The 138,424-nt window shown below is 39.0% G+C and overlaps 4 protein-coding genes and 3 long non-coding RNA genes across 7 annotated transcripts; 5 read left to right on the top strand and 2 right to left on the bottom strand.

The window, feature by feature from the left end:
* Positions 1-317: 317 nt before the first annotated feature.
* On the top strand, positions 318-29,140 carry LOC124292358 (sodium- and chloride-dependent betaine transporter-like). The gene is made up of 13 exons (XM_046729450.1): positions 318-430; positions 15,820-15,890; positions 16,304-16,448; positions 16,941-17,015; positions 19,059-19,371; positions 20,068-20,200; positions 20,598-20,732; positions 22,894-22,997; positions 23,794-23,918; positions 24,747-24,859; positions 25,633-25,770; positions 27,135-27,234; positions 29,133-29,140. The coding sequence occupies exons 1-13, from the start codon at positions 349-351 to the stop codon at positions 29,138-29,140; spliced, it is 1,542 nt and encodes a 513-aa protein (XP_046585406.1). The 5' UTR covers positions 318-348.
* Positions 29,141-29,264: 124 nt separating this feature from the next.
* Positions 29,265-34,003, top strand: LOC124292357 (sodium- and chloride-dependent glycine transporter 2-like). The gene is made up of 4 exons (XM_046729449.1): positions 29,265-29,385; positions 31,404-31,504; positions 32,530-32,697; positions 33,405-34,003. Exons 1-4 carry the CDS (start codon positions 29,265-29,267, stop codon positions 33,525-33,527), a joined length of 513 nt encoding a protein of 170 aa, XP_046585405.1. The 3' UTR covers positions 33,528-34,003.
* A 10,588-nt stretch (positions 34,004-44,591) lies between these two features.
* On the bottom strand, positions 44,592-53,665 carry LOC124292376. Its single transcript, XM_046729459.1, is given in 5 exon segments — positions 44,592-45,402; positions 49,761-49,832; positions 50,769-51,644; positions 51,646-52,146; positions 53,368-53,665. Coding segments are annotated over 5 exon segments (2,250 nt in total). The 5' UTR covers positions 53,609-53,665; the 3' UTR covers positions 44,592-44,842.
* Positions 53,666-65,378: 11,713 nt separating this feature from the next.
* Positions 65,379-65,881, top strand: LOC124292370. The gene is made up of 2 exons (XR_006902435.1): positions 65,379-65,553; positions 65,679-65,881. It is a non-coding gene; the product is annotated as an uncharacterized LOC124292370 (long non-coding RNA).
* Positions 65,882-66,052: 171 nt separating this feature from the next.
* LOC124292369 (N-acetylglucosamine-1-phosphodiester alpha-N-acetylglucosaminidase-like) lies at positions 66,053-125,504 on the bottom strand. Its single transcript, XM_046729456.1, is given in 12 exon segments — positions 66,053-66,518; positions 68,252-68,321; positions 69,941-70,078; positions 70,542-70,718; positions 71,366-71,519; positions 71,522-71,567; positions 72,606-72,734; positions 74,143-74,251; positions 74,532-74,665; positions 81,828-81,921; positions 118,916-119,328; positions 125,368-125,504. Coding segments are annotated over 12 exon segments (1,776 nt in total). The 5' UTR covers positions 125,430-125,504; the 3' UTR covers positions 66,053-66,268.
* LOC124292371 lies at positions 94,637-113,490 on the top strand. Its single transcript, XR_006902436.1, has 4 exons — positions 94,637-94,647; positions 101,614-101,618; positions 106,888-106,892; positions 113,384-113,490. It is a non-coding gene; the product is annotated as an uncharacterized LOC124292371 (long non-coding RNA).
* Positions 124,166-134,551, top strand: LOC124292372. The gene is made up of 3 exons (XR_006902437.1): positions 124,166-124,287; positions 126,841-126,842; positions 134,541-134,551. It is a non-coding gene; the product is annotated as an uncharacterized LOC124292372 (long non-coding RNA).
* Positions 134,552-138,424: the final 3,873 nt, after the last annotated feature.

Below are 138,424 nucleotides of genomic sequence, written 5' to 3'. Positions count from 1 at the left end.
TGACCTCGCATTCGAGGACATTCCAGCTTGTTCAGTCAGCTGTATTATTTTGCTGTCTCGCTCATGTCTTCCCCACATGGGTACAATGTGTGGAGCCCCTTTCTGGTGTCCCCCGCCGTGATATTGGTGGAATGCTGTTAAAAGCGGCGTAAACCTAACTCGTGCTATCGACATTTAATTGTTAAGAAAACAAAGCTGTGTTTATTTCGAACGTCGACCAAATCTGAAAAGAAACCCTGTAAATCAAATATATAAAAAACCCGAATGAGCAGTTTAAGTTTGACAAGCTTCTACAGTGATCGGGCATGCATGTCATGTTGTTTGTACACTATTGTGCAGTGACTGGGCATGTATGTCAGGGCGTTATGCCTCTTTGCATTTGTTTGGGAGTCTGAACTACACCTGGGTTATCCGTCATTGCAGAGACAAGGTAAGGGTGGTGTTTCTTCTTTCTTTCGTATGATGCTGACCACTATGAACCTGTAAGGCTCTTCTAGGGAATGCTATTTTCTACTGCATTTCTTTACCATACATTCTCGTGTATGTTCAGGCGAAAACACTTGATTAGCCTTAGCTTGGAACAGGTTACGCCGACGTAAGAGGCGACTAACGGGATCGGTTGGTCAGGCTCACTAACTTGGTTTACACATGTCATCGTATCCCAGTTGAGCAGATGGATGTTAATGCTGTTGATCACTGGATTGTCTGGTCCAGACTCGATTATTTGCAGACCACCGTCATATAGCGGAATATTGCTGTGTGCTAAACGTTAAAAAACAAACAAATACAAATATGCATTTACAGATGGATTCAAGGATGGCGACATTTGCTACAAGTGCCAACGTCTTTGGATCCAGGACAATATTATCACAAGCAGATAACCTTTCCATTTTTATAGCCGAATCCAAAGCCATAGGAAAGGCACAAAAATATATCTGCAAACAAGCTAAACAATGTATCACTGTAGTGAATGTACCTTCAGCAGGGGTTGCAGTAACATTAACTAACTGTTGACCTGAGAAGGTATTACCTTCAAGTGTATGACCTAGCTCCGATAACTGCCAGTAGCCAGAGGTCAGTAGGCCCCCAGTACCGACACCCAACTTTGGCTGGTGGTGAGCTATAGCTCTTATTGTCCTCCTGAGAGGGTACGTAAGTCCCAAAACTTTCAAGGGCAATATCACTCTACCGAACTTTTAATCGTAGCATATTCGTTGTTTTAAATTATGGCTTAACTTTCCTACAATCGCCAGCGGCTGAAGGGATGGTGTAAATCCAACAAGGGTCCATGCAGGTAGCAAAAGCAGTGTAAGTCCCCATGGTCCCTGGTATGGTGATCTACCTTCAGTTGTTGGCGATCTATAGCCCATTTTTATACTGTTTTGTCCTAATTTAAAATCTAATTTTAGAGAAAGTTTTATTCCTTGATACTGTGATATTCTAGTCGCTTTTACTGTCCTTCGATGACAGTTTTGTTCATAATTTATATGTATTTATGGTGAATTCTTAACTTGTTTTAGTCACGATATAGCTGAAATATTGCCGATGTGACTTTATATTTTAACTCACTCACTCACTATAGCTCACTGTTGATATTCGAATTTGGAAACGTACTGTGGCATGTTGTACTGTCGCCTTTCGTGGATGCTGGACATGTATCATGCTGCATGAACGTATTGCCCTGGTCGAATCTGAATACATTAATTCTTTTTGACTGAATTGTGGTATGTTTTATGACAACATTCTAGCTTTAACTTAAAAATCGGAGGTATTCAAGTTCTATTCTTTGATGGTCCATTGCTGACATGTTTTATAGTCTAAAACATTACTGATTTATGCATACATTGTTTCCATCACAAAATGACTCAAATACTATTTAAATGTAAATGCGAGATCGTATATATTCATACAGTTTCCGACAATGATTAAATGGTGGGAGAAGAATTGTATCAAATACCACATGTTACTGCGAATTATCCTAGCTCAGACTGGTTCAAACGAAAAGGGTCCCTAGTATGGTGATCTGCCTTCAGTTGTTGGCGATCTATAGCCTGTTTTTTATATTGTATCGTCCTCTATAGGTTAAGTATTTTAGATTTATTTACTAGTTTTAAATATATATCTGTGGCAGTCTAGTTGGTTTTACTGTCTTATAATTATGTCGACAGATATCTTAAATTGATTACCTTGTTTCCATCGCTATAAAGCTGTAATATTGCCGATGCGATGTACAATGTAACTCACTCACTCACTCAAAGGAAAAGGCCGCAGTCACATTATGCTTGATTTCCGCAAAATGGGTCACGGATGGTGTAGTTTTCTGAGGCGCCTCTACTACAGTCTGCCTGTTTCAAATGGCGTCCTATGGGGCGTCAGGAAAACGGACCATCCGGAACCCATTCTGTAATCTACGGTTCGAATACCACATTCACCCTGATTATGTTTCGATGTGTGTCGGTAGTAAACTTAACCAAGGTAGTGATCAACTGAGGCTGACGTTACTACGGGATATCTTTCTTCATCAAGCTGGCACCCGTGAAGAGCAACCTCCTCGTGGTGGGTGCTGGGTGCTGGGTAACGCTAAGCGCTCTTCAACCCCCCGTTGTGGACCCGGGGGTATATTTGGTCCACCAACCCGTTTGCCGTGGGTTGCGCCCCTGTATCGGTGGAGGACGGGAGTCTGGTGGTTGAGGGCACTGGTTCCAGGAACAGCGTTACTTTGCCCCTGACTTCACCTAGACAGGTGGTAGAACTGGCCCGGTTCAATCAATCGGCTGGACATGCAAGCCCTGCGCATGGTATTTTGTTTTGCACGCATCTTATTTATTAGTTATTCCATGGACTTGGTCAAAAGTTATTAAAATGCATTACTTGTTTACTGTAAACAAATGGAAAATTATATGCCCAGAGTCTAACATGCCCAGAAGGCGGTGGCTCATGGGCCAATCTGGTAAATCATTTTCTTAATGGTTTTACTTGAGTATACCCTCCTGGTATCCCTGGTGTCGCCTGTTGGAGACCCGCAGGCATATGACGTCGTCCTTGTTGACACTCATGGTGGGTGGGGAGCGAAGAGGGTGAAACCAAATTATTATCATCATGGAACCCCCAATGAAAAAACGTTCTCATGAATCGCAAGATTATCTTGATACTGAGAATGATAGTCCGCGGACACCTCCTGTGACTTTCGAAAATTGGCCCCATTTCTACTTTAGATGGCTCTCCTCTTAATCTGAATCCATTTGCTGTCCAGAAGGCTATACAAGGTATAGCCGGGGATGTTGAAGATGCAAAGAGACTACGCAGTGGATGCTTGCTAATAAAATGCAAGCGACACAGACAAGCTGTTAGTCTTCTTTCAACTAAGAAACTTGCAAATATTCCAGTTGTGGTTTTCCCGCACAGGTCTCTTGACAGCTGCAAGGGGATAGTACGAGACAGAGGTCACTTCCTCGGTGACATGACAGAGGATGATATGTTAGAAGAATTAAAATGCCCAAATCTGATATCTGTGAAACGTTTCTCTTCAAAGAGAAATGGTGAGGTCATCAGGACCAATACGTACTTGCTTACGTTTGGTCTTCCCAAAATTCCAGACTTTATAAGAGCAGGGTATTGTAGCATCAAAGTGGATCTGGGTGCCGTTCCACTAACCGATCTTAGCCCTACTCCAATCGTAAACCCCCTAAAATCCCAATCTTAGCGTGACGTTACGATCGGCATACCGTTCCACCAATGTTCTGAAACAAAAAGATACAAATATGTTTGATTTCACGTGCGCTTATTTGGTGGGGAATTCTAAATACAGGCCGCGTGTTATTCAAGACCACTGACAGATTCTACATACGTTATAGAGGATGCCTCATCACGCCTTGTTTATTCTGATTGACAAGGTTCAGGCACATATTAAAAGCTCTGACACAATTGACATTTTTTAAGTCCAGACTTAAAACCTGTTCTCAGTATATGACTTATAATCTCGGCTGTAAAAACTCTCGTGTAAATTATCTGTACATAGGGCTTTGAGCATGCCCCAGGATGTGGATTAGGCGTACTATAAATATGCATTTATTATCATTATATTATGCCTGTTACCCAGCGTTCACACGCACTTGCACCTGAAACCAAGGTGCTCACTACCCTAATATTTTGCTCTAGGTTTTTTCTCCACGTTTACTCTTGGTTGGAAAAATACCCATGAAGGCCCGGGTTAGAATATTGAACTTCAATAACCCATGCTTGTCGTAAGAGGCCACTAACGGGATCGGGTGGTCAGGCTCGCTGACTTGGTTGACACATGTCATCGGTTCCCAACTGCGCAGTTCGATGCTCATGCTGTTGATCACTGGATTGTCAGGTCCAGACTCGATTATTTAAAGCTAAGATACATAGCGTTCACTAACATGAACGCTCGTGTTAGTGAACGCTATGCATCTTAGCTAGATTATTTACAGACCGCCGCGATATAGCTTGACTATTGCTGAGTGCGGCATAAATCTAAACTCACTCACTCACTCACTCACTCAGTTGGTTTGTAAACTACTTCCATCGTTTGCTAGACTATGCAAAGGGAAATAACTCGTGCCTCTCATTCCTCTATCTCTCGCACGAAAGAGTCTCGATCTAAGCTTGGATCGGATCGTAAGATCGGGACCGGCTACGATCGGCCTAAGATCGGTTAGTGGAACGGGTGTAACTTTTAGCTAAGACGATTGTAAAATTGGCGTAACTTGCTAAGATTGATCTTAGATAAGATCGGTTAGTGGAACGGCACCCTGTATATCCCAAATCCACTGAGATGCTACAAGTGTCAGCAATATGGTCATGGTTCAAGAACATGTGTAAAGCAAGCTGCTTGTTATCGCTGTGGTGGTAACTGTGCAGATAGCGCTGATTGTAGCAATGATCCAACATGTGTGAACAGTGGTGGCGCCCATTGCTCTTCATGTAAAGATTGCCCTACATGGTAGCGTGAATCTAAAATTGTTAAATTGAAGCATGAAAGAAACATCTCTTTTGAAGATGCGAAAAAGATTGTTTTAACTGAAGAACAATCTGCTCGCATGTCTTACTCTGAGGGTTGATGATAGGTAAAGGCCGGTTCTGCCCCACTTTGACCTAGTTTTCGATGGTGCCGACCTACTTAGGCTGGGGCATCACCAGTGTTGCAAGATATGGGGCAATGCGCGGACTATTTTTAGAAGTGAGAGAATCCCTCACATAGCAAGATCAAGACTGTCGTGTCAACTAGGTGACACAGAGCTCGTAGCAGACGGCTGTGTAAACAAACCCTACTGAATGGGTGATAGCCTTGCTTATAAAGTTAGATTCTAATTTGTTTTCTATTCAGTTCAAGCCCAACCATGCCCGCTGGAGGATGGAAGGAGTATTTGTCCAGCATTTACTTTAATCTCAAACACCCAGCCTCCTTTTCAGGTCCATCGAAATTATATTACATAGTGAAAAAGGAAGGGAAATTTGATATCGGTTTACATCGCATCAAGAAGTAGCTGGCGTCTCAAGATGCCTATTCACTTCAACGACCTCTAAGGTACAAGTTCAAGCGGAACAGAGTGGTGGCTTCAGGCCTCAATGCTCGATTGGATATAGACTTGGCCGATGTATCTAATATCGCCACGGACAATTAATTTGTGTGAAATATCTATTGGTTGCTATTAATATATTCACACGATTTTTGTGGGTGGAGCCTCTCCAAAATAAAACTCCAGACGTCATTATTAAAGCCATAAAGAAGATATTTTCTCGTACAACTCTACCACACATTATCAAAGTCAAGTCAAAGATGTTTATTGTACAAAAGGCCTCCGGCCCATATACATTGGAGTTATACATATACATTATACATATGGTGCAATAAGTAGTAATTAGTGATCCAAACAGCAAATCATGATACAGGCAGTAAATTATGTACAAGAAGTGAAATACGATGGACATACAACACTTTTTATCAGATTGTAACGTTTAATAAGAGCATAATTGATATAGTACGACAGCTTTATTATTACATACTGGTCAGTTGATGAAAGAAGTAGTTTAAATGCTAATGTAGGTGGCTTACGTAGATAATATTCAGCTATATATTTCGTACGCAAATCTTTATACAAAGGACATACAAGCAAAAAATGGATTTCATTTTCCACATCTATATTACACAATGGGCACATTCTCTTGCATCGTTCAATATAAAAACGTCTTCCTTCGTTTACCATTATGTTGATCAAACCTAACCTAAAACGTATAAATGGATATCTTAATTTCTTTGATGTTAAAACGACAGATATTTCTCCGGCTGGAGTAGTGATTTGTATATTCTATAAGAGTCGTACCGTGAACTATTATGTATTACTGAATGCCGTTCTTGATTAAACATATTAAGACTTCTTTCTCGAAACTGAGTTAAAAACAAACTTGCATCACCAACTGACTGACTTAACCATACAAAACCATAACCATGTGAAAACAGAAGATTTCTTACATAAGATGCCCACGTCACTTTACCAATGTTGTCCAAATGAACAAGCATGTTATAAGTCTTTTTGGGTAATCTATGTTCTTGCATACACAATATCTTAAACCAGAATTTTATACATCGAATATGAGCATTTATATACAGGGGATACCTCCCACATCAGATCTGCCAAAGGTCGTGAATTTGATAACAAGAAAGTGAGATCATATTTAGCCAGCAAGGGTATTACCTACTATGTCACACAGAATGAAACCAAGGCGTCTTATGCAGAGAGAGTCATACGAACTCTCAAGACAACTATGTACAGATACTTCACTTACAAACAAACGTATCGTTATCTTGACATCTTACAAGACTTGGTGAATGATTCAATCAAAGACCTCATAGATCACTGAATGAACGTTCACCCACTGATATAAATGTGAACAATGAATCTGTTGTTTGGAAAGAACAGTACATCAACCCACTGATCAAACAAGGCAAGCCTAAAGCGGAGATGATGAATGAAACCAGAAGGAAAACCTTTAAATTCAAAGTAGGGGATCAGGTGCGACTGTCACTTTAAGACATGCCTTTCAACGTGACTATCAGGAGAAATGGACGGAGGAAATATTCATTATCAGCAGACGATACTACAGGGATGGGATACCAGTCTATAAAGTCAAGGACATGGCTGAGGATCAATCACTGGTACATTTTATGCAAAATGAACTTCAGAAAGTAGATAAGCATGGTGATAGTATATGGCGTGTGGAGAAAGTGCTTAAAGCCAGAAGGAGAAAAGGTCAGAAGGAAGTCTTTGTCAAATGGATGGGTTATCCAAAGAAATTCAATAGTTGGATCCCTGAGGGTCATCTGCAGTCTGTGTAGCGGATATATAGGGCAACAAGATCATCACTTGTTCTCATTCAAAGTTAGACTATTGAACTGTCAACATGTACTCCTGTCCAGTGTGTTCTAAGACTTATGCCTGGCCTGATAGCCTGAAACGTCATATGAATATCAAGCACAATGATTATAATCAGCAACAACAACAGCAACAACAACAACAACAGAAGCAGCAGCAACAACAACAACAACAACCCTATGAAGGAGAACATTTCAAGTTTACCATCCCCTCTAATGCAGTCATTGTGGGTCCTACTGGCAGTGGTAAATCTATGTTTGTATACAACCTTCTCACGCGTGGATGTATACAGCCAGCACCTAATCACAGTGTCTGGTGCTACACCCAATGGCAGCCACTGTACCAGGTGATCAGTGAACAGTTATCCCATGTCAAGTTTGTGAACGGAATTCCCTGCGATGTACTCGACGATACCTACTTTGATGCTGGAAATGACAACATGCTTGTTTTGGATGACTTGATGTCTGAGGCCAAGGATGATAAACGCGTTAATCAGTTATTTACACGAACTTCTCATCACAGAAATGTTATTGTTTTTCTGCTGTTACAAAATTTATTTCCGCGGGGGAAAGAGTCACGTGACATCGCTCTGAATTCCCACTATGTGACTATTTAACTCTCCTGTGGATAGACTACAAGTCCAATTATTTGCCAGACGTATCTACCCCAACAATGCTGATAGGTTTATGTCAGTGTATGAGACAGCTGTTCAAAAGCCCTTTGGCAATCTGACTATCGATCTACGACCCACAAGTATTGAATCAGAGAGGCTACAACCTAATGTAGTCACAAAATCTGACATACCCTCAGTCCCAGAGATACCAAAAGGACACATATCAAATCTCCCACCAGAAACAAGACAAAGCGAGACTGGGATCCGGTTTATAAAAGAGGAGCAACCTGAACCACCTAATCATTTGACTCCAGACACTCAGAGAGATAACATCTCCAAGCTGGTTAAGAATACTGTGGCCTCAGAAGACGAAAACATGCCCTCCTGTGACGAGTGTGGTATTGTATTTGAAAACAACCATGATCTTCAACGTCATGTGAGGACCTGGTGCCCGGAAAATTGTGGGGAGCCTCTGCAGAAGCGAGCTAAGTTGGATGCAGCTAATGATACTAAGAATGATATCCTGCGTCCAGTAGAGAGAGGTACTAAAGTTGATCAAGAAAGAGGAGTGAAAGGCATTGAATACATGTGGGAACAAACTTTGAAAGCTTGTAAGGAGGACATCTGGAAGAAAAAGGAGGACTTTGAGGATAAAGGAAAAAGTGAACGATGGATTGAGAAGAAACTGCGGAAATGCTGGCAAACTACCTTTCTTGATAGACTTGTGATAGCCGTTCGTCATGCCAGCTATTTTGGATATGGATCCCTCTTCAAGCCTATATTGGAGAAAATCACAGCCCTGGACCCTGACATGGACCCCAGAGAAATGGATGCTAAAATCACTCAGTGGATGAAACCTATCGTGAAAGATATTCTCTCTCATGTGGACTTGAGCCAGGCTGAAGATTTAGAACTTGTTGACATGTCTGAGCATGATGATACAGATGATGATGAACTGTGAACTCCACATTCTTTGTATCATATATGGATGCGTCCTGTGTCTAATATGAATACACATATGAATTAAAACTGTATCCAATACATCAAAGTATGTGTCTCATGGTCAAAGTGTATTAATGTATATATGTAATAAAGTGTGTAAATAGTATTATACATGGTTGATTTCTTCATTTGTCAACATGATTCAATCGTCATACACAAGCTACAGTTATTATTATAACCTTGAGATGTAGAAACACACCCAGTAATAACACAACCAAAGATGAAAGTTAATATCTTTATTTCATGAACACAAACACAATATTGTAATCATAACATATTCAAGAATTCAATATACATTTGTCAAATAGTGCAATGAACAATCAGTCAACGGACATGTCATGGTTTAACAGTCTATACATGTTACAAAGCTAATGGTTGTTTTTAATGCTGATGCGCATATAGAGCCTTATCCAGCTATGTATTACACAAATCAAACATCAACTGTACAGATGGTCAGAAAAGATCCGCTCTAGCAAAACTATGTACATATTGACATTCTCCAGTTCTAAGCAAACAATGTAACTACAGTATGGGTTAGCTAGGTACATCAACAATACATAAATATACATCTGAGAAGAGAGGTATGAAATGGCTTACACAAAATACATATTAATGAAAGGATTACAAGTCTGAATCTGACTTAATCTTGTAATGGCCATGGGCTACTGTCTGGATTCCATCCTTTAACACAAAACGTTTGTCATCAAAGGGGGAAAGACTGATTTTGTTGATGCAAGCAGTGTACAGCTGATGGCTTTTACTCTGAATTTGTCCCACCTCATGTCTGAATTGTACCTTGTCAAAAAGACACTGTTTGTACAGTTCATGGCGAAGATGTTTGTCTCTCACAGTTTCAGTGATGCCTTTGGCTGTCTTTTCTCAATATCATGCACTATTTCAACTTTCTCTCCATCAACTGTTTTTGTTTCTGTTTCTTTATAAAACATGGAATACATTTTGGGGCGGAGACCTATAAACTCATTCATTTCCTCTCCCTTCAATTCATCTTTGAGTTTTCCTAACACATTTTCATTTTCTCTTGAGAAGAGAGGGTGGTCTTTGTCATAATTACTGGTATCAAACAGATGTGCATGCCTTCCCATGTCACCATACAAATCAGGAATTTCAATTTCATAGCACAACGAGTCTGTGTCTGTAAAACACAACTGTGCTTTGGATCCATAGTTGGGTTTAATGAAGTTGTAGTGGAAGTCGTACATGTGTACTTTGGATAAATCTAATATGGAAAATCCAGCGTAAAGAGGTTGATTCAAAAACAAACTTGCTTTCTTCAAGTGAACAGCAGCTAAATCGGGGTTAAAAATTTTGAATGCTTCAAAAGTGGGTTTGGCAAACAGCTTTCTGCGGCGTTTGTCAGAAATTGACAAGTTCCACATTGACATGCTTTCGCACATTCATCATGCTGCGACCAAAACAAGAGTTATTCATCAGTTTGAAAAGCTTTGTCAGTCTTATTTGTAGACTGTCTACGTTTCTCTGTATTGAAATCAATAAATGGTTTAAGCCATGGTGTCTGTCTGAACTGAATGGCTCTATGAATCTTTGTGAGAATCAATCCCTGACTAGATAAACTGCAAATTTCTATAATGTAAGACATATTTCTGTTTGTTTAACAAATTAGGGACAAGCTTTCCGCTTGGTTTTCCCTTGATTACCAATTTCTCTTTCAATTTCTCAGAGTGTGGTGAAAGCATGTCTTGGTTACTATCATAGACTCGGGAGCAAAGGGATAGTCACTGTAGGGCATCATGCAGATGTGTAAGGATATTCTAAATCCACCTCTAAAATATATCCAATGTCAGCATCAGGGGTCGCACCATAATGTCTAACTCATCAACACCCTCAACCCAGTCAAAATTGCGCCTCAGGTAGGGCTTTGAGACATTGCCCACCCATAGAGATTGTTGGCATCCCAGTATATCAAATGTTTGTTCAGGTTATCTGAATGATAACCATCTTGCCCTGAAGGTTTGAAAGGCTGTGTTTCTTAGATATCATGCTAATACCACCCCTCATTCCTGATTCTATCATGAGAATTTGGTCAATATCAGTCAAACGCTCAAGCTCAACCTTTCCCATTTTCAACATGGCATCCCAACCCATGCCAGGGCAGAGTGTAGTAATGAGCTGGGTCTAAATGATAGTACTGGAGTGCCATTGATCTAAAACTTTCAAAATATCTGCTGAAAAAAGCAATACGTCTGTTTTCACATACAGAGTCGTGATATTCCCCATGTTTTGCTTCAATTCAAAGAAAGACCACACATTTTGTGCATGTGCATAATCTCCATCAGTGTGAGAATGTCCAGTTAACTTACTGACAAAATCTGCCTGTTTAGGAAGTTGTGTCAGTCTAAATTTGCATTCATCATCCATGAAGTCATAGGGATAGACCCCCTTTCTCAATAACAGCTCTGCCTGAGATGGGATTGGAAATTTCTTTCTTAAATGACAGAACTGGGATGGGTCTTCCTTCACCAGATTTGTAACTAAAGTATCTAAGGAGGATGAAAGAAAATGGAGAGAATCAATGAACCTTAAATTTCCAATGGAGAAGGAAATATATTTCTCCATGTTGTTAGCTAAGCAGCTAAGCTTTTGATTCACTGATTTGTCTAGTTGTTTAATGAGGTGGACAGACAGACAGACAGATTTATTTTCAGTATACAAGGCCATGGCCCACATTACAGAATATTTTTACATTTTGGTTTGATGCTGGTAAAACCAGTAATGGTCATACATTATTGCCTCTGAAAGCTGTGAAAACATTTGTGTACAATGTACAGGCATAATGTACCCTACTAAAGAAAAAGTAGCAACAGTTATCAAAACATCATCCTTAGATGACACAAGTCTAACGAGACTATCTTACACAGGTTACCAATATATAGGTAAGGGAAAACATTCTATCTGATGCATTTTTTAAAGCATTGACAATTTAAATGGTATTCATCTTCAACTACTGGTATAAAGCAATATAAACAGAGGTCTATTACGGTACAGTGTATTATGCCTCCCTGTTACAGTTGGAGGTTGGAAGCTATTATATCTGGACTGGCTTGAAACATGTTTATAATACTGTAGAATATATCTTTCAATTTACACAAGTGTCATGAAGTGACAGTATGTTGTAATTTGCTTTATAAAGTGTCTGACATATTTGCATAGTGTATAGGCATAACATATCTAAGAAATAACATATAGATCTTAATGTGTAGAATATTGACTGAGATTTATGCATTTCTAATTTTGCCTCTGAAAGCTATGAAACATTTTAGCACAATGTACAGGCATAATATACCCTTTTAAAGAAAAAAGTAGCAACACTTATCAAAACATCATCCTTAGATGACACAAGTCTAACAAGACTATCTTACACAGGTTACCAATATATAGGTAAGGTGGAAAACATTCTATCTCATGCATTTTTTAAACATTGACAGTTTAAATGGTATTCCTCTTCAACTACTGGTATAGCAATATAAACAGAGTCTATTACAGTACAGTGTATTATGCCTCCCTGTTACAGTTGGAGGTTGGAAGCTATTATATCTGGACTAGCTTAAAACATGTTTATTATACTGTAGAATATATCTAAGGAAATATATCTTTCAATTTACACAAGTGTCATAAAGTGACAGTATGTTGTAATTTGCTTTATAAAGTGTCTGACATACTTGCACAGTGTATAGGCATAACATATCTCAGAAATAACATATAGATCTTAATGTGTAGAATATTGACTGAGATTTATGCATTTCTAATTTTACGAGCCTTCATCAGAAACTTAGCAATACTTGTCAAAAACATTTTCATCATTACACATGACATAAGTCTTGCAAAACTTTCCTCTATCAGGGGTTTCTAATATAGGTATGGTGGAAACATTCAATTCTTGCATCTTTATAGCGTTGACAAAACCATCAATAGGTGGTATTCATCTTCAACTAATGACATGCCTTTGCTTTGACAATATAAACAAATTCTATTACAGTACAGTGTATTATTATGCCTCCCTGTTTCAATGGCAAGTTTGAAGTTATTACATCTGAACTGGCTTAAAACATGTTTGTAACACCATGGAATGTCTAAGGACAGATATCTTTCAACTTGCAAAATTGTCTTAAATTGACAGTATGTCTGACATTTGCTCATAAGTGAAATAGTATGATGCCAATCTTGGTTCAAACAATCAGACAATCTCTGCTTATTTCCTATTTGTCTAGATGTTTAATGAGGTGGTGTGAATCGTAACCCCGTAGATTGTGAAAAAATTATGGGTATGACACAATCTGGTCCCTTTCTCTCTTTATTACCTGTTTTGTTTCTATCCTGATCCCTTTTCTCACCCTTTTTCACTTTCTTACTCTTTTTGAACTTCAGTTGTAGATTGCAATCCTTATGTGCAGCACCACGATAATTATTTCTTTCTACCATGTGATCGTGGTCGCGCACCTTGACAGATTCTGAATCGAAAGGTTCTTAACAAACATGGCAGGTATCAGCCATTTGAAAGTTCATTTCTGCTTCTTTGTCATATGAAGAGGATATGACGCTTTGCAACTTTCATTGATGACTTTTTCTCTTCTTGTAATAAAGCGTCAATAAAATGAGAAATGACATCAGGTCCCCGGTACACTACTGATGGTTTTGTAAATTCGGGATTTGAGCAGACAACTTTATAGCAATAACCACAAGGATCATGCTGTTGATAGAGGGTAGTATTTTCTGTTTTGTTGCCCTCACTGACCTTTCTGGTCAGTGCCTCAAAGAAATCAGCATAAATGACAAAGGGTACTTTAGCTGTTTCTGTATAGAATCAAATTGAATCCATTTGTTATATTTATTTGGTAAGCGGATCTTCTGCGGACTGTGCTCAGAACAATAAATGGAATGATCCCCTAACAAATCCTGTCTGCTAAACCCATGTAGACAACGCCTGCAGTAATGTAGCGAGCTCTCCAAAGATCCTTTCTCTGCGGTGACGGCAATTGGAATAACCCGCCTTCGCGGTCAGCTGGTTTATAAATACAAACAGTGTAACCAGCATAAGCGAGCGTTAGTTAGCGCTTTGAAATAAAACAGGGAAGGGAGATAACTGCTTTTATTGTTACTAACAGGACTCTTCACTGAGCTCATGTCTAGACATGTTTTGATCCACCCAGTCTGCCGAAGATAACATTTTGCTTACATAGAGAACTGGGTGATACATATCACCACAGAATAGTATATGTAGCAGTTATGATTTAAATATTGTCGGCTAGTGTATGCGATTTGCACTGTGACCGAGCATGTGAATCAGCGAGTGACTGTATAAGGCAAGCAGTGACCTCATTTCGCCCATAAATGTCGAGCGGCTATTGTATGCGCTAAGCTATTGACAAATGACATATTCTTGTCCTTTCTACTGATAATACCGAATCTGGTTCTGATGATACCAGCTGGGAAAAAGATGACCAAACATCTAAAAACATAATGGATAAATAGTAGATTAGTCGCCCTCCAAATCGTAGTTATACCATTTCTCGCTATCTTTAGACTGGGGGATTTTTCACTTCTAAACATAGCCAGGTGTATTGCACCATATCTGGCAACACTAGTGATACCCCAGCCTAAGTAGGTCGGCACCATCGAAAACTAGGTCAAAGTGGGGCAGAACCGGCCTTTACCTATCATCAGAGGCTATTTCCCGACCTATTTCACAACCTGTTCCACACCGAGTTCCTGTTTCCAGTGTAGCTGTTAAACAAACAGATTATACCTGGACGACAACAGAATGTCCGGAGGTAATCCAGCTGTCTTCTGACTCGGCCACATTTTAGGAACCACCTGTTCACAATAATTATTGTCATCACAGTCGTCTGAAAACACACAAACTGACACACATGTAAAACAAATGGCGAAAACCAAAACCAAACCAAGGACAGAATCGTTGAAAAAAACTCAAAGTGGCAGAATGTCGAAAGGATCCAATAACAAGATCCAGTTATTTAATAAATATGGATCACTTGAGGAAATGGATGTGTCCGACAACAGTCAGCACAGGACACATAGCTTGTCGCCTTCAAAGAAAGGGCGGGGTAGATCCCCAATTAATCCACCAAAGAGATAATGCCTTCGCATATTGTACAGTGGAACTGCAGAAGACTCAGACACAACTTAAATGACCTCCAACTGTTAATTCAAGATTTCAAACCATCAGCATTGTGTTTGCAAGAAACATATTTGAAATCTACAGATAACTTTGTTTTGAGAAGATATGATTCCTATCACTGTTTTTCTCCCCCAGGAGATAAAGCTTCTGGAGGATCATCTATTCTGGTGAGTCAGGGAACGATTCACAGCCCTATTTCGCTTCATACCCCTTTACGGGCCGTTGCTGTCCGTTTAACACTACATGTCGTTCTTACTTTGTGTTCACTTAATATACCACCATCATCCTCTCTACGGCAATCTGATCTTCAGGCGCTTTATGACCAGCTCCCCAAACCATGTCTTATCATGGGGGATTTAAATGGTGATAACCCACTTTGGGGTAGTAATAACACCAATGCAAAAGGAAAGATTCTTGAAGATTTCTTCTCAATCAATGATTTGTGTATCTTTAATGATGGTTCGAACACATATCTTCATCCTGCAACTGGATCATACTCGTCTCTGGATTTATCTATACATTGTACCCATGCGGGGAATCGAAGTACACACACCCCACCGCCCCATCTTGTGCTAAAAAGTGCTTTACGTGTACTGTCATTTAAATAATTTGGTATGTATATTTTCCGTCAGATACATCCATGAAAACTATGACAGAACAAGAATCAGAAGCTTGTTTGTCGGAACTTGTCGGAGATAAAAATGTAAGTAGATAATAATTACTAATTGAACTCACTGTATTTGTTGTTAAGCTGTCCAGTAAAACAGCAAATCCCTCGATCGCGTCCATGTTAGAAGAGTTGTGTGTCGACTCGAAGCAAGTTTAATCTTCTTGAGTGTACACTGTTCTTCTCTTGACTGGTCCGACATCTGACTTCTGAAGGATAGCAATCAAGGTGGTATTACTTGGGGACAATATGTAGCAAATAATGAAAAGAATAATGGTTCTTCCCAACGGACGACCAGAAATAGTCACAAACGTTCACCAAGTCACGGTATTATACGGTATGAGATCCCGAAAGGATCACATTTGTCAATCACCCCACAACACATTGCTGTCTGATCTCAAATGCATCGCCAGTGTAAAATATGAATGAAACATTTTAAATGATTGCAGGGAAAAAGTACAAATCAGGAGAATGTGGAACAAAGGAAGCCACAATGGTCCAACAAGTTCCAGGGTATCATTGCAGTGCTTGGCTACTCCGTGGGCCTTGGCAATCTCTGGAGGTTTCCATATGTCTGTCAAAAGAACGGAGGAGGTAGGTATAGTGCATTTTGATCAATGTTTAACTGACAACGAATTGTTTAATTGACAACGAAATGTTTGGTAGCAATTGTACATACGAACTCATCATTGTATTACGAACTCAACAGAACCATTTATTGTAAACCGTTTTGAACATTTTAACTTAGGTGTCCTGCAAGCCCCCGGCACAAATAAAAACAGTAACAATCATTATGTAATCAAATCACAACATAATGTAACAATGCGGAACAAAACCATCGAACATTATTCATGAGAAATCGGTTGTTCAATTTGAGATAAATGAACATGTAAACCATGTAAGCACACAGCCCAATGTCGAGGGAAAGGCGATACAGAATTTCCAAATATTTTAGGAAAAGTCTGGAAAGCTTTAAAGGTGTGAGTAAAATATGCTTACATTACACAGGCTGCGTTTACGACAAGATAAATCACTATACCAAGGAAGTTACCATTGAAAAGTGTTGCATCACTGTTTCTTTCAAAGGGGCGTTCCTGATTCCCTACGTCATCTCAACAGCTGTGTTGGCAATCCCGCTCTTCATCCTGGAGGTTGCTCTTGGTCAGTTTTCTGCTAAAGGACCCATAAAGATTTGGTCAATATGTCCACTCATGAAAGGTAATAACGGTGTCCTCCCAAAAGTTAGACGTCCCCAAAGTTAGACGCCTTAAAACAAGAAAGGTTATGGTTGGTTGCACTGAGGTTCCCTTCGTTAATTAATGAACTGAGGTTACCTTCGTTAATTAATGGACTAGTCCAAATGTACTAATCCAAACGCAAAGAGAAGAGATTGTGGATAATGACAATGACTTTATTTGACATAAAACCAAATAAGTTATTTCAACAAGATAATTATAAATGATCTATGGATGACTTTGTAATGACTTTATTTGGCATTAAAAAAAATAAGTTAATTTAACAAGATAATTTAAACGGTCAATCAAATCATTCAAGATTTAAGATTTCACATCTTTCACATCATTCACTATACAGGCAAGAATGTCAACCAAGTCTGAGCAAATGCCCAACTGCATCGAGGAACTCCATGTTTGTCACCCCTCCTGCACGCAGGGTCGCTTGCGGACGCATCAGCCTGTTCTCAGTTTCCCTGTAGACCCTCTTCGTCTTCCACATCGCCAGTGAACAAACTCCCCCCTGACTCCCCTGTTCTTGGTGTATGTGTGGCCTTGAAGGAATACCTGAGGAGTACCCTTATGTGACTTCACGTATTCTACTCTCTGAAGACCATCGTTTGTTCTCAACCCTTAGTTAGTTATTTGCTATATTTAGCGTCGCTAAATTTTATTTTGTTTTGTTGAACGAGTTTATTTTAACTACAAATATATATATTTATGACCAGAAATGTAGTAGAATGTTATTTTAGTCAGAAGTATCTGGTGAATAACTGCTTCTTTGGCGTGAGCAAAATTTCTTCGATCATTACTAAGGGTTGTGAAATTTGTGAAACTACTAAGGTAAAAAACGAAAATAATATGAAATAGGTAAAGAGTAATAGAGATTTGGAATTTAATATATATGTAGTGTAATTAATGGTTATTGTTATTGTTTGAGGACAGAAACCTGTTTAATTTGATTGTATTTTGTTAATATGTTGCTCTACAACCAACCCATGTTTAAAAACATGTTTATTAAGTGAATAATGATGAACCTATAAAAGGTTAAAAAATATAGTTGACAACAAGAGAGAACTCATTTGAAAAGTTAAAAGAACATATATACATATTTAGAACAATTATTAAAATGGTAAAAAGTGGAATTATTGTATTATTGTTTTTGTTGCTAGATTGTGTGGCATTATTTTGTATGAATGAGCTATTTAGTGAGTGGTATAATTAATTTGGGGTTTGTTAGAATGTGCTTGGGATCAGAAGAGTTAGCATTATTGAATTTGGCAAGTGATACATTTGCCGTTTGAACATTGTGAAAACACATTTGGAGAACCCAGTGATTGAGTAAGCCAGTCAACATTACCATTCTGATCAAAGTGTTTCTGTACAAATGTGAAAACAATCTCGTTACTGTATGGGACAGGTTCATTATATATATCAGTGTGTAACACTAGGTTGTAATCACAGTCACGCCTGACTGATTTGTCTGACAACTGGGACGTCTGACTTTTCGGACGTCTAACTTTTGGGAGTAAACCGTAATAACAAGTATACTTGAGTTAGGGTCTATGATTAGCGAGGACACTGCAGCTATAAAGCCAAACATATAAAATATTCGGAAAGATCAACAAATATTTTACAATGAATACCTTGTTTTCATCATTACATGACTGTACAATTTTAACTCGCTCACTCTGAAAAGTACCAATTCTTTGATCACAGTCGTTTCCTTCAATACGAAGACTTCAAAGTTTAACGACATCTAACAACCATAAAATGACCAACATGCATAGATTAAGAAACATATAGACATAAAACGCACGCTGTTGACATGTATTGTTTTAACCACGTGCCCATGTTTTCTAATTCTAACGTTGTCTTTTCAACATGTGTTGATGGTTGCACTCGCTAACATGTCAAATATGAATAAGGAATAGAATGTCTGTCTATGAGTGATGGTTTACTTTATGCATAGGTCTTGGATTTTGCATACTGGCAGTTAGCTGTATCATCGTCCCCTACTACAGCGTGATGTTTTCCTGGGGCGTCTACTACATCTACAGCTCCTTCTCCGACGTCCTGCCCTGGACTACCTGTGGCAACCCCTGGAACACGCCACAGTGTGTAGTTGTAGGCGACACTGGAGTAAATAATTCTGTATCCATGAAACCAACTCAAGCCAGTGACACATCTCCATATACAACTGCAAGCATTGGATACGCAACTTTTAACAGAACTCCAGAATCTTCAAGTGTGTTTGGACACACATCAACAGAGGAGTTCTGGCAGTGAGTCATGTAATAATGCAATGCATTTACACAACATAGGACCAGTTTACTTTCACATATAAAAACTGCTATTAGCAGATTTCTTTTCCGCTTCATTTGACCATGTGCACAAGCCTTCATCGTATCGCACTATTTTCTTTTGATTTCTGTAAGATCTTCATGCATTGTAACGCGCGCACGCACACACACACACACACACGTATATATTGACCATTTGCTACGTGATGTTGACTGAACGCCAATCGTGTCATAAATGCCTTCACGTGTCATAACGCCCCCAAAGTATAAGGGTTTATAGGATGACGTCTTTCAAGGTGTTATATCTACCTGAATTTTAGGGGCTGAATAAGTGTGTATTCTTAATCTCTGGCTAAACCTACGACAATCGCCAGTAACCAGTGAAAGGTGATCATCCGGCTGGGGAACCATATACATATAGGTCCCCATAGTCCCTAGTATGGTGTCCCCAGTTTTATGTATCGGTGCCAGATACTCAGTTTTAATGTTATATTACTAGTTTTAATACAAAAATGTGATATATTGTTGGTTATGTTTCTATCCATAGATGATAGTTTTTAAATATTAACATATATCTGTACAACTGTATAACTTGATCAAGTCACAATATGGCTGAAATACTACCGACCTGACTCACCGAAGTAAACTCACTCACTCACTCACTCATAACGTCCCCAGGAACAAGGCTCTAGGTGTTTCGTCAGGGATAGATGACCTCGGCGCTATGCAACCGCATCTCGTCATCTGCTGGTCCATCGCATGTGTTGCTGTTTTCCTATGCGTCATGAATGGGATCAAATCCCTTGGAAAGGTGACAATTATTAGTTAATATTAAATACAGTAAGTATGTAAAATATGTTCCGTTTCCATGCGAAAGGTAATTTTAATGCACAATGTTGCTGTGAGTGAAGTCTTAACGTCTTCCGAATATACTGGAGCAACAATTTTCTGATGGCTGATTCATGTATAAGGAAGTAATTCTGGACTGCCCCAGCACGGATGTACGGTTACCTCATTTGCAGTAAAACCTAATACTGCTTATCGGAACTTTCAAAATGTATATTATATACACCTGATTATGAATCTGAAGGAAGAATGACACTTTAATGGACACCTCTGAATCCCCTGTTTCCATATATTTTCGTTATCTCTTTTTGTTCTCATAGTCCTTATGTTCTCTTAACGAATGTAATTGAATCTCTATACAGGTGGTGTATGTGACAGCGTTGATGCCGTATGTCCTGCTGCTAGTGTTGCTGGTGAGGTCGTGCATGATGCCGGGTGCTGTGGATGGTGTTCTGTTTTACCTAACTCCGGACTTCACGCGTCTGCAGCATCCTCAGGTCCGCAGGCATCATATCTATTTGACTGATGCTTGTCAGTGAAGAATACAGCCTTTTGATTGGTATCGCGTTAAAGGGAAACGAAACCAAAACTTATAGTCGTCCCACCGGCGTTATTTTAATAAGACTACGTTATCACCGGATTCACCTTTAATGCGTAACGGTTGATTGATTACTGTTTTCTTTCACACTGGAATTGTTAACAATATCTAACAAAACAACATACTATATTCATAGTGAGTGAGTTAAGTTTTACGCCGCACTCAGCAATATTCCAGCTATATGGGGGTAGTCTGTAAATAATCGAGTCTAGACCAGCCGATTAAGTGATCAACAACATGTGCATCCATCTACGCATCCATCTTCTTGCACTCTGGAATTGTTAACAATATCTAACAAAACAACATACTATATTCATAGTGAGTGAGTTAGGTTTTACGCCGCACTCAGCAATATTCCAGCTATATGGGGGTAGTCTGTAAATAATCGAGTCTAGACCAGACGATTAAGTGATCAACAACATGTGCATCCATCTACGCATCCATCTTCTTGCACTCTGGAATTGTTAACAATATCTAACAAAACAACATACTATATTCATAGTGAGTGAGTTAGGTTTTACGCCGCACTCAGCAATATTCCAGCTATATGGGGGTAGTCTGTAAATAATCGAGTCTAGACCAGACGATTAAGTGATCAACAACATGTGCATCCATCTACGCATCCATCTTCTGGCACTCTGGAATTGTTAACAATATCTAACAAAACAACATGAGCATCCATCTACGCAATTAGGATATACTATATTCATATGATTAGCTGGTACTACGCTGATTGACTGTGCATTGTTATCTAACGAAATTGACATATTTATTGTTCCTATTTGTGGATATTCACAGATGTACTCCTGACATTTAACTTCTTTTGGTGGTTACAATATTGAGATTTTGTTTCCCTTCATCGGCTGCAATGAAGTCTCGATGGTTACTGATGAAACAGTTCCATAAGTAAAATTTATCCGGCAATTGCAAGCAATTATTCCAAAGTGCTTTTTTGAGGATACCTAGTAAAAGCTAATAAAATTCTTTGAATTATAGCCTGTTTTTATATTGTATTGTCCCAATAGTGCTATATCCACGCTAGATTTAATTCTAATTGTGATGTTCTAGTTGTTTCACTGTCCTTCGTCGACAGGTTTTTATAATATACATATATTCCACTTCAATGTCAAATATGTTCTCGTCACGATATGGCTGAAATATTGCCGAGGTGACGTTATATTTTAACTCACTCACTCACTCACTCACTTTGAATTTATAGTGTTGAAGGTATATTTAAACAAATCAAAGGTAGATAACCACAATTTCACACTCTTTTCGGAAGTGACATCATTTGTTCTAAGCAACCTGTTTGATTTTATGTGCACGTGTGCGGTGGTTGACTAATCTTAGTTCCTTTGAAGATATATAAAATGAGTGTAGGAAATTTCCCCATCAGGACAATTCCCCACTGGGACAATTCCCCACATGACATTTCCCCATCTTGCCATTTCCCCACCCCTGTTTTGTAACCAGTAGGACAATTCCCCACATATAAAATTGTAGTACAATAGATGCGATGGGATTAACTAATCTTGAGAGCATCTGCATCAGTGTTTGGTGCTCACGTTTCACTGAAAGGGTGTTTCTATCATCTGACCCAGAACACTTAGAGAAAAGTCCTATTTGTGGATATCCACAGATGTACTCCTCGATTAATGTAACTGCCTGACATGGTACAAATAACTTGTGTTGGTTGTTACAATGTTGGCATATTATGTTTTTCATCGGCTGTCATGAGGCCTCAGTGGTTACTGATCAAACTGTTCCATAAGTAAAATGTGTCCGACAATCGCAAGCAATTATTGCAAATATATCTAGGAAAAGCTAGTTAAAGTTTCACACGATCATGGCACTAAACGTCTTTGAATTCATAGTATTTGAAGGTCTATTTAAACAAATCACAGGTAGATAGACTATGATTAGGTTAATACCCTCAATCTCACACCCTTTCGGAAGTGACGTCATTTGTTCTAAGCAACCTGTTTGATTTTATATGCACGTGTGCGGTAGTTGACTAATGTTAGTTCTTTTGGATATATGCAAAATGTGTATCTCTGCAGGTGTGGTTAGAAGCCCTGGTGCAAGTGTTCTTTTCTGTTGGTCCTGCGTGGGGCGCCCTTATTGTCATGGCAAGCCACAATTCCTTTCACTCGAATCTCATAAGGTATGTTTTGTAGCTTTGTGTATTTGTTTCCATTCAACTTGCCCAGCGAAAGGAAATAGTTCTGTGTATGAACAACTTTTTCCAAATCATCCGATGTCGTTTCGGTCAAGATGTTAACACTGTTATCACTTGCTTGAATTTGTATATCCATAGAACTATCCCCTTGTTTGCTCATGTGAATGTGGACGACATTCTCTTACAGAGACTCCATCACCGTGACCTCGTGATGTGGTCGTATAAAGAATATAAGTAGGTGATAAATAATGACTATACAATATTGACTTTATGGACAACAACTTCTTTTATTTCGTAAAAACTTCTTTTATTTCGTGATTGAGACGTTTAGATACACATGATTGTTCCCATTACGAACGAGAAGAAGTTATTATCCACAAAGTTGTGAATATTGTGCTTCAAAATTTCCACTATAAGAAGTTAATGACTATACAAGTTTCGTATTTGATTTACGTTCCAATATTATTGTCTTGCTAATGTTTTGATTCATCCACCTAAATATGATCAACAATCCACTTTGTGTTTCCCTTGAATTGGACACAACTATTGAAGTTCCCTCCCAAATAGTGCAATTGCTCATGTGAAAGTTTTATGAGTGACATTTAGAAGCTGGGGTGATGAACAAAGGGAATAGTTCTAAGGATGTACAACTTCTTTATTCCAATATATGTGATGTCGTTTCGGTCTAGATGCAATCACCGTGATCACCTGCTTGAATTTGTATATCCATAGAAGTATCCCCTTGTTTGTTCATGTGAATGTGGACGAAATTCTTTTACAGAGACTCCATCATCGTGACCGTCATAGGCGAGCTGACAAGTGTGTTTGCTGGTTTTGTTGTCTTTGCAACAGTCGGGTTCCTGGCTCATAGTCTACAACAACCTGTGGCTGACGTTGTAACATCTGGTAAGGAGGTTACAGTTGAAGTAATGAATCATCTCGATGGAGTACTTACAGTGATGAATGCAGTAATTACAGTATTACATTTTCAATGCAGTACTTACAACAATAAGTACTGTCATTACAGTATTTAAAGCAATGAACTGTCTCGATGCAGTAATCACGGTAATGAATTATCTGAATGCAGTACTTACAGTGATATACTGTCTCAGTATAGTTATTACAGTGATGAGTTTCTCAATGCAGTACTTACATAAATGTACTTACAGTGATGAATTGTTCTCAATGCAGTACTTACAGTGATGAATTCTCTATGCAGTAATTACAGTGAAGCATTGTATCAATGCAGTACATACAGTGATGAATTGTCTCAATGCAGTACATACAGTAATGAGTTGTCTCAGTGCAGTTATTACAACAATTAATTGTTTAAATGCAATAATTATAATATTCAATTACCTTAATGCAACAGTGAATGCAGTAATTGAAGTAAACTAATGTCTTAATGCAGAAAATACACTAATTAATTGCCGCTACTGCATGACAGGAAGCAATATGTGTTAAAAGTGGCGGAATTGGACATGCATCATCAAGGGTAATCACTGGTATTCGATGTCCTCTGAATAACCTTTCCCATTTGTTGGCATTTTATACCCAATTGAAATATCAGTTTCGTAGGAAGATCAAGACACAATAGTTTTCGGAATCAAATGTAATGGGTCTGAATGTTCGTTTTGAAGCCGTCACATAAGTATATGGAGTTTGTCACAGTATTTTATACGATGTCCAATTGTTTTGCGTTTTGTTTTTAAATGTCATGAAATACACTTGTAGGTCCTGGCATTGGATTCATTGTGTACCCAGAGGCAGTTTCATTACTGCCGTTTCCACAACTGTGGTCCGTGTTATTCTTTGCAACAGTGTTGATGATGGTGGTTGACTCAACGGTAAATATGGTTAATTAGGTCCTTTCTTAATAATAACAAATAACTGCATACGTATATGAATCACCATCACCAATAGTGAGCATACCTAACAGTGAAATAGCAAATGTGAGTGAGTGAGTTTAGTTTTACGCCACACACTCAGCAATATTCCAGCTATATGGCGGCGGTCTGTAAATAATCGAACCCGTGAAGATCCGGGGTAGAATAGGTCTTCAGCAACTCATGCTTGCCACAAAAGGCGACTGTGCTTGTCGTAAGAGGCGACAAACGGGATCGGGTGGTCAGGCTTTTTGACTTGCTTGACACATGTCATCGGTTCCCAATTGCGCAGATCGATGCTCATGCTGTTGATCACTGGATTGTCTAGTCCAGACTTAATTATTTACAGACCGCCGCCATATAGCTGGGATATTGCTGAGTGCGGCGTAAAACTAAACTCACTCACTCACTGTAAATAATCGAGTCTGGACCAGAGAACTCAGTGATCAACAGCATGAGCATCCATCTGCGCAATTGGGAACCGACCCGATCCTCTTACGACAAGCATGGGTTACTGAAGATCAATATTCTAACCCGGACCTTCACGGGTTAAATAGTATGTACACGGTAATATTTTCTTTAAAAATGCCCCACAAAACATACTGGTTACAAAACACAAAGCATACATGTATATTACGTGCCATTTACATTTGTACGCGGTGGCTAAGTTGACTGTCTTTCATTCCTTCAATCTATCTGTCCATTTTCCTTTTAAGTGTATTTCTCACATATAGTTGAGCCATGTTGAGACAGCTGTTGGTTGTATGGAAGATCTGCTTCCGAGGCGGTTCCACGTCAAGCATCTGCAGACTATCATGGCTGCTGTGTTCATGGGGGTCGTGTGCCTTGCTGGTCTTGTGTTCACAACTCATGTAAGTGTGATGCATGTACTGACGTTAAACATAAATTTAAGGTCGCTTGACTTGACATACGCATTATGCCTACCTCCATAAATAGAACCTGTTGCACTCCGTCGATAACGACTTCTTTCTCCATGGACACCATACAGTTGTCTAGAAATTGAGCGTGTCACGTTGACCTTTCATATAAGGCTTCCATCCTAAAATGCATGTTTTTTAATTGTTACACATGTCTGTTTATGGAAATATGCATCAAAATCAATAGATATCATGATAAAAAGCATTCATAGAGAGTACACATGTGCATTTAGACAACAATATAGCATATTACCACCCAAAAATATAATGGTTAGTGTTCCGTTTAGTAGTTATATTGCGGTCCAGCATTTAATAGTTGTCACCTGGACTTTTCAATATATATGGATTTTTAAAACACGGAACCGTTAGTCGTCTTCTTCAACGGTTATTGCAGGCCTTGACATTTACTTTTTGTCCTAATATAATTTTTGTGGACACACATTCTGTACTTCACTCACTCATTTTGAAGTATTTTTCATAACATTTGTCCTGGACTACTATTATATATGCATTATGTTCGTAAACTACTGCATTGTACTGACATTGAAGTGTAACCGCATGTCAATCGCAAATGGCTGCATAAACAAAATCGCTGGAATAGAGTGATAACCTTAAGGTTTCAGTCTTTTTTCAGATTCATAATTAGATTTATATAATGTGCATAATAAGTTCTGATTAGCAATATTAGGTTTGACTGCAAATGAGGTAACCGTAAATCCCTGCTTGGGCAGTCCAAAATTACTTCCTTTTACACAAATCAGCCATCAGAGGTGAGTGAGCGAGTTAAAATTTAAAGTCACATCGGCAATATTGCAGCCATATAGTGACTACAAAAGATATCTAGTAATCAAGGCCAACGTTGATAAACTAGATACCTGTCAATGAAAGACAGTAAAATCACTAGATATCACAGAATTTCTTTTTAAACTGGTACGTAACCATACAGATACAGTATTCTAAACAACAATACATAATAGAAAACGGGCTATATTTTGCAAACAACTGAAGGCAGGTAACCAGACTAGAGACCGTGGGGACTTACAGTGCTTTCGCTATTTGCATGGACTAAAGCTGGATTCAAACCGTACCTTCAGTTGTCAGCAACTGTATGCAAGTTTAGCTATTTTTCTAACATCGACATATATACTGCGATTAAAAACTGTGCTATATATAACAATGATTTGAATAACGTGGGCTTACACACCCTTTCAGGGGAACAATATTTTACAGTACCCCCATCAAGGGAAATAATCCATCAGTGCACGCCAGTGTTTCACATGTATATGTACGTATTCCAGGGCGGAGTATACGTGTTCCAGTTGCTTGATTGGTATTTGGGCGCTGTGGCCTGCTACGTCATTGCTGTACTCGAGTGTGTAGCCGTTGGCTGGTGTTACGGTAGGGACAGTTACAAAATGCATTCTTATATATTAATAGAAGCTTCAAAACCCTGTCCATATTCATACGCTCATATTTGTTATAAGCTTGAGTGGATAGTACGATTCAGACCATCTCACGAACATGTGATAATAACTCGTTACAAAAGATGATATGGTCGGCGTATGGTGATCAACTGATGCACATGAGAAGCACGTGCACGTGTGCCGACAAAGTTATTGATTCATTAACCTGTGCTGTGCCGTCTCCATCCTTTCTCGCACACCTGGCTGTCCCTTTCTCTGCACTCCTCCCTCGTAACAAATAGTGAACTGTGTCAATATTTTAAGGATAGTATGTTAAACAACTATTTTATTTTCAGGACATAAATTCTGCAAAAGCCTCACAGAGTTGGTCTGACGTTTTGATTATGATCAGTGTTTCATTGAGTATTTTATGGTTTTATATACTGAGTCAAAAAGAAACTTCACAAAATGTCATTTGAAAATAATGAATAATTTTTCTCTGATGATACATCTATGTATCCGAAATGAGATCCCTATCTGTCGACTCTAGAAAAACGTTAGCAAAACCCACTCAAACCCATCCATTCGTCGTGCAAAATGACGTTAGTGCCAAATCAGGTTTTGCACGTGCAGTCGATCACGTGATCTTCGCATCGAAGTTTTCTTCATATGCACGTGTTTGCATTGGCCTCAACAATTGAAAAACAATTTTAAACCACAGTTCTAACGGTACTTGAAATGCCACGATTGTCAAATGTGCAACGTGAACGTGCCGTTGGCATGTTGCAAGCGGGAAGATCAGTTATTGACGTCGCAAGAGCAATGGGATGCAGCCGTCGTACTGTGTATGACTTGCGAGGTCGTCTACAACAAACTGGCACCACTTCTGATCTCCCAAGGTCGGGTCGTCCACGTGTGACGTCATGAGCAGAAGACCGTCAAATCGTCCTACGTGACCTACACGCAGGGCTGAGATGTTTAGAGGTCGGCTGTCCTCACAGACCATTCGAAATCGGTTGCGGGCTGCCAATCTCCATTCTCGACGTCCATATCGTGGGCCAATATTGACGCCGTTTCATCAACGTCAACGTCTGCTGTGGGCCCAACGTCACCTCCGATGGACCCAGAGAGACTGGAATCGAGTCGTCTTTAGCGATGAATCCAGGTTTACCCTCAGATTCGCGGACGGCAGGCATAGAGTCTGGGGACGACGTCGTGAACGGTATGCCCAATGTTGTGTACAGGAAGTCGGGGGCGGAAGTTGCATGGTGTGGGTGCTTTCTGTGGGAACAACCGTTCCCGACTTCTGGTCATCCGTGGAAACCTCACAGCTTCTGCTTACCGCGACCAGGTGCTCATCCCTGAACTCGTTCCTTTCATGGCGGCTCATGGCCCAGGTCTACAGATCTAGCATGATAATGCTCGGCCGCATACCGCGATGTTGACACGAAATTTCCTTCAAAACGCTGGAATCAACGTCATGGACTGGTCATTGAGGTCCCCTGACCTTAATCCAATAGAGCACGTTTGGGATGCACTTGGGAGAAGGCTTCGTGGTCTTAAGAACCAACCTCAGAATTTGCAGGAACTTGGCGCTGCCTTGCAAGAGCAATGGCGCAGAATCCCCAACCACGTGTTCACAAGCATCAGACAGTCGATGAGGAGACGGTGTTTGGCAGTGGTGAATGCGCGGGGCGGCCATACACGATATCGAACTGAGAAATTTCGCATTTCAATTCAGTGAGTTGACATTCTGTATACCCATGTTTTGGAACGGCGGTGTAGCCTAATGGAACTGATTATGGCACTGTCAGTGTACCGAGTACATCACACTGATCTCAGCAATGAAATAATAACAATTTAACCATCTTTCCATCTCTTGTTCTTTTATAGTGCCCTGAAGAAAGAATTGAAGTTTCTTTTAGACTCAGTAACAATGATTTGAATAACGTGGGCTTTACACACCCTTTCAGGGGAACAATATTTTACAGGGAAATAATCCATCAGTGCACGCCAGTGTTTCACATGTATATGTACGCATTCCAGGGCGGAGTATACGTGTTCCAGTTGGTTGATTGGTATTTGGGCGCTGTGGCCTGCTACGTCATTGCTGTACTCGAGTGTGTAGCCGTTGGCTGGTGTTACGGTAGGGACAGTTACAAAATGCATTCTTATGTATTAATAGAAGCACCAAAACCCTTTCCATATACATACGCTCATCTGTGTTATAAGCGTGAGTGGATAGTACGATTCAGACCATCTCACGAACATGTGATAATAACTCGTTACCAAAGATGATATGGTGGGCGTACTCTGATCAACTGATGCACATGTGCCATGAAAAGGCAAGTCATATAACCTCAGTGAATGGGAGAACATGGGTTCACGACACGTTTTGCCATGAAACCGTAGGGAAAAACATTTATCCTTTTGAGGAATCGACGCCCGATCATCAGCATGATGATCGCTTTATACACAAAGAATACCATGTCATTAGAATTCCATCATAAAAGGCTGTCATGGGAGGCTATATAAACGTAACTGGAGCAACCCTTGAAGGCTAAGTGCTTATGTGCAAATAACTTTCAGGATTCCAGATTACTTCTTCAATGTTCAAGGCCTCCTGCTCAGGCTACATTGATAAGTATATTTGGTCAAGTTAATTTTCTATCAGTACAATGAGTCAAATGCATTAATTGAACTGAACTCAGACCATTGCAATTAATTACAAACATTACAATCATTACAAACAATATTTGTAACAGGGCATAAATTACCTCCCATAGAGTTCTTCAAATTTGCAAAACCCACTCACTCACTCACTCACTCACTATAATATTTGGCACTCTGAAAAAACAGACTATTGAGTAAGATAATTCAAATACTGAATGACAGCAAAATTTACCCTACTATAAGTATTACTATTACTGACGTGGTTGTCTCCCTTAACAGTATATAATTGCTAAGGATTCTGAAAAGTCATTACTTTCATCTTCCATAACAAAACATTTAGGTTATAATAACATATATACACACAAACACACGCATATATGTAACGTCATGTATCTTCACATTTGAAACTAATTATATACATGTATATATTTATAAATGAGATTTTAGAAGTGATATGTAATCTCATTTATTACTATGTACATGCATACAATTAGTTTCAATGTGATGATCGTAATCGGGATTATTACGTTTGCTGATTTGAGCGATGCATATGCCTGTTATCAGTTGCACAACTCGATTCTACAAGTCTATTACCATGACGTAAAACACTGGATCATTTGGTTGAAAATCGTGTAACTACAGCCCACCGTCATACAGCTAGAATGCTGGCTTGAAAGTGTGCATCGTTTAGCAGAAAACAAATGCAACACATGTAGTTTATTCTGCAAAACTTGAAAATTCATACCATTCCAATCATGCTTCGGTGTTTCGAATCCTGCATGAATTGAATAAAACGGATGCAATTATATATAACATAATTTATATATCTTCATTGGCTAGCCTGCTTCCAAGGGGTTATAGTCCGTTTGGCTCCAAAAGCGGACCGATGAATTGCAATCCTAACTCGAAAACTAATAAACATATAATACTCAATGAAACGCTGATCATATCAGACAAACTCTGTGATTTTGTTTGCAGAATTTATGTCCAAAATTAAAAAGTTGTTTAACAAACTATCATTAAATTTTGACACAGTTCACTATTTGTTACGAGGGCGGAGTGCGGGGAAAGGGACAGCCAGGTGTTAGAGAAGCACGTGCACATGTGCCGACAAAGTTATTGATTCATTAACCTGTGCTGTGCCGTCTCCATCCTTTCTCGCACACCTGGCTGTCCCTTTCTCTGCACTCCTCCCTCGTAACAAATAGTGAACTGTGTCAATATTTTAAGGATAGTATGTTAAACAACTATTTTATTTTTAGGACATAAATTCTGCAAAAGCCTCACAGAGTTGGTCTGACGTTTTGATTATGATCAGTGTTTCATTGAGTATTTTATGTTTATTAGTTTTCGAGTTAGATTGCAATTCATTGGATTATGGATTATAGTTCCGCTTTTGAGCCAAACGGATTATAGTAACAAAGAGTTTGTGCGGTATGAACATTTCTGTTCACATTTTTCTGACACGAATTATCAAACTGTATTTGGCAGGAGCCGAGCGTTTCTCTGCTGATGTGCAGATGATGATTGGAAAACGCCTGCCTGTGATCTACAAAGTTGTTTGTTTCATCATCGTCCCTGCTCTCTTGACCGTAGGTCTCATTTCTTTTCGTATCGCTTTACATCTTAACTTTGAATTCATTGGATTATCATCCCTTTAAATAACCCGTGAAAATCCTGGCTACAATTGGTCTTCAACAACCCATGCTTATCGTAAGAGGCCACAAACGGGATCGGGTGGTCACGCTCGATGATTTGTTTGACACATGTCATCGTATCCCATTTGCGTAGATCTGTGATCACATTGTTGATCACTGGATTGTCTGGACCAGACTGAATTATTTACAGACCAGCACAGTATAGCTGGAGTATTGCGGCGTTAAACAACAAACAAACAAACAACACTTCAAATACAATGTGACCGCCTCCGTGGTGTAGTGGTTAGAGCGTCCGCCCGGAGAGCGGAAGGTCGCGGGTTCGATCCCCGACCGCGTCATACCAAAAGACGTTAAAATATGGTACTTGTTGGTCCCTGCCTGGCGCTCGGCATTATGGGTACAACAAGGACTGGTCGGCTCGGAGTCAGTATAATAAGTCTGAGTGGGGTATTCATGCTTCACTGCGGCATGGTATCTCAGTGGGCTAGCACTATAAAACCAGCTTAAGTCTGGGCTAGTACAAGAAGCCGCACATACACATATACACGCATGCACGTAATCATATTCTCAAATATTCTCAAGTACGACGTAAAACCCAATTTCACCTCAACTCACCTCAAATACAATGTACTGGTCAGTACAAAAGTAACTACTACGTATACTGTACAACCGTTAAAATTACAGTGACACCGGCAATATTTCAGTCATATCGTGACTAAAACAAGTCATTTATTGATAATAGATAACGTTATACTACATATTTGCATCAAAGGCTGATAACCTGTTTGGTTTTCCTTTGAATATTTTGTGTTCCAAATGAATGATTACAGCTTTTGAATATAGCCTTCAAACTTAGTATATACATCAACAAGTGTATATGTCTTTCAGATGTAAATGTATGTACTTCTGAATATATAAAACTTGAGAATGTAGTTCGGAACAAAAATATGTCATTGCAGATAGCTTTGGTTTTGACGCTGGCTTCATACAAGCCTCCAAGATACGGAGAGTACGACTACCCCACTTCGGCCATCGTCTTCGGATGGTTCATTGCTCTTGTGTCCGTAGTTCCTGTTCCAGTCTACATGGTCATACAAATACTCAAGATGGAAGGATCCCTGGCACAGGTAGAAACTGTTCATACCTATAATATGTTGTATGGAATGCAACTGAAACCTAACAAGTAACTTTTTCTTGTGCTTGGTCTAGAGTTAACACAGGTCCAACAAATATATTGCTTTTCGTAAGGTCAGAATGAATTAAATGTGGTGGCCAGATACTGTGACTTGGAAATATATCTCTTGTATCTCGTGGGATGTCGTAACATAAATTTTACACATTTACACGTAGCTGGATAAATTGCGGTACAGCGTTAAACAATCAACAGTCCCCATGGTCCCTAGTATGGTGATCTACCTTCAGTTGTTGGCAATACATAGCCTGTTTTACCTTGTATTGTCATCTATAGTTAAACTGTTTTAGATTTAATTACTAGTTTTAAATTCGAATCTGTGATTATCTAGTTATTTTACTGTCCTTCGTTGACAGGTTTCTATAGTTTACCATTGCTTACTATGTATAAAATTAATTGTTCTCGTCACGATATGGCTGAAATATTGCCGATGTGACGTTAAATTTTAACTCACTCACTCACTCATGACTTCTGCACAATTGCAACTAGGACGAATTTGTGAAAAATCTAGAGCCAGTTTAACGTTACATTCCAAAAATATGTTATCGATAAAGCGTCATATTTGTATATGGTTCCTCTTGTTTGTCCAATGTCCTGATGTTTGAGGTGTTACCTTGCTTGTGTGTGTATCTGATGTTTCAGCGTATTAAAGCTTCCGTGATGCCCGCGCATGAGTGGCTGAGATCAAGACGACAGCATGGTCTGGCAGACAAACAAGAGTCGATATCTGCGAAGGATAACTTCCTGTTTATGATCGGGCGATAATAACACGCACTAGACTGTATCAGGGACAACTGTTTCGTATCTGTGTATGTGTATCTGTAACCTTGCTTAGCATTTTTATGCTTATTTACGAAAGGAAGACTTAGTGATGAGTGGATGGTCGTGAATCTTGGCATGTATGTGTGACTTTAAATTTAACTCACTCACCCACTCACGTGGCATGTATGTAATTCCGATTAGAAACTGAATACTGTAACTGCATATGTGTTGCTACCTTGCTTTTGTTAGTTTTCTTATTCATGGAAGGGATTAGTGAATCGACGGACACCTGTTGTTAAACTTAGCATTTGGTTATTTCCGATTAGAAGCTGCACACTGTACATGTACAAGCGAGTCCGGTAATTCCACGCGTCCAGTAATTCTGCGCTGCTGCAATAGCGTACATCCGTATCGAAGGTAAACATCGTCTGCTACCACATTTACCCTTGAAATCGGGACATTTCTACAAGGGACTGGCTTTTAATCACTAAAGGTAATTCTAGCACGACATTGTGTGATACTCGATTCTGAGCTCAACAAACCCGTACTTAAATGTCAGTTTAAGACCGCTAATTAAAATGACCGATTCACCGCGTATGAATACAACGAACTCGTTGACCCTATAGTTTGTAAACAAATATGTCGGACATCGGCAATTTCTATCTCGGCAGCATCTTTGGTGTTTTTGAAGTAAAAAGCGAATGGTTTGAAGAAGAATTTCTTGACCCTAATCCCAGTGAAGAAACTACGAAGCTGGAAAATCCGTCAGCAGCGCAAAAGCGGCAGTATATTCAAACCGGGTCCAGATCTACGTGTGTTGACGTCGACAACACACGTCGGCCCACACGTCCTAACCTGACCGCTTCCGTCCCGGCCGTAATGCCCAGTCCTTCCACTTCCACTGTCCATGTATCCCACATCCAAATAGTAGGGTGGTTATCAACAATTATTCCCGTGAATAAAGTTAGAGGCTACTATACTTAACGAGTTCACGGCTTAAATTTGGGCGAGTCGATTGTCATACAGTAGGGGAAATCAATAATTCGCTTGAGAAAAATCAAATTATTGTACTTGCTCACAGTATAAACTGTATTTTTTTATTATGTATGCTACTTGTTACAAATACAAGCATACTGGTACCTGAAATAAAGCATTTATGTTGTTGAAAATGTCTTATTTTGTTCATTACACAACCTGTCCCTGAACGGGACGATTCCAAGCGCTTTCCAGGAAAAAAGGCCCCTTTGCGCCTTGTGTTCTTGCGCGCCAAACAGTTCGGTTTTAAAACGCTTATCAGTCGTGCTAGAATGAAGAAAAAGCTACTCTGTTTTCAATTTTGCGGTCCTTTATCGTTGATTTAAGACCACTAAATGTTTAATTTAAAACCTCACGCTAACGCATTCAGTTTTTAAATGACAAAAAAATAAAAATATATATATATAATATAAAAATATAAAAATATATATATAATATAAAAAATATAAAAATATATATATAATATAAAAAATAGATATATAATATTAAAAAATCGTTTTCTTCCGACTTTTAAACCTTTTTCTTCATTATTTATAATTGGATTTGATATGAAACACTCTTCCTTACATTGATGAAGTGATTTTTGAAAATAATCTGGCCCTAATACGCTTCCATACTTCGGATCTCCAGCTGGATGTTATGCGCATCAGTTGCTGCGCAGAATTACCGGACAGCAAGCGATGTGGTCAGAACGCCGGTAAGGTCAAGCGTATGGCATAATGCAATGTTAGAATCTTATAGTCGTCAAAAAAACCTTATATTTCTAGGTAAATATGATGCATACCAGCATGTTTAGTCACGTAAACCACAAAAAATAAGAAACATTAGTTGCCGTGTTGCGATCGATGTGCTTAGGTGCGCGGAATTACCGGACGGCATTGTATATGACTTTGTGTGCTGACACCTTGCTGATTATTTGTGTGCTTAGTCACGGCTGGAAGTGGTGAAATGGTGGTTATTTGTCGTGAAACTTTGCATGTTAGAATGCCATTAGTTTATGTAATATAAGAGTGAGTGAGTGAGTTTAGATTTACTCCGCACTCAGCAATATTCCAGCTATATGGCGGCGGTCTGTAAATAATCGAGTCTGGACCAGACAATCCAGTGATCAACAGCATGAGCATCGATCTGCGCAATTGGGAACCGCTGACACGTGTCAACCAAGTCAGCTAACCTGACCACCCGATCCCGTTAGGGGCCTCTTACGACAAGCATGGGTTACTGAAGATATATTCTAACCCGGACCTTCACGGGTTTATGTAATATAAGAAGACGATAACATACATAATAATTAGTACTGAATTATTAGTGCTGAAAAAACGGTTTGCTAATCAGTTTTATGTCTTAGGTTTAGCTTAAATGTATGATTGATACTGTTGTTCTTCATGTGTAGAGGGTATGTGTGGTTTTGGTTTCTCCTGTCCTGTTACCAGGCGAAAACGACTTTTTCGTGTAGTGTAGTGAGGTCCATATCAGTTTTCAATATGTCAACACATGACATGCAAATACCAACTTTCTAAACTACACGTTGGCAAACACACTCGTATTATTACTTTCGACTAAATTAACGGCAGTGTTTCTGCAATTGAGATGTAAATCTTGCTGAAAGCTAAAACTGCATTATCATTAGATGTACTGTTTGAAACGTAAGGACTTATCGTTATATGATTTATTAGTATAATATTATTCATATCTATTGTATTTGTTTGTTTTATCCTCAAGAGTCCAATATAGCTAGCTTCATTTCTTGTCTTACGTTCCCCTTAATTAACACATCGACAGCAATGTACATATATTATATGTTCTTAATTCTTAATCTTGTTAGTTTTAAACAAATCACCATGAACACATTTATGCTCTTATGCTCTCTAACACCTGCCACAATTATACTATTCACCATTGGATGTTTAATTTCATGTGTGCATGAAATGGAAACTTCTTTCAGGTGAAATATAATCAACCGAGATATCAAATATAAAATGTACGCCAATATATTTCAAATTCTGTTCCAGTGTTCATTCCGCCACATGTTTTGTTGTGGTATTTGTGCAAGTTTTTCATAGTCTGTTAATTTCTAATAAATATTCTTGCGTCGCCTTTCATGAACTTTTGTGATTTTTATATGATCCTAAATGGCGTATGAGTGTTTTGTGCATATCTACGTTGTTACGATTTGATTCCAAGTTGAAACGAAATAGCTCACGGGGAATCAGTCAGTAAGAAAACTACGTGTGAAACTAACAGACAATAAAGAAATGTGCTGCAATTAATGACTGTATTCTATAATTAAGTAAGCATACAAATTTATACAAATCACTACAAAGGTATCAGTAGAGCAGTACAAATTCAAATACAAATACAATACAAGAACATTGATTGTAGCTATAAATACAATAATGGTAATATTCACATCTCAGCAACAGTAGTCCAACTAAGAAGAAAGAACAAGGCATAGAGTTTCCAGGGTATGATCGTCACATGCAGTCCTGGTCTGCCTGTGGCTTCAGATAACATCTCAGGCAGATGATTTAGGAATACAGGTCTCTTCAAAGGCATCAGTAGAGCAGTACACATTTATAGGTAATACAATACAAGAACTGATTGTAGCAATAAATACAACAGAGGTAATTTTAACATCTCAGCAACAGCAGTCCGACTTGGAAGGAAGAACTAGGCATAGAGTTTCCAGGGTATGATCGTCACATGCAATCCTGGGCTTCCTGTGGCTTCAGTAGCATCTCAGGCAGATGATTTAGGAATAAGTTCCTTGTAGACTTTTCCAGATCACTCTATCAATGTAGAACAGATGAGACATTGTTGCCACAACATGTAACACTGCCCCATAACAAAGTTTTGTGAAAAATGTATATCAGCAAAGTAGATATTTTGAAACATTTTTCCAGATCGGTTGCATGTTTCGATATACAATTGTGCCAGATACTGGACATATCCCAGAGTGATACATTATGCTTAGGATCAACATCATATACTACAGAGTATAAACAAATATATAATAACTGGACTGCAGAACGTACATAGTCATGTCACGAGGTTGTGTTAGGTATCGCAACATAAAAGCGTTTTAGCAAGCTCATTGTGAGTGAGTGAGTTTAGTTTTACGCCGCAGTCAGCAATATTCTAGCTATATGGCAGCTCCTTGTGCTCACCTGATATATATATATATATATATATATATATGCATAATAATCTTTTTTTTCAGCTACAATAATTCCAAAGCAGATACTCAAAAGTAACTTTCAAATATTTCTCAAATTGAACTTTAGTGTAACCTTGCTGCCATAAGAGTGGTGGAATTTTAGAATGGATACGCTGAACAAAATATTAATGACCCTGGTAAAAAGTCGTAAGAGTTGTGAAATGTAAATCCAATGTTAGATATTAAAGTTGATTAGTTACAATACATAGATGTAATATTATTGTTTTGAAACTCGTAGCGTTTTATAAATGTTTATGTATATTTCCTAAAATGTTGGAAAGCGCACGTACAATCTCCGAAACAAGCCCACAAGATCGTCAGAAACACACTCAGTTGCCAGCATGACAGCCGTTATGTGAACAAATACACAGCAAATTATTATATAATTTGAATCTCTTGCCGTCCATGACATTATTCTTATTAAAATCTTCACTTGAGGCAACACAATTCTTCATGATTTCTTAAACAATAGCATAACGACATAATTATTGAAGTACTTGGGATTGTTTTTATCAAAGCACCGCTTTGTCTGGTTTGATACGATTCTTGGCAGGTTTATACAGGCCTTCATTCGTCACCACTCGCCCTTTCCGTAACCTCCAAGAAGACTCGTCTCTACACGCACGTGCGTTTGTTGACATAACGGCTCTCACTCCTGAGTGTATTTCTGACGAGCTTGCGGGCTTGCTATGGACATTGTGCGTGCGCTTCGACCAATTTATGAACTGCAATTATAATCGCTACGAGTTTCAAAACAATAATATCGTATTTGTATGTAACTAATCAACCTTAATCTTTAACATTGGGCTTATATTCAAAGCTCTGGGGATATTTAGTCTGACTGTTTTTTGGTCATTCATATTGTTTTCAGCGAATTCATTTGAAATTCCACCTGGGGTGTGACAGCAAGGTTAACACGAATGTTCAGTTTGAGAAATATTTTAAAGTAATTTTTGAGTATCTGCTTTGGGATTAAATTTAGCTGAAAAAATATAATTTTATTTGTATATTGAATAAAACAATTCCCATTCGTGATTATTAAACCTTATTTAGAAAATTAACATAATTGGAGGTGAACAGCTGGTAATAAATACATAAGCATATGTCGTTAACAAATATGATTTTCTCCTTCTTTTAGTTGTATCAAAGAGGTTTAATTCTTTAAAATAGATAAGAAGAAAAAGCAACAGAACAACAACCTAGCAATGTACATGTACATGGGTGGTGTTAAGAAACATTGGTATCAAACAGGCATAGAGTTATCGTTCTTGTTTAAAGTAGTTCTGATGTTCATGCGCCAATATGAAATCCTTCGAGAGGGGCACGAGTCGCTATTCGGCTTGTCCCGGAATAACACGAGTGGGTCACGAATGGCCTTCTTGTAAGTCACGGAAAGAGGAGAGTAGTTACGAATGAGTTTCCACAGTCCGACCGGAAGCAAAGCAAACAAAGGGCAGGTAACTCCCAAGCCCACACTCAACAGGTGAAAATACATAGCCGAAGTTCAAGGTGTGAGTTAAAATCCACACTCAGCGCTTTAAACTTTTGTGGCCCATAACAACTAAAACTTGATTAATGTGGCAATACATTTAACAACAACACATCATCACAACAATATGATGACAAGATAAAAAACGGCACTCACATGTGTCTCAATGCTTTGGTGATTAAAGCAGGTACTCCTTTCAAATATTATGACTAGCTGTCTCCAATCCGATAATTACTAATTGATTGTCCAGATCGGTCGAAGGCTATCGGCCACAGGTAGAGGACAGAACTACAGAGGGCGACACCACGTCTGCTATGGTAAGTTCCCTGGCTTGAAAAACACGAAATATTGAAATCCACAATGCCATTTAGAAAGTGGTCAAATGTAACATGATATATTTTGGATTACAATTTCTTAGTAAAGTACAGATTCTATTACTTCTGTTGGGTTGAGTCCCGAACCCACACCCTCAGAGGGGATCCTAATCGCCAACACACAAAGTCAGACGCCTCGACTGCTCAGCCACCGCGGCTTCAACACGATATATTGACATCGAAAGAACAGTTGTCCACAGAGTAGTATGTTGTATAAAATTCTCCTTTTGAAACTACATAATTAATCAACTAAACAATATTTTAAATGGATTGTTAGGGTGTTGGAAGTTTGAGCCTGTAAAATCAGTTTGGTTTACATGGGTTATGGTGAAATGTGCTATTATTCAAATAAACACTTGACCTGACTTTAGAAGGTGCTTGACTAACATGATTTATCGACAGAACCAGAACTTATGTCCGCAATGTCGGATAATGTCAACCAGGGTATCAAAAGTAATGTAAGTCCCCATGGTTCCTAGTATGGTGATCTACCTTCCGTTGTTGGCAATCTATAGCCCGTGTTTTATATGTATTGTCTGCTTTAATTAAAATGTTTTAGTTTTCCATGCTAGTTTTATATCCATATCTGTGATACTCTAGTTATTTCACAGTCCGTCGATGACTGGTTATTTACCTACGTGTATTTATTGTGTATGCCCCACATTTCTCGTAACTATAAGGCTGAAATATTGCCGAGATGACGTTAAATTTTAACTCACTCACTCTATCGGATAATGTGTGACAGTCTCTGAAGAATTGTTATATAGTTATAGATATAGATAGTATATAGATATTTTGAAGTGTTGGTAACTGGAAGTGTGGGGCTGTTTGGTCGGTTGAATCTAGATGAGTTGAGGCGAATGGGGTCTCTGTCACTCTTTCTCTCTAGGGGTGACCTGATTTCAACAGAAATATATTAATAACGTTAAACTTTACAATGACTTTACATAAATAAAGGCATTAGAGTGATCAAGAGGTCAAGAGTTCGAAAACAACTAAACTACCATGCCAAAAGAAGGATATCACTTTAAAATAAACAAAGACGCTGGTGCAGGTTTGAACCAAAGCAGAAAACATTCGCCAAAACGCAACATGATCCCCGACAACAACGCAGCTGTTCAAAAACTTCGTACAAATCGTGCATTTTTCAAAACTTGAAAAAGGTAATTGTGGGACGTACCAATATAGGGTATTACTTCATGTAATTTATAAATACCTACTTGAGTTTCCAACTTCTTCAGCATCAGATCACGGATGTACAATCTAATGATAGCTTTTTAATCAGAGTATGGAATGAGAAGTGGTGTCACAGATTTGTTGAGTGCTGCTTTAGCCATTGTGTTACTAGAGATTTCAACCAACATGTCAGGGTAACCAACAGAGGACGATGCCGTATTGGCCAGTAGCAAGATGATTATATAATTCAATAATTTCAATTGAGAGTGGATGTTTACAAGAAATACTTTTTATAGCCTGAAGGCAAGGAAGAGAGTCTGAAAAGATTATGTATTGTTTATAGTTATGGTGTTTATTAATATGTTTAAGAGCTGTTAATATGGCGTTAGTTTCAGCTGTGAAAAAAGAGCTGTTATCCGGTAATCGAGAAGATATCGTTTTGGATCCAATGACAGTGGCAAAAGCAACTGCGCCACCATCCTTGGGTCCATCTGTAAATAAAGATTTAAACGTATCATAATTATTTGTTTTAATTCATTAAATTCCCGTTTATATTGCAATTAATTTATTTCTGACTTTTTAATGTGTTCAAGATAAGGTGGACTTTGGGCCTTACTAATTGCCGAGGAGGAGAAGAAAGAAGACGGGAAGGATATATATTTTCCAGCTCAATGCCAGCAGCAGAAATGAATGGTTTAATTCTTATCCCAAGAGGTGGAAGAAGTGAAGATTTTTTATTATACAGATTCTCATAAAGAGGATTAAAACATACTTGTGTGTAGGATTGGATTCATTAGAATACAGCTTTGTGATACATTGTAAAGATAATTTGGTATGCGGAGTTTTAGAGATGGCTCATCGGAGAGAGACTCTCAATAGAGAGGTGGCGGACAAGAGTACCAATTAGTTTGAGGTTGTTTTTACAGGCTCCACCATATACGATGGTAATCATTGTTGCAATCGGACCAGTGATGTATAAGTGTAAGAGGAGGGTGGTTTGGTCTCCTCCCCACTTTGAGTTTGAGACGACTTTCAACAAATCGAGTGCCTTCAGGCATTTGGCTTTTAGATATTTAACATGTGACAGAAAGGATAAATCCGAGTCAAAGATGAGACCACGGAACCATGCTTCCTTCACACCTTTAATGGGTGTGACATTTAAAGATAATTCAGGGTCTTTATGGGGTTTGTATTTTCTGCAGAAGTGTATACAATTGGGTTTTGATTTAGAAAATTAAAAATCGTTTTCCAGGCACCATATATGAACTTTGGCATGGCAATATCTCTCAATACATGTAGTTCGCATATTTGTACCACATGACAATCAGATACTTGGGGGAGGCAAGAGTCTGCAAAAGACAAATTCTGAGAAGAGTAGGTGCCGGAGGTGAAAAGTAGTTATGGGCATCGAACTGACGTAAGTTAAAAGTATCTATCTGACTCTACAATTTCAAAGGGATTTAGTATTAATGGAGGCTTCTCAAGAGTCTAGCAAAACCTGGCCAATAATCAATAGATATAGTGGACTTCTTTTTGGTTGGGGAGTTTGATAATCCATGAGTGTTGGTATATTGGTTCGTCATCTAAGCGTGCGCACGCACGCACGCACGCACACACACACACACACACACACAAACACATACACACACATCATCATCATCATCATCAAGGAGTATCATTTAGACAATGCTAACAATAAGTGGATTTCATAGGACTCCAGGCAATTTACAAAAGGAACATTCAACACGTCACAATTTAATTCTGGACTCAAAAAAGTCCAGAAACTCTCCGCACTGTGGTCACTTTCTGACAAGGGATTCGACAAAAGTAAACATGCAGTTCTTATGAATATATGCCAAGGATGAAAAAATGAAAAATGTTTTTATCGAAAACTCAAAATTTAAACTCGTTCGCCCATGGGCCGGCCAATGGGCGAACAGTGGCCCATGGGCGAGAATGTTTAATTTCGCTCAGAATTCATGTTTTGGAGAATGTAAATGAAAGAGTGTATGCTTAAAATCATCATGACACAAATTTCAACTCATTTTGACTTAATTCGGCTAATTTAGAGTGATAATATGAAATCTCGCCAATGGCCGAGAATATTTACTTTTACTCAAAATACATGTTTTGAAGGTTGTAAATGAATGAAAGTATGTTTATAAGCATCATGACACAAAATTCAACTCATTTTGACTTAATTCGAATAATTTAGAGCAATGTATAAAAATCTCGCCCATGGGCGAAAAACATTTTGGCCCATGGGCGAGAATATTTACTTTTACTCAAAATACATGTTTTTCCAAGTTTTGAAGGTTGTAAATGAATGAGTGTATGTTAAGAAGCATCCTGACACAAAGTTCAACTCATTTTGACTTAATTCGGATAATTTAGAGCAATGTTAAAAAATCTCGCCAATAGGCGAAAAACATTTTGGCCCATGGGCGAGAATATTTACCTTTACTCAAAATACATGTTTTTCCAAGTTTTGAAGGTTGTAAATGAATGAGTGTATGTTTATGAGTATCATGACACAAAATTCAACTCATTTTGACTTAATTCGGCTAATTTAGAGCGATATTAAAAAATCTGCATTATTTACGGTAACATGGATTAGCTAATAATGCATTGCCGGGAGAGCCACATTCACACGATCACTCAACCATACCCATTGCCGGTTGAGCCACACCATTTCAACTCTTGTTTTCTTAAAAGTGGCTTTCCCGGGCTATAACTATCAGCACACCCCAATCCGACCATCTGTCATTAATTACCTGTCATGAGCTATCAGTTGTATTGAAAGCTCTCGCCTATTGTTTCATTAATATATTGTTTCACGGATAGGTATGTTGTCACTCCAAATTTACCATTATGTGCGTGACTGTCCTCTCAGACGTCCGCGCCCACCTCTCAACCAAGCAATCTACTTTCAGCTCACTATCTATCACTAGCCATCTATAACTTCATCTCTCTCTCTCCAACCACCTGTCTTCTCAGAGGTCCGCGCGCCTCTCTATTCATTCATTATTTCACACCAACTATATATGATCTGGATCGGTTTTCAGACATTGGTGTCTGCAATAACGCCCTGAACATTGTTACACCCAAACTCGCTCACTCTTTCGCAATCCGTGAAGATCCTGGGTAGAATTGGTCTTCAGCAACCCATGCTTGTTGTAAGCGGAAGCGTGGGCAGGATGGGTGACAACGGATGCATGTCATCGTATTGCAGTTACATATAGAGCGATGCTCTTGACGTCAGTGACTGTATGCTCTGGTCCAGACCTGATCATCTACAGACCGCCGTCATATAGCTGGGCAATTACTATGTGCGGCGTTAAATAACAAACCACCATTTCGCCGATGCAGTTGATGTAAACTAGTGTCACCTCTCACCATTGATTTACTATGTGACACAAATTACTATCAGGGATATAAAGTTAAAAACGAGCCTCATTCTTTCATATTACTATAATTCATCTGTCAACTATACTTTGAAAGAATCGAGAGTTTCTACTTTCTTTTGAGAAGTATGTCGGTCGTACACATCAAGCTGATTATAATATTTCTCACTGTTATAACTGACTCCGACGACAGTACATGTGTGTCCATGTTGTTTGTATGTGTAAACCCCACATGGGTGATAAGTAAAACCAAACTCAGTCAGTGTATGTGTAAAGGTGAAAGTGTGTACCCAGAGTAGCCATTACCACATGGCTTTTAGAAACGCTAGTGCTACTGACTATCAAATTCACTAATAGAAATACAACAAGTACCACTGTGCACCACACATTTATCCAAATAAAAAGCAAAGGATATCATAGTACAAGGAGGTAAGACAATTTCTAAAGTTGCTGTGGGATTATACTTGACGATACATTTACCGGGTTAAGACGTAGTTTTCAGTGGGAAAGCAATTACAATTTGAAACCAGATTGGGACGTAAATATATACTTGACTGCCGAAATAATAAACGCTAGAATACGACGCTATGACATGCAAAACCATAATGATATTAAACAAGGCATCACCACAAGAACACGGCGCGGCCATCATCGTGAGCCATCAACATAAGGCATTCTAAAAGGATGAGGTTGTCCTTCTTCTCTGTTTCAGTCTCAGATAGAAGTGACACAAAACCTCGCAAAGTGTCGGCATCTGCGAGACCAAAGGCTTCCAGTGTTCTGCGATCTGGAGCGTTGCTAAGAAGTCCATACTTGTTTATCATTTCCTGCGCGAAGATGCCATGTCTGTCAAGCTTATAGCCATAGGGTCCAAGGGTTGTCACCGTGTAACGGAGTCTGTAGTTGAGCTTGAACTCCAGTTGGTCATCCTTTGACCCATCATGTCTACGGACTTCCTTGGCGATCATGAACGGGATGTTGCTGACGGTGTAGCCGTAGAAACGTCGCTTGGCGCGATCCCTGTCTTCTGGTTTGTTCCTGGCGAAGACGTAGTCGAGGATGCGACGTTCCAGTTGAAATGCAATCTCTCCCAAGATTCTGTAGGATGGTTTGACGGCTGCGGTGTTTCGTCTTACTGGAACCCTGGCCGAGTCATCAGACACTGGACTTGGGCTTCTACTCCCTGAAAATATTTATTAGTCATTTTTATTACTCGACGATATGTCGCATTGTTTAAACCAAGAGAATGTATAACACATTTAACCATGGGCTTATTCCGATGCATCTGATCACAAAAGAAGGTAAATTGACGTGCAAATGAAAGTACATGTATATACCAATACGTGATGGGGGCTGAAAATATAACAGAACAAATTGCAGATACATTATTAGCCTGGTGGCACTTGATTACGTTTGTAACACCATTTGTGTACACCGTCCTGATGATGCTAGAATTATGCTGAAATCTGCGTACGATCAAAGTGTGAGACTGGTTCCACCAACATCTTGACATTGTACATGTCGGGGCCTCCATTTTCATCACCACCCTGGGACGTATACAACCCGTGCTTCCTAAAAGGCACGATACCATTTCATCCTATCTGGTACCCATTCAATGCTTTTTAACTAGAGCCATACTTCGAAAAACGTCACGTGCCCCAATGAGACACCACATGCGCTCGTAAGAGAGTGGTGTAATAAGTCCGAGAGGAAGTCCTTTGATTGTGGGTTCTAATCTTTGATTCACCCTGATAACACTTCTATCTTTGTCAGGATCATGCCTGTGCTTGTAGGTTGCATAACTCATGACATTGAAGTAAAATAGAAACTAGTTTTTCTTTGATTACACAATGCCATTTAGAAAGTGGTCAAATGTAACATATGTTATATTTGGGATTACACTTTCTTAGTAAAGTACAAATTCTAGTACTTTTTAATTGAGACCCATCCAGGATTCGAACTCACACCCTCAGAGTCAGGCACCTAATCGCCAGCACACAAAGTTCGAATCCCGGATAGGTCTCAACAATGGCATTGTGTAATAATCATAGCTTTCGGCCTGTAGCTCGGGGAGCCGTGCCAATTAACACTTATCAGAGGGGTACAGTCTAGACTACCAGTTGTCCGACTTCCATTTTTTGTGGAAGTCGCGGTAGCTGAGCGGGTTAGGCGGCTGACTTTGTGTGCTGGCAATTAGGTGCCTGACTCTGAGGGTTTGAGTTCGAATCGGATGGGACAGTCGTGAAATAGGGTATGTTCTAATTTTCGCGACACATCGTAAGCTATTTTTCAAATCGTTACAAGGGGGTTTACACGTTTCGATATTGAACTGATTCAGGTCACTGCTACACGTCCTTACTAATGAGGGTGCCAGTTCAGCAAACGTTTCTTTAGTCAGTCGAAAATTCTCTACCTACTGGTCATCATCAAAGGTGCCTTGAACAATGCCCATCCACCAGGTTCTTGAACGGGTCTTTTTCCAACCATTCTTGTCCTTTGTTAGACCTAGGAAAGTCCTGTAGTTGACGAATACTGCAGATCTCTTGTGCGTTTTAAAATCAACAGCCTACTCATTTTGTGTCTGAAGATTAAATGACCAAACGTCTTCAAAATCAGATGTCTGGGTGGTATGCAAATCAGATATACTCCTATTGGTTAAATACCCATGTGAACAGAAAGTAAATATACTTTTACTCCTGGATAATAAGTCCGAGACGAAGTCCTTTGATTGTGGGTTCGAATCTTTGATTCACCCTGATAACACTTCTATCTTTGTCAGGATCATGCGTGTGCTTGTAGGTTGCATAACAATCTCTACTTTACGGACAGCTGAAATTGACTCATGACATTGACACCATGACTCCAGTCTATTGTATTGTTAAAATATAATGGAAACTAGTCTTTCTTTGATTACACAATGCCATTTAGAACGTGGTCAAATGTAACATATGTTATATTTGGGATTACACTTTCTTAGTAAAGTACAAATTCTAGTACTTTTTTTGAGTTGAGACCCATCCGGGATTCGAACTCACACCCTCAGAGTCAGGCAACTAATCGCCAGCACACAAAGTTCGAATCCCGGATGGGTCTTAACTCAAAAAAGTACTAGAATTTGTACTTTACTAAGAAAGTGTAATGCCAAATATAACATATGTTACATTTGACCGCTTTCTAAATGGCATTGTGTTATCATAGCTTTCGGCCGTGGGAGCCGTGCACATTAACACTTATCAGAGGGGTACACAAAGTCCGCAGTCTAGACTACCAGTTGTCCGACTTCCATGTTTGTGGAAGTCGCGGTAGCTGAGTGGGCTAGGCGGTTGACTTAGTGTGATGGCGATTAGGTGACTGACTCTGAGGGAGTGAGTTCGAATCCCGGATGGGTCTCAACTCAAAAAAGTACTAGAATTTGTACTTTTCTAAGAAAGTGTAATCCCAAATATAACATATGTTACATAGTCTTTCTTTGCCCTCATATATTTCACGCCCCGGATGAGACACTGCTGGTTCAATTCTTGAAAATGTATTGTCCAAAGTAGAGTAGAACCCAGCTTGTCAGGTAATAAGGTATTGAACAGGACGACGCTGGCCGATTATATTGCCATTGGTTTAACTGCTAACCATAGCAACGTGTAAATAAGTAAATTGAGTTGTGAGGAGGCTTATGAAATGGCTAAACACAAACATCATATCAATGAATGTTATTTTACATATGGGGCAGAATGGAGGTTTGTCCATGCATTTGCAGTAATTATCAGTGGCTACAAGTGCTTGAAGTGGTAGTAAAATATTGAGAGCAAGAGATTATCTACGACAAATTGTTGTTTATGAACATGGCAGGCTTGATCGTCCGAGAACTTTCGGGATGGAACAGTATCTGGAAGGAAGGGCATACCTATAAGATTGTCCGTATTGGTTCTTTTGTTCCCCAATTTTCATTCCGACGTGAAAGTTATTTTTTTCGTTGGTGATAAAATTCATACCCAAGCTAACCATTACACATACAGTAACAATTGAAGGTCAGTTTAATCTTCCTTCATCAGTTTTAGACCCAACTTCTGTCTTATCTATTTCTCTCATCAGGATTGAGTACCTTGATTGAAAACCCCGAAATTATGACAGCCTAAAAAAATTCATAAGTCAAATACGGAGATAGGTCTGGTTTAAGTTCGATGATTTCAAATGGACAGTCAGGACTGTGCATGTATCCAAACTAGTTAAGTTGTATTACTTGGGCTCGTAAATAAGTCTGGTCTGAGAAAACGCCCATGACATGAGGTGACAGCACCATTCAGAGCTGTGGAGTTATAACGATCGTCCATATACTGACACAAATCTACGAGAATTGAAACACTAAGTAATATCACGGTGGGGACACCAGAAATGGGCTTCACACAGCGTACCCATTTGGGGAATCGAACCCGGGGCTTCAGCGTGACGAGCAAACGCTTTAACCACTAGGCTACCCCACCGCCCAAGAAACAGTAAGATTGCTCTGTGGAACAGGTCACAGGTCATAGGGTGCGAACAAGCATGTATCGTAGGCACTTTGGAACAGGGTTTATCAGGGATATTTATAATATTCCTTGAGTTATGTCAATTGAATATCTCTCTAAGTAATGGCCATGCTGTCAATACAAAGGAAATCAACACAGCTTGACCATTGTCATCATGGCCACCACCATAGAGTCATTAGCTGCATATAATCAAAACTAGACAAAGGCCGGTTGGCCACTGAAGCATGACATTGTGGATGAGGTGCGGGGTACTGAAGGCTGAACAGACATCTGTCACAAATACAACACGTGACGGTCTGATGAGGACTCTACCCTTAGGGATAAATTGAGAATGCTTTGTGTTAGTCGAGTCTTGACCCTGAGACAGCGACTAGGCAGGTTGGCTGACCATCGCCTCCGACCAGAGACTATATAACAGATTATTATATGGTCTCTGCTCCGACTTGCCGCCTAGTCATTGTTGTAACTTCATGTATGTATACATATTGAATCCAGAATAAAGTGTTGTGGACCCACTGATGGACTTCTGTATTTGAAGACACAGAGATCCATTTAAACAGCCCGGGATACATGGGCATCTTATGATTTATTGGTTTTAAATTATGGCCTAACTATCCTACAATCGCCAGTGGCTGAAGCGATGGTGTAAATCCAACTAGGGTCCATGCAGGTAGCAAAAGCACTGTAAGTCCCCATGGTCCCTGGTGTGGTGATCTACCTTCAGTTGTTAGCGATCTATAGCCCATGTTTATACTGTATTGTCCTAATTCAAAATCCAATTTTAGAGAGAGATGCTAGTTTTATTTCTTGATACTGTGATATTCTAGTCGGTTTACTGTCCTTCGATGACAGGTTTTTTATACTCTACATGTATTTATGGTGAATTCTAAACTTGTTTTAGTCACGATATGGCTGAAATATTACTGTGACTTTAAATTTTAACTCACTCACTAAGATTTATTGTGAGGGGAATCCTGATAATGGAATCACTAACACACACATCATGTGTGTCGAAATTTACCTCTAGGGGAGAGTAACTTCCTTTTCTTGTCGCGCTGTATCAGGCTGTGGATCGTTCGTGGTGAGGTTCTTCCTGGGGAGAGAATTTGTAACTGTTTGGTGTAATCCAGTTTAAATTGTACACTTTTTGTGTGAGTTACCAATATATCATCCTCGATAATCTCCAGGGTATACGTAACGATCACTCTCCACTATACCCTTGATGCATCCACGGCTTGGCCCCATAATTATATTACCTCCCTTTGCTGGCGCCGCATTCCCAATCCGTGGATGCATCCAGGGTATAGTAGAGAGTGATCCTAAAGTAAACACTGGAGATTATCGAGGATGCCAATATATACAAAGCGGACAAACTAATAACTCAGTAACTTCATGAACATAATATTGGCTGTAAACGAATGACGGCGTTTAACCGAATGTATATATTGCATTGTCATTCAATACATACTTAAACAATTTGTACTGATTTGTATTAATGACGAATACAGAAATTAATATTAACATACAAACTTATATTTTTATACCGTTAATGTTGTTAATGTGTTAGTTCTATCTGTTGAGTTATACTTGGTCTAAACATATTTTTCGTTCTGACCATTCATTCATATATCAAATTGTATTTTTGTGATTTTAATTCCTACCATCGCCAGCGGCTGAAGGGATGGTGTAGATCAAGCTAGGGTCCATGCAGGTAGCAAACGTAATGTAAGTACCCATGGTCCCTGGTATGGTGATCTACCTTCAGTTGTTGGCGATCTATAGCCCGTGTTTTATATTGTATTGTCTTCTTAAATTAAAATCTTTTAGTTTTACATGCTAGTTTAATGTTCATATCTGTGATACTCTAGTGTTTCTACTGTTCATCGTCGACGGGTTTTACTCTCCAAAATGTTTTCTTTTTTATTGTTTAAATTGTTTTCGTCACGATATGGCTGAGATATTGCCGATGTGACGTTAAATATTAACTCACTCACTCACTCACTCACTCACTCATATATCAAATTCTCACCTTTCTTAGGTGTTGACGCTGCTTTTGGTGGGCCATACTTCTGGCTGATGGAGATCATTTCTGCGGGACTTACTGACCGCGAGCTCAACCCTTTCAGTTCCTCCTCCATTTCCTCAACTATGTTGGACATATTTTTTGTGAGTGTCTTCTTCATTTCAGGAATTGGAGTAAGAGTTCTCTCCCTTCCATATTCTTCATTCACGACAACACTCTTGGCTGGCAGCGTTGGCTGTGCACTGTAGGATAATCCAGGATATGCCGGTGATTGGAAGGTACTTTGGTCTTGTGGAATAGCTGCTTGGTTTTGGTAGGGCAGTTCCTTGCTACCTTGTGTTGGAGACGAGGACCTTGGAATATGTACCTGACGCAACTGATGCTGGGGCGAAGCTGAAGGTCTCACTCCATGGGGTGGCTGGCCCTGGGTTGTTGACTGAATCAGAGATTGGTTGGGTGAGGCGTATGGTTGCTGACCCGGGAAACTACTCTCGTGCGCATATGGAACGAATGGAGCACTCTCTGGACGTTTGAGACTTGCTTTGGTTGAACTGAGATCATGCATTTCAAGTGTGCCTGAAAAATTACTCCTGTTTGGGAATTGGCTCACATAAGCTGCAGCCACGTCTGATTCTGTGGGCAATGTCGAGGAGAACTGACTCAGGGCTGGATAAAACTGAGGCGAAGGAGGGCGCTGTTTTATTTCAGCTTGGATATCCCGGCTGTTTGATCCTCTAGCTGGTGGCTCTTGTAGTGTCGATGAATGGACACTGTTTGGAGATGAAGCACGCGACGAGGCTCTGGAGGACACGTGATTAGTTGCAGTGCCCACTGGTGAATTCCGGCCAGATCCATAACTAGCAGTACCGGAAGTGACACCTGGGTGAAATGTCCCAGCAGGTGAACTCCGACCTGTGGATCCGGCTACATGACCCGCAAGACCGGAAGTACCGCCTGGGTGAAATGTCCCAGCAGGTGAACTCCGACCTGTGGGTCCGGCTACTCCGACCTGTCGTTGACAAGACCGAAAGACCGGAAACGCCATCAGAGGGAAGTGTCCCAGTTGGTGAGTTTTGGCGTTGTCGACTTGATGACAACGTTGGCGAGTAGCTACGTTCTTTCGAGAGGGAAGGCTGAGGGGGTTGCATCCGCTGGGAAAGACCGTTGGCTGCTGGATACGACTGGTTGATCTCCTCAGGCTTTCTGTTGAAACTGCGTACAGGACTAGATGGTGGAGTCAGGTTGGAAAATGTCGAAACGGTGCTCATATAGTCCGATGGCGAGATTTTGCTACCAGCGTCAAGCGCTTTGACTGTTCCTGGGGGAGCGATGGGACGGAAAGGACTGGCAGCCTTCCTTCCTGAAGACGTTGCAAGGGACATGTCTGAAACAAAGCGGCAACTTTGATATTTTACGTATATACGCCACATTGGTCGAAGATAACTGTTCATATCCAAACCACAGAAAATGTTAGCAAATTAAACATTCAAACATTTATTTGTTTGTATGTTGTTTCATGCCGCACTCGATAATATTCTGCTATATGACTGCAGTCTAATAAAAACGGAGTCTTGACCAGACAATCAAGAAATTCAAATCATGAGCATCGATCTACGCAACTGGGATACGATGACATGCTTCAACCAAGTTAATGAGTTTGGACACTCGATCCTGTTAGTAGCCTCTTATGGCAAACATGGGTTGCTGGAGACAATGAAAAGAGGATGACAAACCGCTCACAAGTTCTCGATAATGTTCCGATCACACCCCAAACATTTGCTCCTTTTCCTATATTTTCTTAATGAATCAAAATGATGCCTTAGGATATAGGACAAATGCGGGTTGAACTCGAACACCAAATATCAGCGTTGTCAGGTTTTATGAGAGGACACAGGGTGATGTCACAAAAACAAAGATCAGTGTTATTAGCAATTGTGACTTGCATAAGTTAATAAGTCATTAGTGAGTAAAACCCAGAAATGGTGTTTGCACATTATACTGATGGGGAGAATCGAACCCAGGCCTTGAGTGTGACCAGGAATTCTTCAGTAACTAATTTGTCGCCCCTAACACAATTATGGATAGAGAATACAGAGCACCTGACATAGATCATAGTCCTTGGCGCTATACATATTACAGTACCGTGCAAATTATGCATTATTATGTATCAGAAAAAAGTGATGTTCAACTGTTCGCGACAAAAGAGAGTTAATGCTCTTTTCTATACAAATTTCCTTTATGTCAGAAAAGCTCGCTTACGGGAGATAGAAGCGTCATTTTAGTTCATTATAAACATGCCGAGACCAATTGAGTTGACAAACACACTTGTCACTGAAGAATATGCGAAATTATGTACTTGCTTCTGAAACATCTGATTGTTGTGTGCTGTGAGATGCACATGGTACAATGATATTAGACATACACAACGATAACACATGGTCGGCATACAGAGGGACCACATAATTAGACGTATTTCGGGAATATGACAACAAACAAACTAAAATATAGCTGGAATATCGCTTGAGTGAACTGCGTTAAACAACAACGAACAAACAAATAAATAAATCATTCACTCGCTCCGTGTTGTAAGAATTTCTCAACCTACCAGCAAATTTCTTCCTGAACCTATCATCACACCAGGCTATCACGGAAGAGATGAGGTTGGCACTCTCCAGCTCTGCCTGTTCCTGCATAAGCCTGAGGCATTGTCGTAAGTGCTCATTCTCTGCCCTCAGACTGCGTGAGTCCCGGTTCTCTTCATCTGCCGCACCCCCTCGTGACGAGGTCCGACCGGGCGGGACCAGATCCGACGCGTGGAGCGAGGTGTTATGCTCCCCGAACGACATTAGGGCAGAGGATGGAAACCCGGCTGCATGCCGCGACGATTTCTGGACAGACTGATTGTTGTGACGTCATCAATGGGCTGACGTCATAAATAACCTGACGTCACAATGTGTGGTGTGTTTCCTTTTACCTCGCTCCGATGGAGCGATGACTTTGCAAAACATAGTAGAAGAGTGATCTTTCGCGACCATTTTGCGTGTACTGTATTCAACGTGGTTTTCTTGAATGTTAGGTTTATTTACCACGAATAAATAAAAGGATGGCAAATATATAGAAAAGATTGAATGAGTGGATGAATCTCCGCTGTCTGGCCCAATGATTTGAGATATGTTTTTAAAAGAGCTAGAACAATTCATAATCTCATTCGTATGGACATTTTGGATCTGTTGTCAGGGAAGTTATATCTCTGGAATTTTGCTAAAATGTACAACACCTCACACAATCACTCACACCCTCATTAACGATGCAACATATGTTATATCTGGGATTACACCTTCTTAGTAAAGTACAGAATCTAGTACTTTTTGGGGTTGAGTCCCCATCCGAGATTCGAACCCACACCCTCAAAGTCAGGCACCTAATCGCCAGCACACAAAGTCAGACGCCTAACCCGCTCAGCCACCGCGACTTCCACAAAAGGAAGTCGGACAACTGGTTGGTTAGACTGCGGACTTTGTGTACCCCTCTGATAAGTGTAAATTGGCACGACTCCCACGGCCGAAAGCTATGATTACACAATGCCATTTAGAAAGCGGTCAAATACAACATATGTTATATCTGGGATTACACCTTCTTAGTAAAGTACAAATTCTAGTATTTTTGGGGGTTGAGTCCCATCCGGGATTCGTACCCACACCCTCAGAGTCTGGAATTAAATCGCCAGCACACAAAGTCAGCCGCCTGACCCGCTCAGCCACCGCGACTTCCACATGTGGAATCCCGGATGGGACTCAACCCCAAAATGAACTAGAATTTGTATTTTACTAAGAAGGTGTAATCCCAAATATAACATATGTTGCATCTGACCACTTTCTAAATGGCATTGTGTACTCATAAACGACGAATTTGTTTTTAGCGTACTTTGGCCCAATAGGGACAAATAAAACATCGTTTCATGAGCCAGAACAGATTCCGTAAAGGCAACTCAGAAAAAGAGAGTTGGTTGGCATGGTGGCTCAATATCGTGCTTATAAATTTCATAGGAAAATAACATTTTTAGTAGTTTTGACTGGGTGATATTTGATCTTTTTTTGGGCGTGTGATAAATAAACAAATTGTTTTTCAAGTACATTAATGCGTATCTAATTTTGTGATAGACAAAGGTTGATATTTTCACTCAAGGCTGCTTCACTTCTTAAAACATACAGGTCAGGTCTTCCCTTCTGGTGAACATTTTGGAAAATATAAACAGACATGCCCTATATATCGTAACCTCACGACGTGAGGCTTTGTTCATCCTTATTGTCAACAGTTTTGTTTGGCTATATATAATCACCGTGATATCCCCTGGATGGCGAGGTGTTTCTATCTGACGCATTTTAATATTAGGTCTGAAACAAGTGAACGTTGTGAGAGTGGAATTGCGCTCACACGGCCGTGCATCTATCGTAGTGATGTTATGTAATAGATAATATTATAGATAAATGAATTATTAATGGTTATACATACATGTTAGTGTGCTTAGTATAAACGTTGTAAATGAAACATAGTGTAACAAAGTAAGCAACGTAGAATTAAGAACTTAGTGCATGTGTAGACTAGAATGTTAAAACCCCCCACCCCCTCTTTGAAAATTTCTGGATCCGCCTATTAAACTACAGGGGCTTGTAACGCTAAAAGCTAAAACTAGTATGGAGGCTCATATTTAGCCAATGACAGGGTATAAGCAGTATATCCTTTTATATAGTGTTAATACCCCTTCATTGAATACATGAGTCTTGATGCTAGCTTATAGCGTTAAGCCAACGTGATGGAAACTTTGTCATTTTCGTTTAAATTATTTATTGTCTGGTACTTAAATGTATTTCTTCAAGTGTGCTTTTTTGTAATCTAATTTAACAATATTATTCACATTTATTCAATGTTGATTAATCGTGGATGAATTTGTCGGCAGTGTCGACCTGCTCACTGTTATTTACAGCAAATTTGATATTTTTTTAAACTAGGGCGGAAAGCTCACTTCGAACCTGCGTTCGCTTTCATGTACAGCCGTATGCCATAACTTTTTGAATATATATTATGCTATTCACTAACAATGATGACGTACCGAGATAAAATTTTGACGTATGTGCAGTTATCGTTCTTGTTTCATCACGTGCAACTTCCTGTCGTCTGCTCGGCGTTTTCAGCAGGTATCCGTCCGCATGTGAGATTCCAAAGATTTATCGACACCTATCCTTGTATCCGAAAGTGCTGCAAGTTATCGAGAAGGTAAAAAAAATCTGAAATTGCCAGAGAACTTACATTGATATGCAAAGACATCTTAGGTTAACAGTACAACGAGTGTTTACATTTTGAAGGATGAATTAAAAGAAAGATATTCGCGGCAATAATTCACGACACACGGAATGAGTGAGAGATTCGAGTTTAATTAACACAGTGATTGTACTCCAGTTAAATTTATCTTGGTTGTCTGCTTGATTTGGGCGCGTGCGTGCGTCTCTCTGTGTGTGTGCATCTTTGATTTGGCTAAAACGGGCTAGTTTCAGATGTTCAGCATTTTGGTGTAACACATAAGCATGTATGCCTGGCGGAGAACTCTAGCATCACAATCAAGGCACATCTAGAAATAGAAACCACGGTCATAAGCTTCTGACACATCTAAGGGATGCAACTCTGCACATGAAATGCCATGCCTTAGATCACATGACCACTATATACCCGAGATCACAGTGACCTCTGAACATCTCAATATATTTTTTTTAAAAACAAAGACTCTTTGTCACGGTGACAGAGCGATTTTAGGCAGCTGATTTTGTGAACCTGGTGATTAGGTGCCTGACTCTGAGGGTGTGGGTTCGAATCCCGGATGGGACTCAACTCAAAAAGTTGTAGAATTTGTACATTACTATGAAAGTGTAATCCCAAATATAACATATGTAACAAAGACTCTTATATTTATAATGTTTTATTTTCTTTATGAAATAACACTTGACATGATCCCTGGCACCATGTGAAAGTTGCACTTGATTATAACTGGCAATCACATACAACAAGAACAAATGTGGCAAATACATCAATGGAGAGCATGGTCAGATATCTGGAAGAGGCTCACACAGTAACCAGCCTTAAAATTCAATTTTAAACTAAAGACAAGTCCAGGTGACCTGTGAAACCTCATTTCACAAGTCCTCGAAATTTACAATTAGTCCTGCTTCAGACAAAGCTGTTGACTATGTTTTGTTTAGTTCTCATCTGTACCTAAATTAACTGATGACTGGTCCGAAATAACAGCCCTCAAGTGTTTGTAGTCAATGAGGATTACATTCACTGGATTTTTACTTGTCTACAGCACTAGTTGTCTCAGCAGGCTAATGCGGTTCTAGAAGGCTGGTAGCCATGGCAACCTCTGGTATACATCTTTCATGCTCATATCATGAACTGTGAGGAAGATATCTCAAATCACAGATAGTTTGATTCCAAATTGAACCGGTTTCTTAAATGGTATTTTCACTTAGGTCACACTGTAAAATGGACCAGTGTCCAAAATGAAAGAAAGAAAATAACAAAACTGACTTGTCCATGACTATACACTATCTGTGACAACTGGTAGATACTATAATGCAGCCTCCCAATTATACAATGGTGTTCTTTTAATTTTGTTTTAAGTAGTATATATAGTAAAATATACACCAATTTATCCATAGTCAATTCAAGGTTAAACAAAAGATATTTGTAATTTCATGTTTGTCACTGGCCATAAGGTTCATCTAGACTAGAGCTGTGACAGTATCGATAATCGGGATACTTTATCTGACACGTGATATGTATCGTTGACCTTAAAATTGTTAATTTTCACTAGCTATTGATGGTTATGTCAAAATTTCTTGTTATTAAAATATGATTTTTTAAAGAAAATAACTAAAGAAAGCATATCGTGATATGCATCGAATCGAATCGTATCGTTTCAAGATATCTCGATCACGTATCGTATCGTGAAATTTCTGTATCGTCACACCTCTAATCTAGACACAGTGTAACTGCATCTGTCCAGTAGACAAGATATTCCTCTTTAAATGAATAAAAATATAAAAAGAAAGAAAAAAGAAGAAGATATTTCTCTTTGTTAAACCCTGATCGATAATGTAGTTCTTAATCTCTAGTTGTGGTTACTCAAAAGCATATGACCACTGTCTAAAGAAATCATTCATAATATCACTTTCATTTCATTTCAAATGCTTTTCACTGGTAGGATATATTGTATTGCATGTAAACAATGTATCCCTTAATGGTAAAAACATAGCCCTTAGTAATGGAGGGTAGTGTCCCATTTTTGACATCTTGGTCAACTGGCTAGATCAATTACAGAAGTGTGAAATTTTACTGTCAAAATTGGGACTGTCAAAATCAGGACGAAACCTAATGGAGATTGATTAATGGAATTCAACCTTTCAATAAATGATCATTAGGCAACTAAATCTTTTTTTTCTGTAAGGCTATTTTAAAATGGCTTCAATATTCTGTTGCATAATGTTTATATCTTCTTGTGAATTTGAAAGTTTGATTTAAATGATGAGATATGTATGTTTTGTTTCAATCACTCCACTCTTCAGAAATAGAAGTTCAAGTCACACCATTGATCTACAGAGCCAATCTATTTAGACTTTAATTTAGCAAACAACCAAATGTGTCAATTTTGAGATTTTTCTCAAAAGCAAATGTTGCTGTTTCAAAAAATATTTTTCAAGAATTTTTCAAATAATACCCAATTACTTCTAAACATTTTTAGCTTTTGTTTGCTGTTTTATGCCACTGTCAGCACTGTTGGAGCCATATCACATCAGCCTGTAAATATGGGAAGACCAGTTCAAAAGTTTGATGTCATGATAAAAATCTTAATTCCTAAACTTAGGGTGTTGGGACTGCACTTACAAAATCAACTTACCGTGTTGATCAGGGTTTTCTTCAGTATAAGCAAAACCTCCCATTCTATTTAATCTATCCTATTTTTACAAGAGATCAGTATCCAAACTATGAACTTTTCGATACTCATTTGTAAACATTCAAGAATATTGTCACTGTTCATGTTGGTATGTCTTTGAGTATCACAAAAAATTCAACATTTTTAGAATTAAGTTTTCTGAGGGTCAGAGGATGGGAGTTATGCATCAGAACTTAAGGAATTAAGTTTTTTATCTTCCATTTGAACATTCATCCCACCTAATCAACATCTACAGCAAGCAAAGGCATGCTTGGGGCTTTCACTAACATTTGCAAACTGGCCTATCATCAAAGGAAGCCTAATAAAATTACTAACAAGCAATTGTTCCAATTTCTGTTTTCAAGATGTGACGTGTCCTCAACAACCCATACCTGTCATAAAAGGCGATTAACGAGTTCAGGTGGTCAGACTGCCTGACATGGTTGATGCATATCATCACATCTGAACTTCTCAGATCAATGCTCATGACATCAATCACTGAATTGTCTGGCCAAGATTTGATTATTTACAGACAGTATCATAAACATGGAATATTGCGGAGTGACTCCTAAAACAACAAACAATGAAATACTGAGATAACTTGTCTCACTGATTAATGAGGATGTATTCCTACACAAGATAAACATTTGTTCATAATTTCGTATCATCAAAAACTGTAATAAAATCCTAAAATAACAATAATTTACATATCTGCACTACCTTCAAACAAAGTAATAGTACATGCCATACAGAACAATATAAATCAAAATGAATACATTAACATTTGATAATGAGAAAGTGAGTTAACCTTTCTGAAACAAATAGTATAGTGATTTCCTTGTAACAGTTGAGTCAGAGCCCCAAGTATATACAGCTGTGATATGTAAGCAAACAGTAACAGAGGTCTCGCCCTGATGAAATGCTATGATTATACATGAGGCGGACAAAAAGCTTAGTCTAAACTCATTTTACTATACATTTAAGAAAGTTGTAATGTTCGTTTTTTAAAAGGCCACATTAGTTTAAGCTCAGTCCCTGAGTGTGGTTCTGTAAAGCTATCTTGTGCTAAGGTGATTGTAACTCCCATATTTTAACCTGGACTTTTAGTCACTAACTACTGTCATTGGGCCACAATCACTTCGTTGAAATGGGTAGTGGGGGTAGGGTCTGCAACTGAAGCTTGCATTTTACTGTCTACAATACAGTTATGTTCATTTATAAAATGTTTATGTTGTCAGTTTGGGAATCATAAGAACATATTGAACGATACTGCAAAAATTGAAATATGATATATGCATAATAATATAGTGTATGATTATATGAATAATTTATTCCAGTAGTGACCCTACCACAGGCATTGTACCATATACAATACATTAATGACAATATATAAATCAACAGTTTTCACTTGTGATGAGAAGTATTACAAATTGTGGAGTTTTTATGTCAAAATGCACAACAGATAATATATTTTATGTCAAAATGCACAACAAATAATATATTTGGTGTAACCCATAAAATTAAACACACACAGTGTATCATACTAACAAAAGACAATGAGCATATACAGTTCTGAAATAGATCATAATTTTCTACCCAATCTGCCCGGATTTTCCAACTGTTTGTGACATGCCTTACTTCTGGAGGCTGACATGTCTGATTCCAGGGTAAGTATGGATTTCAAGGAACCACTCATGGGTTAAGCTTCTACATTAGGTGAGCTGGTAGCCTATCCTTCACAGTTGAAGGCCATCAGCTGAGATGCCAACCCATATGATTTTATCATATTCCTTACGAAAAAACAACACAAAATACACAACTACGATAGCAGTAAAAATATACAAATTTTTAGAAAAATACATTAAATTAAATTATCCAATATCATACGTACCATACACAATAAATTTCAACATTTTATTCAGTATCAAGCTATGTGTGGATACTTACTACTGATTTAGGCAAGTACAATGTTAATAACAAATTCGCATGATATCTATGTATTTTTTATCAAATAAGAAATTTCTTTGGGAAAGTTAATACTAATTTTGGCCAGAAAATACTAATTTTTGCATTATTTTTTTGCCAAAATACTAATTGGGATAAATAAGGGATGGCATCTCTGCATCAGTAGCTAGTTTAGGTGAGATGTTGCCCTTCTAGGGCTATATGACAGGGACAAAGTGACTTGTGATGTTTATACTGGAAATGTTTCTCATTCTTATGAAATCTCTCCTCAATAAGTTGTGAAAGCTATTTCTTAAACCTCACACTAAAACCAATAACATGAGCTGGTGCTAAAATAGATGACTGATTAAATCTTGTAAAATCTACTGCTTTAAGCATAAGTAACTGTTCCCAATACCATAGTCAATCTAAGTGATGTTATGTGTATGTAATTTTAGTGGCTGCAGAAGTTTTTGGAAATATGTGTACTTAATGTGCTCATAAAATATCTTTGACTGTTGTGGTCAGATTTAATAGTGGTCTGCAGTAGTGAGTACTCTGGAGTTTTCTGCCTTTGTGACTACTTGAGAGAGTTTAAAAGATGATGTCTCCGATATACTGATCTACTCACATGCACACACTGCTAGAGCAAAACTAGTTGGACGGAATACACACACCATGACACTCACTGTCAAGGAATATCTAGGCTGACACAGGAATTCTGCATAAGCATTCAAACATTTCCGACCACCCAATCATGAAAATATTCACAAATCTGTTCAGATTGTCTTTACACAAGAAACATACACATATCATGTCCCTAGCCACTGGTCATTAGATTACTGACAGTGAAGAGGTAACTGATGAAAAATCTTAACGTTTCTTGAACATGTAAACAACCAAAATAGAAATTATGGCTTTTGTCTGATAGAGGTAGAATATTCAAAGGAATGATCTAAAATATTCATGTACCTTGTCATTACCACTATTTGCTATTACAGATTACTCTTCCCACTGAAACAAATCCTCAAAATTTGGGATAAAGATGCAGTCATAATATAATCCTAGAAAAGGAATAAAAACTTGGCTGTTCACAAACACCTTGTTGAAATAGAAAGCAATAGGAGACATGTATTAATTTACTCTTGTGTTGTGTCAACAGTTCCAGGGGCTGATCCTTTATCACAAGAGCACAGAATGAGTTTTTTTTCTGCACCACCATACTGAAAAAAAATGCTTATTATAAATTCAGATGACCCTCCCAATGTTCCTGTTGAATATTTCGTGACCCTCTCCAACAAAAAAAACAGGCAAAAGGACTTTTTCTTCACATCCCCTGTCCCGTCCCCTCACTGACACACCTCAAAATATACACTTTCAAGACCCACTCCTAGAAAGTGTCATACTTTTGGTTGACCCTCACCTGATACCCTGTGATAAACCCACCCCTATAATACATGACCAGTCCCTAACTCAACTTAATACATTTACTTAACATTATTCATTCTACTACCAGTGTTAAACAAAAGAAAGCTAAGGGGACCAACATTTGATCCTCTTGGTTGTGAAATGAAATTTATATATAGGTCCATCTCCTATTCTCGCGGGTTTCCTATTCTCGCGGTAAACACGTTTTCTGACGAAATCGCCGATGTGCGACACTTAACGGTTGTTTACATCACCGACTGGTAACTAGGAAGTTGCCCAAGTCTGTGAGTGATCAAAATCTTGCAGTGTCACGAATATTGGGGAGTTTATACCAACTTGGACATATCATTACTTTTTCCCGCCCTTTCCGGCAGGATTGCTCTTACATACACTCAATAACGTTAATTCCTGGTAATAATCGCGAGAATGGGAGAAGCCTCGTTTCGTCAATGGCGGATGGCATTGTTTATCACCGGGCTCACGAGTGGTAATTTACCTGATGGATCTGGCAGCTGATAGATGTAGATGTTAGAGGAGAAGGCCCTTCATTTAAAAACAACAAGCATGAATACGATAAGAATTGTTTCTGTTATTTTTTCAGCTGATATCTGTAAGTACCGCGAGAATAGGAAACGCCTTCCTACTTTCTAAATAATAATAAAAATGAAACAGTTTGTCCACGGTTTTTTTTACCACCTTCACCCAAACATTGGATGTCCTGCAGAAATAATCAATTTTTCACCACCCTTCATATGAATCAGTGTCTGTTTTATATATGTCACTATGTTTTATATGAGTCTAAGCCCCCTACAGAATATTTAGTGGCCGGTCCTTTGGCAACAACAAAAATCCCACATTTACAAAACATTATACCAGCAATATACATTCTGTCCATGGTCAAGAGTAAAATATCCGGTCTGTCATACTTGTACTGAGTGACCATAGTGTGAGCTGACACATTCTCTGACTTTTGTATTTTGAATCATCCAACTATCCATTAATGGACAAACAAATAGACATATACTCATGGAAACGCATAAGGGAACACATAAAAGTACAAGTGTTCCTTATTCTTTTCCAGAATGTCACCCACAGTGAAATACAAAGCTTGTTAAGAAATCTGGAAAAGAACACTTTTACTTTCAGGTGTTTACTTATTAATTTCCATGAGTATATATATTTACACATAACAAAACAATTCTGCAGAACTTGCATTTACAATCACACCATTCTTCCCTATATTCTATCATTCATTCATTGATCTGTTAACTTCTGTTTTTCACACAGCACTGGAACATTTCTACGTCTTCCAGTCATCATGACAATTCAGAAATAGGCACTGGGGAAATGGTAAGAGAAAAGTCAAAATCTACATAATCTACAAGACACTTCACAGACTTAACAGCCCATACATATTAACAATATACATATTAACAAATCAGGGACTTGGAACACACAGAAAATAAATTCATATATTGCACCAATGAATAAGTATGGTTTTAACACCGCTTTAAGCAACATTCCAGCATTCCATGGCTGGGGACAGAGTTGTTTGTATGAATGACACAGATGGCACAGACATAATATAAATAGAATATGTCCCATATATACATGAAAACCATGTCCCATTTCGTAAGTAAATATTGATAACATGCAACCATCACCTGGCAACACATTTAAAGCAAATGACCGATTTGAAAGATACATTTTAAGTCAAAGGCTTTTTACATGACTTCAAACACATGCTTTTACATTTTAGGTGATTCAAGTTGAAAAGTCCATACCCAGATAGCATTCAGACGTTGGCCCAATGTTGGCAATGGTTTTGCCAACATTGCCAACATCCGAATGCTATCTGGGTAGTTGGTTGATGGTTTATATTTCTGAACATTCTTAATGAATTTCTGAATGAGGAACCGACATGTTAAAATCATTTATCGCAAGCTGCAAGAAGATATGATAACTGCAGCTATGTCAAATCAAGGTAGCGTAATAGGATTAAGTCAGTATGATTTTACATCTCTCTTAGCAATATTCAATTCATCATGCCAGAAGTGTGCTTTGCACATTATAGCCATGTAGGGAATTCAAACCAGGACTACCCTACCTCAACCTTGTAGTAGGAACACTTGATGTACTCCTTGAAATTTGTCAACTTACAGCATGGTGTAACAAAAACACTGGCATCACACAAAAATAACTGGTACTTGACAGATTATTCTATTCTATTTTTTATTAGTTGGTTTAGAAAAAAATGGCCCAAAATTCAATGTTGGCAGTCAATAAATTCAACCTAGCATTGCTACTAATGAATGAAAAGAACAAATTGCAAGATATTGAAGACAATTGATCTTTAGAATATAGACTTTTATACGCAGTAGTCAATATTTCTTACATACAGTGGAGATAAAGTCTTATGTGTTTTTATGCTTCACCTGTCAAAAATCAGCCAAGGAAAGGTAAAAGGTGTACCTGTTTTTTTCTGTGTGATTGTAAAGAAGCATTTGAGTCAAGATATAGTACTCTGATGCTCCTATTATATATCATGTAAAAGACCTGTAACAATTCTACATACACAAAACTGTAATGGTTACTCAGGGAGATTTTAAATCCTCTATATCTCTAGGCTTTGCATTTTGGTAAACTAACACAAAACCCATGATCCATTCCTTGATCTAGGATTATCTCCCCTTGATTTTTCACTATGCCATTGTGGACATAACGAAAAGGGGTAAGGGAGGTAACTCATGTTCAATAGTAACGAAAGGTCCTGAAAAGTTTATGGGAATTCTTTTGAGTGTCAGTCAGGGGCTGCATTTTGAATTTGAATTTCTCACACCAGAAACATGGTCATTGAGAAAACAAAATGTTGTTCATGAGACGTAATATACTGGTCAGTGCTATCAGACAGACAGTCTCAAGCTGTGGAATCAGTATGACTCCTAAGTTTCCAAGACATTTGTTCCTGTCCAGTTACTTAACTGGCAACATTAAGCTGATAATCACAAACAACTTATGTATGCTATGTGATCTGAAAACAATCTCTCCATAATCATGTTAAACAAAAGAACTCTTATCATGACAACATACATTATATGTCACATTTAAAGAAGAGGCATATAACTAACAGTGCATGCTATTTTCAACTAACGTGTACATGGTGACATGACCAATGACGAGGAGCCTCATTCTGAATAGAGAATCATGGCATCCTCATGTACATTAAACACGTTCGCAGTTGAAGACTAACTTTTATGTTAATTCCTGAATTGCCAGTCAAGTACATGTCTGTAACAAACAATACACCTTAGACCTAGCAACACAGCTAGTCAAATTAGCAAACAGATATTAAGCATGGCTAATTTGAGCTTACAAGAACAATGGTATTCATAGTTTCAGGGATGGTGGAGGTTTACCATAATGATAGCCATCAAGGTAATTTGAGTTTGATTTTTCTGCCGCTTTTAGCAATATTCCAGAACAATGGGGACACCAGGAATGGGCTTTCACATTTTGCCCATGTGGGGATGGTGGAGTTTACCATAATGATAGCCATCAAGATAGAGAGGATGATCTTACTGATGCTTGTCCAAATGTTTTTCTGATCAGACATGAAGAGGTCACTGTCTAAGTCAGCTATGGCTATTCATAACAATAATGAAATTTAGTTATTTCAAATCTTTCCCTGGATATTTTGTTAATCTTTATTTTCTGTTGAAGACCTTTTTTCAAATCTTAAGAAGTTATCTAAGAGCACATATTTTAAAAAAACCCATTGAATTCAGAGAGAGATGTATTCATATTGTTTTTCCACGAATGGATCTGCCAAAAACATTTACTTTTTGTTTCCAATTTCTTCAATAATGGATCTGGCAAATCCGCTACCTGTATGTAACAACCATTCTGGTCTGGTGAACCTGAGTTCAATTCCATACATAAACTCTTGGAATGCTGATATTTTCACCTGATCATGATAGTCATGCACATATACCAGTGGTCAATGACAATGTCAATCATGTTCATAATGTCATGTTTATGACATCACTTGAAAGACATCACGATATGCCTGAAAAACACACACTTCACTCTCATTCATCATGAACTTCCACAAAACCATGACCACAAACACACTTATCATACTGATAACTATTCAACCGTTTCCTTTCCGAGGTGGAGTTTGAAACAAAGTGGTCAGCTCTCCCGTCCCCTCTCCATCAGAGCAGGAGTAATCATCTGTGGAACCATGGAGGACAAACTTGCGTATCGTCTTTTTGACAGCCTCATCCGTATCACTGGCTTGTCGTCGCCGCACATTGAGGTAGATGGAAAGGAGGGTGATGTTGATGATGATGCTGACAGCTGCAATGATGCCCAGGGTCACAGAACTTGACACACACAATCTGAAATGTAACAGTGTTCATACAAGTTCCGGACAGATCCTACTTTGTTCAACAAAGTTACCACGGTTATTTGGGATTCAAAAATACCAAAAATAGTTTGATCTCATCACAGACAAGAATTTCAGGACAGAGTGTTTATTCCACAAAGTTACCAAAACTATATTTTTTCTATTCATCAAAATCCAAGAATTAAACATTCTATATTTTAATTCATATAATCATATTGCATGTGCATAATGTTCTTCAATTACAATGCCCATCAAGAATTAAACATTCTGACTTTTAGCAATATTCCAGCAACATGCAGGGAACATCAGATATAATCACATATTGTACCCATGTGGCATAATGTTCTTCATCGCTTTAACCAATGCCATTGCATGGAAAAAGAATGAGATCACTGAGATCCAAATGTGCCAAAATTAAAACAAAACATGAAAAAGCTCACAGCTATTACAAATTTATTATTGAAAAAGAAAATGAGCAAACTATAGTACTGTCGGAAATAGAAAAAAACTGTATTTTCTCATTTATCTCTACAATTTATGTAGTTGATATGTGAAAGTCTGAAATATCTGTTAAACTAAGTTCGGCCTAACAACAATCTCATTGGTAGAGAGATAGGAAACAGAGAAAAAGGACTTTACTGAGGGGAAATTAGTGCAGAAATGAGCAATGCGGTTTTTTCTAAGTCCAAAAAGACTTTCTTGGAACAGACCATGGCTTTATGCAAATTAGTGCTTTTAGCATGAATTATACTGGGGAGGTACACGCACGTCATAACAATTTACAATTAATATCCAGTCCTGTCGATCTTCCGGTGGTCAAGCCACCTATATACTACGATGCGTTTCTATGGTTTTCGGGTATCATACTCTCTTACATATCTCAACATAAACTTTATGAAAGAAAGACACGTAAGATGTTAATCAGTAGATGAGACATAGTCAACACACATGAAAAAAGCACAAAATATCTTTGAGATGACCCCTTGTGCCTGTAGGCAGCACGTGCATTTCATGCCAGGTGAGTCGACGGTCCATCGTCATACCTGGCTGAGCGACCTAATTGCCATCTATAGTCTGATCTATTGTTTTCAGCAGCTGTTCAGTATTTTTCTAAGATTTTGCCCGATTTTACGGTAAACATGCTTTTCTGGATATCGTGATTACGCATGCCACTGAACTTCCAGTTAGGCGAGAAGTGGGTTATTTCGACATATGCTATTTGCAATTGTGTAATAGCTTGATTACATGTAACTGACTAACATTTACTTCCATAAATTTTTCATTCAGCAAATTTGATAGGAATTTCTGCTACCTGGGAATTCAACTTGAAAACATCATCAAAGTAGGGTCCTGTTTGTTGAAAGCCACACTCAGCAATATTCCAGTTATAAGATGGTGGACGAAAACTAATCCAAGTTTGGATTAGGGTCAGGTTACACAAAGCAATCTTAACTACGTATCATTGGAGATACTATCAGCTTAGCACTAAGATTGCTTCATAGACCAGGGCCCATACGATCAAGTGATTCAATTATGTGATGGCATTAGGGTATGGTGATGTACCATACACTGAGCATGACCGCTTGATTAATCTGGTCTTATACATGACCAGTACAAGCTGCTGGGGACCAGTGCTAATCTGGAATCTCAATGGGCGTCACCTCCTACAATCAGCATAATTTGCTGTGAACCTACTACAGCCGGGAATCTGTAGGTCAACATTACCTGTACTGATCCGACTGGTCCACCACCAGGTGCTGGGACTTGATCATCTCCTGGGCCATACAGCTACCAGCTGCAGAGACATCAGCACACAAAACTAAAGTCAGGTGAGGTAAAATGGTGATGTGAGGTGGAATGGTTTTGTTTGCATGTTGCTTAACGCCAGACTCAGCAATATTCCAGCTATATGGCAGTGGTCTGCAAATAAATCGAGTCTGGACCAGATAATCCTGAGATCAACAGCATGAGCATTGATCCATGCAACTGGGATACAATGACATGTCAACCAAGCCTGACCACTCTACCCTGTTAGTCGCCTTTTAGGACAAGCATGAGTTGCTGAAGGCCAATTCTAACACAGATATTTCAATTCTAATTATGCATAAAATTCCCTGAATGTTAATAATTTAAATGCCAATTATAAGAAATGTTCAAACTGACATGTGTACTTTCAACTCCTTTCAATTCTGATGGGTCCTTGAATTTTCAGTTGATGGGACTTTACATTTGAAATATTCATAATGAACACACTTACTATGGTGAATGGTGAAGTGAGGTGAAATATATGGTGAAATTATGTGAAATGGTGAGGTGAGGTGCAATGGTGAGGTGAGGTGCAATGGTAAGGCAAGGTGGAATGGAGAGGTGAGGTGCAATGGTAAGGTAAAATGGTGAGGTGAGGTGCAATGGTAAGGTAGAATGGTGTGAGGTAAAATGGTGAGGAGAGGTTGAATGGTGATGTGAGGGAATGGAGAGTGATGTGAAATGGAGAGGTGAGGTGCAATGGTAAGGAGGAATGGTGAGGTGAAATGGAATGGAGAGGTGAATGGAATGGTGAGGTGGAATGGTGGAATGTGAAATGATGTGAGGAAATGGTGAGGTGAGGTGGAATGGTGAGGTGTGAAAGGTGATGGAATGGAATGGTGATGTGAGGTGGAATGGTGATGTGAGGTGGAATGGTGAGGTGAGGTAGAATGGTGAGGTGAGGTGCAATGGTAAGGTAAAATGGTGAGGTGCAATGGTGATGTGAGGTGGAATGGTGAGGTAGAATGGTGATGGTGAGTGAGGTGCAATGGTAAGGTAGAAATGGTGAGGTGAAATGGTGATGGTGAGGTGGAATGGTGATGGTGTGGTGTGAAATGGTGAGGTGAGGTGCAATGGTAAGGTAAAATGGTGAGGTGAAATGGTGCAATGGTGAGGTAAAATGGTGATGTGAGGTAAAATGGTGAGGTGAGGTAAAATGGTGAGAGGTAAAATGGTGAGGTGAAATGGAATGGTGAGGTGCAATGGTAATGGTGAATGGTGAGGTAAAATGGTGAGGTGAGGTGCAATGGTAATGTAAAATGGTGAGGTAAAATGGTGAGGTGTGAGGTGCAATGGTGAGGTAAATGGAATGGTGAGGTAAAATGGGTGAGGTGAGGTGCAATGTGGAATGGTGAGGTAAAATGGTGAGGTGCAATGGTGAGGTAGAATGGTGAGGTAAAATGGTGATGGTCTGAATAAATGAGTAAGATAAATGGTGAGGTGAGGTGCAATGGTATAGCGAGGTGAGGTAAAAGAGATAAAAAATTAAATTTTACATGCCTGAAATTTATTCTTAAACAAAGACAGCTCATTATTATTAGGATAAATATTTTCAACACATAATTCTCCAAATAACACTGATCCACCACCCAAAAATGACATGATCACCTTGTTGGTAGTTGTGGAAAATCTGTGATGTTTGCTTCCCTGTAGAGTTGCAGGATCCTGTGATGTGATCACAGAAGCAGGAAGTGTCGCAGTTGCACACACTAGCGCATCTAGCACCATAGAAGCCATATGGACACGCTGCAATATAACAAGAACTGGTTACAGCACCATAGAAGCCATGTGGACACACTGCAATATAACAAGAACAGGTCATAATTGCAAAGCTGCTACCGCTGCGTTGTAAAGATTACATAATGTCAATGTTCAATCCTGGCAATGTTATTTTCAATATATTCCTGTCACCAAGTTATTTCACTACTCACCAGAGAATCCCGGTGAACAATCACAGTACCCAGTTAAAGAGTCACACCGACCGACCGACCTGACTGACAGAGCTCCCCAGAGAATCCCGGTGAACATTCACAGTACCCAGTGACTGAGGCACACCGACCGACCTGACTGACAAAACTCCCCAGAGAATCCCAGTGTACAATCACAGTACCCAGTGACTGATGCACACAAACCTACCTACCTGACAGAGCTCTCCAGAGAATCCTGGTGAACAATCAAACTATCCAGTTAAAGAGTCACACCAACCTACCTGACTGACAGAACTCGCCAGCGAATCCCGGTGAACAACCGCAGTGCCCAGTGACGGAGTCACACAATCCTCCGTTCTGACAGCAGCACTGCATGGAACAGTTGAAGCCATACCTCCCAGCTGGACAGGGCAGTGAGCAGTTGGTGCTGTACCAGCCTTTGTCACACACACAGCCATCTGCAACACACATAATACCGTGGATGGAATTAAGAGACAAACATTACATATTTTCAGTTTCAAACTACACCTGCTATTCTGAAAACAACATGTTTGCAGACAGTGTGATGAGAAACATTACCCATAAATCTTCAGTAATCTCATAAATTTGAAACCATGTCCATTATATTACCAAGCTGAAATTCAGATATTTGCACGGCACTGTATTTCCAACATTGATGACAAACTAACGGATTGGGGGATGGAGAGCATGAAAAAAGAAGACAGCAAATCACACTGGTTTTACGAAAGATCATTCTCTTCACTCTGACATGAAAAAGCTACATATGATATTCATTCATTGAGAAACACAAAAATAAATTCCTGTCTTAATATGATGAACAACGATGAAGATTTTGTTGTCAGTTTCCCAAGGAGCAAAGATGAAGCAAGATATAAAAAACAATGAAAATTCCTCTAAAGGCTGATTTCAGACCAATATTTAAAACAAAGATACAAAGAAACGGCATTCAAAATAACTCCAGCTTCCATCAAACACATTAAGAACAAATTATGTTTTTAATTTTTAAAAATTTTTTAATAAACAAAAGACAGTGATATGGCGTTAGGCATTTTATGCATTGAACAACAATCCATGACAACCCCACCTGACGTGCATGTTCCATGTCCATTACAATCCTGTGGACACTGCAGCCTGTCACATGCTCGCCCTGACCAGTGACCTGTGCAGTTACATACTCCCAGCTCACAGCTGCCATGCCCTGAACAGTCTTCAGGGTCACAGTCTGGGTCATGTACACACACAGGATAGTGCTCACTCGGCGCTCACAGTTGAACATCTTGTCTGGACTGTATGAACAGGAACAGAGCTTTAGCATTTCATCAGTTCATCTCTTTCAGAGTGAGTGATTGAGGCATCGAGTGAGTGAGGCAGTAAGGCAGAGAATGAGTGAGGCAGTGAGTGAGGCAGAGAGTGTATGACTGAGGCAGCAAGCGAATATGTGAGAGAGTGAGTGAGTAAGGCAATGAATGAATTAGTGAAGCAGAGACGGATTGAGGCAGAGAGTGAGTAAGGCAATGCATGAATTAGTGAAGCAGAGAATGAGTGAGTGAGTGAGGCAGAGAGTGAATGACTGAGGCAGCAAGAGAATATGTGAGAGAGTGAGTAAGGCAATGAATGAATTAGTGAAGCAGAGATTGAGTGAGGCAGCAAGTGAGTGAGGCAGTGAGTAAGTGAATGAGCATAGGTAGATCCAGAAGGGGGGTGCACACACACCCTTTTGTCCTGAAAGTTTAGTAAATAACTATTGAAACTCTCATGAAAACGAGTAAAAATTAACTGCACCCACTATTTCTCAAAAAAGATGTCTCCGCCCCTGGTGAGCTGGAAGTGAGTGAATGAGTGAAGCAGAGAGTGAGTGAGGCATCAAGTGAATATGTGAGGCAGTGAGCGAGTAACCCAACATTCACAACCAAAATTACATTCAGTGACTTAACAGTGGCAATCAAACTGAGTGAGTGTCACTGACAACCCAGTAATACAGTGAGTGACAGAATAACAGACTGATAGAATGATAACAAAAATCAGTTAGGTCGTAAGCCAGCAGTGTCGCCCAATATTACAGTGAGTGAGTAACTAAACACAGACAACCTAAATTTCAGAGAGTAATAACTCACTGTCTGTCATAACAACCTGTTGATTATCACATATTGCTGAATATGTCTGGTGGTTGTAACAAGTAAAATCTATTTGCTACCTCTCACACCATTTGATGTGTTGATTAACTGTGAGTTTACCCACAAATGGCCTTAATTTTCAGATTGGCTACAGAAGGTTTTCTAAAATGTAGAACACTGAAAAAGAGGAGATAATTGGGATGCTCTCACCATAAATCTGAGGGGTGACTGACAAGTGTACTGTTGATGACAGTCGTGGCGGAACCCCCACCATCCAGGTTAATGGCATTGACGAAGCCAAGGTCAAGCAAGATGGATGCCATCTCTTGGAGGTCAACTCTGAAATATTGAGAGAAAAACCATCAATGTTTGAGGTTTGATTCATAATCATCAACAACGTCTTCATCTCATGCGTAAACTGAGATCTTTTAATGTTAACCCATCTGTGATGTCATCTTTTTATGTAGCATTTATTCAGAGTATTTCAACATTTTCCTTCCATTGTTGGTACGGGTCTCTCTCAGTTCATCTCAAATCTAAAATAGACAAAATTGTTAACACTGCAAGTAAAATCGCCGGAGTCAGATTTGAATGTTTATCATCAATATATGAGCGGCAAATCGTGAATCAAGCTGTCAAAATCATATCTGACTGTACTCACTACTTAAATTCAGAATACAACCTTCTCCCTTCAGGCCGCCGATACAAAGTTCCAATTGTGAAAACTAAGAGAGCCTGTACATCCTTTATTCCAAGTACCATATCTCTCTTAAACAAATGTGAAGATATCTAAATCAAAGAATTTATGTAAATATGTTTGGTATCTCTCTAATGTGTCAGTAGCTCTGCTGATGTAACACAAAATCCTGAAAAGGCATTAAAGTATTATTCTATTCTATTCTATTCTATTCTATTCTATAATACTTAGATTGAAGTGATTGGTTGATATCATGTTATTGACATAGTGCAAGGCATGGTGACAAGACATCAGTTACGTTTGCTTGTTTGTTGTTTAACGCCACACTCAGCAATAATCCAGCTATATGAGGGCTGTCTGTAAATAATCGAGTCTGGACCAGACAATCCAGTGATTAAACAGCACGAGTATCGATCTACACAACTGGGATACAATGACATGTGTCAACCAAGTCAGCAAGCCTGACCACCCGATCCCTTTTAGTCTCCTCTTACCACATGCATGGGTTACTGAAGTAATCTAACCCAGACCTTCATGGGTTACATCAGTCATGAGTTCAATTATAATCAAGACTGGCCTGAACCATTGCCGGAAAAAATATTAACCTTTAGCTGCTGAAATAATTCAGAATTATATAATTTGTACAGACACATGCAGTATAATATCAGTATAAAAACATAATAACTGACAAAATGGTTGAAATGCAGTACAAAATTATATAATAACTGACAAAATGGCTGAAATGCAGAGCAGTATAGGTTAATGTAAAAAAGACATTGGAGAAGAAAAAATAATATAATTGAATGATTGGTCTGTCATTTGTGTGACGTACCATAAGGATAACCAAAATAAACAAAGTGTTCGTTTACATTCATGATGATAAAGACCTCATAAATGAATACTTTTGTTTTTGAATGGGGACATGGGCAAGTAATACTGCATGTTTCCATGGTTACAGAAATTGAGACGACGACAATTGACCATAGTAAACAACAACATCAAGTGGGGATTTTTCAGTGAAAACGTCAGAGGCTACTTCACTGTATTTACCCCAGACTTCCAGTCTTCCCATCAACCTGGGCAATGAGGATGCGGCCATCTTTGTCATGTCCGACTGCGACTCGAGCTGACTTGACTGTAGCAAACTCTCTCAGTGTTCCTGAAATCAGGATGGTATTTACATTTATGATATGGTTGCCAAATTGTTCACATCAGATATTGGACTTTTTACAAAAACTAAAATCGAAAAATCTTGATATTAGTATCTGCTCATTACTTTGGGTTTGTGACATTACACAAAAATATCACAAGTAATCTAACTACATATGCGTGGGATAGGGACACGCACTCATCTCTGAATCCACTACAACCAAATATTTTGAAGTTTTACAAGCTTATGATGTCATTGAGCTTATATACATGTGTGTGTGTATATATACCTGTTTCTTCTGTGTCAGAACACTCTATCTTGACACTCTCGTCCACATAGATCTCCCCCTCCCTCAGGATCCACAACACGCCCCCCACCAGCTGGGTAAAGTGCTGAGTCAGCAGATCCAGCTCGGAGAGATACCTGCACATGGACAAAGAGATTTTCTCTGCATGAAAATGGGAAATAAAGTCAAAGGGTCGTCCTGCCATGACCAACTGTTTGTAACTTATCTGGAAACTTTTTGCTACCTGAGGCCAACCTTATCATTTCCCTGTAAAAATGAAAATCAGTTATTATCAATATCATAACGGTCAAAATGGTTCTGATCAGTTGAGGTGAGATGATAGAACATGCAAATATGCTTATAGTATTGTAATACACTGACATACTGTTGTACATGGTGTTTCATCCAATCTCTGAAGGATAAAGTAATCACGTCATAATACACACAAACTGATGATGATACAAACAATACCATAAATTTCTCATTTTGTTTCAATAAACAACAAAATGGAAAATAACCCATCATTATGTATCATGATTACTATTATTGTCATATTTATATTATTATCATATTATATATTTATATACTGCACTAATCCAGGTACCATAATCAGTTAAATATGATAATTCATGCCAGTTGTCATTCTCTACTTCCTGGTGAGTATACAACTCATACTGTCTATATGTGCCAGATGGTGTTACAACCACCTCACATATTGGGTACCGTCAAATATATTCCTTGTGTGGTTAGCATCGCCACTTTCAAAGACAACTGCCCATAGGGACAGCTTTCATTTTGTCAATTCTGCTGCAGATGGATGAAAGTATATGTGTTTCTTGTCATCTACCATCGGATGGGTGGGTTCTTTCTCAGGGTGAATGTACTGTACATTAGGTACTGTAAACAGAGACCATATAATAGATTATTATATGGTCTCTGCTGTAAATCACGAAAATTTTGCGTCACAATATTTTTGTGAGTGGCTACCAACAGACATTCTTGCATCATGATATTTTTGTGACTTGCCTAATTCTCAAAAATAGATTGCAACTGAAAGTTCTACCTAATGTAAATCTAATGACCAAATTTGTTGATCTCCAGAAAAGTGTGATGAAACCTATCCAGGCACCTGTCTGGACAATCAGACGTACTGATTGAGTAACTTTTCTTCCAGTATGCCTTGTTTGATAAGTGACATGTGAGTACTAGTAGTGCTGGTATTAGTGTTCCCCCAAGTTGTTGCTTAACTGATGTATTGTCTGGATCTGTTGTTGATTAAATGAACTTGGTGAATAATAAACACCATGTTATTTGATTTGATGACTGTTTATTCTGTTTGACCAGTAAATCGTGTCATGATACTTTTGACAGCTCAAGTCATTTGCAATTTTCGCAAATATATCATGCTCGCAAAAATTTCGTGATTTACAGTATAGTGACAGCACCATAAAGACCTGTCAACCTTTTGGTCCACAGGCTAAATAACAAACCAGTCACAGGCAAGATATCAGCACCTGGCACTTGCTGTCTTGGAGCTTTAGACCACTAGCCTGCACCACCTCACACATCAACCCCCCGCTAGCTATGTCCATCAACCACCCTGCATGGTAACAACAAATTGTATTATTCCAGGTCACAAGTTAGACCAGTACTACAAACAATTCCGTAGCCTTACATAAAATTTGAGATACATCTCATAAAAATATGCCAACAATTCAAAAATATTCTGCCCATTTATTGTGGTTAAAAATAAATAAAAGTAGATAAGTCAGTATTTCCACAAATTTAAACTAGCCTGTTCATTTCTCAGTTTTTAAAGCTCTGGTCCTGTTTAATGTTTTCTCGTATTTGTCTACAAGATACTTGACCACAGATATTTTACAACTTTTGATGTTCAATACCCATACAATGCCTAAACACTACAAAAATGTGTTTTGTGACATATGTAAGCGGGAACAGACACATTGAACACAATCTTTTTAATGGACTACACAAATGTATGACTTGGCACGTGCTACATGCTGTAAAACGAAGGCTCGCTTGTGTTAAGGTCAGACTGGGTTGACATCTCATCAATGTGCTAATGTACATTAAAATGTAATATGTTTCATAGCTCATCAAACAGGCAGAAAGTACAACATATTTTCATAGCTTGTTGCAATCAGACGCACAATAGTTAGCTACAAGGGAAGTGGACTTTCGGTGCCATAGATACCAAAATACTTTTAACTTCATATACTGAACATCACTGAAAACACACCACCTATAAATTTTGAAATATGGTAATAGGATTGTTTTGAGAGTGAAAATGAATGTTGGAAATGTTGTTAATAACACAAAAGACAATAAATAATGCTGTACAATAAAGAACGTATTGCCCGAACACATCATGGAACACATCACATGACAACAACAAAATTCATGCACAACACACACACGAAAAGTACAAATTGCATGCGTAAAACATGCTGATTAGGGGTATAAATGACCGTCGGCAAAAAAACGTTCTCATTTTAGCTGTACCTCCGCAAGTAAAGTTTATTTTGCAATGCCAAGATTGTCACCAGAGGAACGAGAACGGGCGTTGGGCATGTTGCAGGTTGGCACATCAAGCAGGATTATTGCCAGACGATTTGGTTGCCATCATTCCACCATCATAAGACTTGCCAACAGGTACCAACAAACAGGAACCACCAGGGACCGCCAAGGTCCTGGCCAGGTACACGTTACCACCCCTCGCCAAGATTGAGACATTGTTCGGCGTCATATTCAGGATCGTACGTTGCCAGCTGCCAGAACATTACATGGGATTACATCGGCCAACGCCTCTCACGTCGCCCACAGATCAACAACCTTGGGGAACTTGAGAATGCTTTGCAACAAGAGTGGAATGCATTGCCTAAAAATATTATTCAGAGACTTATCAGTTCAAGGAGGAGACGTTGCACAGCTTGTGTTGCTGCTGGTGGTCATACACGTTACTGACTTTCCAATTTGACTCCATCTTTCTTTCATGGTCAGCTGAATTAAAAGTTCAGTTTTGCTGGTTCTTTTCTTTACCAATCATTGGACTACAAAAGTATGCAAAATATACACCTATTGCTCATTCATGCTCTTGGAAATCCAAACTAATACAGGTGGTGCGTTTTCAATGATGTTCAGTATATTTAGTTTCTTGTTACATATTGTCTAAAGAGATTCATGTCTAGTTCCCCATATCAATTACCTTAATTACATCATAAATTTATGAAGAAATTCACTTTTAGTTCACACTTACTACATACGAGGAAATTCATGTCTACTGAATTGTTTAACATTCACAACGGTGACACCAGTGTGTGGTTTTCTGTTACACTTTAAAGTCTGAACTAAAGGTAGTTACATTTCCACTAAGCAACACAACCTGCAGCTCAATCCTGTCCAAAATTATATAACAATCAGTGTTCACGAATAGCGTCGGACCCTCGGATAATTCCGGCAGATTTGCCAACGGTCCGATGGAAGTCTACAACCCGCCGACGCCAGTGTCCGACTGTATATTTCACAATGACTGACTGAATTCGTTATATGTGACATATGACACTTGTTTGCTGTTTATAAATTTTACACTTGTTAATAATTTCAATGCCAATTATAAGAAATATCAAACCTGAAATGTGCTTGATTTTTAAAAATTCTACGGTTCTTGTGAATTTTCAGTGGGTCAGACAGACATCTGAAACTTATAGGACCCAATGTCTTGTTACTTTGAAACACCATTCAGGATCACTGAACAATTACATGCCATATCTACAACCCTAACCAACACTTATCTCAGCTTCAGTGGAACATATAGCCAGGCATTATAAATAATGACCGACCACCTGTTTAGAATCACAAACATGCCACCGTCATCAATATTTCACAGTCTAGCATACAGCCTACACAACAATCTTGAAATTTGAGAATAACTGTTGTCATTGCTTTCAGTAATATTGCAGTACACAGACAATTGTGGGCGAGCGATTTGAAGCATCAGTATACATTGTACAGTAATTTGTTTCTTAACGTTTCATATCATATTATCCCTGTACTATCACAGCAGTTTCGGAAGATGACATTTCCGTGATGAACTGCATCAAATGTCTGCCATGATAGCTACATCCAAAACAACTCTAGAATATTGTGAGCAAAATAAAAAATTTCACTTCCTGGGATAAGATGTAACAAAAAAAAGGATCCTATACATGAAACCTGATCATCCTAGCACTTCGACTGTCATACATCTAGATTAAAGTATGGGAATAATGATCTTCTTAGCACTAAGATGTCTTTGTGAAGTGGGACAGGTTAACACGGAGAGGTGAAGGTTGGTTGTTCAATCGCCAGCCTCATCAACCCAAACGATGTTAAAAGATGGGTCTTGTTGTTACCCTGCCTGGTGTTGGCACTAAGTGGACAGTGCAATGATATCTGTATCTTCTGTTTGAGTGGGCTAATTATTTCATTAAGGCTGTAACGATTCACTCGCATATTCGGTGAATCGAAACCGTAGCCCTTCATGAATTCAATTCGTTATTCGTCAGGTCACCAGAACTGAATATTAATGAATATTAATGAATATTTACGATTTTTTAAGGGAGCATGTTTTACTTGAACCCTTATGTCCTTTTCCAAAGTGAGATATGCAAGGACTGAATATGTACTAGCATTGCAGTAGTGCAAGTCATGTTAGTTTGCCAAGACTGCACGTGGTACTGTCGACTATAACTATTACATACCAAATTTGAGTGTCATGAGATCACTGGTAATTGCTGTGACAAATCAAAACTGTCAACATGGGCGTTCCATATTGTACATCAATCACTTAACTACAATATTGTATTCGTGAATAATTTTTCTTATTGGTTACCCAATATTCATGATACGTATCATATTCGCCACATAGTGTATTCGTTGCAGCCCTAGTATTCATGTTAAAAAAGAGACATGGTATCTATAGTATGACCAGAAATTATTGAGAATTTTAGGAATATGTTTAATTGGATTTCTAGTCTAAACAACCTTAACCGGCTATCAGGTGCTTGGTTTCATTCAAGAGAGACAACTCTGTTAATCCTTTTTCATTCGTTTGTTAAGAGTTATCCCCCTTTGTTTACTAGCTAGCAGACGACATTTATGGATGATTTAGAGAAGAGGAATTTGATTTTAGAGTATTATAACATGGACATCAGATCAGGTAAAGTGATTTCAAGTAGAACAGGCATCCGTTTGTCCATTGTTTATCGTTTTTGAAAAATATTGCAAATCGATATGGCATTGAGCGCAGGGAGGCGCAGGTTAGGCCCTGAAAATTGACTGTCGGTGACAGGAGGTGGCTGGGTATTCTTGTTTCTAAAAACAAACAAAGGAGTTTAGAAAACTTAAGGCTGGATATGATTGATAGAGGAACTGTGGCTGTCTGTAAGGAGACAATTAGAACTGAGCTGCATGCCATGGGTTGGCAGAAAAGTCGAGCGAAGGTTGAAATGGTGCTTACAGCATAGAAATTTTAACTGGGACAATGTGATTTTCTCAGATGAAAGTTCTGTGTGGCTGTTTCCTAATACACTGAAATTCTGGACCAAACAAACTGAAAAATCTTTGTATCAGCGCCCAAAGTACAGTCCGAAATTTAACGTGTGGGGTGGCATATCTGTTAGGGGCAACGCCCCCCTCTGTGTATTTGAAGGGAATATGAACAGTGAGCGGTACACAGATATTCTAGAGGGACATTTACTTCCATCTGCTCACGTGTTCTATGGAAATGTTTGGATTTTCCAGCAGGACAACGACCCAAAACATCATTCAAAGCATTCACAGGCCTGGTTTCAGACCCAAAATATGACATTATTAGATTGGCCAAGCTATAGCCCTGACCTAAATCCAATAGAAAATGTTTTGGGGACTTATGAAGGAAAGCGTCAATATGAAAAATCTGACAAATATTGCTGAAATGAAAGAAGAGGTGGTCCGATATTGGGACAGCATGGACCACAACTTTCTAACTTCTGTGATCAGTAGTATGCCCCACCGCATTGAAGCCTGCATTGCTGCCCATGGTGACTTGACAAAATACTAAGTGTTCACCTGTCTTTGAATGTGGAATTATGTTCTGCTAATATTCACATTTAATTTGGAGTAATGAGTGAAATTTCTTTTAAAAATTACAATCTTTAAATTCTCAATAATTTCTGGTTGTACTGTACGTGGACTAGCACTATAAAACCAGCTTCTGTCTGCACTCTCATAAGTACAAACAGCTACGTGAAAGATGGTTTGTTGGTTTGTTTAACACCGCGCTCAGCAGTATTACAGCTATATGGCATCGATCTACGCAATTGGGAACCGATGACATGTGTCAACCAAGTCAGCAAGCCTGATCACCTGTTCCAGTTAGTTGCCTCTTACTACAAGCATGGGTTGCTGAAGACCAATTCTAACCCGGATCTTGACGGGTGCTACTTGAATGAGCCAGCATAGTTTTACACCGCTATTAGCAATATTCCAGCAACATCACGGTTGGGACACCAGAAATGGGTTTCAAACAGCTACGTACTTAGGGTGAGCAGACAATAAGCCCACTGGGATAAAAAGCCCTCTGACAAAAAAACCCTAGGCTAAATGCCCCCAGGACAAAAACCTTGCAAATTTCAACCCATAGGATAAAACACCCTTGGTGTATATTTTGAGTTGACAGGTGATAACATGATGTTTTCTAAGCAATTCCTCCCACTGCTGCCAGTTGTTACAGGCTCCTCAGTGACGACGTTGTTATTGTAACAATGGAATGAAGTCTGCTAAATGTTGTTTCAGAGAACTGGCTTAAATTGGTCACTTCCTCTTATGTTTGATTTCGTTGGGCAGGACACAATATTAGACTGGTAAGAACTGTAGTACAAGTATCAACTGCACAACTGTATTATGTGCTTGGTGATTTACATTTGTGAAGTATGTGCTATTACATATGCTATTTAATGTTATATTATATTGTATTCATGTGGGAATGAAAAAAAGATTTGTTGGTATTCTATTACATCTCTTCATTGAGGACCTTTTGTCCTACCCATTGAGGGCTTTTTGTCTTGGGGGCATTTAGCCTAGGGGTGTTTTGTCTGAGGGTGTTATGTCCTTGTGGGCCTATTGTCCTACCACCGTACGTAGCTATATACATGCATGTACAATGTTATATCACAGCAACATTGAATCCCAGGAAGACACTATAGGGAATATTCCCTAATGATGATCTTGAGGATGCTCAGCATCAGAAGCACAACTTACCCTACATAGATGTATCCATCTGCAGTGACCCCAAAGTGGGCATTCTGCACCCCATCTGAGTCTCCAACCAGTCTTCCATCACTGTAGATGTTGCCTGGAAACACAGCAGTGAGTTTCAGTCCTGAACAATAATTCAGTTACCATGGTTATATCATGCAGAGTTCAAATGTAACATATGTCCTGTGTCTTTTAACATCCTGTGATATTTGAGATAAATGTTTCAATTCTAACTTAGTTATGACCACAATGATAAGGACACCAAACATTCATTGTTCTTTCTAATACTGTAACTTCATGCCAGATTGAAATGGTGGAACCCATGAAGTGGATATGCAACAGACACACATTAGGTTAGTGAAACACACCAGGATGGGTAGGGTAGGTTTTGTGAGGTTGGCAGAGCAAATATCAAAATCTGGGCTAAGATGGTCCAGGGCTCCAGATAATTTTTCAACATCAGGAGTACGTACTCCTTATTTTTGCAGTATAGGAGTACTGGAAAACCTTAAGAGTACATTTCGAGTACTGAATGGAATTTAATGCAGTATCAGTAATCTTGTGTTTCGTTTCATATATGCACCACAACATTGCTACTCTTGTGTAAATGGGGCAATAAACAATAAAAAAATACCTTTTCAGATAAATACATCTGTAAATGATTCTGAGACTGTACACCACCACTACGTTTTCTAAATTATTTCCTACCGTATCATGCATATTTTTTAGCCGCACATACGCCGATAAGGCCCCCTCTGGAGCCCTGATGGTCTATCTTGAAATGTATGTCAACTTTGAAGTAGTGTATAACTAATAACATTTGTTTTCTTTCCAACATTCACAAGGGTTTTGTCGTGCTCCATTTTGTGTTTGTTGTTTTACGCCGTACTCGGCAATATTCCATATAGTCTATAAATACTCAAGTCTGGACAAGACAATCAAGTGATCAACAGCATGAGCATTGATCTATGCTCAAATTAGTGAGTATGGCTTTAAAGTAACAAAAACATATCTGTTTTTGAACCTCACAAAAGACCAACTACCAAACACCTATTATATTCTTTCACAATATGTTTATTTTGCCGCTACCTACATTTCACTGAGAAAACTGACTTGCATGTAAGACATGCTCATGTTCAAATATAAAAGACATGCTCATGTTCAAATATAAGACTCGTTGACTTGATTGACACATGTCATCGTATCCCAATTGTGTATATTGATGTTCATTCTGTTGATCACAGGATTGTCGGGTCCAGACTCGATTATTTACAGACCACCGCCGTCTAGCTGGAATATTGCTGAGTGCTACATTCCGCAACAACCAACCAATCAAACATAAGAGAAAAGCCCTAAAAGTATAACACAGTTTTGACCAATTCTGATTCATGTTAAGAAATTGGATGACTTATATAACAAAGGTATCTTAAAATATACAGATCATTACAGCTTTTTGAAAGATTTTTGTCAATCATCATCTTGATTTCCCTGTTTATTCTATAGTGAGAGAGTCAAAATTTTATTTGTAAGGACACAAAGACTGTTGACAGCTGGCAAATAATACAGTGTGTTAGGTGTGGTTGGTCAGCTCCGAAGATGACCTGTCAGTGACCTGTGACCTGTGATTGTACAGGATGGTTGAGTTACATCTACCAACAACAGCCTGTTATCTCCAGTCCAGTTCCAATATCCCAGTATGGATCGTGGAAACAGAGAGTTCACATTTCACTCTGACTGACTGAATACGAGCAGATCATATTACTTTCATATTACTTTCGTTAATCTGTCATGTAATGATCAACTTTTGTCATAAAAAACAGGTGTTATTTAATATTTTATTAATATTCATAAGCTAATCTTTGAATGACATCAATTTTCTGCAGCTTCAGTCCCCCGAGTTTGTACTAGTCCAGTTTGAACACGACAAAAATGTTCATAATGTTTCCATTTTCTCGGAGACATATTCATTTCAAATTTGTAACAAAATAAAACCATTAGAACAGGTTCATATTCCAGCCCTCAAATGCTATAAACAGACATAAGAACAGCAAAGGGGGTATTTTTTGCAGATTTACATCGATCTAAAAAATGTTCAAAATGAAACCAAAAACCTTCGAAATCTGCGGATCTGTAAAAAATTCTTATGTCTGTATAAATCACTGGGTATCATCTTTGGATTTTTACTTACCCTCAGCACCTTATAACACAGGTTCAAGGACTAGCAGTTGATCACTGGATTGTCTGGTCCAAACTCGATTATTTACAGACCTCCGCCATATAGCTGGGATATTGCTGAGTGAGGCGTAAAACAAAACTCACTCACTCACTCAAGGACTAGCATGAATTCTGAAGGCTGCAGTATAAAGAAATCAATGGCACAGTTTGGGAGGTTGCATGCCAGAGTCTTAACTTCTGTCCTTTGATGACATGAGACAAGGGGCAGTGGGGTATGCTCATGCTGTTGATCACTGGATTGTCTGGTCCAGACTCGATTATTTACAGACCGCCACCATATTGCTGGAATATTGCTGAGTGCGGCATGGAACTAAACTCACTCACTCACTTAACGTTTATGACTGTCTCGCACACTTTCAAGTAGTCATTATGCTTCATGAATACAATGGAAAATCAAAGTCAATAAGAATCAGAATTTTGTTATCGGTTACCAGACCACTGAGACTAGTAACAATCTAGTTGTTTCTTCAAAATTCTAGTTATTTTGAATAATCACAAATCTGAAATGATGTTATTGTGTGATCGGCATCCTAGAATTTAGTGAGTAAATAGTAAACCAAACATTTTTATGGAAAATAACTTTTTCTATATTGCAAAGAGTGACAATTTGTGGTAGATTCATATTAGCATATTAACATCAAAATATACATCAAAACGTCATCCTATGCTTTAAACAAGAAGTTGTTATCCGTAAAGTTGTATGCATGATCTGCATGATTTTGTTACTTACACTTGTATTGTTTATAATTAACATAGCCTGCATCACTGAGTTTTCATTATGGTAGCCTTGACAGGTAGGTGTCATGTTAATTTGAGTGAGTTTGGTTTTACGCTGCTTTTAACAATATTCCAGCATATCACAGCTGGGGACACCAGAAATGGGCTTTACACAATGTACCGATATCATGGGGAATTGAACCAAGGTCTTTGGTTGACAAGAACACGTTAACCAATAGGCCACCCCTCATGTCAATATGAGTACTTGGAAAAACATATACAAACCCTGGTTATACCTGGAGAATACCACGCACTTATTACACACAGACATACATTTTCAAAACAAGGCCCTCAACTCTGATGTAACAAGCTTATAACTGACCACAACCCTGTGCACTTAAAAGAACCCACAGATCCGTTGGTATATGACCAGATGGTGGCAAACACCTACGGTAGTTGCGGGTACAGCAACGTGCAGTAAACTTGGACAAAGTACAGTGACCATGTGTCCCACTCCCAGTCCACCCAGCTGTGAATGGGTACCTCGTAAGGATGGGAAAGCCTCAATAACTCGGTGTGCCTAGTGGCTGCAAGAGTTGTATGATCCCCAGGGAGTTGAGATTGATAATACAATGTGCTGTTGAGACTGGCATCCAATGATCGAGAGAAAAAATACCAGTGCCTTGAGCATGTACTAGTTGCGTACATATGTGCGGTATATAATTATCCTATAAAAATGTAATTTAACTGCTCCTTTGCACCAGAAATATTTTTCCAGAAATCCCTAAAAAAGATTGTCTTGCCCAAAAACCATTATTTCACTGATGTAAACTTTATTCACACATGGCAGAACAAATGTAATATATATGGAAATCGTAAACGTAAATTATAGAGATGTCAACTGTGTTAGCAATGACGAAGCATACAGAGTATTCCTGCATGAAACAAGACACGAGCAGCTGTTGCAGGGATGTGGTGGTAGCAGCATCAGTGACAGTCCCAGGACCACTGATGCTTAGTCTCAGATAATATAACATGTTGTTAGACTGACTGACTGACTGATTTTGGTTTTACGCCGCTTTTAGCAATATTCCAGCAACATAACGGCGGGGGACACCAGAAATGGGCTTCACAAATTGTACCCATGTTGTTAGAAATATCAGCTACAAAATAACTCAAAGTAGCTCTGATGTAATGGGAGACCACATATCAAATTTTAATGGGTCTCCATTTCAATTGTTTCTATTAGAATTATATAGACCTGTGGAAAAGCATTTCAAATAATAGAACATTTGTATAGAAACAAGCAGCTACAATATAACTGACAGTAGCCCTCGTGAAAATATTGGGAGAACAAATCTCAGAGTTTAACGGGTCTCCTTTTCAATTGTTTCTATTAGAATTATATGGACCTGTGGCAAATCATTTCATTTAGTGCTGCAGCATAACAGGAGGGTTTGGTGGAAGGACAAAATAATATGATTAATAATATGAATAATATGACAGATATGACAATTTATCATCTAATGGAGGGTGTTATTGGTGCACTGTAATGCAATCTGACAAAACTTGGTATCCAAATCTGATAACTATGCAAATTACATCAATCCACGCACGCACTACTTTCACAAAACTCCACACATGCCGTGCGAATCCTAAAACGTTAACATTTCATTGATGACGCTGTCGCGAGTTTACATTGCGTGGACGAGTTTGTAAACAAACATGGCTGCCCCCATTATCAAACTTGGTGATTCTGTAAGAATTGATAACAGAGGTTCTGGATTCGTTACTGCAGTAATTGACTTTGGAAAACATAAAACGGAGTAATTGCTCAAATTGAAGGTACGGATTATGAGGCACGAATGAAAGGCGATCATCTAAGAAAGGTACCAACCGAGGAATTTGATCTATCGATCAAAACACAAACGACGAATCGATTCCGTCAGGTATCAGAAACTGATATTGATGAGGTGATTACCCGCAAAATAGAAACTAGAAACACTGCCAAGAAAATGCTGCCCGATTTTTTGGTTCTTTTTAGACAGAAAGGTCTTATTCCATGCATGAGTACTGTTTGCACTGTATTAGCAACTAGTCATAACCATATGCCGTCGTCATGACCGACCTTCACCTTGGTGTACCGCTTAGTATTCTAATACGCGAATGCACGTGGGATTTGCTTCTTTTTTTAGAGTAATTTTAAGAATCACATTATATGATAAAGAGATTATTAACCTCGGGTGTGTCCGTATCATTAATATCATATATTAGGAATAAAAAAGATGTATTATGCTAACCAAAGGCTTGCATAATACAATTTTTATTCCTAATATATGATATTAATGATATGGAAACAGCCTCGGTTAATAATCTCCTTCAGTGTCGAGTGTGCAGCAACACAATAACCCACCAGCAATAACCAGCTATCTGTCCGGATTGAATTTAAACATGAATAATTTGTCTGGTGCCCTTTTAATGTAAAGGTAATTTAAATAAAATGGTCTTACACCTTATTTTAGTAATATCCAGCAATATCATTGTGGAGGACACCAGAAATTGGCTTCACATGGTGTACCCATGTAGGGAATTGAACCAGGTCTTTGGCTTGGCAAATGAACACTTTAACCACTAGGCTACCCTACTGCCTTCCTCTCAGGGAGTGAGTGAGTGTGTGAGTTTAGTTTCACTCCGCTTTTAGCAATATTCCACCAATATCATGGCAGGGAACACCAGAAATGGGCTTCACACATTGTACCCATTCTCTAGGATTTTTAGAGGTTATTTTGAGAACAATTTTCAGTAATTACCATGATAAAGTATTTCTATGATAAAGGAATAAATGTAAATTTACAAGTGAGTGAGTTAGTGAATTAAGATTTCTAGTCACATTGGCAGTATTTCAGCGCTATAGTGACTAAAACAAATTATACATGTGCATTCATTCATTCATTCATTCATTCATTCATTCATTGATTCAGAGTTCATGAGTTAGTTTAGTTTTACGCTATACTCAGCAATATTCCAGCTATATAGCGGCGGTCTGTAAATAATCGTGTCTGGACCAGACAATCCAGTGATCAACAGCATGAGCATCGATCTGCGCAATTGAGACCGATGACATGTGTCAACCAAGTCAGCGAACCTGACCACCCGATCCCGTTAGTGACACCTCATACGACAAGCATGGGTTGCTGAAGATCAGTATTCTAACCCAGACCTTCACGGGTGATGTGCATTCATGACACTTAAACCAAGAATATAAACCAGTTGACGAACTATTAGTGGACACTAGGGCTGCCCAATTTAACCGGTTTACCGGTATTTACCGGTTCAGACATGAAATCGATACGTATTGTGATACGCTGATCGAAAAACAATATTTCGAAATGCATTTGGAAAACATCGTAACACTAGGAAATCTTCGGATATTTCCGTTTTTCACACTGGACTTTAAGTTCGGTTTGAAGTTGTGTTCTTAATTTTTGTTCAAATGTTTCGCAATGTTTTGGATCTGAATGTTTTAAATCTCAGGGCTTTTTTTTCGAGAGTGGAGAAACTAGTTCAAACTGGTAACCCCTGTGTTGATATTAAATTGTTCTCTTCCTTGTTTCCTCATGATTACAAGTTTTTATTAAAGCTTAATCAACCAAAGTGATTTTGTTGTGTTTTAACTCGATCATATTGAAGTAGTTTTTTTGTTTTAAAAAATTTCTTGCAATATATTGCAATACATATCGCAATATATGCTTTCGCATGGCAATATATCGCAATATGAAAGTTCTCTAAAATACCCACCCTAGTGGACACATAACATAAAGATGCTAAAATGGTCTGTGGCATCAGGAACTACATCTTTTAATCTCCAGGGATTCCATTTCAGTAAACCTATACCAAGCCCTGGGTCCATTACTATGGTTCTTGCAATCTCAGATTACCTGTCCTTGATTTCCATTTGGCAATTTGCTATCTCGAACCGCAATATTTTGAATCTATCAATACCTCAATTTCAAACTTCACAAATTAACAATTTCCCAACTTTACTTCAGAAATTTGTGCCTTTATCTTGAAGTTAGCACTGACACATTAACAGTTTTGAGATATATAGCAGGTATACAACAAAGAGGTGTGAAACAATGTTCAAGAAATCTGAAGATAAACACAGTTAAATTGTAAATCAAAATACCAAAATATCATAATACAACATTTTCAAAATACAAATTACAAACTGAGTGGAAATTACAGAAATATTTGTTGGTATCTGTGAGGGTTTATGGTGCATGGTGTACAAAATGATTGCATGGAGAATGGTGGATATTTGCTGCAGATTTCTGAAATGATTACATTTCAATTATGTCACAAATAAAGGACAGAAATGTTTTGATAGAAGATAATGATTACAGAAATACCTATACCCAGTTTAAGCACCTATTCAAGGTGAGGTGAAATTGGGTTTAACATCGTGCTTGAGAATATTTCGCTCATATGACGACGTGCATACGTGTGTATGTGTATGTGCGGCTGTTTGTACTAGCCCAGACTTAAGCTGGTATTATAGTGCTAGCTCACTGAGATACCATGCCGCAGTGAAGCATAAATACCCCACTCAGACACAGTATACTGACTCCGAGCCGACCAGTCCTTGTTGTACCCATTAATGCCGAGCGCCAGGCAGGGACCAACAAGTACCATATTTTAACGTCTTTTGTTATGACGCGGTCGGGGATCGAACCCGAGTAGTATAAACAATGGGGGTACGGGACCAGCCTATATAAGGCAAGGAATAAATAAGTATCTATTCCTAACTCATATTAATTTATAAATCCATAACACAACTACTTTTCATCTCCCCTGTAAAAAGTAACCACAGTCTTACTCGAAAGACTATGTGGTACGGGACAATAAACCCATAACACAAATACTTTTTAGCTCCCCTGTAAAAAGTATCCATAGTCTTACTCTCAAAGAGTAAGACTATAACTACTTTAAAGGGAGATATGAAAAGTAACCATAGTCTTATTTTTCGATTTCAAGAGTAAGACTATTTATCTCCCTTGTAGTGTCGAAAGAGTAATGGGGTCATCCTATATAAGGCAAGCAATCAATAAGTATCTATTCCATAACATAACTACTTTTCACCTCACCTGTAAAAAGTAGCTATAGTCTTACTAGAAAGAAGAAGACTATGGTGTACGGGGCATGGAATCAATAAGTATCCTATTAATTTGTAAACCTATAACTTTTATCTACCTGTAAAATAGTTTTCCAGAGGAAGACTGTGTTTATGTCTTTTTCTAACCATGAGAGTGTCACATTTCATGAAGCAAAGGGCATCAAGTCCCTCAATGTACGAAAGGTTTATGTTACGGGTTAGATTACACTTTATGATATGTTTACAGTACATAAATTGAAAAAGCAAGCATGAGACCGTGGACTTCAAGGTTATTCTCGTATGAGAAAACATGAATTACTAGATTTATTAGGTTTAAAGTATTAAAAAACACCTACTGTGAAAGAACTAAAAAAGCAAGCTCGTGAACGTGGAATGCGAGGTTATTCTCATATGAGGAAATCTGAGCTCATTGAATTACTGAAAGAACAAAAACCTATAGAATTACAATTCATGCCTACTGAGAATGCTGTAGGTAAATATTTGAGAGGTTGGAAGATGGAAGTTCAAAGAAACATAGACTTTGAAGATATAAAACCATTGGTATTTGACAAAGTAAACGAAGAACTGAAAGATTTAAGAGGTATTAAATTTCAACTCACGTTAAACATAACACTAGAGAAACAACAGTCGAATGAAACAACTGAATACACCAATGTTTACTTCAGAGGTAATCAAGAAGTTACAACACAAGCAGACACTATCAACTCTTCTATAGACAGATCATTAGAAAAAATTCGAGAAACACTAGAACGTTACACTAATATGGGTTCTGGTTGGGTTGTTGACAAGATTAACATGATCTACCTGGATATAGCAAACTATATACCGTACTTACCCCTGTCTGAGTATTTCAAGAAAAAACAAGCTATGGTTAAAAACCGAGGCAACAATTGTATGAGGATAGCGATAAGATCCGCTAAATTTCCAGTTGAAAAACATTCCGATAGAATTACCAGTTATCCAGAAGATGACGGGCTCAATTGGGAAGGTATAGACGAACCCACCCCCATCTCTCAGATCCAAAAAATAGAACAACAGAATCAAGACTTAGCCATAAACGTTTTCGGACACGAAGGTAAAAACGTAATAGTACACAGGATAAGTCCTTTATTGTATAAGGATTGTCGTAAAATGATCAATATATTTATGATCCAACAAGGTGAAAAATATCACTACACATGGATAAAGAATATCAGCCGACTGTTGTACAATCAATGAAACACAGGGAAAAGAAACACTTTTGTGAAAGGTGCCTTCACGGGTTTTCTAGGGCTGATCTGCTAGATTCGCATAGGGTTGATTGCCTAGGTGTAGGGGAGACAGCCGTACGAATAGATATGCCGAGAGAAAAAAACATCTTGAAATTTATCGACCACAAAAATCAAATGCCAGTACCATATATTATCTACGCCGACTTCGAAGCTATCATTAAACCAATAGATACAGTCAAGCTCAATCCACTAATCAAAGTTTCACACAAAAAGTACAAGAGCACGAAGCGTGTGGGTTCGGGTATGTGGTCGTTCGTTGTGATGGTCAAACTAACCCTCCCGTTATTTATAGAGGACAAGACGCGGCTGAAGAATTTCTAAAGTGTTTACAACACGAAGAGAAAAAGATTATTAAACAAGAAAAAATTGTGTCCAGGGACACGGATGCCCCTGCTGACATTCATAAGACATATAAAGATCAATAATTGAACAAAATTCACGAACAAGTTCAATAAACATCTATGCAACTATGACATGCACACCTTTCGAGTCTCAATGAAACACATGTATAAGCTTAATCAATTCTGTTGAGCAGTTTTTGTGGAGAAGAGGATAGACTTAATCCCCTATTTCACTATCATCAGAGAGAAATTCAGGAAAATTTATCTAAGTTCAAAATTCTCTAAACATACAAAAAATTATAAAATACGAAAACAAAATATGAGATGCACACCTTTAGAGTCTCTATAAAAGACATATGTAAGCTAAATGAGTTTTGTGCAGTGTTTTTTTAGGAGAAGTGGATAAAGTACACCCCCTGTTGTATGGGACGAACTGGATGAATAGAGCCAATTCAAGTTCAAACATCTGTAGAAGTGACAAAATTAAGAAATTGGATGAACAAGGTATGAGACGCACACCTTTAGAGTCCCAATGAAACACACATAGAAGGCCAAATCTGTTGAGCAGCTTTTGTGGAGAAGTTGATAGACTTCATCCCCTATAACACTATATTCAGAGAGGAATTCAACAAAATTTATGCAAGTTTAAACGGCATTAAAATTGGAAAAATAAATAAAATACAAAATCAAAATATGAGATGCACACCTTTAGAGTCCTTATAAAGCACATGTGTAATCTAAATGAATTCCATAAAGTAGTTTTTGAGGAGAAGTGGATAGCATTACACCCCTGTTGGATGGAACGAACAGACTGAATAGAACAAAATTCAAGTAAGTTCAAACATCTGTAAAAGTGACAAAATTAAGAAACTGGATGAACAAGGTATGTGATGCACACCATTAGAGTTCCAATGAAACACACGTAGAAGCTCAATCAATTCTGTTGAGCAGCTTTTGTGGAGAAGTGGATAGACTTCACCCCCTACAACACTATATTCAGAGAGAAATTCAACAAAATTTATCTAAGTTCAAATGGCATTAAAATTGGAAAAATAAATAAAATACAAAATCAAAATATGAGATGCACACCCTTAGAGTCCCTATAAAGCACATGTGTAATCTAAATGAATTCCATAAAGTAGTTTTTGAGGAGAAGTGGATAACGTACAGCCCTGTTGGATGGAAAGCCCATGTATAAGTTCATTGAATTCCACAGAGTGGTTATGGTGGAGAAGTGGATAGAATGCATTCCCTGTTTCGGACAGACGGACGGACGGATGGACGGATGGACAGACAAACGGACGGACACCGAGGGTAACCCTATATGCCCCTGCCATAAATGGCGGGGGCATAAAAACTATACAACAAAACACCAATGCGTATGACCCAAGCAGACAGTGAAGCCCACAACAAAAGCACACATTGTCATGTGTGCTGTAAACCTCTGAAGGGTGATTCAGTTAGAGATCACTGTCACATTACTGGTAAATACAGAGGTGAGGTTACGAACACGCTAAAAAGTATCCACGAAAGACTCGGATCAAGTAGCACAAGCGTTTAAGCGAATATACAAGCGTAGTCGGCTTACATGGCCTGATTTATTGCAAGTCGATCCAGGCCGGGAATTCATGGGATCCGTGTCGAAACTGCTAACCAAGAATAACGTAGAAGTTAGACGGGGTGAGGTGGGAGCCCATCGAAGTCAAGCTATAGTAGAGAGATTCAATCGCTCCATAGCCGAACGTTTGTTTTCACACCAATATTCTCGTGATTTAGCGGATCCTAATAACAGAAACACTGAATGGGTAGAACGACTTCCACGGGTGGTTGACTTCATGAATCATGAAATAACAAGACTACTTGATAAGAGACCAGTCGAAGCAATCCGTATGAAATCCGTTGTATCAGAGGCAGCAGCACCCCATCGTAAAAAGGAAAAAAAAAATCCAGATCGCGTGCTTGTTAGATATTTATATCAACCAGGTGAATACGAGGGAGACACCCGTAAACGTGCTACAGATCCTATATGGTCTATGAAAACATACAATATCAATCGAGTGGATATCAAAGACAGGGAACCTAACCTATACTTCTTGAAAGACGGACGACGTAGAGGATTCGTACGTGAGGAATTACAAATCATACCACAGTGATAAAAAAAATATATACATATACCATTATCTTTAACAAACGTTTAACTTCGCAGATGTAGTCTTTTTTCTTATCATAAATAAGTTTAAATGGTAATTTATCAGCGCCGTGGGCTTTACATAATCGGTAATGACCTTTAACTCCTATACCACACACCGAACACATATAATTAGTATAACCTTTACGGTGAAAACAACAATAACCCTCAATGCGGCTTTTATTACCACAAATTTCAGTTTTCCCCATAATAACCCATTGACAAAGATATGGTGCGTATCTCATTTTTGATATAATAATTTGTGTAATTAGTCTAATTGTTTCACAATTAACACTGTCGATGCTAAACCCAGTGCCACGAATACCAACTCACGATCTTTTTGTCCATCGGAAGGAGTGTAATACTGAGAAATCGTTGGTGTATTTCCTAATGGTTCTAGTTGTTTACCTGTTAGCACGTAGTATTCTTTCATAGCTTCGTCGACGTCCTTGAAAGTTCTAACAGAATGATTTTAACGTTGTAGTTGATTATTGAGAAAATCTAGTCTCTTCATGCGTCTCTTAGCGTATTCAGCCTGCGTGGTCTGCAGTTTTTCTACAGCTATATCGTGTCATTTTCTCTCCGCTTCTACCTCAACCACGTTTGACTCTCGTAATTTAGAAAATAGATAATTACTCCCGGAAAATGCTAGGGCATTCACAAGAGCTCCGACAACCATCATTGCTATCGTGGCCATATTATATATATTACTTTAAAATATTTTCAGGTATAATACCTTGTTTTATCAGAACGTCCTTGGTGGCCATCGCCATACCAATATTCATAGTAAGCATAGCAATATCCTGCAGGTCGAAGTTGAGTTTTATAGTCGGTTGTTTTATAATCATTTTAGTCAACCGAGCGTGATTCCTACTGCTAATCCGGAAACCACAAAGGCGTGGTATGCATCATTAACGAATGTTTTTCCCTCAGACATAATATATATTAATAGAAATATAATTTTAATTATAACATAATATGAGGGTTGATCTCCTCTGGGGGTGTTGGTGATGGCTGTGGTTGTGTTTGTTTTGGTTTAAATAACATAAATAATGAAACAACAGCAGTGGCTACTACACCACCTACGGTAAACCACAATGTGTAATTATTTTTATGGTGCCTGGTTAAGGCGTTTTTTCTACCAGCTTCAACTCTTTTTTTTCTCTTCTTCTTTGTGACATGTATCATGGAATAATAATTCATACAAAATTCATTATTCATTATTACCACTACAAACAATATATTAGGATTCAGATATTAGGAAAATATCAATATAGAATATTAGTAATAGCTTAGAGAAAGACTGCAGTCAAAAGTTGTAAAACTCATCTCACAGACATACTATTGAAAAAGGTATAAATTACGGCTACACAATTTCACAGATATTCAAGATAAAATCCTAGCCTAAGGTATTGAGGACTCAAGCTGTTAGCAACCCTTTCAGTAATTCAGAGTTATGACCAGACGATTAAATGAACTTCTTTCATAAAGTAAACATGTCATCATCTATATTACAAGACTTTAAAGGTCACATGCAACCAAAAAATCAAACATAATTAAAACACAATTATCACTTCTTCATGACATATAATATGCATTGCTGATTATGAAAAAAACAAATAAACAAAATTATAAGCGTATAATCGCAAATCAAAAGTGCAATATTTTGTACTTGGGTTTACCTCCCTCGAAACGAAGCAGCCGGGATACCGAACCCAGTCAGAGCGGGTGGGTGCGCACTCAAGTGTAACGGCTGGTTCATTAGCAGATGCCGCCTTCACGGGTCATTGTGTGTGTATATATAGAAAGTTGGGTTTTGTAAATACATGCTCATTTTTTGTGTATAACATTTTGCAATCAACAGACATCATAACATGTCATGTGTTCAAGTATCACACCTGCCTGTCTGTGTAATTACATAATGTGACAGAGACCGAACTCGGGCCATAAATCAATGCGTTTTGTTTATGGTGTATAGCCTGATTGGTGTTAAGTTCAAATTGCATGTGGTCAGTGATCGCAGTTGTGTATTGAATATTGTCATTAGCAGACAGGCAGGCAGACACACTGGTGTCAATAAAACAAGACATTGAGTTTTGTCTGTGACAGCGACATATCTATATCACAGTTAGAAATTGTGTCAACGCTAAATAATGACATTGCTTTTAAGTAACCAACTGAGAAAGTGACTCGGTAAGAAGAACGTGTGGTGAAATAGACAAATGAAATTATATAAACAGTTTATTTAAACCTATTTCACTGCGCACGTGCTATGAGCGCAGCCAGCTGTTGAAACCCGTATTCCCCAGAAAAGACTGGGGAAAATTAGTGAAATGTTTGAACTCTGATTTCGCGCGGTTTTTTTCATCGCGTTATTTTTCAACTTTATAAGTTGAATTTGCATTTTTGACGCTTTTTTTCGGTAAGTCCATACCGAAAGGTATCAGAATCTGCAAAGTTGTGTTTTTCGTTGCAGGTGACCTTTAAGCAAACACCAATTAAGGGTTATAAAGACATGGCCCACAGTAAATGCATCTATTGTAAACCAAGCACCTATAATTGACACATCAGATTAGGCTCGTTAAGATCTAGCCCAGGGTAAGCATCCAGTAAAAGTGCCATCGAGATTAGTGCCTGTTAAAATAGGATTAACAGGATTAAGAGTAATTGCCCTGTCTGGTCATTGAAGGACACACCCCATTTTGTATATTCTGTATTTGATAGGCTAATGTAGGTTACTCCCATTTTTGTATCAGTGAACCAATCGTAATCTCTTTATTGTTTTAATTGTAGATAAAAAGTCTCTAACTGCATTTGTCCAGCAGTAGGGTTTAGACTCCAAACACAGGTCAGCTCTAGCCCTCAGCCCAGAGGGTTGTACCGACTCTCTGTGGCCACCCCATGTTACTCCGTTCTTGTAAAAAAAGTGTGATTAGCTTCTTGTGACTTTGGACACTTTTGCTGAGTTAATTCCCCCAAGCAGACCAGCACGCCAGTTAGATAAGGTGTTTCACCGGAACAATCACTTGGACCCAAGACCCCTATCATAATACATGCGTCACTGGCTCCGTCTTCGGTGTTTCCTCCTCTGGAATCTTGGTTATTTCTTCCTGGGTAGTATCCATCTTGTATATTATTATTAATTTTTTTTCCTCTTTAAATTGACAATGCTTTGCTGTGATAATCGCCGCCATCACCGGGGCTAAAAACATCCCGTATTTGTGGTACAGCACGCAGCTGATAGAGCTCAAGGCGTGTTCAATAAACGTGTCTTTCTCTAGGTCCTCCCACAAATAGAGTCGACCATTCGGTGGGATGGGTAAAAATAATGACGCTATACCTGTGTAAATCTGGGTAATAGTAGAACCTATAACTTTTGTCATCTCAGCCCCGAGTTTTGACTCAAACCTGGTGTATAATTTATTTATTTCCTCATCTGACATTTTCTGAATTTTATCAGTAGTTATATTATCTCCTAAATATTGTTTTGCCTTACCACCCGCAAGTAGTGTTACCAGTCTGTCTCGCTGCTTGTCGTCCTTTTGTTCATCTGAAACTAATATCTGTTCTAGTAATTCATCACAATCCATTTTATAATATAGTAATCTAGTTTTAATTTTTTTTAAATAATAACCAACCCACACTAAATAGAGATAAAGGTTAGGTTACACACGACTATAACTTCAAAAACCGACATTTATACCAAAACTTACTAAAATTACTAAAACATTACTAAAATTTACTAAAATTACTAAAACATTACTAAAATTTACTAAAATTACTAAAACATTACTAAAATTTACTAAAACATTACTAAAATTTACTAAACTATTACTTGGTAATCCACTGGTTGGTCGGTTTTCAACACGAGCTTAGCATGTTTAGTTTTGGCGAGCTGTTTCTTAACCTGTTCCCAGTCTACTTTACTCATCACATCGTTCTCTCTCAAGCATTCCTCGAACGAATCCCTGTCCTTGCAGTGAAATAGAGCTACCCATCGTGTCTGTTCACGTAAATCCTTTAACACAGAGTTGAATTTTTGTGTCAGCACCCAGACGCTATGTTCTGCATGTCAACCTGAAAAGGCTAGGTAGGACAGCATATCTCTCTTTTTCGTTATTTCTCTATTAGCGCTGCAGTCATCCAGGATGAATAGCGTCGGCTTCCCTTTAAACTTCCCTTTTAAATTTGTTGTGATAAACTTTCAAATAGTCCTGCAGGTGTGTTCCCAGATCGATTTTATATACATCGGGATCCGTCATCACCCAAGATCTATCCGTGTAAGTCTTGTTCATATTTATAGTAGGACATAAGATAATGATATTGTCAAATACGTCTTTATAGTACCCCTCCAACAAATCCAGTACGAAAACTGTCTTACCACAACCCGTCTGCCCACATATTATGGCGCCGTGCGGATCTCGTGGTAAATTAATAGATTGCTTGCACAAATCTCCCATTCTCTATATTAAGTTGCGCGTCCATAATTACATATAAAAATAAATTTAATTTACCAGTTGGTTGAGCCTTCTTCATTATTTGAATGGTTATACCCTCGCTTCCGTTGTCGATCGCGACGACCACTACCGTGAAGTGTGTCGTCATCTGTCGATCTCATATCCAACCATAACGCGTACTTTGTGGTTAGGTAATCCCCGATATGCACGGAGGATAGATCCAGGTCATTTACTACGTTGTTTACTATTGAGTTTCGTTTGATAGCCGGTAGCTTCATTATTTCATCCCACTGCTGATATGCCTTCATTCCATGGCTAAATAGCTGATTAGCCACTCCCTCTATGGTCACTTCCACTTTGGTGATCCCTGGGTTGAAAAACTTCTCGCTGTCTCTTTCGAATGGATCGTATTCCTCCACGGGTATGAGTAATATACCTTTCATCGATCGCGCCGGAACGTTCATGTTGATATTCCATACCGTTTCACTCTTGTCACGTAATATCATTCTATGTCGCAGTATCCTATCGTACAAGATGGTCATTTTCCCAGAGTACTGATTTCGAATCTGCCGGGTGAGATCAGGATTAGTCACCATGTCGAACTCCAACGAGATGTTATCGATCTCGTAACTACCCTCTTCACCGTTCGGTGTATACATGACTTTGCTGTAATCATTGAACCTGAGTTCATATTCCAACCTGTCACCTAATGCAGCTTGGTAAAATGGTGCGTGCCCCGTTAGCAACTCAAAGTCTAGCGGGATACAGAACCTGTTTCCATACGCTCCGGCGATGGCTTTTTCACTTTTCGATAGTTTGGCTGTCTCTTTTTGTGTGAAGGCATAACCTATACGTAACCTAGTCGATTTACTGATTCCCTGGTACACGTCGTTGGCGCGTTCTCCCTCACTTTTCCATATACATCGCTGTCGTCTATGCTAAGCACCTCGTTACCACTAATTTTTATGGAGGTCTTCTTGACTATAGCACGGCCCACATTATTCACTAGCTCACGTTTGTCGTCTGATTTCAACGTGATGTTAAATGCCAATCGTACCGTACCTGGTACTATGACGTCGTTCTCCCCCAAGTTGGGGAATCTAACCAACAGTACTTGGTTCTGGTCTATCTTGCTGGGGTTGTTTGTAATAGTCACCGACTGACGCACGGCTTTGACGCCTAGTGGTTCTCTTAATCTTCGAAAAGGATTTAGTTTTCTACCATATGACATTGTTATATATTTATATTAATATAATATAATTTCAAAAATATGGACGATATTCCGATGGATGATTTTGGATATATGGCCTCTGCTGATGTTGATTACGATGAAGACATTTCGTTTACTAACTCATCATTGAGCAGCCAACTACTTAAAAACAACAGTAGACGATTATTACGATGGATTAAAAAACGATAGAAACTACGTCGAGCCTCAGTACAAAGACTATTCGAAGTTTACTATAGATGATAAGGGCATTCTACGTCTTAAGGATAAACCAGAGGTTGATATCATGAACACGCGCACTAGAAAACCACTTGCCTTGTCAACGCTAACCAGTTGCCATGGTACCGAATTTATCCGTAATAAACTAAACATGCAGGATTATGGTGGTGCAAAACCTAAGATTCCTCGAAGGTAGTTCACGATCTGCAAGCTACCAGGTCGAACTCAGTAGTGGTGGTGACATGACACTGGCGTGCTACAGAAGCGTCAGACAGCATCGAAAAACTGTTGGGCATGGACTGGGACAAACCATTACCTGGTTTTAAATTTCCAATGAGGGAACTGTACGGCTTAGATGAAGCCTTGAAACATGTACGTGGAGAACTCGTGAACAACATGGGTAAACTGAACGAACTCGACGAGCACATCACAAGTGAAAAAACCAAACTCACCGAAACTAAAGACGATGATATTAAGCGTCGTATCACAGAACGACTACGTAATTTACAAGATGAGAGACAGACCCGATTGGAATCCGCTTCCTCTAATCGAGAACAGCTTCGATCTCAGATCAGTCGTGTGCGGGAAACCATCGATCGAGTACTGAACGAGGATACCACGTTGGTTGAAAGGATCAGAATATTGTTCCGAGAGCAAGGCATCACCATTGCCAGCGTTCTTACAGCATTTGGCTTCATCATCGTATCGCTGACGGGTGGTGGAGGAACACCAACACCACCAAAACCACCGAATGGTGGTGACGTCAGAGACTGGATAAAAAAACATCTGAAATCACTAGGGGAAGCCCTGGCTAAACTCGCCAGTAAAGCCGCCGAAGCCCTGCCAGGTATCCTGGGTAGCATCATCTCGTGGTTGTTTAGCACTCTCTCGAAAACAGTCACGTGGCTCAGTCAAAACCTGTGGGCGTTCATCGTCGCCGTTGCCGGGTTGGTGTACGTGACCGCTAAGGAATTTTTAACCAGATGAAACCCAGGCCAACCGCGATCCCGCCAACCACCAGCGCTGTTTTATGGTCAATGTGCTGCTGATTAGACACCTGCACGTGTGGTGGTTGGGGTTGTGGTGGTGTGGACTGAACCCTAGACTCTGGGGTGATGCCACTATACCCGTTTCACCAGTATGCGTGGGTTGTGGTACATGGGAGACGTTGACGGCGGCGTTAACACCCAATTTTTGGTCGGATGTGGCGATGATTATTTCATTGTTGTAGCCTGTTATTTTATTGATTCTCAGGTGTATATCACTCGGAGCCATGTACAATCAACACCGAACACGTGAGTCGACTTTTGACCTGGCGTATTACAGCGTATCCTGATATCGTTTTATAGCACTAGGTAAATCTACTGGTGATGCGATAGCGTCCTCAATATTAATACGAACTGTTTTGAGAATCGTAAGCCGTTCCCTTACCTATAATATTAGAACGCGTCTGTGATTGAGACCCCAGAATAGCCCACACGTATGCGTTCGAATCGAATCGTTCAATCTGATAACACCAGCACGCGGTAAAACCCTTCGGCGTGTCCAGCATAAATATTTTCCAGTCATCCGGACCCTGCTCGAACCTCCATACTCGGTAATCCTTGCTGTCATCGAAAGACATGAGATCATCTCTCCACTCGTTACTCGTGGACGTAAGCATTCGCATATGTTTTACCACCCCATTCTTTTAGCTTATTGCTGGCTTCCACGAGGGGCATGTTGTGAACGATAGGGATACCCAACCCATGGTTCGGGCCCGTCAAACGCCAATCCGTCTTTGGGTCTAGTTCGAATTCATTACAAATCCGTTCATACGCACGTCGGTTAACATACGGATTGTTTACTGCATCCCATGCCTTGTCCTGTGGGACCGGGGAGCTGATTTCTTTGAGGATATGCCTTACCTGGTAATACACGTGAAAAGTGAATATGGATTTACTTAGCTCATTACGCCTAGTGTCTGTCAATGTCAAACCACATCCAGTTGTCGCACACCACACGGCAAAATTGAATTGATTCTGCCAGAACTGCATAGGGTTGTGAAACCAATCGTGAACCGTTTTAACATTAGTGACCGAAAACCTATAATTTTTAAACACGGCTATAAACTGGGTTTTGAAGTACGAACCAGCCGTGTCAATCACTATTTTCATGTGTGTGAAGTCATAAGCCTTTATGTTGTCGTTTTTGGGGTAACGTACTTCGGGTTTATACATATTATTATATAATATATAAATATATATAAATATGTACATTACGCTCCCGGGTGTAACGAGCGGTGAGGCCGTTCAACTTGATAACACGCTATTGATAACACGTCTGGTCAACTCGAAATAGCACTATGTGATATAACCTACTACCCGCGATGGACAAACATCAACAGCAATAATAATAATGTGTTCTTTGGTGGATTCCTACGTAAAATAACAGATGGATACTACAGCGTGTGTTCTCTAAATGATGAAGTTTTCAAACCCTTAGGAGTTGAAATCAAAATAAATGACTCAAACGGAACAGTGGTGTTTATGAACAACAGTGCAAACAAATTGAGACTCGGTCGACAGTTGGCGAAGATACTAGGGCTGCCACCAGAAGAAATAAACCCTAAGATTACCGTCACTGGTACGAAGTTACCAGAGCTAGTTCCATACCGCCAGCTATGCGTTCATCTCGATCAGCTTAGCACAACAGATAATGTACAAAGTGAACATCCTTCCACGTTGTTGAGGGCTGTCCCGGTTAAAACAGAAAAATACAATGACGGACGCACCGAGTCGTTTTCATCGCTACAGTATAAAAAATTGATAAATGGTAATATTTCTGAATTAAAAATATCAATTTTAGATACAAAAAATAATCATATATAATAATATGATAATAATATAAATATAGGATACCTCAGCGTAACACTACATATACAATAATGGCTAGCAATCAAGGCCCAGGAATGCAAGTAAAAAGATGCAGTAATGTAGGATTATCAGACCTAGGTGATACTAGGGGGTTTGATGACTCAGGAATAGATGGTAAAATATGAGCTTTTAAGCTTTTAAACAGCATTTACAAACGAGTTGAAGTTCCCGTCGTCGGTGGATCTGGTAGTACTTTTAACCTAGACACATCAAGATCTGCCAGCAACACTCGATACGATATAGTTCGCAACAACGAGGATGAATGGAGAATATACCCATCGTTCGGTGGTAAATTGTTCGATTTAGAAGACTTTGACACAACGAACGTTGATCAAAACAAACCGTACTATATAATGCTCACTAACGACAACAAGTGGATGATGTTAACATCTCGAATCAACTGGTTTCTCAACATCACACTAAGTTCCCCATACGTATTCACAGAAAACAAAGACCACTTACTGAACAAAGTCGTTAACAACGGAACCCTAATTGTGGCTTACGTCCCATCAGAGAGACACAGTGTAATCATCAGCCCACTCTCGGCTATGTTAGCCCACATGCTATCGGTTAAACCAGGTGAGAAAAACTCGGTATTGAAGTTGGTGTCTGAATTTGACGGCGTGATCAACATCTTGCAAAATCTATCGGAGAATTCCACGCTGCTCATCCAAGTCTACCTAGGTCAATCAACGCAGAGTGAGATTGAGATCGTGAAGGGAATCAAACTCCAGTGGGCTAAAAAACACCAGTATCGCGTTTGCTCTATTTACGTCCGGGTGGGAGATGATTCACACACCAGTCTGCAGGGTGTCACCGTTAACGTGGAAGACACTATATCTATAGCAGGTATTTTTCTATCCGAGAACATTCATTTTATGGAATTGAAGTTAACGCCTGACAAATTATCAGAAAAACAATTGGAAACTATTTTATAACAGTTATATAAACAATGGTAAGTCATCACCCCAATGTAACACTCGGTGATCTAGGAGACATAAAGCTGTTCAATTTACCTGGTCAGGAAGACACCCCGTACCTACTATACTATAAAGACGGCGATATCTGAACGCAATGCCACTAGCAGATTTTTCAGAGCTTGAATGGTTAATTAAAATAACACTAACCTCACCTTACATCTTTTTTAATCAAAATGATTTCATTTCCAAAATTACAAACGGGATTCCTCTCACGTCCTTTAATCCCTTCAAAGAAAATACTGTTCAAGTATTACGAATACCAGGGCACACTGGTAACATGTTAGCTCCAGTCGGCTTGAATGCCAGTTTATTCATTCACAGCATTTACGATTACCAAAGTGATTTTTTTTCCAATTCAAATTATGGTATGAAATCACACATCACGCTAGTTATAGACGTATATCTCGCAGAGATATCCAGTCCAAGAATACTTTTAGACGGCCTGAGAATAATTTGGTTTAAAAGACACGAGAATAAACGTTGCCGAATCATAATAAGACAAGGTTATAAACCATTAATAAGCCTAGATGGGGTTAGTATTTTAGACGAAAACACACATATAAATGTCTCACCCATTTACCTGTACAATAATCTAAACCTTATAAGCCTCAAATATATTAATCAAAAATTAAATGACATATAATTAAAAAATAATTTATAAAATATATTATAAACACATAAAATGGGGCTATACCCAGCCATAGATGAAGAAGGAAATATAAAGGGAAGTGTAGAAGGGTTTCGGCTTAAACAGATATGTGAAATAAAACAATCAGCTAGAACAAGACCGTGATATTCGGGCATCGCTACACAAAAAATACAATAGAGCTTTAAACTACATGGATGGGGCTGATACCACTCTTATGACAACTAGCATGGGATTAGGAGCAGTAGGAGTTGGATTGTTGACCACCATCGTAGCCGCACCAGTGGTGTTAGGCCTTGAAATAACAGCTGTAGTGACAGGAATAGCTGGGTCAGTGTTTAAATTTGTATCTCAAGAAATTGAAACGTAAAAGCTAAGAAACACGATGAAATTAGAATTCTTGCTGAAGCAAAGTTAAACACGATAGAAGACCATATTTCCACTGCACTAAATGATAATAAAATCTCAGAGGAAGAGTTTCGTTTGATCCTATGTGAAATCGAAAAATATAAAAAAATGAAAGAAGAGATTCGATCAAAGTTTCATTAAAAAAGTTCTGCTATCGGCGAGAACGAGAATTGTTTTTACATAAACCAAGGGATACAACAAGCCCAACAAGCATTTATTACGAAAACGAAAGACATCATAGAAGATACACGTTAAATTGTTTTGCTGAGGTCAATATTTTAAATTGATGTGATCTTATGGGTTTACAAATTGAGGAATAGATACTTACTGATTGCTTGCCTTATATAGGATGACCTCATACACCATAGTCTTACTCTAAAGAGTAAGACTATGGTTACTTTTTATCTCCCTTTAAAGTAGTTATAGTCTTACTCGAAAGATAAAAATTATTTGTGTTATGGGTTTATGATCCCGTACCACATAGTCTTTCGAGTAAGACTGTGGTTACTTTTTACAAGGGAGATAAAAAGTATTTGTGTTATGGGTTTATGGTCCCGTACCACATAGTCTTTCGAGTAAGACTATGGATACTTTTTACAAGGGAGATAAAAAGTATTTGTGTTATGGGTTTATGGTCCCGTACCACATAGTCTTTCGAGTAAGACTATGGATACTTTTTACAAGGGAGATAAAAAGTATTTGTGTTATTAGTTTATGGTACCGTACCACATAGTCTTTCGAGTAAGACTATGGTTACTTTTTACAAGGGAGATAAAAAGTATTTGTGTTATGGGTTTATGGTCCCGTACCACATAGTCTTTCGAGTAAGACTATGGTTACTTTTTATCTCCCTTTAAAGTAGTTATAGTCTTACTCGAAAGATAAAAAGTATTTGTGTTATGGGTTTATGGTCCCGTACCACATAGTCTTTCGAGTAAGACTGTGGTTACTTTTTACAGGGGAGATGAAAAGTAGTTGTGTTATGGATTTATAAATTAATATGAGTTAGGAATAGATACTTATTGATTCCTTGCCTTATATAGGCTGGTCCCGTACCCCCATTGTTTATACTACTCGGGTTCGATCCCCGACCGCGTCATAACAAAAGACGTTAAAATATGGTACTTGTTGGTCCCTGCCTGGCGCTCGGCATTAATGGGTACAACAAGGACTGGTCGGCTCGGAGTCAGTATACTGTGTCTGAGTGGGGTACTTATGCTTCACTGCTTGACATGGTATCTCAGTGAGCTAGCACTATAATACCAGCTTAAGTCTGGGCTAGTACAAACAGCCGCACATACACACATGCATACACATGTGATGCACGCCGTCATATTAGCGAAATATTCTCAAGCACGATGTTAAACCCAATTTCACCTCACCTTGAATAGGTGCTTAAACTGGGTATAGGTATTTCTGTAATCATTATCTTCTATCAAAACATTTCTGTCCTTTATTTGTGACATAATTGAAATGTAATCATTTCAGAAATCTGCTGCAAATATCCACCATTCTCCATGCAATCATTTTGTACACCATGCACCATAAACCCTCACAGATACCAACAAATATTTCTGTAATTTCCACTCAGTTTGTAATTTGTATTTTGAAAATGTTGTATTATGATATTTTGGTATTTTGATTTACAATTTAACTGTGTTTATCTTCAGATTTCTTGAACATTGTTTCACACCTCTTTGTTGTATACCTGCTATATATCTCAAAACTGTTAATGTGTCAGTGCTAACTTCAAGATAAAGGCACAAATTTCTGAAGTAAAGTTGGGAAATTGTTAATTTGTGAAGTTTGAAATTGAGGTATTGATAGATTCAAAATATTGCGGTTCGAGATAGCAAATTGCCAAATGGAAATCAAGGACAGGTAATCTGAGATTGCAAGAACCATAAAATCATTAAATAAATTAAAATCAACAATAACATTCATAAAAGTTGTCCAACGTACATATAAAATTACTATTTCCATACTTTTGTGCGATCATGCAATGTAAGTCAAGTCACTGACAAGTTACATTTCGGCTTTCACCGCCTCCGTCTTGACGCCCGCACACGATGCTTAATGTGAAAATATATGCATGAAGCATTTTTGTCATAGGCCATAACCTAGCACGATATGTCCAATACGCTCCATAATTTACGTGATAGGTAGCGATGTCTTTCTTAATATGTTCAGAATAGCATTATTTTACCCAAAAACTTTCGTCTTAATCTAAAAGTTTTGGCTTCACGAAGAAGGTATCCATTTCCATAATATGATTGGCTGCTTAGGTCACGTGTCTGATTTTGACCAATCACGACCCTTATAAGCAGAGTGTACTGAAAAAGCGCCGTTAGAAACCAATCTTTATCCAATAAAATCGCTTCTTACAAATGTGAAAATACTCTTGGCAAGAGTACAGTGATATTGTTGATGTTCAGAGCTTTCAACAATACCCGCCATCAAACGATTCGCCTCTATGTAAGTGACACGTGCCACTCACTAATTAACAAGAAACTGATTGACACTTCTCGCTTCTGAATAATCTCGGAAGTCAATACCCGCCGAATCAACAAAATGTAAACACTTGCTTGTTTATACAGTCAAACTGCCCACTACATGTATTAATTACTCTGGGTAAGTGTTGCATTACCACTCACTGATTAACAAGATACTGATTAACACTTCCGTTTCTGAATAATCTCGAGTCACAGCGAATTGTGTTGTTACATCATTTGGACCCAATTGCATCAAAGGGTTACGCCGTCTTTCATGTGCCGGTTTTTACAGATTCGTTTTCATAACAACTTGTTCGTTGGGACTGAAAAACAATGCCGATATCCTGAATAGACAGATGCCGATGTTTACAGAAGTTTCTAAATGATAATAACGTGCATTTCTGCCGGGACCGAAACTTTGTGCCGATGTAGACAGAGTGCCGGTGTTAAGAGAGGCCGGTATTGACAGAGTCCACTGTAAAGCTATAGTTTGTCATGCAAATATTTATTTTCAACATCTGTTACCAAAACAAGAGGATGCAGATGCATTTAAATCTATTTGAGTATCACATCCACTGGGGTAATCAGTATGAACTGTTTATTTAGACAAATCTCTGATATTTACTACACATTTTGAATTTGGAAAGAAATAGATCACTAAACAAACATAAACAATGACTCATTATATAGCACTGACTGACGGACACATCTTATGAAGGATGGAAAATTATTGGTAAATATTATATTTCAAAATATGATGACAATGTAACACATGTTATATTTGAGATGTGAGCTGGAGATTAGGTGCCTGACTCTGAGGGTGTGGTTTCAAATCCCAGATAGGACTCAGCCCAACAAAAGTACTAGAATCTGTACTTTACTAAGAAAGTGTAATCCCCAATGTTATGTGTTACATTTGACCACTTTCTAAATGACATTGTGAATTCACATGATGACAAGTATCTGTGCTGTAACCAAGTAACTGCTTGGATGATAGATGCATGAACAAAATATAATTTCAAGATTTTTAAAAAGTAAAGTCAGATGTATGAGGAACTGTTGATCACAACTTAACATTTATAACCATGTGTTACATTCAGCACATTATTTCTTCAATTATGTATGTATAGTCATGTGTGTATAATAATTATAAATCCGCGATACAACCGAAGGATGTAGTTGTATCACTGATTTATATTTCATCGATGTTATTGAGACTTATCAAGCCTTGTGTTCTAGCATGGAGGTGAGGTGAAATTGGGTTTAACGTCGTGCTTGAGAATATTTCGCTCACATGACGATGTGCATGCGTGTGTATGTGTATGTGCGGCTGCTTGTACTAGCCCAGACTTAAGCTGGTTTTATAGTGCTAGCTCACTGAGATACCATGAAATAGAAGGTTTGTTGCTTCCATTTTTCATCAGATACGTGAACTCGTCATCTGCAACTGAAGGGACCCTGTACATCGCAGTAGTTCTAAACCAATTGTTCTTTTAAGCACTGATGACAGCAGTATCACAAATGTGTGTGAAACTAAGCGAGATAAACTTCACTCGAACTGTAGGCCGAAGTTTGCTTTTGTAGCATCAGATACGTTTTTGTCAGATACGTGTAATAGCATGTGAACATTCAGAGTTTGTGTTCCAGTGCAAACTTATCTCAGTTTAATATAATTATAACACTGATACAAGAGCACGCTACTTCCGCCCATTGTTTTTGGCCGAGACAGATCTCAATTTGACGAAGATCGCTGAGGATTTGTTAGCCGACACTGGTAAGTGAAGTTCGAAATCATATACATTATTCAACAGTTGTAGTTAATTTATAGCTTTGTATGAATTGTATTGAATAAATGTGCATCTATGGACCCACATATATCAGAAATACAAAACCTTCGACAAACTCGCTGCATTCACCGAGTTATGTACTTAATGTATCTAATTTGGTGTTAACGCATTTGATATGATTAAACGATCAGTTTAAAGAATTGATGTGCATTGAATCACACAAGCAATAGGTATGATGCATGTTTTAGTGATACCTACAGAATTAATTTATGGTCTGGTTTCTAGCTGTAACATATAGACTGATAATGTATTTAACATATCTGATAAAATTGATTAACGTATTTAACGAAAATGTTATATTCTGACATGGATTAAACAAATCTCAATAGACAATTATTCAATGACGCACAGTACGTTTGCAATTTTCCATTTACCAATAAACCCCCTGGCTAAAAAGAAACAGAAACAGGTTAGAGAGAATAATAGATTATACAGTCAGCGGTATAGGGACAGACAAAACCAGAAAATGAAGGGAAAACAAAACAAGACACTAGAAGTTGTTGAATCAAAGATATCCCAGTATTATCATTTGGTCTTTTGTTCATGTTGCATTGAAATTGTAAATGTTTGAAATGATATCTGCAAGCATCAGATACGTTCACTAAATCTGATCAGATACGTTAACTGTGTGAATCCCAATGGTTTTGTTGTGGTTTTTAAATACATACATACATACATACAAATACTTATATAGCGCCAATATCCGTAATCCGCTCAAAGGTGCTCTGGCTCTAAGATGGTCAAGATATCACATATAGTTCAAATGCTTCACCAAAGAGACATGTCTTCAGATTTGATTTAAAAACAGCTAAATCTGGTTGTGTTCTGAGGTGAGATGGAAGATTGTTCCAGAGATGAGGCCCAGCCATCTCAAGTGACCTGTCACCATATGTTTTTGTCCTAGTCACAGGAATTGTCAAAAGACACTGGTCATTTGATCGGAGAGAACGTACAGCAGTATAACGGTGGAACAGATCACAGAGGTACTGAGGAGCTAGACCATGTAAACTTTTAAAACAAGTTTTATATTTTATGCAGTAGTGGACGGAAGCCAATGAAGTGAGTGAAGAACAGGAGTAATGTGGTCCGATTTCTTTGACAGAGACCACTCTGGCTGCAGTATTCTGCACCTTCTGAAGCTTGTGTATAAGATTGTTTGGGAGGCCAGCAAGAAGCGCATTACAGTAGTCAAGACGAGATTACATATGCCTGAACAAGAGATGCTGTAGTCTTGACGCCCAGGTATCGTCGAATCATGCCGATGTTACTTAATGTGGTAGTACCTCTCTCGACAGATGTTATTGATGTGTGGCTCCATGGACAGTGAAGAATCAAAAATAACTCCCAAGTTTCGCGACCTCATGGTTTGGCTGAATCTCACACTGACCGATGCTGAATTTAGGAAGAGAGATACTGGGTTGGAGACGCTTTTAGGGTGGAAAACTATGAGTTCAGTTTTATCATCATTCAGTTTGAGGTAGTGTGACGACATCCAGATTTTGATGCAGCTAACACACTCTTCAATGGTGAGAAATGAAGACACAGCTGATGAGGAAAGTAAGGGTTTGAATGATATGTAAATTTGAGTGTCGCCAGCATATAAATGCAGTCCAAGGTTGAAGGATCTGACGATATCACCTAGAGGAGAAGTATAAATAGTGAAAAGTAGAGGTCCAAGAACCGATCCCTGAGGCACGCCATAAGCAAGATCCTTAGGACTGGAGATGTGACCATCAATGATCACCGACTGATGTCTACCTGCTATGTAGGACTCAAACCACTGAAGAGCAGTTCCTCTAATACCCATCCTGGTCTCAAGTGTATGCATCAGAATAGTATGGTCGATAGTATCGTAAACTACTCAAATCAAGTAGAACCAATACTGCAGCACCATCTTTGTCTACGGCTCTCAGTATGTCATTGTGCACTTTAACGAAAAGCGGTTTCCGTGGAGTGGAAATTCGTATGCTGATTGCATGACTTCAAACACCCATTTAAGGTCATGTGTTCCTTGAGTCTTGTTGTGACCACACGCCAATCAATTTTGAGGTGAATGGTAAATTTGTGACTGGTCGATAATTTTTTAAAAGCTCTTGATCTAAACCTTTCTTTTTCAGGAGTGGAGGACAACTCCATTTTTCAATGTATCCGCATCATACCTTCCTGGAGAGATTTATTGACAACAGAGGTCAATATAGGGGCAAAGGTATCTAGAGAGTTCTTGAGAAGCCATGTAGGTATAGGGTCAAGAATACATGACTTCGTCGGTGACTTAGAAACAAGTTTCACAATCTCTGCTTCTGTTGCTGGTTGGAAATGGGATAGGCATGGAAAAGCAGCTATTGATTGGGGCTCAATGTGTGGAAGGTCATCATGTGAAAGTGAGTCTCTGATTGTGGAAATCTTCTGAGAAAAGAAGTCTGAGAACTTGTCAACTAATTGATCAAGGGATGAATGAGATGGCAGAGTCAGGGAATTATCCTTAAATATCCTTAAATGATAGTATAGATGTGCATTTCCAGTTACAGTTGTGATTCTAAACCTGGCTGTCAACGTGAATATATAATACTAGCAAAGTGCGTGCCTGCATTGGACATCTCGTCATGGTTATGTTAATTGACTGAAAATTTGACGCATGAATATTCAGAATAAAATATGGAAAATCATTGTTGTTTTTAATATTTTCCAATAGTTCTACTTATTTTGTTATTGTCTTGTGTTGTATTAAATAATTATGAATTACGTAGCATTCGCAAGATGCAACAGGTTTTCTTTCTAGCTGGTTTAAAATATGTATCTACTTAACGTATCTGACGTTCAACAAAATGACTACTCTTTTTCACCAGTCGATATTTTTATAACCATTCTTCATTTGTGTCCACCAATTACAGATTCTGAAAGACAGTATCGTAGATTATCTCGACAAGCTTTTAAATTATTAGAATTGTTTACTTCTTCTTTTTCTATCACAAAATCTCAGAAAATGTGCATTTTGCGGAGAATGTGTGTTGTATGAACAGTATGAAGAGCAGGGTCGGAAATAACTTTAAAATTGCTAGTGTACTCCAGTACAGTGGCACATGTAAAATCACTTGCCCGGATAATTTTTCCACTATACCAGCCATTTTCTTGTTGATTTTTAAATAAACAACATTATTATCATTGGAAAGTCAACTGGACACGAGTACAGCGTGATATACAAATTTGCTTGCCCGACAGAAAAAAAACACTGGACTCGGACGTCGGGCAATAGGTTATTTCCACCTCTGAAGAGTAGCAAATTTGTAGCACTTCACTTGTATTTCTTTTACATGGTAGGGCTAGATTATATTACATATATTAAACTACATATAAAACATGCAGTGATGCACCTTAGCAGCCTATTACTGAAATATGCAACCAACTATTTATGTCTATTGCACAACCTGCATGTTAAAACAGTTCAAACTTGTGTTTTTATGAACCCTTAAATGTCCACATTACACCAATCATTTAAGACATTCAAAACATTTAAGCTATATTTACAGTCCTACATAGCATTTGACTTAAGACTATGCACTATAGAGCAGCATCGTCCACAATGGTTGACCACAGCATCCTGTTATGATGTTTATATTATCCAACTAATTAATATCATTATTTTCAGGAGGTGGGGTAGCCTAGTGTTTGAAGCGTTTGTTCGTCACGCCAAAGGCCCAGGTTCGATTCCCCACATGGATACAATGTGTGAAGCCCATTTCTGGTGTCCCCCACCTTGATATTGCTGGAATATTGCTAAAGGTGGCCTAAAACTACGGTAAACTCATCCACTCACTTATTATGCATTACATGACATCAACATTGCCACATAAGTACTGAAACATTATGTACAGCGTGTATAAAAATCATGACACAGCCCATAAAGATGTGTTTTTATATATATGTTTAGACAAATTTATGGATTTATGTTTCGAGTCCAGTTTCGTAAATCAACACTTAACAGGGACATAGTCAGCTGTTGGATTAACTCAATAAGTGACAAAAGATGATTAAAGAGGTATAGAAAAGTGTTCTGTTCAATATATAGCAGTGATTTCAGTACAAGTGTCTATGAATGCTTCAGGAAATCTTTCACAGAAGTAATGTTTTGATGTATTTGTGATGTATTGCAATCTCTAATAGTCAAAATGCATATTTTCCATTTCTACATTCAAGGTTTTCATATAAGTGATACACTGTTATCACATATCACTGTTTTTTATATATCAGTGCTCCCAAATGTTCACACAATACCTCTAGAGAGTGAGTGGGTATAGTTTTACCCCGCAAAATCATGCCGTGGGACACTAGAAATGTGCTTCACACATCGTACCATGTGGGGAATCGAACCTGGGCCTTCGACGTGACAAGCGAACGCTCTAACCCCTAGACTACCCCACTGCCCCCTGCACCTCTAGATTGAGTAATAGAGCTGTGACAATATATCCTAGTATCGATAATTGTGATACTTTATCTGACGATAAATATATCGATACGTTTTTTCGTATCGTGATATGTATCGTTGACCTTAAAATTGTTAATTTTCATTAGATATTGACGGTTATGTCAAAATTTCTTGCTATTAACATATAATTTTTTAAAGAAAATAACTAAAGAAAGCATATCGTGATATGCATCAAATCGAATCGTATCGTTTCCAAGATATCGCGATACGTATCGTATCGTGAAATTTCTGTATCGTCACACCTCTATTGAGTAAGATGCAGTGGTGTGTACTAGATGTAGACAGAAAGATCTGGAAGGTATTGCAGGGTGCTGGTTCCTAAGCATACCGCCTCATAGTGATGGGAATTGGTTGAAATCTCACAATTGATTCATTACCAACGAGCAATCATCGAGAAAAATTGGTTGGCATAATATTTCAGATTTCCTATTCAGGTTGTTAATGCACATAAGTGTAACATGGTTCTCTGTTGTTTTTTATTTTATTTAGAAAATGTGCCATTTACATTTGCAAATTTCACATTCAATGAAAAATTATGCATCTTGCTACGTCTAATATATCATAAACATAAACCTCCTGGAGTCTTCAAGAAATATTCAGTCATGACTTTCAGTAAGTGAAGTGAATTTTCTAAGAATTAAACATGTTTTCAGGCCCTGACAACTTCTAAGATATGTTCCATCGTCAAGTGTTTCAAACACTAAAACAGTACAGTGGAAGCTGTCTAAACCGGCACTCATCGGGATTAAAGAAATAATCTGGTTTAGACAGTGTGCCGGATTCTACAGATGACACAGTTACTTCCTAGAAGTGAACAAGTTTTGTCACTCTCATATACATTGTTGTATCACAATAAAACATGTCAACTCACTAGTTACATGTACAAGCATACCCATGCTGAACTATCTTTGTCGGCAACCATGTAGTTTCAATGCAGGATTAATTGGTGACAATACACATCCAGTCGAATCCTCACCATGCGCCGGATTAGACAGCGCTGATTACAGTATAAACCCATATTCGGGCGGCTCATTTCATGCCGAGATCCAGAATTGGCAGCTGCCGGATTGCAGAGCCTTTAAATGATGATAATTGCACTAGCCACGGACAGGACTGAGATTTTATGCCGGTGTTGACAACTTGCCGGATTGGACAACTGCGGGTTTGACAGCTTAATCCACTGTAGATCCAAAATCTTTCGTTTTGATTATTAGAAAATGTGATTGATTGCTTAGTCGCTTGGTCACTGCGACCAATCTTCGATTGCCTCAGAGAGTATTGTAGAAATTTCTTAAGTGTATAAGGGGATCTGGATTTTGCCATTCATTTCAAATTACATCTCAAGTTACACTGACTGATTGAGTTTGGTTTACGCTGCTTTTTTGCAATATTCAAGCAACATCACGGCGGGGAACACCAGAAATGGGCTTCACACATTGTACCCATGTGGGAATTCAAACCCGGGTCTTCGGCGTGACGAACCAACGCTTTAACCACTAGACTACCCCACCGCCCTCACAAGTTACAAAAAGGCCAACATTGTGTGTGAGAATCATATACCTTATCAGGGCTATTTTGCGAGTTGGATTACTGTTACTAAAAGGTGAATATTACCATCAGTTACATTATTGCTCAGAGGCCCAGATAAGCTGCGTATCCGGGTAAAATACGCCATAGAAAATTACCAATTACGCATTGAAAAATAATTGTTGCGTACCAATTACGCATTTAAAATGTTGGATACGCAAAAAGTTTAAAACAAATGAGGACAAAATATATTTATAAAAATCGCTTGCATAATGAAAAAGACATCGATTGCTATCAAGTTGTACTGTTAGTATAGGACAAGTGTTGTACTGTCAGTATAGGATGAGTCACGAGTGCTTTTTTATGAAATCATTTCCATTATATTTAACTTGGTTTTGATTAGATAAGGCAGAACATACCTGCTTAGTAAACTTACTCAATGACATAATACTTAGGTGAGTACTATGACTGAAATACGCACATATTTGAAAGCAGTGGGTAAAGGAAAATGAAATACCCACTCAACATTCATAATACCCACTCCAAAAAATTACAATGGGTACAGTACCCACATGAGCTAAATCTTATCTGGAGCTCTGATTGCTACAATCACTTCTCTTGTATTAAATTCCCTTTAAATTTGAACAGCCACTCTGTTTTGAACCACCATAGTGATTCCTTTCTAGTGAGTTGTATTGATTTATGACCTTGGACAATTTTGGAATAAATTTTTTAATTACAATCATATATCTTGTTGCTTGTTGGTTTTACACTTAGTCCCTTTGTGGACTGATTCCCGGTGAACTTTTAACTTAGAAATCAACATATAACAACTGGTAAGTTATAATAATAATAATTAGTACATTTGTATCACGCTAAATCCACACCGACAGCATGCATAAGACAAGATAGAATTTAGGAGTCACTTGTAAAACATAGAGAAAAGGTATGTCTTTAGGTTTGCTTTGAAACATGTGACTGTTGGGCTTGTTCTAAGGTGAGCTGGTAACTCATTCCAGTTCATCGAGGCCGCCACTTGAAATGAGCAAAAACCATAAGATTTCAACTTCCATTTTTGAATGTGAAGTAAGTTTTTGTCACTGGAGTGAAGCTGTCTGCATGGAAGATATGGTTTGAACAGTTCTTTGAGATAGGCCGGAGCAGTGCCTAGTATGCACTGGTAGACAAGGGTTAAAACTTTAAAGTTCACTCTAGCTCTTATGGGCAACCAGTGTAACTGTTTTAGAATAGGGGTCATGCCTGAGAACTTTGGTGCTTTGCTCACAATACATGCAGCAATATTTTCTATGCATTGCAGACGGTTTAAGAGCTCTTGTGGGATGTTTAAAAGCAAGCTATTACAATAGTCTATTCTATTACAATAGTCTAATATTGTAAATGACCATTAAATACCCACCCAGTTGTTTAGGGTTATCTTACCATAGGCTAACACAAAGCCTAGAAATACAGTTTTGTATTGTCAATTACACAGATCTACAATGGAACCCTTACATCTGAAGGAACCAACAAGTCTGTTAATTTCAGGCCATGTGCTGAAGAGTTAATGAATGCAGACAGCTACAGCTGAAGGAGGAGATGAGTATAGACTGTTAGAGCTGAAGAGAAGATGAGTATAGACTACAAGAGGGCATGAGTATAGATTGGTAGATCCAGGGCTCGATTCAAGAGATGTTAACCTACTTGCACCAGGTGCAACCTAAGATGAAAACCTAGTTACACCAGCCAAATTCCAGTTGCATTTCTTTTATTGCAATATGTAATGTAAGAAATATGCTATTGAATTATTTAGATGTTTTATTCAGAATTTACCCACTAAAAGATTGAGTTGCACCTTGTGCAAGTTAGACTAATAACTAGGTTTCACTTTGTAATATTGGGTTGCACCAGTTCAAGTAACAAAGCACTAAATCGAGCAGGTTTGCAGAGCTGAAGAAGTGATGAGTGTAAGTTTGCAGAGCTGAAGAAGTGATGAGTGTAGGTTTGCAGAGCTGAAGAAGTGATGAGTGTAGGTTTGCAGAGCTGAAGAAGTGATGAGTGTAGGTTTGTAGAGCTGAAGAAGTGATGAGTGTAGGTTTGTAGGGCTGAAGAAGTGATGAGTGTAGGTTTGTAGAGCTGAAGAAGTGATGAGTGTAGGTTTGCAGAGCTGAAGAAGTGATGAGTGTAGGTTTGTAGAGCTGAAAAAGTGAAGAGTATAGGTTGGTAGAGCTGAAGAAGTGATGAGTGTAGGTTTGCAGAGCTGAAGAAGTGATGAGTGTAGGTTTGTAGAGCTGAAGAAGTGATGAGTGTAGGTTTGCAGAGCTGAAGACTGACTGACTGACTGAGTTTGGTTTTACGCCGCTTTTAGCAATATTCCAGCAACATCACGGCGGGGGACACCAGAAATGGGCTTCACACATTGTACCCATGTGGGGATTCGAACCCCGGCCTTCGGCGTGACGAGCCAACGCTTTAACCATTAGACTACCCCACCGCCCCCAGAGCTGAAGAAGTGATGAGAGTAGGTTTGTAGGGCTGAAGAAGTGATGAGTGTAGGTTTGTAGAGCTGAAAAAGTGATGAGTGTAGGTTTGTAGAGCTGAAGAAGTGAAGAAGTGATGAGTGTAGGTTTGCAGAGCTGAAGAAGAAGTGATGAGTGTAGGTTTGTAGAGCTGAAGAAGTCATGAGTGTAGGTTTGCAGAGCTGAAGAAGTGATGAGTGTAGGTTTGCAGAGCTGAAGAAGTGATGAGTGTAGGTTTGCAGAGCTGAAGACTGACTGACTGACTGAGTTTGGTTTTACGCCGCTTTTAGCAATATTCCAGCAACATCACGGCGGGGGACACCAGAAATGGGCTTCACACATTGTACCCATGTGGGGATTCGAACCCCGGCCTTCGGAGTGACGAGCCAACGCTTTAACCATTAGACTACCCCACCGCCCCCAGAGCTGAAGAAGTGATGAGAGTAGGTTTGTAGGGCTGAAGAAGTGATGAGTGTAGGTTTGTAGAGCTGAAGAAGTGATGAGTGTATGTTTGTAGAGCTGAAGAAGTCATGAGTGTAGGTTTGTAGAGCTGAAGAAGTGATGAGTGTAGGTTTGCAGAGCTGAAGAAGTGATGAGTGTAGGTTTGTAGAGCTGAAGAAGTGATGAGTGTAGGTTTGCAGAGCTGAAGAAGTGATGAGTGTAGGTTTGCAGAGCTGAAGAAGTGATGAGTGTAGGTTTGCAGAGCTGAAGAAGTGATGAGAGTGGGTTTGTAGGGCTGAAGAAGTGATGAGTGTAGGTTTGTAGAGCTGAAAAAGTGATGAGTGTAGGTTTGTAGAGCAGAAGAAGTGATGAGTGTAGGTTTCCAGAGCTGAAGAAGTGATGAGTGTATGTTTGTAGAGCTGAAGAAGTCATGAGTGTAGGTTTGTAGAGCTGAAGAGGTGATGAGTGTAGGTTTGTAGAGCTGAAGAGGTGATGAGTGTAGGTTTGTAGAGCTGAAGAAGTCATGAGTGTAGGTTTGCAGAGCTGAAGAAGTGATGAGTGTAGGTTTGTAGAGCTGAAGAAGTCATGAGTGTAGGTTTGCAGAGCTGAAGAAGTAATGAATATAGGTGTAGGAGCTGAAAGAGGGGAGGAGTATAGACTGTGAGAGCTGAAGAGGCGATGGGTATAGGCTTGCAGAGCTGAAGAAGTGATGAGTATAGGTTGTGAGTGAGTGAGTGAGTGAGTTGGGTTTTATATTCCAGCAATATCACGGCGAGGGACCCCATAAATGGGCTTCACACATTGTGCCTGGGTGGGGATTTGAACCCGGGTCGTCAGTGTGACGAGCCGACGCTTTAACCATTAGGCTACCCCACCGCCCCGTATAGGATGTGAGAGCTGAAGTCGCAATGAGTATAGACTGCTAGAGCTGAAAAGGGAATACAAGAGCAATGGGTGTGACTATATTAAAATGATCATCTAGGGTCTGTAAGAAAGACTAATCTTACCATAGCATTCTCCAGTGTGTGTGTTAAAGAATCCTGCATTGGTTGCCAGGATACAATGTTTCTGTTTGGCACTCTCCCTCACAGTGGCTCTCTCGGCACTCCCATTTAAGCATGTCCCAGGAGTACCAGGCTCAAGAACCGAAAAGGTTTTCACAGGGTTATTAACTTTTTGAAACAGCACTGTGACAGTCCTCTTGTTATAGTAATATTCTCCTATACTCTTCAGCTGATGCCTGGACTCGACGAGCGGCAGAGTCAAATTCACACTGCTGTGTGCTTTATGCTTCGAGTGTGTAAGGTTTCCATATTTTATATGTTGGCAGTCCCGCACTTCTCGATGAGTTCGACGTCCACCATGACGCGACAAATATGGCTGCAGCAAGTCCATTCCATCATCAATGACTTTCTGACCACTGTAAGGCAAAGCATAATAAATTAATATTTATAATAAGCACATCTTCTGCTATATTATTGATATCAGATACCTTTTGTGAAATGTCATGAGTTCTCAAATAATACTGAGTGAGTGAGTGAGTTTAGTTTTGCGCCGCACTCAGCAATATTCCAGCTATATGGCAGCGGTCTGTAAATAATCGAGTCTGGACCAGACAATCCAGGGATCAACAGCATGAACATTGATCTACTCAATTGGGATACGATGACATGTGTCAACCCAGTCAGCGAGCCTGACCCCCCGATCCCGTTAGTCGCCTTTTACGACAAGCATGGGTTACCGAAGAACAATTCTAACCCAGACCTTCACGGGTATAAATAATACTGATGAGGCTTTGAGATTCAAGGTATTACATATCCTTGTTCTACTGAACTCAGTACAGTTAAACCTTGTAGTATCAAAACATCCTTATCCATGTGCTTAGTGGTTAAGGCGTTCGCTCGCCACGCTGAAGACTCGGGTTTGATTCCCCACATGGGTACAATGTGTGAAGCCCATTTCTGGTAATCCCGATGTGATAATGCTGGAATATTGCTAAAAGCGGCATAAAATCATACTCACATATTCAGTTTCACTACAATCTGCTTGGGCATTGAAACTTATATGTTGTAACATGTTGCATGAGAACCAGGTATTTAACTCTCAAAACGTGACGTTTGGTTTTCAGAAATTCACTTTGTTTTTTTCTCAAACGTGGATAATAAAACATTTTTCCAGGTTCTGCTGGGTCCAACAGCCATGTCAAAAAACCGATAAAATAAAATAAATAAAATTGGTCTGGCCTAATGTATGTATCCGTAATCACATCACCAGACAGTTTTCTAAACTAAAGGTATTCCTGAAGTCAATGTGGTTTGCCCCTATATATTTCTAATCTACAAACTGTAACACTGGAGTGATGACCCCTTCATGAACAAACTTCATTTCAAGGTGAGGTGAGGTGAAATTGGGTTTAACGTCGTGCTTGAGAATATTTCGCTCACATGACGACATGCATGCGCGGCTGCTTGTACTAGCCCAGACAGAAGCTGGTTTTATAGTGCTAGTCCACTGAGATACCATGCCGCAGTGAAGCATGAATACCCCACTCAGACACATTATACTGACTACGAGCCGACCAGTCCTTGTTGTACCCATTAATGCCGAGCACCAGGCAGGGACCAACAAGTACCATATTTTAACGTCTTTTGGTATGACACAGTCGGGGATCGAACCCGCGACCTTCCGCTCTCCGGGCGGACGCTCTAACCATTACACCACGGAGGCGGTTTTCATTTCAAACACTATTAGGAGATAAAGCTTCGCCATAATAATACAGCTTCAAGTTTAACTAAACCAAAGAACAGTATCAACATTAATATTCAACTGAATTATGGTCCATGTCAGAAGTTAAATACTCACACTAATGATCTAAACATGGCAGGATGATTTTAACACAATGAACATGGCAGTTTACACAGCATTACTAAATCAGTTATCATGAAAAAGGGCTCGAAAAAATTAGACCTACTTAAACCTGGTACAACCTTATTTAGAGACTAGGTGAAAACCAGGTTGCATTTGTTGCTCAGGCCAGACCAATTTTATTTATTGTTTTACGGCTCCGTGGTCGTAGTTTTTTCACCACCGTATAGCTGGAATATTGCTGAGTGTGGCATAAAACAAAACTCACTAAACTCGTTTTTTCAAGAATAAAGGTTAAAAAAATATTTAATTTGTTCCCTGCTCAAAAAATAAAATCCTTATGTTTTTATTGGCCAAAAATGTAAACTTACAAGAAAAATCTTTTGGGATTGTTTTTTGCCCCATATACACTTCATAAATTGCCAGAAGCAAAATACTTTTAGTATTTAAAAGTAATATTACTATGACTGGTGATTTATATTTTTTTTCCCTCCTGCCTTTAGGTTTTCTGAGAGCATCTGTAAAACAAGAAATAAAATTGGTCTGGCCTCAATATACAATTGTATAGGATGCTTGAGTTTTGGTATTGATTATTTACAAAATCAATGAAACAAAATGATTCTGGGTCTGATAATTTCATGAAGAGTAACAGTCATCCAATCTATGCAGTCAGAGTCAATGTTCCAATCCAGTTCCTCATATTTCTGTTTTCCAAGTCTGTTTTCGTTGAATAGCAACAATATTTTGTAGTTTGTAGATTCAGACTAATGCAAGTTCTAAATGCTTAAATCGATTCCTGTGAATCATGAACCGTTTGATTTACAGCTATCAGCTACAACCACACCATTGCTAGTCGTGTCACACTAGTTTGTGCAGTGACACTTTCAAGGACACAAATGGTATTGTACTCGTGTTACATATTTACAACCCACATAAACCTGTCATGACCAGACCAGTCACAGATGTAACACGCAAATACGTATTATGTTTATTGCAACAAATTACCAGTTTTATCATATTTTTATCAGACTGCCCTTTTTTTTTAACTGATGCTACATGTTATACAAATGCAAAAACAATGATGCATAAATAAGGGTGCAAGAGCCAGATGGAGCATGAATTATTACAGCCATGTGCCTAATATCATTGTTTATTTGGATAACTTTCAGGATACCCAGGGGAGTTGGGGTAGCCTAGTGGTAAAGCGTTTTCGCTCGTCACACTAAAGACCCAGGTTCGATTCCCCACATGGGTACAATGAGTGAAGCTCATTTCTGGTGTTTCCCCACCGTGATATTGCTGTAAAATTGCTAAATAAAGTAAAAACAACCTCACTCACTCACTCAGGATCCATCCAATATAATGGAACATTCTCCTCATGACCCACTACCATGTACTTTGTCGTGACCCCCATCCCTTCCTGTAATTAATGAGTCTAGTGGTTAAAGCACATGGGTACAATGAGCAATTACTGAGCTGGGTAGCCTAGTAGCCAAAGCATTCGTTCGCCACACCGAAGACCTGGGTTCCATTCCCCACACTGGTGCAATGAGTGAGGCCCATCAGGCCCCGATTTCTCGAAACAAACTTAAGTTTTTACTCAAATTTCAAACTGAGTTTGACAATTTGAAACAGCTGAATTTTGAACTCAGCTGCATCTTTTTAATAAAAAAGCCCAAAATACTTAAGTATTCTATTCACCAAACTCAATTTGTCTACTATGTTTGAGTTCAATATCGATTTCAGTTCATTCTGGGAAATGCATTTTCTCAAATTTGAGTAAAAATTTGAACTTAAGTCAAAACTCAGACTTAAGTTTGTTTCGAGAAATCGGGGCCTGGTGTCCTCTGCCAGAATTACTGACATTGATATAGCTCAAATCTGCATAACACCATAGTCACTCACAATAATATAAGAGGGGTGGTGAGGTATCCTAGTGGTTAAAACGCATGCTCGTCACGCAAAAGACCCATGTTCGATTCCCTACGTGGGTACAATGTGTAAAGCCCATTTCTGGTGTCCCCTGCCATGATATTGCTGGAACATTGCTAAAAGCGGCGTAAAACTAAACTTACCCACCCACAATAATAAATGACCAGCCCCAAAGTAATGTTCAAAGTTATTATCATTTTTTTTCATGTGCTCCATGCCACTTTTAGACGTAATATAACTTGACAAACACCCTCTTATATTGTGTTAGTTTTTCATGCCCCCCCTCCCTATTCTCACCCCCTGGGGTTTATATCTTCTTATGCAAGTGTCCCCAGGTGGGTTGGAGTAAGTCCTATGTATTCTATGTTATTATTAAAAGGTCTCTCAACAGATCGGATGGCCAAGCTTATTGACTTGTGAGTCATGGTAACATGAACGCATGGTTTGTTTTTCACAATATTCGTCAATCTACTCTCTTTCCAGAATTGATTATTTGCAGGGTACCATTACACTGAATATTTCAGCAGTAAAGCAGTTTACCGGGTGCAGCGTATAAAGTACTAAATTGCTGACAGTGTCTTGCTTCACAGAAAGCGCAAGGCTCTTTGATCTTCAGGGTTAGTTGTGTTCGAGTTATGTCGGCTTCTCTCAAATTTATCCTTGGTAAGACCTTGGATCCCCTTTCCAATCAAAAACAATGGTTTGGCACCCTTTCAAAATCCTTTGGGTTATTTGTGAGGTAGGGAGGGTTAATTTGTTTGTTTGTTGTTCAATGCAACACTCAGCAATATTCCAGCCATACCGGGTGGTCTGTAAATAATCAAATCTGGATCAGACAATCCACTGATCAACATCATGAGTACGATCTCGACAATTGGGATACGTTGAAAAGTCAGCGAGTCTGACCACCCTATCCTGTTTGTCACCTCTTGTGACAAGCATGGGTTGTTGAAGACCAAATCTTACCTGGATCTTCACAGGTGAGGGAGGGTTACTGTAAATCATGAAATTAATGCGAGCATTTTATTAATGCGTAAAATGCGTCTGTAGTCTTCTTGCATTATTATATGATATAATGACGCATTTCAGTCTGACCATGTCTACTTATTAAAAGACAGAAAACGTAATTCTGTTGACACTACACATTACACCAATACAGGTCACTTCCTCATTACGGGTATCTCAAACCACATGTAATTATCACTGGTCATTGTTTAAAGTCACTCAAGCACATCAGCCAGACCGGACATTCTCCATCCACGTGTTTGTTGTACCTTGGTAGATGTCTTGTGTCTTTCAAGTCGGATTACGTTTATACATGTTGTCATAAGCAAGCTCTTGATAAAAAATGGCAGCGTAATCAAAACATCGTCAGCTCATTTCCATTCATTGCTTAACAAGCTCAATTCAGGTTATTTGGTAAATAACAAGTGTGACAACAAAAAGAACAACACCAAAGATTCAGGGTGTCACATTTTATCATCAACACAGATTCCTGAGCTCGCATTAATTTCGTGACGCATTTTAGTATAGACCCTAGCAATCGCATTAAATTTGTGACGCAGTAATTTCATGATTTACAGTAATTATGAGCTTGGCTAGGATATCTCTTTTTATAAAGAAATCCAATGTACCTGCCGGAAACAGTTTTTACTAGGGTTGAAAGTTCGCAGAAAAAACATTTGTACCACTGTATAAAGACAAAACAACCAGATGTAACATAAGCGTATGTCCCCGGATGGGACTCAACCCAACAAAAGTACTAGAATCTGTACTTTACTGAGAAAGTGTAATCCCAAATATAACATATGATACAATTGACCACTTTCTGAAATGGCATTTTGTATTTCATAACCAGAGGTAGATAACTTGGCAAACGTTCACAAATTATTTGTGACAATACTCACGGTAAAGTGTTCACTAATTGCACTGACTAATTAGCTTAACCTGAATCTGGCAAAGTTTTGTGTTCCTTCATGTCATATTAATTCAAGTATGAAAATGTGTAATTGACCAGTAAACATGATGAAGTGCAGAAGGGGTCATTGTCGCCATGGGTACTACACATGTGTACACCAGATGGCAGATGAGTTTCTGCATTTTGTTTAGGGTACATATCTACCTGGGGTACACATCTGAAGTACCTGTGTTTCAGGTAAAGTACACTAATCCTAATAATAAAGTAATATTTCTGAGCATGGCAGTTAACATTTTAAAATGTATCTGTGCACTCGCAACTCATAATTTTTGTGTTATGCCATGGTGGATTTCTCAGCATATTTAAACGCACATATGAAGCGTCTTTGAAACCATGACCTACAACATAAGCTTATCACCCTTACTATTCCTGCAATTGAAGCCGATTTACAGGGCTGACTGGGTGGCAACATGTACCGTTTATCACAAGTCATTAATTCAATTTGAATAGATAAACATAATTAATGTCCAGGATTTTCGGGGACATATGTTCAGTGTCCTTTTTTCGTCGCTCAATGTGATAATTCACAGGTGATGCTTATGATGGGGTTTCAGTCGTTCATGAAAACTGCTGTTGCAATCCCTAGAACAGGCGTCATAAGACTCATATTCAAGTTGTATATATATAGCGTGTAATCAACGGTGGTTTTCTATGGAACTGTGAATCGTAGAGACGTGACAATACCTGCATATTTGAACCGAAACACCAATTAATGCCAGAGTGACCAATCTGAAGACTATCGTCATCCCCAGAGCTGATGTCAAACTGATTTCTCGTCGACATTCATTTCCTCCATCTGTTGTCGCTGAGCTCTTCTCTGGTGGGAGGTAAATAAAGTACGGTTGATACTGGTTCGCATATGGAACAAAATCGAAATTTGATTCAACAAAACAAAATATAAACTGCGATAAAACAGGAATCGCATCTATCTGTTATATATTCCATCTTCAAGAGAGGCAGAATGACAGGGTGTGCTTGCATATTGAATTATTTAAAAGTAAAGTATGTTATAAAAATTATGAGGAAGAATTAGTTGTTAGTCTTAGATGATATTACAACGTTCTTAAGCTGGTTCCCGGCTCCCTTTGCGCGCTCTAATGTTCGCCAAAGCTTTATGCGAGACGGGGCCCAGCTTACAACGTTCTCTGATGTCCTGTGTTATGGCTGTGTTATTGTCGTGCAACAATGTTCCAAGTGTACTTGTTGACGTACAGCAAGGAGGCAGAAGTCATTTTGTGATGTTTCCATGTTAACTATGCTATTTTTCACAAACCACCACTGCTACATGAAAGAATAAATCTTCGGGTCCCATTCTTAAGAATTGCGGTCAAAATGCCCCGGAATTTTGGTCAAATCGCCCCAGGGTTGGGTCAAATTGCCCCAAGGGGGTCGTCAAAATGCCCCAATTTATTTTAAATGGTTCAATATATGCCATAAATGCATAGATTTTGTCAACTTCCATATTATATTCTATACATAATATTATATAGTAATATATATGATAAATTGTCTATTAGTATGCTGATAAGAGCAAAAGTAATATTCATGTATAGACAACACTCTAGTACCAATTATTCCGGGGCATATTGACCAAACTGCATGGGCGGATCCAGGAATTTTGAAAGGAGGGGTTTCAGGGGGTTCGAACCCCCTGACCCACCACCCCCCTTGTCTCCGCCAACGCAAAAATAATATCTTCAATGTGATCTTAAGTCATTTTCAAGGGGGGGTCGAACTCTGAACCTCCTTTTTTTCCCCTCTCCCCCTCTGGATCCGCCCCTGAACTGGCTGGGGAGTTTTGTAGCTCGGGCGATTTGACTAGCACCAAAACTATGAACAGGGATTTTATAATTTTTGAGAATGCATGTGACGATTCATGCACTGTTCCACCGAATCATGTAAAACAATAAAGTCAAGGTCAAATGTCAAGGTCACAGTATTCGGATTTGTTGCTATTGTTATAAAGTTTAAATGAATTTTTATTCAAGAAAAGTACAACAAACCCATTCTTGAGAATTGCGGTTTAATTCGTGATAGAATTGATGCTATCACTGCTTGGTAATAAATCTAGGGATATAGAACATAATAACTGCATGGGAGTAACATATTCTAACAGTCTCTTGAAGTAGGCCTTTTAGTTAACGGTGAATCACCGAGGAGTAGTTAAGTAGTTCTCCGATCACGAGGAACGACATGGGACCATGGAATGATGTAACTTTAAATAAACGAATCAGAAATATTGTATCTCGACATGTGACAAGGGCGGAGCAGGCTCAAAACTATACCATCTGCACTAGCAAGTGCATGGTGCGGGGTACAAAGTCAGCAGAACGTTCGCATAATGGAGATATCTTCTAGAAGGACATTAGCTAAATAAAAACTTAATTCTAAACATGATATATTCAAATCAGTTGAGTATTTTTTCTCCTGTGATCCAGCGACATCAGACACCCAATACTTTTAAAAGGCCAATGTTTGTTTATATCAAACATAGATGATTTGTCAAGTCATTAGATGTTTATGTCATTGCTTTATTTAGACTGACTGACTGAGTTTAGTTTTACGCCACTTTTAGCAATATTCCAGCAATATCACGGCGGGGGACACCAGAAATGGGTTTAACACATTGTGCCCATGTGAGGAATCGAACCCGGGTCTTCGGCGTGACGAGCCAACGCTTTAACCACTAGGCTACCCCACCGCCCCGCTTTATTTAGAGGTCAAGGCACAAGGACAGACCTTGGATACAGATGAAGATCTCCTGTGATTATTTCTCCCGCCTCTTCATTTGATAACTGAAAATGTACGGATCCCCTGCCACTCAGCCAAGTTCTTACTTGAAGTTTAAGAAATACATAAATATCATCTAAACCAGAATTATCTTTTGTTGACTATGTTGCTGTCATAATCAAACTTTTAACTGCTCAAGAAAATGGATTGTGGGACACCGATGTATAGACTTGAATCATTTGTGATAAATATGGCATTGAAAATTGTTTTGAAATAAGCATAATATATTAATGAATTGTATTCAGAAACATTTTAGATTTTTCATGATTTTTCATCAAGCTATCCAGAGCTAGGTGTCCATCAAAGACAGGGAGAGTGGTTTAATTGAGTTGCTGTTTCAAGAATAGAGCCCAACTTGAAGAATGTTTTGCTTGCTATGTGATAGCATTGGGAGATTTGTATACAAACATTTATGGCTACGTGAGAACCAACGTTGGCCTACCGTAATTGGCTCAATGTCAGAATGCTATCTGGGAATAGGCAACTAACGGATCAGGTGGTCAGGCTCGCTGACTTGGTTGACACATGTCATCGTATCCCAATTGCGCAAATCGATACTCATGCTGTTGATCACTGGGTTGTCTGGTCCAGACTGGAGTACTTACAGACTGTTGCCATATAGCTGGAATATTGCCGAGTGTGGCGTAAAACAACCAAGCAACCAATCTTTCTTAACTGCAGAGTAGGTTTAAAGTACAGCAGCATGTGTTTGGTATCATAAGACACCTCACAAACTCTACATTCTGATAAAATGCATTTCAGACCAGTATATGTTAATAACCAGGGGTTTCAGGGCGTTTTCATGGTTACCATGCATTTTAATTGTATCACAGAAATGCTATATAGCATGCCTACATATACATGTATCTATTGCTTTGGAAGAATGTTTACAGGCGTTCATGTTATCATGTTATCCCGTACACAGCATCATTAATACCAAGCTGTTTTGGAGTTAGGACAGATTAACAAGATTCTAATCCATGCAATATTAAAATAGACTGTATTTCCATTACTTCAAAAATGATTCAGAGAGGCGAAATAAATCTTAATCTAATATAACAAGATGGACAGGGCAGTTCAATTATTAGTGAGTGAGTGAGATTAGTTTTACGCCGCTTTAAACAATATACTAGCAACATCACGGCGGGGGCTACACACATTGTACCCATGTTGGGAATGAAAACGAATCTTCGGCGTGACGAGCGAACGCTTTAACCACTAGGCTACCCCACCGACCCGGCAGTTCATAAGATTTTGCATATGCTGTGGACAAAGAAGACAATGGAATCGTATGCCTAGTCAGGGGAAATGTGGGGTGTTTTCTATGAGAAAATGACAAAGGTTACGAAAGTAGTTAACGTTTAATTCTCCATTAAAGCTAACGAGCAAAGGTGGGTTTACTGACCCATCAGGGGAGTTAATTGGAGTTGATCTGTTATTGGAACACCAGACGAGTGGACTAAGGGACACAACTCGAATCGAAATTGCAGAGCTTTTTATAAATTATTTTTATTGGGTTTCATGTTTATTTTTTCTTCTATTTGTTATTGTTTGGGCGATGTAGTTTTCATTAGTTATATTATTATTTCTTCGCTTGTTTAACGCAACACACAGCTATCTTCAAGTTATCTGACGAATATCTGCAAATAATCAATTTCGGACAATTCAGTAATTGACATCGTGAGCATCGGTCTGGGATATGCTACAGATTTTTGTTTTTGTACATCAAAGTATTGATATAACACTCTTTTGAATGTCACATACCCGCACCGCAGCCCATTGTGTTCATAGTGTGTGAGATCAGGGAAGACTTTCCGAGATTTGTGACAGTTAAGAAAATGAATGCTCAGACCATTGCGGTTGCCATTATGAGACGCCTGACATCATGGGACTGAACATGAAATATCTAGTTGGACAAGGCTACGATGGGGCTGCTGTTATGAGTTCGAGCCTCAATGGAGCACTGCAGCACTGTATCCAAATGTCGTCTTCGTACACTGAAGATCACATGCCACCAGGGTGCAGATCTGTTCCATCCATCATGAACTTTTGATAGTGTCACAAAACTGACTTGGTTTCTCAGTAGCTGTGTTAAGAGGAAGGCCATCCACCTTGAGGCCGATGAAGACGGTGACTCTGAGCTACTTGGCACACAGACTGAGACACAGGATGATGAACTTGAAATGGAAACACCAGCTACTGAATTGATGAAAGGATATAAGTGAACAACAGTACCGAAGTTCTGTGCCGAACGGTTGACAGCCGTCTGCACTGATGGCAAAATACCAGACTGTTCTACAACGTCTGAATCAGATTGCAGATTCAAGCTCTGGAGATGCAAAATCAGATGCCAATTCATACATTCGCCTGATGACCGATTCTCGGTTCATCGTTGCCCTGGTTGTTGCCCAGTTTGTACTCAGTTTCTGCACTAGTGTTACTCTTGCCTTGCAGGCGGTGTCATGTGACCTGGGTACTGCATACCGTAATGTTGCCCTCTACCGCGCATGCATTGCAAACTCGCGCACAGAAGAGATATGGTCAAAAGTCTGGGATAGAATTGTCAGGATTGGACGAACTGCTGGTATTGACATCGCGAGGTCACGAGTTACTGGATCCCAATATCATCGCGCCAATGCTGATACCCATCTAGTGATTGTCAGTGATTACTTCAGGATAAATGTGTTTAATGCATATTTAGATCATGTGCTCACAGAGTGAGTGAGTGAGTGAGTATTGTTTTACGCCGCTTTTAGCAATAATCCCGCAATATCACAGCGGGGGACAATAGAAATAGGCTTCACACATTTGTACCCATGTGGGGAATCCAACCCGGGTCTTCGGCGTGACGAGCGAACACTTTAACAACTAGGCTACCCCACCGCCCCTGTACTCACAGAACTTGACACAAGGTTTGACAATTCAATCATAGCCGCACAAGGCCCGTAAAGATCCGGGGTAGAATAGGCCTTCAGAAACCCATGCTTGCCACAAAAAAGTGATTATGCTTGTCGTAAGAGGCGACTAACGGGATGTGGTGGTCAGGCTCGCTGACTTGGTTGACATTTGTCATCGGTTCCCAATTGCGCAGATCGATGCTCATGCTGTTGATCACTGGTTTGTTTGGTCCAGACTCGATTATTTACAGACCGCCGCCATATAGCTGGAATATTGCTGAGTGTGGCGTAAAACTAAACTCACTCACTCATAGCCGCACAAAATCTCATCCCTAGCTTCCATGATCGATTAGATGAAGAGTGCATTGCCTCGATCTTGTCATACTATGATAAGGTTCTCACCTATATTGTTGTGAGCACGTTTGAGGCAGAGGTTGAAAAGTTGATGAGAATGTTTGCCCTGAGTTCTGTGTTGAAGAGACCAACTACAGCAGCAGAGGTCTTGTCACAGTGTAATGTAGACATGTTTCCGGGAATATATGCCATCCTGACAGTGTTCATGACCATACCAGTCGGCAATGTGGCTTGTGAAAGGTCTTTCTCCTCTCTTCAAATGCTCAAACTGTGGACACGTGCAACAATGAGCACTGAGCGTCTAACTGGTCTGGCTATGCTGCACACGTGCAGGAGCACACCTTTGATACCAAGTCCATGCACTATATCTACTCCAGGAAGACTTCCACGACTGAAGGAAATTCAAAGACAGCTTAAAGTGTATCATGGAGTCAAAATCATTTCTAATCGAGTCAAAATCATTTTTGATATTCCCTTGGAACTGTAAATGTGTTAATTTCATGGTTGATCATAAATAAAGCAATCTTTCTGACTGACTTATGTTGTTTAGTTGCAATGAGTAAACTGAGTGAGTGAGTTATATTGAACAAACCTGAAGATATCATGTATATGATGTACATTTCACGTGCAATTTCTGGACTGTCAACTGAATTTAATAATACAACTATTGTATATTAATACTTAAACTGAACAAAACAGTTGTTTTTTATGTATGTACAGATATGTCTAGACATATCTATAACCTTTAGTTCAGAACATTATGTATAGATGCTACAATTTTGAACAAAGAAACTTTTCTAAAAAAAATGAAAAGAAATTGAAAAAAAATTGCAGGAACAATTTTTTACACAAAATTGAAGATTACATAAATGGAGTCATTTTACCTTCCGAAAGCAGGAAATTGCATCTGAGAGTATCTAAATTTTAAAAACTCCCGGGGAAACATGCCCTCGGCCCCCCTAGACCCTCGGATGCTTCGTCGCCTCAAACGTGGATAGTAAAACCCCTATTAGGAAAAGTTAACTACGGCCTTGTTTTGGTCCAGACTCGAATACGAAGAGACTTTCGTCACACAGCTGGGAAATTGTCGAGGCTCTCTTGAAACAACAAACAAACAAAACGCCCTGAATGAAAAAACTACACCTATAATAGCCTATAAACTAGTGATGCGCTGTGTGTCTATATGATCATGAAATGATAGGGTAAAGAATGTCTCCACTGATTTTATTATGTTTGATTTCCAATTGAAAATATCCCAAGGTAGCAATATTATACCAAACTAAATACACCCAAAGTGTGTTGCACTGGAACTTCGTGAGCCAACATATATGAAGTGAGTACCCTGAACAAACTGAGGAACCTTTGAACTTCATTCCGAAATGGTACGTCACCATTATGAGTGAGTGAGTGAGTATGGTTTTACTCTCCTTTTAGCAATATTCCAGCATTATCACGGCGGGGAACACCAGAAATGGGCTTCACACATTGTACCCATGTGAGGAATCAAAGTGACGAGCAGACCCTTTAACCATTATGTGTGTGAGTAACATATGGTTTGGCATTCCAATCTTTACAATCCATTTCGCTAAATATTATGGTAATGCTAACAAATATTCATCAATACGGGGTTTGTTATTAAACAGAATAATAGTCTCTTTGGTTATTCCTTTGCCAGTTCACTCCATTTCTGAAAAATTTGGTCAAACAAAATGAGGTCAGAGTGACCTAACTAATCGCCATTTCACAAAGTCAGCCATCTAACCCACTCAGCCACTCAATTGTTATGTTCATTATGTACCTATTTTTAAATCATACAAGTTTATCTGCATCTTTTAATTGTGACTGACTACGGATAAGCATTCTACAGAATGCGGCTGAACTTCACAGGGCTCCAGCAAAAATATTGATGCAACTCTTTTACGAATGTGTTATCGGCATATTCTTTGTTCATTTCTTGGTACGACAATATGAAGCCACTAGCGAGTTAGTGAGTGAGTTTAGTTTTACGCCACACTCAGCAATATTCCAGCTATATGGCGGCGTTCGTAAATAATCGAGTCTGGACCAGACAATCCAGTGATCAATAGCATGAGCATCGATCTGCGCAATTGGGAACCGATGACATGTGTCAACCAAGTCAGCGAGCCTGACCACCCGATCCCGTTAGTCGCCTCTTACGACAAGCATTTTTGTTTACTGAAGGTTCATTCTAACCCGGATCTTCACGGATGAAGCCACTAGCATATCCTCTGGGCACTAAAGAGTAAAGACACCTACGGGATCTACCTTTGACACCTTTGTTTGTTATATGGATGGTTTATGTCTTTGCCGGAACTACACGACAGCGAGTATGGACCAGACAATCCAGTGACCAACAGCATGAGCATCGATATACGCAGATGGGATACAATGTCATGCTTTAAATAAGTCAGCGAGCCTAACCACCCGATCCCCTTTGTCGTCTCTTATGACAAGCATGAGTTGAGGAGGACCAACCCGGATCTCCAAGGACGTATACCATGGTGTTAAATAGACAGCACTGAAATGTAGGATTTCATGGATCACTGTTGTTGAATCGCCCAAAGGAAGCCTTTTTGAATAACACAAGGGATTACACACATACTTCCAGCTAGGGTCCACACAGCAAGCAAATGTACTGTAAGCCCCCATGGTCCCTAGTATGTAGTCTGTCTCACAGTCCCTGAACAACATTATTTCCAAGCCTTCTCTGCAGTGCTAAAGCCCTAAATAAAGCAAGCCTAGATTTCCTCAGGTTCTGAATCTCTCGACTCACTGGGGCTTCTTTTCAATTTAAAAGGAATCATTTGTTTCTGTCACGATACATACATTCAGAGACTAAGCGTTCGTTTATCGCAGTCCCTGAGCCCCATTACAATTCCTTCCACAAGGCCCTTTCAGCAAAGCATGACCACTTAACAAACAAGTCTAAATTGTCCTTAGGACCTTAATCTCCCAGCTCACATGATATGCTAGATTAACAGCTAGTCTCTGAAATGAACATATTCTACAGAAAAAAGTTTCATTTAATTTAATTGGGCTTGTTTGTTACTATCAAAATTATATATATTCAGAGACTAAGCATTAGTCTACCTATATAGTATGGTGCTTTACCTCCGTTGTTGACAATCTATAACTATAGCCTGTTTTTATATTGTCCACAGTTAAAATGTTTTAGAGTTAATTACTATCTGTGATAATCTAGTTGTTTTTCTGTCTTTCGTTGACAGGATTTTATAATTTAAAGGGAATTATAATAAATCTATAATTTGATTAAATCACGATATGGCTGAAATACTGCCGATGTGACTTAAAATCTTAACTCACTCACATATACTTCCCTATGTAAGTCGTGATTAAAACGAATGTGTGTTAACCATTTATATTGTAAACATATTGTATTATGACAACATACTAGTTGAATCTGGACAGCTTACACGAACAAGGCGCCGGCATACGCAATAGTTGAATTTTTAGCTCTAGTTAAAACATTTATCAAATTTGGATAACGCTCACGCAAACCGAGTGTCGTCAGCACAATTGTATCGTATTTGTACAATGTACACGCCCAATCGTTGCTCGTGACTTGCTTATTATGCAAATTTAATTTGGTCGCATGTTTCCCCAAAGTTATTACCCCAGAGACCTAGTACAAAATTCTCCGCATTTTCAAACATACAAATAATCATATCATTTGTTTATGTCTACTGCCAAATGATCTACAAAAACACCCTCATATAAAATTGTCAGTTCTGTGACGAAACTGCCGTCAAATGAGTGTTAGACATGGTTATGGAGATGTGAATATTTTGTCGGAACAATCGGAGTAGACGATTTATCAAATTCATGGTAGAATGTCAACAAAATCACAGGATGCTAACGGGTTGCCATCTCACCTAAGGCGCCGCTATTCGCTTTGCAGAGTTGCGTCCCTTTGGCGCACCAGAAACCAAAGATTGAAGGTTCGAATCGTGGTTTCTAGTTTGTCTGCACCATATCCGAGCTCGTGGGTTTCAAAGTATTAAATGTTGTATATTGTTGATATCCGAGTAGAAACGAACAAACAGGGAAATGTTACACAGTCAAAATAAATATTATAAACTTAACAAAGTTTACTGAGACGTAAGGTAAAGGTTACTTAGACTATTTACTTTACAACTAACATGTAAGGCAAACGAGAGAAGACGTTAACCTCCCTTCGCAATTTTTTATTTTTTATTTTTTTGTATTTCCATTGTTATGTTACAATTTCCATTACAGCAGCTTTATGTTCTTCAATTGAAAGTATTTTAAGTGTACAGTGATTAGTGTTGATGTAAATACATAATGTGTACATTAACTCTTATATATATATACTACCCATCAAAAGTTTAGACTCACTAGTGTAAATGTAGCCACTTACTTCAGTCAACTGTTCTAAACTAGTTTTTGCAAAATATTCTATACTGTTTAAAGGTACTGTTTAGTTATGAACTGATGTATTGTAAAACATATTCGTAACATTGAAAAGATTATTGTCATGAGTTCAGTAAATGATAAAAATCTGTGAATATTGGCGAATTCTTAACAAAACTTTACACCCAAACGAAGCTGTTCACATGCACGACATTTGCACATGCCTTTCAGCAATTTGATGCATTATCCTCGTGCAATTCATCTGCATAAGGTTTTCAATTGGTTCCCCCAAGTTGGTGGAGAAATTCATCTTCGATGTAACCACACATATATACATAACATATAGTGAATGCTTTAAGTGAGTCTAAACTTTTGATGGGTAGTAAGTACACATATATACAAAATACATGTAGTTACAGTCAGTCAGTTATAGTATTTCGAAAACTTGCATAGTTACAATTAGAAAAGGCAATAAATTTTGAGATTTCATAATATTTTAATACTTCGCAATTTTTAGTATGCCTTCCGGACCGATTCCATTGTCCAGAGGCCGTACTGGATACATAAGGCGAAACGAATGATCTTCACACAACCGTTTATTTTGATGCAATGTGATATCATGGAGGCATGTGATTGCCCCTATAGGTAGTCTTAAATGCTTGCAGCAATATCCATACTATACATGGTAGGTTGATGCTTCTTCCAGACTGCGACTGACCCCAAACGCGTCCAAATGGAGCACAGTCGAAGCCTCCATAACAGTACAGAGTTTTATTCTCACAAAGCACATACATTGATACAGAGCGTGCATATACTTTTGCTGCAGTGTACTTTGCATTTCTATTTTTCTAATGAATAGTTACTGGGCCAGCTTGTATATTTTCATTGATTCTTGTCAGTAGCGGCCCATGGGGCGAATTAATTAGTACGTTAAGCTTTTTCTATACATTTATGTTTACAATAATATTTTGAAAGTTGTTTCTTTCTTTTTTGTGAATATGGGCGCTGGGATAAAATACAATTCATTTGCAACAGAAGTATTGCATAAGTACAAGTTTCTTGTGATGTTTCAATATATTTCCATCTACCCTTTTCTATTGGTAACGTATGGTTTGACGTATCACTTTTGTACAATCCATTTCGCTAAATATTATGGTAATTGTAACAAATATTCACCTTTACGGATGTCTGTTTTAAACATAACACAATATTTACTCTTTGATGATTCCTTTGCCAGTTCACTCTAGTTCTGTTAAAAACGGTCAAACAAAATGCTTACCCTCTGATGAGGTTTTAGTTACCTTACATATTGTGATGCTTACGTCCTCGGCCTCTCTCTCTGATTATGAGACGCTTACCCTCGCTGATGACGTGATGCTTACCCTCTCTGATTACGTGATGCTTACCCTCTCCGATGATGTGATTATGATGACGTGATATTTAGACTCTCGCTGATGACGTGATGCTTACCTCTCGCTGATGACGTGATGCTTTATAATACCCTCTCGCTGATGACGTGATGCTTACCCTCTCTCTGATGACGTGATGCTTAACCTCTCTCTGATGACGTGATGCTTACCCTCTCTGATGACGTGATGCTTAACCCCTCTCTGATGACGTGATGCTTACCCTCTCTGATGACGTGATGCTTAACCTCTCTGATGACGTGATGCTTACCCTCTCGCTGATGACGTGATGCTTAACCTCTCTGATGACGTGATGCTTACCCTCTGATGACGTGATGCTTACCCTCTCGCTGATGACGTGATGCTTACCCTCTCTGATGACGTGATGCTTACCCTCGCTGATGACGTGATGCTTACCCTCTCGCTGATGACTTGATGCTTACCCTCTCCGATGACGTGATGCTTACCCTCTCGCTGATGACGTTATGCTTACCCTCTCTGATGACGTGATGCTTACTGTCTTTCTCTGATGACGTGATGCTTACCCTCTCTGATGACGTGATGCTTAACCTCTCTGATGACGTGATGCTTACCCTCTCTGATGACGTGATGCTTAACCTCTCTGATGACGTGATGCTTAACCTCTCTGATGACGTGATGCTTAACCTCTCTGATGACGTGATGCTTACCTCTCTGATGACGTGATGCTTAACCTCTCTGATGACGTGATGCTTAACCTCTCCGATGACGTGATGCTTACCCTCTCTGATGACGTGATGCTTAACCTCTCTGATGACGTGATGCTTAACCTCTCTGATGACGTGATGCTTAACCTCTCTGATGACGTGATGCTTAACCTCTCTGATGACGTGATGCTTACCCTCTCTGATGATGTGATGCTTAACCTCTCTGATGACGTGATGCTTACCCTCTCTGATGACGTGATGCTTAACCTCTCTGATGACGTGATGCTTACCCTCTCGCTGATGACGTGATGCTTACCCTCTCTGATGACGTGATGCTTACCCTCTCGCTGATGACGTGATGCTTACCCTCTCTGATGACGTGATGCTTACCCTCTCTGATGACGTGATGCTTACCTCTCTGATGACGTGATGCTTAACCTCTCTGATGACGTGATGCTTAACCTCTCTGATGACGTGATGCTTACCCTCTCGCTGATGACGTGATGCTTAACCTCTACCTGATGACGTGATGCTTACCCTCTCGCTGATGATGTGATGCTTACCCTCTCTGATGACGTGATGCTTACCCTCTCGCTGATGACGTGATGCTTACCCTCTCTGATGACGTGATGCTTACCTCTCGCTGATGACGGGATGCTTAACCTCTCTCTGATGACGTGATGCTTACCCTCTCTGATGACGTGATGCTTACCCTCTCTGATGACGTGATGCTTTACCCTCTCTGATGACGTGATGCTTACCCTCTCGCTGATGACGTGATGCTTACCCTCTCTCTGATGACGTGATGCTTACCCTCTCGCTGATGACGTGATGCTTACCCTCTCTGATGACGTGATGCTTACCCTCTCTGATGACGTGATGCTTAACCTCTCTGATGACGTGATGCTTACCGTCTCGCTGATGACGTGATGCTTACCCTCTCTGATGACGTGATGCTTACCCTCTCTCTGATGACGTGATGCTTACCATCTCGCTGATGAAGTGATGCTTACCTCTCTGATGACATGATGCTTACCCTCTCTGATGACGTGATGCTTAACCTCTCTGATGACGTGATGCTTAACCTTTATCTGATGACGTGACATTTCCTACCCTTACACTACGTAAAATACAAAAATCGGAATACACCTGTTAGTCTTGCTTTCACTTGGTAATAACCACTCACACATTGTGT

Source organism: Haliotis rubra, unplaced genomic scaffold (genome assembly GCF_003918875.1).
Source record: "Haliotis rubra isolate DU_JTF1 unplaced genomic scaffold, ASM391887v1 Scf515, whole genome shotgun sequence".
Lineage (NCBI taxonomy): Eukaryota > Metazoa > Mollusca > Gastropoda > Lepetellida > Haliotidae > Haliotis > Haliotis rubra.
The sequence above is the reverse complement of the archived record's forward strand: the minus strand, read 5'-3'. Positions and strand labels throughout refer to the sequence as shown.

Excerpts from the sequence above, each read along its gene's own strand:
- LOC124292358 (XM_046729450.1), top strand. The coding sequence starts at position 349 with ATGTATGTCAGGGCGTTATGCCTCTTTGCATTTGTTTGGGAGTCTGAA. Across the intron at positions 17,016-19,058 it reads CATCCTGGAGGTTGCTCTTG|GTCTTGGATTTTGCATACTG; the intron begins GTCAGTTTTCTG and ends CTTTATGCATAG. Across the intron at positions 24,860-25,632 it reads TGATGGTGGTTGACTCAACG|TTGAGCCATGTTGAGACAGC; the intron begins GTAAATATGGTT and ends TCTCACATATAG.
- LOC124292357 (XM_046729449.1), top strand. The coding sequence starts at position 29,265 with ATGTATATGTACGCATTCCAGGGCGGAGTATACGTGTTCCAGTTGGTT. Across the intron at positions 29,386-31,403 it reads AGCCGTTGGCTGGTGTTACG|GAGCCGAGCGTTTCTCTGCT; the intron begins GTAGGGACAGTT and ends TGTATTTGGCAG. Across the intron at positions 31,505-32,529 it reads TCGTCCCTGCTCTCTTGACC|ATAGCTTTGGTTTTGACGCT; the intron begins GTAGGTCTCATT and ends ATGTCATTGCAG.